The sequence below is a fragment of the Cotesia glomerata genome, linkage group LG9 (assembly GCF_020080835.1).
Source record: "Cotesia glomerata isolate CgM1 linkage group LG9, MPM_Cglom_v2.3, whole genome shotgun sequence".
Taxonomy (NCBI): domain Eukaryota; kingdom Metazoa; phylum Arthropoda; class Insecta; order Hymenoptera; family Braconidae; genus Cotesia; species Cotesia glomerata.
The window spans coordinates 19,662,036-19,784,452 of NC_058166.1; the positions used below are offsets into that span (position 1 = coordinate 19,662,036).

The 122,417-nt window shown below is 30.6% G+C and overlaps 14 protein-coding genes and 2 long non-coding RNA genes across 36 annotated transcripts in view; 7 read left to right on the plus strand and 9 right to left on the minus strand.

Annotated features, from left to right (window-relative positions):
- The window catches only part of LOC123272289 (adenylate cyclase type 9), an 8,096-nt gene extending 6,401 nt beyond the window's left edge, over positions 1–1,695 (minus strand). The window contains exons 1-2 of one of the 3 annotated variants that reach the window (XM_044738990.1): positions 1,486–1,695; positions 647–913 (exon numbers count right to left, since the gene is read on the minus strand). In XM_044738990.1, coding sequence (XP_044594925.1) covers positions 647–912 — 266 coding nt within the window. In that variant the 5' untranslated portion in view covers position 913; positions 1,486–1,695. Of the gene's footprint in view, positions 1–646; positions 1,435–1,485 lie in introns of those variants that run through there. The other 2 variants (XM_044738987.1, XM_044738989.1) reach the window with 2 other exon arrangements.
- Positions 1,696–6,698: 5,003 nt separating this feature from the next.
- Positions 6,699–19,782, minus strand: LOC123272290 (G1/S-specific cyclin-D2). The gene is made up of 5 exons (XM_044738991.1): positions 19,287–19,782; positions 17,044–17,259; positions 9,704–9,869; positions 8,758–8,903; positions 6,699–7,857 (listed from the first exon to the last, which is right to left on the minus strand). The coding sequence occupies exons 1-5, from the start codon at positions 19,485–19,487 to the stop codon at positions 7,648–7,650; spliced, it is 939 nt and encodes a 312-aa protein (XP_044594926.1). The 5' UTR covers positions 19,488–19,782; the 3' UTR covers positions 6,699–7,647.
- Positions 19,783–21,774: 1,992 nt separating this feature from the next.
- On the minus strand, positions 21,775–31,719 carry LOC123271589. 5 transcript variants are annotated; one of them, XR_006510917.1, is made up of 11 exons: positions 31,597–31,719; positions 31,041–31,421; positions 30,522–30,894; positions 29,353–29,902; positions 25,038–25,104; positions 24,277–24,945; positions 24,004–24,209; positions 23,369–23,425; positions 22,416–22,777; positions 22,065–22,355; positions 21,775–21,967 (listed from the first exon to the last, which is right to left on the minus strand). It is a non-coding gene; the product is annotated as an uncharacterized LOC123271589 (long non-coding RNA). The 5 variants fall into 5 exon arrangements; XR_006510916.1 differs by having other exon boundaries at positions 29,353–29,428; positions 29,496–29,902; positions 31,041–31,719; XR_006510919.1 differs by having other exon boundaries at positions 29,770–29,902; positions 31,041–31,719.
- Positions 31,720–32,918: 1,199 nt separating this feature from the next.
- LOC123271379 (POU domain, class 4, transcription factor 2-like) lies at positions 32,919–52,718 on the minus strand. Of its 6 annotated transcripts, XR_006510852.1 has the most exons (7): positions 47,404–47,561; positions 45,287–47,294; positions 45,156–45,197; positions 44,777–44,910; positions 44,582–44,706; positions 39,606–39,899; positions 39,423–39,518 (listed from the first exon to the last, which is right to left on the minus strand). XR_006510852.1 is itself a non-coding variant. In XM_044737684.1 (2 exons), exons 1-2 carry the CDS (start codon positions 52,539–52,541, stop codon positions 44,867–44,869), a joined length of 261 nt encoding a protein of 86 aa, XP_044593619.1. In that variant the 5' UTR covers positions 52,542–52,712; the 3' UTR covers positions 44,713–44,866. The 6 variants fall into 6 exon arrangements, 1 of the variants encoding a protein (XP_044593619.1); XR_006510849.1 differs by lacking the exons at positions 45,156–45,197; positions 45,287–47,294; positions 47,404–47,561 and adding exons at positions 32,919–36,800; positions 52,325–52,718 and having other exon boundaries at positions 39,220–39,518; XR_006510850.1 differs by having other exon boundaries at positions 45,287–47,556.
- On the plus strand, positions 33,909–49,540 carry LOC123271380. The gene is made up of 4 exons (XR_006510854.1): positions 33,909–33,986; positions 39,176–39,500; positions 40,598–40,688; positions 48,840–49,540. It is a non-coding gene; the product is annotated as an uncharacterized LOC123271380 (long non-coding RNA).
- Positions 52,719–53,372: 654 nt separating the features above from the next.
- Positions 53,373–55,910, plus strand: LOC123271378 (splicing factor YJU2). Of its 2 annotated transcripts, none has more exons than XM_044737683.1 (3): positions 53,373–53,521; positions 54,336–55,031; positions 55,687–55,910. In XM_044737683.1, exons 1-3 carry the CDS (start codon positions 53,498–53,500, stop codon positions 55,873–55,875), a joined length of 909 nt encoding a protein of 302 aa, XP_044593618.1. In that variant the 5' UTR covers positions 53,373–53,497; the 3' UTR covers positions 55,876–55,910. The 2 variants fall into 2 exon arrangements, with proteins under 2 accessions (XP_044593618.1, XP_044593617.1); XM_044737682.1 differs by having other exon boundaries at positions 55,684–55,909.
- On the minus strand, positions 55,888–59,899 carry LOC123271376 (uncharacterized protein PFB0145c-like). Of its 2 annotated transcripts, XM_044737681.1 has the most exons (8): positions 59,714–59,898; positions 59,500–59,624; positions 59,208–59,423; positions 58,089–58,924; positions 57,716–58,018; positions 56,856–57,156; positions 56,588–56,796; positions 55,888–56,057 (listed from the first exon to the last, which is right to left on the minus strand). In XM_044737681.1, the coding sequence occupies exons 1-8, from the start codon at positions 59,742–59,744 to the stop codon at positions 56,012–56,014; spliced, it is 2,067 nt and encodes a 688-aa protein (XP_044593616.1). In that variant the 5' UTR covers positions 59,745–59,898; the 3' UTR covers positions 55,888–56,011. The 2 variants fall into 2 exon arrangements, with proteins under 2 accessions (XP_044593616.1, XP_044593615.1); XM_044737680.1 differs by lacking the exon at positions 55,888–56,057 and having other exon boundaries at positions 56,124–56,796; positions 59,714–59,899.
- Positions 59,900–60,245: 346 nt separating this feature from the next.
- On the plus strand, positions 60,246–71,119 carry LOC123272010 (spondin-1-like). Of its 4 annotated transcripts, none has more exons than XM_044738603.1 (18): positions 60,246–60,374; positions 61,902–62,091; positions 64,494–64,758; positions 64,852–65,038; positions 65,112–65,276; positions 65,881–66,004; positions 66,077–66,207; positions 66,289–66,631; positions 66,792–66,960; positions 67,048–67,378; positions 67,421–67,564; positions 67,838–68,036; positions 68,701–68,871; positions 68,946–69,074; positions 69,148–69,314; positions 69,380–69,461; positions 70,447–70,530; positions 70,593–71,119. In XM_044738603.1, the coding sequence occupies exons 2-18, from the start codon at positions 61,902–61,904 to the stop codon at positions 70,766–70,768; spliced, it is 3,057 nt and encodes a 1,018-aa protein (XP_044594538.1). In that variant the 5' UTR covers positions 60,246–60,374; the 3' UTR covers positions 70,769–71,119. The 4 variants fall into 4 exon arrangements, with proteins under 4 accessions (XP_044594538.1, XP_044594540.1, XP_044594539.1 ...); XM_044738605.1 differs by having other exon boundaries at positions 66,289–66,481; XM_044738604.1 differs by lacking the exon at positions 68,946–69,074.
- Positions 71,120–71,514: 395 nt separating this feature from the next.
- Positions 71,515–72,697, minus strand: LOC123272029. Its single transcript, XM_044738634.1, has 2 exons — positions 72,047–72,697; positions 71,515–71,760 (listed from the first exon to the last, which is right to left on the minus strand). The coding sequence occupies exons 1-2, from the start codon at positions 72,638–72,640 to the stop codon at positions 71,590–71,592; spliced, it is 765 nt and encodes a 254-aa protein (XP_044594569.1). The 5' UTR covers positions 72,641–72,697; the 3' UTR covers positions 71,515–71,589.
- Positions 72,698–72,776: 79 nt separating this feature from the next.
- Positions 72,777–74,332, plus strand: LOC123272031. The gene is made up of 3 exons (XM_044738636.1): positions 72,777–73,043; positions 73,106–73,220; positions 73,922–74,332. Exons 1-3 carry the CDS (start codon positions 73,031–73,033, stop codon positions 74,259–74,261), a joined length of 468 nt encoding a protein of 155 aa, XP_044594571.1. The 5' UTR covers positions 72,777–73,030; the 3' UTR covers positions 74,262–74,332.
- Positions 74,333–74,441: 109 nt separating this feature from the next.
- On the minus strand, positions 74,442–85,452 carry LOC123272023. 2 transcript variants are annotated; one of them, XM_044738626.1, is made up of 5 exons: positions 85,378–85,452; positions 83,898–84,135; positions 76,760–76,894; positions 76,258–76,673; positions 74,442–74,981 (listed from the first exon to the last, which is right to left on the minus strand). In XM_044738626.1, the coding sequence occupies exons 2-5, from the start codon at positions 83,968–83,970 to the stop codon at positions 74,496–74,498; spliced, it is 1,110 nt and encodes a 369-aa protein (XP_044594561.1). In that variant the 5' UTR covers positions 83,971–84,135; positions 85,378–85,452; the 3' UTR covers positions 74,442–74,495. The 2 variants fall into 2 exon arrangements, with proteins under 2 accessions (XP_044594561.1, XP_044594560.1); XM_044738625.1 differs by lacking the exons at positions 83,898–84,135; positions 85,378–85,452 and adding an exon at positions 77,708–78,191 and having other exon boundaries at positions 74,444–74,981.
- On the minus strand, positions 78,476–80,211 carry LOC123272032 (E3 ubiquitin-protein ligase Os04g0590900-like). 2 transcript variants are annotated; one of them, XM_044738638.1, is made up of 4 exons: positions 79,827–80,211; positions 79,566–79,766; positions 79,316–79,475; positions 78,476–78,879 (listed from the first exon to the last, which is right to left on the minus strand). In XM_044738638.1, the coding sequence occupies exons 2-4, from the start codon at positions 79,739–79,741 to the stop codon at positions 78,826–78,828; spliced, it is 390 nt and encodes a 129-aa protein (XP_044594573.1). In that variant the 5' UTR covers positions 79,742–79,766; positions 79,827–80,211; the 3' UTR covers positions 78,476–78,825. The 2 variants fall into 2 exon arrangements, with proteins under 2 accessions (XP_044594573.1, XP_044594572.1); XM_044738637.1 differs by having other exon boundaries at positions 78,478–78,879; positions 79,566–80,209.
- Positions 85,453–85,710: 258 nt separating the features above from the next.
- Positions 85,711–92,755, plus strand: LOC123272021 (octopamine receptor beta-3R-like). 2 transcript variants are annotated; one of them, XM_044738621.1, is made up of 5 exons: positions 85,711–85,872; positions 87,322–88,696; positions 89,528–89,831; positions 90,919–91,030; positions 91,714–92,755. In XM_044738621.1, the coding sequence occupies exons 2-5, from the start codon at positions 87,890–87,892 to the stop codon at positions 91,922–91,924; spliced, it is 1,434 nt and encodes a 477-aa protein (XP_044594556.1). In that variant the 5' UTR covers positions 85,711–85,872; positions 87,322–87,889; the 3' UTR covers positions 91,925–92,755. The 2 variants fall into 2 exon arrangements, with proteins under 2 accessions (XP_044594556.1, XP_044594557.1); XM_044738622.1 differs by having other exon boundaries at positions 87,414–88,696.
- Positions 92,756–95,569: 2,814 nt separating this feature from the next.
- LOC123272024 (torso-like protein) lies at positions 95,570–102,164 on the plus strand. The gene is made up of 3 exons (XM_044738627.1): positions 95,570–95,985; positions 99,552–100,343; positions 101,609–102,164. Exons 2-3 carry the CDS (start codon positions 99,654–99,656, stop codon positions 102,002–102,004), a joined length of 1,086 nt encoding a protein of 361 aa, XP_044594562.1. The 5' UTR covers positions 95,570–95,985; positions 99,552–99,653; the 3' UTR covers positions 102,005–102,164.
- A 276-nt stretch (positions 102,165–102,440) lies between these two features.
- Positions 102,441–105,292, minus strand: LOC123272022 (tetratricopeptide repeat protein 5-like). 2 transcript variants are annotated; one of them, XM_044738623.1, is made up of 9 exons: positions 105,271–105,292; positions 105,042–105,185; positions 104,595–104,945; positions 104,296–104,538; positions 104,154–104,207; positions 103,910–104,095; positions 102,958–103,130; positions 102,730–102,874; positions 102,445–102,673 (listed from the first exon to the last, which is right to left on the minus strand). In XM_044738623.1, exons 2-9 carry the CDS (start codon positions 105,123–105,125, stop codon positions 102,554–102,556), a joined length of 1,356 nt encoding a protein of 451 aa, XP_044594558.1. In that variant the 5' UTR covers positions 105,126–105,185; positions 105,271–105,292; the 3' UTR covers positions 102,445–102,553. The 2 variants fall into 2 exon arrangements, with proteins under 2 accessions (XP_044594559.1, XP_044594558.1); XM_044738624.1 differs by lacking the exon at positions 105,271–105,292 and having other exon boundaries at positions 102,441–102,673; positions 105,005–105,137.
- Positions 105,293–105,688: 396 nt separating this feature from the next.
- Positions 105,689–120,596, plus strand: LOC123272033 (ubiquitin-like protein 3). The gene is made up of 4 exons (XM_044738639.1): positions 105,689–106,942; positions 116,869–116,977; positions 117,673–117,837; positions 119,252–120,596. The coding sequence occupies exons 1-4, from the start codon at positions 106,913–106,915 to the stop codon at positions 119,314–119,316; spliced, it is 369 nt and encodes a 122-aa protein (XP_044594574.1). The 5' UTR covers positions 105,689–106,912; the 3' UTR covers positions 119,317–120,596.
- The last annotated feature ends 1,821 nt before the right edge of the window (positions 120,597–122,417 follow it).

Consider the following 122,417-nt stretch of genomic DNA (forward strand, 5'->3'; position numbering starts at 1 on the left):
TTATTAATTTAATTAAGACTAAAATGATATTTTTAAAAAATTGCACGTGTAATTTTTCAAACTTTCTGTAGGTGAAATTTTTTCTTTTAAATAATTTTTCAATGAAATAAATTATAAAAATTTTTGAGATGGCTAATTTAATTTTCATGAATTTTGCAACGTTTCGCTGATTTATTTCAGCTTCACAAGGCAAACTAAATATCAAAAAATTAATTTTTAGTTAATACAAATATTTGGCATATAAAACAAAATAAATGAAAATAACTATATTAGTTACTCTTATTGTTAGCATCCTCGTCTAGATTTTACCAAGTCAATAGATGCAATAGAGCAAAACAACACATTCATAATCTCAAATATTTTTTTTATTGTCCAAATTCCCAAGATTAAAATGATACTAAAGTTAGCCGACGTTTTTAATTTTTTAATAATTAAATTAGAAAAAAAAATATTTTTTAAAAATTACACTGCCAGTTTTTAAAGTTTTTTACAAATGAAATTTTTTTGTAATAATTTTTTCAATAAAAAAAAATTATAAAAATTTTTAGATGTCGGCTGACTTAATTTTCATAAGATTAAGTTATTTAAATATTTTAAACATGAACGAGAACTTGAATATTAATTTAAATGAATGTTAAGTAAATACCTGAAGCGCAAACGAAGCTGAGGAAAAGCACTTCTCCTGTACTGATCTTCAAGAATTTCAGAATCAAACTTTGGATTCCACCAGGATTGTCTAGCTGCTCTTTCGAAAGGTATAGGAAGACCTATTCCACAGCATCCAGTACCTTGTCTGCTATGAGCTAAATAATTCTGTATATACGGAGCCAGTGATATTTGGATCTCATCTTTGTCATCTTCTCGACCGGGTGTAAAACTAACCGAGGAACTTCTTTTTCTGTCTGTCATCATTCTATTTGTTTGTTTTTAAAATATTTTTTTTTATTTCAAACGTATAAATAAAATAAATAAAATAAATAAAACACAGTTATTCGAAGTAAGAGCCTTGACATATTAATTCGAGGTTATAGTGAAATTATTAGCAGACATCGATAGTTTTATTATAAAACAAATTCATTATTATCCAGTATTCACCTGATTTTCACCACTTGTTACTTATATTTAGACTTTATCCATGTTCACTGAGGAATTATTTTTTTATTTTTTTATTTTTTTATTTTTAGGAAAGGATATAATACTGAAACCTTTGCTTTGACTGATCAGGTGAACTCAATTTCTGGGCCAAGTACTTATCAAGTATTTTATTTATGTACTTATATATTTATATTTATAAAGTTTATTAAAGGTGATCTTAATTCTTAATTGACAATGACAACCATCTTGAGTGATCTCGGAGATAAAACAGTCTAAGGATTAATAAAATAATCTATGTCCGAAATGTTTTTGTTTAAATAATAATAATAGTACTTTATAACTAATAATAACAATAATATGTCAATAATGACATTAAAAAGTACTACTTACTGGCGTATATAGTCACCTCGGCAAGTAAATTGTCGCTCTATTCCGCGAGTTAACCTAAAAGTTATCTACCCCCACTTATTTAAACTACAATTCTTTCTCCGGGGAGACTTTGTATACTTTGTACGCAGATCAAATATCAAACCCGTGACGCCCGTGACAGAATCGCAAATCAAATGATCAACATCTCGCTGATAATCCTTTGCATACATTCTTATTTACTTTTATTATATTTGTCTTGCAATTAGTCCTTACTAATTAAAAATTAAAAACAAAACTCTTATTTTTTTTTATTTTAACTCAAAGTAACAGAGTTATTTATTTGAATCAGCTGATTGTCACTTTTAGAAATAAATAGATTTAATTTAGATTAAAAAATATTTACATAAATTTTTTTTTACTAATTAGACATTTTTTCCGACATATTCCGTGATAATTTTCTGAGATTTTTAATTTAAAAAAAAAATTTAATTATTTTTAAAATTTCTTTATTATAATGCTAATAAAAAAATAAAATAAATAATTATTAATTTTTTACATCTTAAATTATTTTGCAATAATAAAATTATAATTTTACTAATTAAAATTTAAAAATATTAAAATATTGTGTTTATAGCCAACACTAGTAGCGCCACGGTGTCACAACAAATTTCCCGCGTTGCTTATAGTTGGTATTTCTTCCATGAAAATTTAATTAGCCGACATCTTAAAATTTTTTTAATTTGTTTTATTGAAAAATTATTTTTAAAAAAATTAAAAGAAAAAATTTCACATAGAGAAAGTTTGAAAAATTACACGTGCAATTTTTTAAAAATATTGTTTTAATCTTAATTTAATTAATAAAAAAAAATCAAAATTTGTTGCAAGTCGGCTAACTTTAATATCATATTCCTTCCTCCATATTATCACGCGTGCTTAAAGGTAAAAGGACTTATAATAATTTATGCGCCCTTTTACCTTTGCAAAGGTAAAAGAGCGCATATTTTTTTTTTTTTATTGCCAATCGAGTAGTAGACACATTCTACGCTTAAAATTGAAAAAAAAAATTACAAAGGTAAAAGAGCGTATGTCTTTTTACACGCTTTATATTAGCTTCACTTGTATGTCAGTTTGTTTGTCAGTTTGTCAGTATGTCAGTATGTAACTCTCCGTGGGTAATCTGCGCGCCTGCGGCCTTCCTTGGTTCTGGTAGCCGTTTCTCAGGCTCGCTCTCCGAAATCGAACTCTGATTCCCCGTATTTATAATATTTATAAATAATTATTTTTTTTATTAGCTTCACTTGTATGTCAGTATGTCAGTATGTCAGTATGTAACTCTCCGTGGGTAATTTGCGCGCCTGAATATTTTTGATAATCAACAAATAATAGTTTAAAAAAACTAAAAAATCACGCTTTTATAAATAAACCAAACTAAAAAGTAAAAATAAATAATAGTTTAAAAACTAAAAACACGCTTTCTATAGAAAACCAAACTAAAAAATAGAAAATAAATTTAAATTAAGAATAGTGTTAAAAATTTCAATAAATATGAATTAATAATAGTGTAAATAAAAAAAATGTATTTTATTTTGAAAAAAGCGTGGGGTGCTTTTTAAGATATTATCAAAATGATAATCACTCTACTCATATCTGTCAATAAAATATTTATAACTATTGACACCATGCACCTCACGCTTTTTTTAAAATAAAATACATTTTTTTTATTTATACTATTATTAATTTATATTTATTGAAATTTTTAACACTATTCTTAATTTAAATTTATTTTCTATTTTTTAGTTTGGTTTTCTATAAAAAGCGTGTTTTTAGTTTTTTTAAACTATTATTTATTAGTTATACGCCCTTTGACTTTTAAGAATTCGAAATTTTGGTGATCTAAAGGTGAAAGGGCGTATAACGTTTTTTTTGGCCAGTTTACAAAAGAACACACTCGTAGTTTAAAAACTCAACTATACAATTTTTTTAAGTTAAAAAAGAAAATATATCCAAAAAACGCCATTCGGCCAAACCCGAAATGGAAGATAGATTTTACTGAATGATATTCTTGATTAATAATAACGTACATAAGTCGGTTGTACTACACATTGCCTGAAAATAGTTCAATTGCAATCTTAACTTTGAAAAAATAACTAAAAATGGTCAAAATGTCAATGTTATATACGTCAAATTAAAGGTAATTCTACGAGCTTTCACATGAATTTTTCAAAAATTACCTATCTCTTTTCAATCAAAGGTTATACGACAATAAAGTCACCGTAAATGTGATTTTCACTATTTTGAAAATTTTAAATGGTCGCCATTTCTAAATTAATTGACGGATTTTGCTCATCTTCAAACTCATTTAAGGTTATTATCCAAAGAATATGTGTACTAAGTTTCATCTAAATCCGTTGAGAATTGTAGACGCTATCGTGCCGACAAGCCGCGTTATATTACCCACACATGTATATATATATATATATATAAATTTTTGAACCAATGCTAATTTTGAGTCTCACTCGAGTAAATAAGAGATTAAATGACAAAATTCCGTGTGAATTCCGACACAAGGGCTAATGCAATAAATGGATTTCTACGAAATCTACCTAAAACAATTAATGACGCGTCATTATTTTCTCGTTTTTTATTTATTTTAAGAAATAGTTATTATAAAATTTGGATTCTGGATTGTTGATCATGATGAAACAGCTGTTCTATAAACAGCATCAGTAGTTATATTCAGTAGGGCGATTAAAGCGGGAAATTTCAAAATATTTTTTTTTTTTTAATACTTAGTTTTTACGTAATTTGTTATTGATTGATTAAATTATTTTTTATTTGTTTATATCAAACTTTGTATATGAGGCTGTCATTTGAGTATAACTTGTCTTGTGAAACTATTATATAACATTTGGTATAAAAAATACAATTTTTTTTTATGCGCCCTTTTACCTTTAAGCAGTACTTTTCTTAAAGGTGAAAGGGCGTATGTCTTGAGATACGCCCTTTCAGCTTTAGGATACCAACTTTTTTTTTTTTTTCACAAATTTTTACGTTTCAGACAATTTCAAACCGAATGGCAAAAAAAAATTTTTTTATACGCCCTTTCAGCACAAATCCCTATTAACCCTTAGCTATAAGTCCTTTTACCTTTAAGTTAAGCACGAGATCATTATTTTAAGGCGGTCAGTCTTCGCAAAACATAACTTGTCATCAACACTAATACGTATGCATTTTTGATATATTTTTCATACATACATATTTAGAATATATATAAATATATAAAATATATGAAAAATTGATGTGGGTACTCAAATGAAAGGTCTCGATAAGTCTAATATCGGGATGAGCTTATATCTTTAAAAATGTCAATATTTCACAAGATAAAAAGGTCATTTATTAATTATATAAAAAGGCACAAATTCAAGTCAAGACCTTTGTAATGTCACTAAATTGCACTTAAAAAAAAACTGATTTTCTCTTAATAATATAGATTATTTTAAATTTTAATCTTTAATTTTGTTATTTCAACAGAGACTCGCAGAAGCTGTACCAACTACCTCGCAAATACCACAGAGCTTCAAGGATCTTGTGCAGAAAAGATGCGCCAAACGAGACATCGTCTTTATGCCTTTGCCGAATCGGTTTCAGGAGGCCAAGCAAGTGTATAAAGTTATAAATCTTCAGAAGACGTCTAATTGGGTACCAACTTCGCTCAACGCCTTGTTAGACATGGCCAAGCTGTAAATACTTGTAAATAATGGACGAATTTAAAAATAAGGATTTATTTATAAATAAAACAAGTAAAGGAAGGCTGATTAATATTAATAAAATGTAAAGTTAGAGATAAAATAATAAAAAGAAATATTTTTGTAAAATACGAATACTTTATTTTTCGACTATGCATTTCGCAATTATGATATGTACAACGAACATGTAAGATTAACATATTAAAAATTTAGATTATTATTAAATAAAAAAAAAAGAAAAAAAATGTAATGAGTGATTCCAGACTTGATATAATGATGAGAGTTGGTTTTGATGAGGAATCATGTGAAGATTTTAATGAGCTTGAGGTATATCAATGGTTCTATTGCAAACTAGTTAAATGGACGTGTCACAGTAATCCTGAATATTTAATTACACCTATTACAGCTAATTAATTATATAAATCAGTGAGAGCGATAAAAAAATAAAAAAAAAAAAAAAACAAAATTGCTTATTTAAATTTTAAAAAATGATATTCGTAAGGTAATAATCCAATTTGTGGATTTAATATAAGTCTTAATTGGAATTGTTGAGTACTAAATTCAAATGTTTGCTTTTTTTCATTACTATTTTTCACTTTCAAGGCACTAGATCATTATATCGAATTAATCGTACCTGATTAAATTCACAAGAATTTCTAAATACCTTGTTCACAGGTACACGGAATATTTTTTTTAACGTAATCTGCATACGTTATTACAATATAACAATAATAATAATTAATAATAATAATATGGGTAATATTATATTATAATAATAATAATAACTAAAATAAAAAATTTAATTTTTTTCTCGATATAATTTTTTTCTTTTTTTTTAATTATCAAACATTACGATTCCGTGCAGTTTACTTTTTTTTATTATTTTCTTCATCAATCATTATCATTATTAACAACTTATATCTAATATAACATAACTATAACTATATGGTACACTTTGTATAACTATTTGTTCCAAAAACAAAATATTTATATTATTCACATTATAAATTGTACTACAATTTGGTTATAAAAAGTATAAACTACATTTTTATTAATTGACTGCTCAATAATTAAACGAAGAATGAAAAAAAAAAAAAAAAAAAACAATCCTGCTGAATTTTTTTTTTAGTAAATTTAAAAAAAAAATCTTCAATTGCACGGAAAGAACAAGATTACACTGAATATCATCCCAGATTATACTGAGTATAATCCAGATATCACGCAATATAATCTGGATTACAATGAATATAATCCAGATATCACTCAGTATAATCTCGATTTTTGTAACTGCTATCTGAAATTTTTTTTTCACCACAGATATCACTGAGTATAACCTGGGATGATATCCAGTGTCATCTTGCTCTTTCCGTGTGTGTTATAACATTTCAGAGGATTAAAACTTAAGTACCAACTAATTCTCATGGATATTTATAATAATATCTACTTGAATTAATAACTTTCAAACTCAGATCTTGCCAGAATATTTTGTGAAGACACTTACTGCCTCTAGTAAATACTTTTTTTTTTTTAATCATGACAATTTAAGAGGCAGTTTTTCTGGTTAAACATTTTTTTTTTTTTTTTTTTTTTTTTTTAACAGTAAAACATACGAAATTCTTATTAATTAGAACAAGCTTTATATACTATAAATATTTACAACTCAACATTTTTTTTTTTCCTTTCAAACTTTTCATTCCAATTTAATTAAATATATATTTATATATTATATAATAATAATAATAATAATAAACATTGAAAATAAATTGCGCAAAAAAAAAAACAATTTATAACCGCTTAGTTTTATTTTTAATTCTTGCTTTTTATTTTAAAAACACTCATTCCGAACTTACACACATTTAATCACGATCCGAAAAAAAAAAACGTCACATCTAAATAAACATAATCAGCGATACGTTTATATCTAATAATAAAAAAAAAATAATAATAGGTCCGTTAAATTAGTTTCTATGTACAGAATCCTCGATGACTCGATATGACTATTGTTTATAATAAAAATAATAATAATGTAATGAATAATAATATAAATTATAGTATTTTTTTGTATTTTACATCCTTAGACGTCTTTTTTATTTTTTTTATAATTTTTAATTTTTTGCTAACTGTATATATTTAATGATAATGATAATGTATCGTACTACCATGTATCGCCTTGCAATTAATTAAGTGTACTTAAATAATAATGCGTAAAGCGTATTGCATTGCCTTCCCCCAATACGTCCTTGCTGTCCTTGTGTGCTGTCTGTACTTGTCTGTGCTTGTCAGACGGACAGATAAATAGAAGACATAAAGTTTAACACGAGCGTTGTCTTGACGACGCACTTAAAATGTCAGCAGCTCGATGATTTAAAATAAAGACGGCGTTCAGCCCTCTGCTCATTTATAACACAACAAACTCATTTTATTAAACGAGCCAGGATCAGAAGTGAACATCCCTAACGTCGGTAGGTGTTCCCGCCTTCTCATGCTCCATTATCTTGTCCTGGCTCGTGTTTTGATCCCCCAACGGTCTTAAAGGGGTGTTCATCCCGGTGGTTTGATTTTGAGATTGATATTGGTCACTCGTTCCGGTCATTCGCGCCTGTGACACCATATCCTCTACTTGTTCCAAGCATCCTCGCAAGTAATCCTGAAATAAAATAAATATTTTAATTAATTTCTTCAATATTATTGGAATTTTACAAAATAATAATCTATATAAATAAAAAATGACCTTGTATCTCATAAGCTATTGACATTTTTAAAGATATAAGCTCATCCCGATGTTATACTCATCAAGACCTTTCATTTGAGTACCCACATCAATTTTTCATATATTTCATATATATATTTATATATATATATATATATGAAAAATATATCAAAAATTTATGTGGGTAGTCAAATGAAAGCTCTCGATGAGTGTAACATCGTGATGAGCTTATATTTTTAAAAATATCATAAGTTGACAAAATACAATATAATTTCTTAATTATTGACATTTTTAGAGATATAAGCTCATCCCGATGTTACACTCATCGAGACCTTTCATTCAAGTGCCCACATCAATTTTTCATATATTTATATATATTATATATATGAATATATGAAAAATATATAAAAATGAATGTGGGTACTCAAATGAAAGTTCTTGATGAGTGTAACATCAGGATGAGCTTATATCTTTAAAAACGTCAATATTAAAAATATTACAGTGCAATTTAACAAAAGTAATTATTTAATAAAGCAAAATTTTAATTTTTTTTAGTTGACAAGTTACATAGTGACTGCAAGGTTGCTAGTAATTATAATAAAAATATTGCGCGAAAACATATGCCCGGCACCTGCTCTTTATATCATACGACAATTTTTTATTTTTTAAACTCCGGATACAATTTACATACGTATTATAATAATAATAATAATAATTATTATTATTATTATTATTATTATTATTATCATTATATTATTTCTAACATGTGGTGCTGTATTGATGATTTTGAATAAATAATTAAAAGAATTAAAAATATAAAATAAAAATTGAACAAACCTGTTCAATGGCTGTGATACGGGTGAGTTCATCGAGAAGTCCAGCAAGTCCGTAACCACTTTTTCCAGTCCAATCGAGACCGTGTAGTGCCGCTGCTATGCTGGCAGCTGCAATCATACTCGGCGTGTACATTGAAAATTTGTACTCTGCAACAGAATAAATAGACTGATTATTAGCAACGTCTGCTGGAAACTATTTCTACATTACTAAAATACTAAACTACTAAATACACAAAAATTTAGTTGTGTAATCAGTTACTGAACCAACTGAGCGGTAGATTTAAAGAGCTGGCTTTTAAAAATAATAACAATGATGGTTGTATCAAATAAGTGTTAATTTCGTAATGAAATCAAGCTATCAGAGATAAACGAGGAATGCGATAAGCGTGAAAAATAAAAAAAAAAAACTCGCAGCTGGATTTTCTTCAACCGGTTAAACATCATCTTGTTAGTTTAAATCGTAATTTTATTTTGCTGGAGGTTGATACTAAAATCTACCAGACAGTCTGGATTATTTGTGAGGAGTCTGGCCTTGGTCTCGCCGATAGACCGTTTAAAATTGCAATTATCTACTTACACTAGTCTACATAATGTACTAAAGTTTATTTAAACTTGTAAATGTGTGAGGAAAAAAAACAAGAAAAATATATTTTATAATTTAGCGGACATAAAACAGGAAAGAATGATACGGGTTATTTGTATTTTTTGTGTCTGCTACTGGTACCGCAGAACGACCCAGACTAAGACTCAGGGTGGTTTTGCAAAAAGTTAACTATCATTATATTACACTGCGGTTATTCTGCTCAGTAGTTTAAGAGGATATTATTATTCACACGTGGGTCAGCATTAATATACTTTTTTAAGGGTAACCATCAACCATCAACCATCTTCAACAATTTAAACTTTGTATTCAATGCATATGTATGTATATAAATTCATTTTCTCACCTCTTGCGCTCAGCGCAATGAAAGTCTGTGCATGTCTTTTTATCATCAAAAAGTCCCATGCTCGTGAATCCACCGGCAAGCGGCTGAGGATGTGCAGGAGAAAGTCCCCGGGCGTAACTGCTGACAATTCCCACTTTAACTTTGAAACCACCAGCTGCTCCCACCTCTGAAAGCAACAAAAAAAAAAGGATTTCACTATAATTGTTGTAAAAATAATTTAAGTTTATTGAGTATTTTTAAAGATATAAGCTCACCCCTATGTTACACTTATCGAGACCTTTCATTTGAGTACCCACATCAATTTTTCATATATTTTTCATATATACATATTTATAATATATATAAATATATATATATATATATATATATATTTATATCATAAGTTGACAAAATACAATATAATTTCTTAATTATTGACATTTTTAAAGATATAAGCTCACCCCTATGTTACACTTATCGAGACCTTTCATTTGAGTACCCACATCAATTTTTCATATATTTTTCATATATACATATTTATAATATATATAAATATATACAAATATATGAAAAATTGATGTGGATACTCAAATGAAAGGTCTCGATGAATGTAATGTCGGGATGAGGTTATATCTTTAAAAATATCAATAGTTGACAAGATACAAGGTCATTTCTTAATTATTTTTGTTAAATTGCATTGTATTTCCTTAAATATTGACGTTTTTAAAAATATAAGCTCATCTCGACATTACACTCATCGAGACCTTTCATTTAAGTACCCACATAAATTTTTCATATATTTATATATATTATAAATATGAATATATGAAAAATATATCAAAAATACATGTGGGTACTCAAATGAAAGGTCTCTATGAATGTAACATCATGATGAGCTTATACTTTTAAAAATATCACAAGTTGACAAAATACAATATAATTTCCTAAGTTTATTGAGTAAAAAATATGATTATTAAGACCGCAATAGCGCCCTTGAGCTAGATCGTCGACTTTTGAGTATAAAGAAGAATTAAATTGGCGTTAGATCAAGGAGCGTACTCATCGTACCGTGGCTTTACTTCTCGAGGAGTCAAAAGGAAGCAATACAAGTGTATTAATGTTCAAGTACAAGTATAAGTTGGGGGAAGAAATAAAAAATAAGAAATAACCGCTTAAGCACTACACCGTTGTGTCGAGCGTGACGATCCCGTATCCTCGAGCTTTCTCTCTCTATATCTTTGTCTGTATTCCTCGTGATGGCTTTGTTTCATTCACCTCGACACGAACACACGCTAAATTATAAATAAAAAATTACAAAGAACCAGCAACTTTCTCGGTGTAGTACGCTACGTAGTAATACTACTATACTATACTGTACTACCGAGATCCTGCTATTCCGATAAATAAATTATGGTTAAAACAATGAAACAATTGTCACGCATGTAATACTATTACTGTACTCACTACTAAGGGGCTTTTTTTTATTTATTTTAATTGGACGATTAACTTTCTGATAACTATTTGTTATTTAATTCCTATATACTTGCGGTATTGTATCCGATAGTAGTACGCTATCGTACTAGCTAAGGGAGAGATAAAGCAAATATTACCGAGTCAGGTAGACTATATAATTGTAATTGTAATTGTAATTGTAATTGTAATTGTAATAGTGTGCCAGGTAAAAGGGCACGCGTGGTAAAACGCAAGTAGATCGGTTCGCACGGATATTTTCAAAACTTTTATTTAACAATTAAAATCAATGAATTTTTTTTTATTTCATTGTTAATTACAGTTTATTGATAAATTAATGGCTATTAATGAAAAGTTTTATTATACTTTGATAAGAGATTAAAAATAATTTAACAAGTGACGTTAAAACCAATCGTTATAAAACTTTTAAAAGAATTCCAAATGACTTGTCCGTATTTTTAGTCTATCAATTCATTATAAGAGGATTTATTTATTGGGTTATTATGTAACTTATTAATTTTTAGGCTGAGATTCGGGAGATCAGCGAATATAAGCAGACACGTGGGCGACAAAATGTATTTGTTTTTTTATTTTTTTTAGGTATTATAATAAACTCGAGCTGTGAATCACCGGGTAGGTGATCTATTTTTAGAATACTAATTTAATAATTATAAATAAATGAAAATAAAATATTAATAAGATAAAAAGCTTGCTAATATAAATCTTAACGGAATCTTTTTAGATCTGGGTACATATTCTTAGAAAGACAATCCGAGATGCTTATATACCTGGCCGACGAGTTCCCAGAATAAGGAGGCACGTATTATCTGGGTTCAACCAGCAATCGATAGGGTATTTGGATCCTGGGATACATATACCGTCCCGAAATAAGATAAAGAGCATTGTAAGTATTGGAATAAATAAAAAACAAGGGTTTAAATAAATAAAAAAAAGGATTCGACGGCAAACTCGAAAGGTGTTTACAATTTTGCCGAAAATAAAGTACAAACCCGAACGATTACATTCGCATTTTACATTCTATATCTTTTAGCTTTTTCTTTTAAAAAATTCCAAAGCTTATACGCGTTTATAATCTGCTCGAATAAATCTTTATTTTTTATTTCTTCCTGGCTTGAATATTCAGATGGGTTTCCCGGCCAAAAAACACTCTCAGTGTCCTTTCTTCCTGGAAGTACCTTTTAACATCTGCTCTTATTGCCAGCATCTTTTTTTATAATTTATATACTTTGTCCCAAAGAAAAACTATTTTTTTCTTCCAATTAATATCAAGTTACGACATTATTAAATCTATTAAAGATCTCGCTATATTTGATCAGCAGTCGTTGATTAAATATTAATCGGTAGAGCCAAGATGCCTAGATTAGAAAGTTTTATATACATATAAATTCTCACATTTTTTAACTTATTTTAAATAATTGTTTTCATGAAAAAAAAATACCATATGATGATAATAATAATAATAATAATAATTTTTTTTTTTTAGACGGTGTGAAAAAATTTATTGTAAATTTTTCTAAATTATATTTTTATAATTTTATAATATTTGAAAATATTGTGATATGATACTAATAACAGAAAGAATTTTAAGTCGTATAAATGCTGAGATTATTATACATAAATTTAACAGTTGATGTTTATAATTGAGGTAATTTTTTATCAGTGTATTTAGATTACTGTAATTTGATTTGTTAGTTAAATTATTACTAATTTGTTATTATTTGTATATAATGAAAATGTAATTATGATTATTGTCTGTTGTAGTACCTGAGGAAGCTACGAAAGTGGCGAAACGTTGTATGAAAATTAAATAAACATCAAATATTAGATATCAACGTTCTAATAAGCAAATTAGTTAAAAATTTATTATTACTTTAAAAAAGCATTTAATATCATTATTATCTAATAGAGATATAATATTTAAGTTTGAATCATTCAAATAATTTATAATTGGATTATTGCTAATCAAAAAGTTAAAAAATCACCCTCTAAAAAATAAGGAGTTAGACAAATTGCTAATTAGACCGTCGATATCCTGAAAATAAGAACCGATTTAATATATTATAAACTATGGATAAGAACGCTAATAACTTTAATAATAATAACAAGATTGCCATTAGTTTTAGGACGCGTTATTTGAATCGTATAAGGCCAAACGTTTCTCTTTAAACGTCACATCCGCAAAGCTAATGTTAGAAAACTCACATTGAATTTGTCGTTGGTGTGTAAGTGCGTATAAAACCAAATGGTGTGTAAGTGCGTATAAAACCAAATATCACACATATGTATTTTAAAGTTAAGCTGAGGCCTCGTGGCCGGTCAATAACTCCCACCAGTGGGCCATAGTCACGGCCACTTTGAGGATGCCATCATGACTAAGCTATGTATTTCTAATAGCATTTAGAATATGCTGAGAATATATTCTTCTTCCCCTCATGTGTAATATAGCACACATGTACGTCGTAGATCGTATATAGTCTTCACTGGGAAGATAATCAAGCTAATTGATTGATGAATATCATTATTAATTTTGTTTATCTTCAAAGTCCCGAGTTATTGAAGAATTCGATGATTCTCAGCGTTGTTTCACAACAAATATTTTGCGAAATATTACAGTTGGTATATTTATCTACTATCTTCTTCTTCTTCTTTATCTTCTTCATCATATTCTTTTGATTCCTGTTCCTGTTATTTTTTTCTAATAGTTTAAATTGTATGAGAAAGCCCCGCGGGGATTTGTTAACTGCGAAATTCCATCCGGTTTTACGATCCCGGTATAGTACGCTTGTGTCTAAATCTCTGACACAATGAAGACCCTGAGAAAACGACTAAGAGGATTGATGACGAGTAGTTTCATCGGCAAGCGGTCTTTAAACATTTATATTTATGTTGTTATCCGCGTGTGTGACCGTCTTTTTAAAAACTCTTGAATAATAATCAAAAGCATTATCTCACTCCGGCCTTAAAATAACACTATAGAAAGTTTTATTAAAATATCTCATGCGAAAAATTTGTTTTTTCGCTCTTCCGCTGGTTTTTAGCCTTAAAAAGTCGACAGTTCCGGCCAACATGTGTTCTTAGTTACAACTTACGAGCATAGTAATCGAACCACAAGGTGAATGCACCTGTTGCACATATAAATACGTCGACAGGTGGTCTTTACTTTGTCTTTACTCCTTTTATCAGTATCTCAATGTCTCAGATCCGGAAAATCCAGCCAAAAAACAACAGTAATTATTCGTAGTAAAAAATTTAAGACACTGTCGTTTAAAAATTAACAACAGGTCAACCATGTGGCCTGAAATTCACCACTGCGCTGCTATTTACTTTCATAAAGGGGAAATTCTGATAGTAGTGACTGGGGTGAGCTAAAAGCAGGTGCAAAAAACATTTGTTTATTATAAATTACACTCTGTAGCGAAATGTCTGCGTCACGTGCTCTCTAATTGCGTGGGCAGGTGCTCTTGATAATTTCCATCACCTTTAGGTTCAATTTTTATTTTATTTTTCAATTTAAATTCCTTCAGAAGTTTCTACACTGATAGAAAATTTATGACTCAAGAGATATTTTCTTGATCTAAGAATTTATTTTGAAAGACAAATGATTATTTTGCTTCAAGAATTTCTTGTCTTGGTTTAGATTTTCTTGGCTTAAGAAATGTATGTCTCCGTTGGATAAGGCTTGTATCTTTGCTCAAAACTATATTATCTTCAATCGATACATTCAAGTTTTTCAACCAAAATAACATTATCGTTTAAAAAATTTAAAATTTTTGGTTTAAATAATAATTTCTTTTTTTAAGATGTTATTGATGTAAATGAAAAAATTTTTTTATAGATTTTAGACTCAAAAAAAAAAGCTATTCTTAACACAAGTCGGTAATATCTTGGATCATGTTATCGCCTATCTTGAACCAAGAGAATAATCTTGAATCAAGAATTTATTTCTTGAATTAAGACAGCTAGAAATTTTGAAACAAAAATCAACTTTTAAAGAAAAGATATTTCTTGAACCAAGATTGTTTTTCTATCAGTGTACCAAAATTATCAATCCAAAAAATCAATATTACGCTCAATTATCTCCAATCAGATTATCGATCCTTTGGATCATAGAAGATAATTCTCCCAGGATTGTTGATAATAAATAAATAGTACAAAGAAATTTGAATCGGTGAAGCAGCTGCCAAAATAATGCGGGCACGCTTCGACTTGTCACAGAATATGAGAACGAAATCATTGACATTCATCTGTTCCTCTTCTCCTTCTTCTTCTTTTTCTTCTTCTTCGTCTTCTATAATATAATAAGTCGTAGTATTATACACATAAAGTTTAAGAGTAAGTCCCAATGAGAAGGGGTACATATGCATTTGATGCATCCATCTGAGTAGCAGCAGGAGCAGCTGCTAGCTGAGCACGGGCCCGGTGTACTCTTCTGAAGACACCACCTGGCTCTCACCTGCTCTTCTGTTTCTTTTGTAGCTCCTGCAGGGAGCAGTAGTTTCAGTAGAGACCCACCCGGCCGGAATTTCATCAGTTTTGTTGTTATTATAATATTCCTTTTTATTACACTGCCTATATGGTAAAATTTCATCAATTGTAAAGCTATTTCTTCTTTAATATTAAACGCATTTAATTATCAGCTCCATTAAAATTTAACAATTATTGATTTTATCGACAGTATTTAATGGATTTTTCAATCAACTAACGAGTAAAGCTCGAGGATCTCTTCGTAGTTGATACCACTGTTATCTATTGAGGCTCGGGCTATCAACTGTTTACCCAACTTCCAGTTAGTACTTAAAAGTTCTTAGAAATAATAATTGCTTCAATTCACTTGGTCTTACATAACAATAATTGTATTTTATTTTTTGACAAAAAAAAAAATAATTTCAAGTTGTCAATAAAATTTAGAGTTGATAAAGATTTTTAAATGAATAGAACTCGAGTTCACACGCACTAAAACGATAGACGAGGTCACACAAGGGGCGGCTAACAGCTCGATTCCGATTACAAAACAATAAATCTAGTGATTAAACTACGCAGCTATTACTGATTTTATTTATTATTACTCTATTGATTATTTTTAAAAAATATTTTTATCGCATGATAATAAACTTTCTTCAAAGATCTTAATCAATGGAACAAAGAATTTTTTTTTTTTTAATTAAATACTAGAGTTAGATATTTGTCAAGAAATATATTATCAATTGATAGAACGTTTTATCAATAAAAAATCTGTCAGGTCAAGTTCAGAATAAACTATTGGAGCTGAATGCTTAAAATAAAAGGGAAGTTTTAGTTAGATGTTTTTTTAAAAAAAAAAAAAATAAATGTATTAACATAATTCAAAATAGCGATGGAATTTCTCCCATGAAAGTTTAATGGTATAAATATGCGGAGCCAGCAATTGAAATATATGTTGTCGGTAAGAAAGATAATCACTGAAAGCTGGTTAAAGACACATGTAAGAAAGTAAGTGAGTAAGTAAGTATGTATGTATATGTAATCTGTGTCAGGGAGTTAACTGGTGGGATGTGAGTCCGTCTTATAAACTCTTTTACTACTAGATAGTATCATCATACACGTGTAAATTGAGTTTCCTCTCTCTTTAACCTTGGTAATATTACAAAACTAGCGGTACCCAAACGAATATTATTCAGCACGTTCTCCATAACGTATTAATGTGTATGTATATATTGTATATTGTTGTATCCTAAATAATAAAAGTCACGTTGATTCTGGGAACGTAGTACTATACTACAAAAACAATTGCGAAATATAAAACGTACAAAGTGTAATATAAATTCACAACTCATGCTTGAATGAATTCGTATAATCGGTTTTGATTTTTTGCTGTACAGCTTTTAACATACCCAGAGGTCATCGAGTGTGATTGAGTTGTCGGTGTAATAAACAAGAAGCTCAGCAGTCAGTGGCCTAGTCTCTCGAAGTTTTGAAGCCAATAAAAGACACGCCGTTCCAAGCAATTGCAATTGGGTTTTTCTTATTGGACAGATGGACAAAAATCTGTCGAGATAATTCATCGACAGTGGAAATACTTCTTCTTGGCACTTTCTTTCCTCACAAACCTGCAACACAATTATTTTATTTTTAAATACATACATAAATGTATAAAGGAAGTTAAAGAAACTATAAATCTTTAGTTGGGTTAACCAACTTTGATAAATTTACGAGTAAAATAGAAATATTCATATATACTCGTATATAATTAAACAAAGATCCCTTATTAACTTCACACATTGTGAACACCATTGAATTATATTAACGATTCATATTCTTCTTATAAATTAAACTACTTAACCGGTGATGGAATGTAACAACGAATGATGTATGTTATCTTTATCACTAAATCTCGAGTCTCGGTGGCGCTATTGATTCAAATGATATTGATTTTGTCCGTAAGATAAATAAAATTAACCATTTTTATACTGATGATAATTGGATTTTTATAAAATTTCGAAATAGAGCTTTGATACCGTAAATGCTAGCACAATTAAAAGGGTGAAATCCTCGAGGATGTATAAATTAATACAAGGGTGGGTAATGACCGTGACCAGTCAGCTCGCGCCCTTTCTTGCATTATTATCCATCAGTAATTACAAGACAAAAATACCTCGGCAATTAGCTCGAGCACCGGGATAGGGAGAACTATTTTTAGTTTCGATTTATATCGCCTTTATTTCTTTCTTCTTCTTCTTCTTCTTCTGAAGAAATAATTATCAAAGTTTTACTTTTTAATTTACAGATAATATTTTAATATTTATTGTAAGAATAAAGCTTACTACGTAAAGAATTGGTGGCAATAAACCTGTTGATGATTACGTTTTCTCACTCTTTCTTTCGCAATCACTAGGTGTAACTTTAAACTCTCATCTTTTACTACATTATATATAACAGACATTCAAGGTCATTTTTACAATCGCTCCTAACCGAAAAGAGTCATACAATTACGACACATTACTATTTAAGCTTACTCATATACATATATACATCTAGATAAAATAATTTGTCGATTAAAGAACCAAGCCAGGGCCAAAAACAAGTTGTTCTATTCCAAAGACGGCGACTTTCACAAAAGACCAGTACCGACTATTATTTATCATTTTTTTTTACTTCTCCTCTTCTTCTTCTTCTTCTTCTTCTTCTTCTTCTTCTTTTTTGTATAGTACGCAAGTTAAATACTCGTTTGGCAAGTTAATTCACAATTTCATTTTTCATTCAATTGTACCTTTTATGTCGTCCCGTCTTCCTTTTACTAAAAATCAATTAATCAAATGGCAAATAAAAATAAAATTTAACCGGTCAAATTTTCCAAGACACCATTAAAAATTTTTAAATTTCTTCGCTGATCATTCTATCCGTTCGTTGTCCGGAAACGACAACTCATTACCATACCCAGTATACAGCCAGCAGACGAAAAGGAAGTCTGCTGTAGTTGATTGTAATATTAGAACTAGAAATAGTATTATTTATTTAATGACCAATCCTTTTAAATAAATAAATTGACTTGGGAAGAAAAAAAAAATGACAACCCATGCCTCAGTGGTACTCTTTACTTTTTTTTTTGTTCAGTCGCCTGAGAATGGAATTTTAACTTTCGTAGCTTAGTTTTGATACCTGGCTTGGAATGTTTAAAGGCCAAAAAATAAGATCCGCCCAAGGTCAGTTAAAACTTTAGACTCTTTTTGTACCGACTGAAAAATCTTTGATCTTGAATAAATAAATGAATATCTATTAAATTAATTTTATTTAAAATAATAATCAAAGTCTAAAATTTAGTAGATATTTAATAGTTTTTAGAATTTTTTTTAACAAATAAATTATGCTAAAAAAAAATTTTTAAAATATTGACATGTAGAAATTTAAAAAAATTAAAAATGCAATTTTTTAAAAATAATTTTTTGGACTGCTCTAGTGACTGCTAATTTTAATGAAAAGAAATAAAATGGCGATATTTTACGCACGTGGTTAAATTAAGTTAACTAACCTGAGAAAAAATAAATAAAAAACAATTAAACAATAACAATAATTAGATAGAGTACATGATTTTATTTGTAGTTAATCGACACGTGTACCGGAAATGAAAGAGACTCACCTCCAACATCCACTCGGCGACAATCTTGCGCATGAGCGGCGTGATATCTTTCTGTACGCATTCAAAGTAAGAGCTGCTTGGTGCGTAACGTTCTTCAGTTTTCAACAAATTCTGCAGAACTCTATCATCTCCAAGTAAAGCTGGATCCGGATAAGCATGACATTCTGTTTCTTCAGTTGTCTCGCAGCACAGCAGATCCATTTTAATATCCAAATCAGCAATCTCTATAATTACCAACCGGCTTTTTTATTTACTGGTATTTAAACTGATATTCCTTTCCTGGTATAATTATTATTATCAATATTAAATGTATGCTAGTCCAAATTCACTGGTATTATGTAGATTATTATATTCGGTGTCGTTGTAGTAAAAGTCGAGCAAGTCGTCAGTTTAATTCTTGGAATAAAATTACACTCACTGGTGCTGTTTCTACACAACTTTACTTGAAAGACTTTTATGTATCAGTTGTTATGATTATTATTATTATTATTATTATTATTATTATTATACATGTGAATGTATATTAGATCAACTTGTTATATTTTAACAACACTATTACCGTATTATACTGTATATGTATTTATTACATATAATGTGAGAGTTTTGTTGATGATGAAACTTTTTCAGCTCAGCTACTCGAGATTACTACAATCTTACGAGTACACATGCACACACAACACACACTTTTTATTCACAAACTAAATATTATTAATTTATATTTTTGACAATTTACACCTGCACCTCCAGACTTTTTTTTAATCAATCATTAATTATTATTATTATCATATGAACATAATAAAGCTATAATATTTATTATTAATAATTAATAATGAGTTTCACGTGCACATTTATTTATATTTATACTTATTTTTGGACTTTAGTGTCTCATTAATTTAAATAATAATGAAAATTAAAAAAAATAAAAAAATCACTAGACGGAATAATAAATAAGCGTAATAAAAATCCTTTGGGAGGTAATTGGTGATAGTCTTTTACTTATTGTTGGTGTAAAATTGTTTGTTGGTTATTGTTAGATAAATAATTAACAACAGAGAGTGTTTGTGTGAGAGAACTCGCGACAGAAGCTCCGGTTGGCTCTGTAGTTATATTAGCAACGATCAGACCCTGGCGGCTTACCAGGTCAGAATGCCGTAAGTCGGTGCGTTTCTGATCATTCTCTGCTCTGCTGTCTACGTCCAGACGATTGCTAGCTCACATTCATTTGGGAATCTCCCCACCACTTCGGCGCCAGCCAGCCCAGTGCCACGTGATGTGTTTAATACCGACCAGCCGGCTTCATCCCTCCTTTACTTCCAGACCTTTACTTTGAGTTTGCACCGTTCTACACCAGAGACGAGCATCTGACAGAGACCAACAAGGATTATTTCACCAATCTGACAAGGATGTTATATTTTAAGGGGACACCCACTACCACTACACTTCTATTACCACACATGTTATACTCTAAATAGGTATTTTGCAGTTTAACATATTTTTTTTATGAAAATTAAGTTAGCCGACATTTAAAAATTTTTACAATTTTTTTTTATTTAAAAAATTTTCATTTGTAAAAAAAACTCGAAAAACTAAAAGTGCAATTTTTAAAAAATATTTTTTAGTTCTAATTTAAGAATTAAAAAATTAAAAACGTCGACTAACTTATGAAAATTAAATTAGCCGACATCTCAAAAATTTTTATAATTTGTTTCATTGAAAAATTATTTTTAAAAAAATTAAAAGAAAAAATTTCACATACAGAAAGTTTGAAAAATTACACGTGCAATTTTTTAAAAATATTATTTTAGTCTTAATTTAATTAATAAAAAAAAATCAAAAATTGTTTATTGTCGGCTAACTTTCGTGTTATTTTTTTTTTTAATATTTTTCAATTCTTACTTTTTTGAGGTTAGATTTATTTTTGATTTTTACGCATTGTCATTCTGAAATTAGTAGATGTCATTTATACAGCAGATGAGAATTTTAAAATAAATGCAGTCGTAAATAAAAGTAATAATAATAATAAGCTGCTTTTAAAGTTTTAAGTTTTAATCTTCTACTACCTGAAAAAAAAAAAAAAAACCCAAAATGTAAAATGTCATTCTTTTACTGAAAGAACTAGACTTTAAATTATCTTATGAATTTTAGAGTTTAAATTTATCAACGACTCATTGTAAAATTATTTGTTAATTATATATGAATAAATTTTGAAAATTAAATTAGCCGAGACTCAAAAAATTTTTGATTTTTTTTTTTTTTAATTAAAAATTAGAACTAAAAAAAATATTTTTAAAAAATTCCACGGATAATTTTTAAAATTTTCTACATGTGAAAATTTTTGTTTTAATTTTTTATAAATTATTTTTCAATAAAATAAATTATCAAAATTTTCAAATGTCGGCTAATTTAATTTTCATAATAAATTTAGGTAATTTTCGATTGTATGTTATATTTAAAAAATAAATTTTCCAAATAATAATATATTTTGAGAGTTTTGCTGAGAATAGATCGGCACTTTGACGGCTTTTCCAAGGAATCACTTGAACTGCCTGGGCAGTATCCTGTAGACCTTTTTCAAAGCCCTGGAAAATTCCGTTGGGTTTCTCTTTAACATCACCACAAAGACTGGGGTCTTATTCAGTGTTTTCTTCCTTCAAACACAATACTTTCCTTTATTTTCTTTTCTACAAAAATAAAAGTCTAGAGTACAGAATGGACGAAGCTACCTGAGGATAATAATGAGAATAGAAAGAATAAGCACACATATTTAAACTATTATACCCTCATTTATACAATAGTATCATGGTCTATCAGCCCTTTTGCTATCTAGGAAGATTTATGGTATCAGATAGTGGGGAAAAATGGTCTATGCGTGGCAAAAACTCACGCGTCGTTTGCGTTTTATGATTTTACTACTATACGTAGGACAAGTTTCTCTGGACTACATTTATGATAGTACACGCAATTCCTTTATATTTGCGTTGGTTAGACCCTTCGCCGGATGTAAGGGCAGCCCAAGTTATTATGCTCCTTGAACGTCGCGTGCGATCCGTGTCCCGATTTCGGATATATCTTTAACATCATATTATATTATTGTATTTTTACAAAAAGAAAAAAGTATAACACACTTACAGTTATTATCAGGTCTAGCGATCTATAAAAATACACATATGTGTATATATTATCGACAGCTAAGCCGTGATGTCATTTGTAGATCGATGGGTCCAACTATTATCATTATCCACGTCAAAAATAACCAAGGTCAATAGATATTAAACCGAGGGTATTTAAATACCGAACAACTGGAGCAAATTTACGTTCTCGTATTTAATTCCACTAGACCGTGAATGTTCTGGATGGTGCTCACTACGTTGATACGCTCGGTAGATTTTCTCCGTTCAAGGAAGTCACTTTAGTTATGCTACTCGGATATGCTTACTTTTTTCTTTTTATAGATAGAGGTACTATATATACCTTGTACCTACCCTAGCTATCTTTAACTTAATAGAGACTCTAATTATTGTTTCAGTAGTACAACTGTTGTTAATTTTTTTTTTTTTTTTTTATTTATTTTCTAGCATACAAGTCTATAAAGATGCAAGAGCATCTGTACATAGAGCTAGATATTATATAAATCTTCCTATTTATACAAAATATTTAAGAATATACATAAAAAAAATACAAAATGCATAAATAGTTTGAGAAATGTTAATATTGCACAAATTTCTTGTATTATTACTATGACAGATTCTTAATCCAATCTTTTATCTTATAGTTTAGCGTTTTTTTACTATAATTTAATAACTTAAGATTATTAGGTAAAAGGTTAAAATATTTGATTGCAACATAGTAAGCGTTCTTTACACTGATCCTTTTATTAATTTTAGGAAGTGATGTCTACTTAAATCTAGTTCTAGTTTGTTTAGCATTGTATAGATCTTTACACTCTTGATAGTGCTTTTACAATAAAAGTTTTCTTAATATCAAGGGGTAGGTGTAAAACACCATGACCTTCAAAATATTTGAACGTATTTTCTAAAAAACATTTTTATTATCAAATCAAATATGTATCTAATCGCACATACCTATAGCATTCTGGTGTGTACAATTATTGCATTAGTATCTCGAGTAGCCTATTGGACCTGATAATAATTGTACGATAAATGAAAAAAAGCCAGGCACTTAAACTCAATGACGTCATTATCAGTTCGTAGCCTTTGACCTCCCACACTCGTTTCCGTTTAGTTTTTAAGAGTCCAGACGATGCAATTTAATAATATATTCCGCTTCTACTTCCACTTCCACGTTATAGTCACCATAATCGGGTTCACGACACCCGTGATGCAAAATTTACTATTTATTATTGCTTTATATTTATGATTATTTTTTTTTTTTCAAATATCAACGCCCCCATATTTAATTTTTTGGATTAAAATCCACCCAGACTACTCTATAAGTATTTTAGCATCAAATACTTTTTATTGGCAATAATGTATAATTATTAAATAAAAAAAGGTAATAATATTTGATTTTAAAATTAGCCACAGTTCAATAAAGCAAATAACTAAAAATTACAGATAATAAATGTGTGTTGAAAGTCCTAAATTGCAAAATATAAATTTGTTAAAATAATTTTCTTGTTAAAATTTAGGCCACAGCATATATAAGCTAAGTGAAAAGACTGTTAGCAATTTAATACATTGTTTATTTTATTATTTACCATTATTTTATATGTACTCGCAGTTGGTGCTCAAATTTTACCCAACAAAATTCTTCCATATAGTTTGTAATAATCGATCATTGCTGACCTGAATTGCTTTTAATATTTTTTTTTTTTTTTTTTCATGTTCCAGCACTTTCGCACCTTTGTACATAATTTGGATGATTATAAATGAAAGTAAAGTTTTTTTTCTAAAAATGTTAACTCTACAAATTAATAAAATGTAGTTATTATTTTATAGATTTTTAACAGCAAGAAGAATGAAATACAAACATATTTCCAGACGAGACGACCACCTGGGAGTTGGAGTACAATTACGGAGACATCAGGGCCTGTGTTATGTCAAGACTCGGCTACTCTGATATGCCATGCTCTTAAGAACATTATGGAAAAACTTTAAACGTATACAGATCAATAAAAACCAATAAAATTCCATCAGTTTTTTGGTAGTCGAGGGTATCTTCTTATTGTTATTATTTATATTGTTGGAGAGAATAGTTGTTAATAAACAGTTATTGTTATTGATTATTGACAACAGGTGTTGCTACAAGTGTTAATAAAATTGAATGTTGAGTTTAATGGAAGCCCGACGAATCAACAGAGGTCTGGTTGAGTTAAATTTTGAGATAACCAGGAGAAAGCTCACTACACTGTTTTCTGTACGTAAATTTTATGATAATAAAATTACATTGTTATTGTGATGCTAAATAGGGCTACCAAGGCGTCGATAATGGAGTAAGTCCAGTCCTGACTAAACAGTTGGAAATAATAAGTGGCAAGTTAAGTACTCGCTGTATAGTAATAAACTCCGTGGCAAAGATCCAGCAGTTGATGATCGGTTGCTTTTGGTCTGACCTTGGACTACCATATCCGCTGGCATTCCATCATACACCTCTGGATATGTTGCAATAATAACAAAATAGGCATTTAAATGTGTAGCAGCTAAAAAAGTTGGACAAAAAGTTACAGTCCAAGTTGAGCATATATGAAATGATTTTTAAAAAAACCAATGCAATTGTTTCACACGATTTTACCGAAATTTTTGATTAAACTCATGATGCCTTTGCCCTGATGATGGGAATCGTTGAGCGATTGGGACCCCTGGAACGCAGTAAAAGAAGCCACGCATCAGCAGACGATGAGGAGATGATGATGATGATGATGATGATGATGATGATGAAGAGAAAGAAGGATGAAGTTAAGATGAAGCTAGCACTTGGCTGTTGCTGGTGATGTGAAGTATATGAAAGGATGAAGGATGAGGAAGAGGACGGGTTGGAACCGTCCACCAGCAAAAACACTCGCGACTGCATGGGTTCTTTATTTCGTGCTGCTGGAGGGCAACTTAAGAGCAAGTCAAGAGTGAGCAAGTTGAGTAGAGGGCTAGCCTCTGTATTTGGTCATGAGAGTAAGACCGCGGGTCTTTAGGTCTCAAGGGTGGGAACGCCCCACACCACCAAACCCAACTATTCCGAGCTAAATTCCGAGCCACTTTTAGATAACACAACGTCATCCTGATCAGTCATTGTTTTATCAATAATTCAATAAATCTTTTAAGTATTATTGTTATTTTTTTCTTCAGCATTGAAGACGATTTCCTCTACTGTGCAGAAAAACCGCTACGCCGAGACAATCACCAGGATATGGCTTTTCCTTTGCGTTTTAAGATAATAAAAAGGCACCAGGAAGAAGGCTGTAAATAGCCGTAAAATTCTATTGACTGGGCTCTGCAAGACACTGCAGAAAGGTCGATACTTAAGCTCTTGAACATATTGAATTTTGGGCACTTGAATGATGTCAAATTTAACATGAGGTAGTAGTTGTAGTATAGCGCTAAAATTCAAATTATAAAAGGAAACCATTTAAGTAAACCGGATTGTGAAAAATTCTTCTTTTGATTTTCAAGGTTACCATTTTTACCATTTTTACTAAAATGTAATACAATATTTTTTCTTTAGTCATTGACTAGATTCTGAAGAAAAAAAAAAAACTTCAGTGACATATGCTATACCTGAGAAACCATAAAATGAAGTACACATTATGGGATATGTGTAGTGATTTAAAATAATTTAAAGAGTATATAAGAATGACGTTTGTGTTGGGTAAAAAGTTGTGTTTAACCCATGTACAAATTAATTTGCAGAACGATCAAGTTCTTAGTATTGAAGTAAGTGTTTGGGTATAATTGATTTTGTGAAATGTTTGATCAAAAGAAAGATAGTCGATGATATGCTGGTTCATCGATCGGTACAGCCGGATTTGGTGTCGTCAATAGTGGAATCTCGCTGTGAATTTAATACCAAATTCAATTCTCAATACCCACTTATACACAAACACTGATATACTGACCAGAGTCGTTCTTTTGTGGCTGGGTCCAGTACCTCCAAGTTCCCAGTGTTTGTCATTGCGGCCCTTTAAATGTTTTATCCGAGTTTAATCTTTTTTTTTTTTTTTTTTTTCGTTTTTTACCAGTCAAACTCGGAATTCAAGACATTCAATTTTTGGCATTCTCTTTGCCGGTATAAAATTGCGGAAGTGTTTTACTTCTCGCGCCTCATACCCAAACAAGTGTCAAAAATCAACTCTAACTAGTCGTCTGAAATAGCCAGCTTGTCTTTATATAAGCTTCACATGTTATCTCAGATGTGTGTATGTCTAAATGATGCTGTAAAGCAAATGAGTTTTTGGTCGAACTGCTTGGGATGCAGTCCACCATCGGAATCTCGTTTTCAGACAACTCAAACCAGCTAATATATATGTATAGACTGTTTCTCAGTACATCAGAAGTATGTACTAGTGTAGAGTGTAGCACGAGCTGCCCGTCTTTCACCGGATAATCTCAAAAGGGCTATTAGGTAGTTGTTGACGCTTTAATCGTCTGATTCTGACGGAGTAACCAAAGCCAATCGGTTATTTAAATTATTGACCAAGTATCATTACATGAACAATGATTTATTACATAACGATTACTTGGACCACACCCATTGATATTATATATATATACAGACGTCAGACATATGTATGAGCTATTTGTATAAGTAATAATAATAATACAACTATTATTATTATGATACTCTTTTCTCGAGAGTTATATCAGCACACAAAGATACTTTATCGCTTGATAACAGCTTCCGTTGGTTATACGATAGAGCAAAGTAACCAGAACTCGAGAGAATTTATTAAAAAGCAGTGTCCTTGTATTTATTAAGCCCGAGAATTCGGTCCACCCGAAATAATAATTGTTGTGAGAGATGTTTACGTATAAAAGGTCGCGGTGAGCTTTGCCAACAAGAATAAGAATAAAAATAAGTAAGCAAGTAGTAGCAGGGAGCCTTTGGAGCCTTTGGAGCCTTTGGAGCCTTTGGAGCCTTTGGATCGTTGGATCGTTGATCCTAGACAAGAGGAGAGCAACTTTAGGACGGTCGGCACTTCCAAGAATCCTTTCCTGAGAATAAGACCGGGCAAAGGCCATATAATACCAAAAGAGCAACTAACCAACCAAGCAGAGCCTCTTGTTTTAGTTGGACTGCCGTTACCGCCATCGCCATCGCCAACAACCTCCATTCTCTCGTCTGTCTTTCTTATTGTTTATTTGCCCGTAGCCCTCGGTTATTGCTCGAGCCTCCTTTCGTATTTCTTATTCTTTTTCACTTCTTCATCTTCTCGATCCGAGTTTTTTTATTCGTCTTCTCATTCCTGGCCTTTTTCAGGTTTGCTGATCCTGATCATCCTGATGCTATGCGAGGCTACCTAACCCAAAGATACTAAATGAGGAGCAGAGGGCTTTCTCTTTAAAAACTACCAACAACAGAAGTAACATCTCATCCGCTTTAGCGCCACGTGATGTCAGAGTCTAGCTGACAATTTAAAGTCCAAACTTCCGGCTGAGACTCACACACCGCCGGGGCTTTTAATTTTTTAGACACTCTTAGTGTGTACATTTAAACCAATACTCTCTTCTAACAAAACGGCTGGGGTTTTATTGCGTTTTCACATCCAGACACCACCATATGCTTGGTAATTATAAATTTTAGAAGACAAAGCGTGACAAAATTTAGGCGCAATAGCTTATAAATTATCCGATTCTCGGAATGATGACACTCTGTTCAAGGTTTTTCTGTATACTGTTACGGTAAATTACTCCAACTGTGATTGTATTGTTTTATATCAAGGTGTAAGATTAAACTATTTGCTGTACTGGTTTCGGCTTACATCTTGTGCCAAGCTAAACCCAATATGCCACATATATACTTATAATATAAAACGAGTCCTAAGCTATATTACAAGTACTGTGCGCTCCGAAAACATGAGGCTCATTCATTCTTGGAATAAACCATTCATACTTACACACACACATTCATAAATACATCTACAAATATTGTTGTTATTAATTTTAATTCAATATATATATTATTATAATTGCAACAAAAGTTTTATTTATGGGAAGTGGTTCTGCATACTATCCCGGAAACAATTTTATTGCGGCTTACCAGATAAATAATAATGATAATAAACAGCAATAGTTGTAAATTATTTAAAGATATATTTAAATTTAAAATGTATGCATGTAAGTAGGAGATTGTAAAAAAAAATAGTCGGCTCCGACTGATGATAAAATAATATCTGAATAAATTTTTAATTACCAAGTTAAATGTTAAGGTGTTGATAGTGTAATTTATGTGGGATTTTTAATTTAGTCTGCGTTTAAGGATATCAATAAAATAAAATAAAAATAATTAAACTTATTTGTAAATATAAAGAGTAGCTGGTGGTGTGTACCTGATGGATTTAAATGTGGTAAAGAAAAATAATAATAAAGAAGACCGATAGGATGAGTAGAGTAGGTACATTGGCACATAGCATTCCCACACCCACGAGCTGTTTCAAGTCCCTAGCGGGTCCACACTCGATAGTTTTTTTATCTTATTTTTTTTTCATCCTCTTATTCTTATTCTTGGTCTTATTTTTCTTCTTGGTATTTTAGTCTTGGTCTTATTTTTTAGCGTTTTTCGTTTGGTAGACTCTTTTTTTTTCTTTATTTGTACAGTAGGTACATAAGCCGTGTATGCACAGTCACATACCAAAAACCACCTCAGACTGAGGATTATGATACTGATGATGATGATGATGATGATGAAGGGGATATATGCTACAAATATTGTCTACAAGACCAATCAGAGAAAGAAAGACATAATGCTGACTCGCACGCATACCTTCTGGATAATTTTAACTGTCAGATCATCAAGGAAGAAACCCTTTAAACTGAATTTAAATTATTTATTAATATAAATAAATAGCAAAAATTTGTTTATCAGTGAGTAAAAATACACATGAGTGGTCATAACATACGTACAGATGATGTCACACATCCGGCGTCTCGTTTTTCGCATACCAGACCCTCCTGCTTTTCTTTTATCGTCACGAGCTGGAGCAAATAATTTAAATAAACATTTCATAGCCTGCGCGTATAATAACAACATAAATGTACTTACTACTTTATAGTTTAAACTTTTAAAAATATAAATTGATAAGGGATTTTATTTTGAAGAATTTGGTCGAGCAGTTTGGTTTGGTTCTTCGGAGATGAGAAAGGGAAGAAGAAGAAGAAGAAGAAGAAGAAGAAGAAGAAGAAGATGATGAAAGAGTCGGCTGTTTAAATTGGAGGGAGAAAAAGATAAAAAAGCTCGGGAAATAAGTCCTGGAATGAGAGCAAGAGAGAAGAAATTCTGTCGAGGTTGGTTACAGGCGCATCCATTGACGCCTCACCAAGCATTTATGAATGAAGCCCCTTCCAGAGCGATGTCTCCCATCCCTTCCGTCCTCCCCCTCTACGAGCAGTAGAGTTTCTTTCTCTACTATCTTACTCTGCAGCATATCTGGTGATACTAATTTGGTAAAACTGTAAGAATTAATTTTTAATATAATAAATAATAATTATGACTGTTAACATCCAACATAAACATATAAGATGTAAAGATTTTAGAGGGATATGGATCAATGAATTAGTTTCGCTGTATTTTCTCAGCTTCTTTAGGCTCTGTACAGTACAAGACATAAATATACATAATTATACAATAGTCGAAAATTACACATAGTAACTATACAATATAAAAGCTATAAAATTCAACCACAATAATATTTAATATTACCTCTAAATTCGCTTAGCATTAATGTCAGACCAACTAATGCCTCGCAAATCGACATATCGACGGTCTAATTAGCAATTTGTCTAACTCCTTATTTTTTAGAGGGTGATTTTTTAATATTTTGATGTAGCAATAGTCCAATTATAAATTATTTGAATGATTCAAACCAAAATATTATACCTTTATTAGATATTAATGATATTAAATGGTTTTTTAAAGTGATATTAAATTTTGAACTAATTGTTTTTTTTCGTACAAATGGAAGACGCTCTAAAATGGAGTTAGACAATTTGTTAATTAGAACGTCGATACGTATATCAAAAACTTGAAATAAAAATACTTACACCAAATTAACAATAAATATAATAATACACCAAGTCAATAATTTTCTGACAAATAAATAATTAAACAATAAATGGTTGCAGTGTGTAAAGTGGTTGCGGAACATATTGTCAGCAAGGATGACAAAAATGGAGCATATCCGGTGAAGTGGTTTTGCAGAATAAGTCTGAGATGTTCTTCCTCTGAAGCTGAAGATAAACACGTGCTCTGGTCGTGGTAAAATTATAAATTAGAATTCATATATAGGTCTGTATCCCAGGCTGGATTTTATTTGGTAGTCTGGACACGTGTTGTGCAAAAGAGAGTCATCTCAGCGTTGGTCCCCCACTTTATAAGCAGTATATTTATTAATTTAATTTTATTATGACCTTAACACATTAACTGCCAGCCATACACGTTGTCGCTAATTAAAATAAAACATATTGAATTATTGATATGAGATTTGTGGGAATTTAAAAAGTCTCTCTCACGGTCACAAGACTATCTGGAGGCGCTGAGAAGTTAACTTTTACGTATAAGGATATGTAATATGTATACATTCATACATACCTGCTGATCAAAGTTGAATTTTAACATACAGGCGTGTATCATGCCAGCCAAAAGAGATTTCGAAGCTCTTGGTCCAACCTGGTGTGTATATGGACACAGGATCACATAAACTTTAAGGGTACTCTGGGCCTGGTTATCGACACACCTCCTCCGCAAACCCTTCGGGGCTTACATCAGGTACCATGCTAATTTTTCGATCTGCTCTTTTGTACAAACTATCGCCAAATATTATTTACATTTTTTCAAAGGCTTTATTCATCATTTTTAATAATTTTGTTTGGAATTTTCCTACGCTTGTATTAAAAACAATTTATTTGTTTTGTTTTCTTCAAAAAATTCAGTGACGGCAGCCTTCAAAAGGCTTAAACGTTATTGCGTTTCCTCCAAAATAACCAGAGTTGAGTTGAAAGTCTAGAGTACAATTTGGTAATACCTTGTGCGTGCTGAGATAAAAGTGAAAATAAAAAGCTGCTGATCAGTAATGCCGATCTGCTAAAATTTGTTTAGTTTGTCTTATTTCAATACATACATCTTTTGAATATAATTAAATACGTACCAGCAAGTGGATTGTTAATATTTGGTCTGGCAAGTACAAACAGAACGGTCAAATTCTTTTTTTTTTTTTTCAATATTTTCAAGAAAATTATTATTTTTACTACCTAAAATTTACCAAAGAAGAATAAAAAAAAACTTAAAAAAATACCTTTTGTGGTAAAATTAAAATTGAAGAAATTTTTTCAAAGATAATTAACTTTTGGATTCTCTCATATACATATATTAAAATTAAAATACTGGAGTAATTTTAATTGACGCATTTATAAAGTCTAAAGTGAGTCACAAGATAATGAAGGGTTTGCTTAAAATAGTAAGCGTTTAAGAAAAATAACTTGGTAATTGAGCTTGGTCATGAGAAAAGGCCAGCAGATTGATTTACTGGTTGATATAGAGCAGTCTGGTCTGTTTAAACTCCACATCCATGTCATCTTGGTCACAACTCATACCCATTGTCTCATTAAGACATGACTAAAGCGTCACTTTTGTTTTATTAATCTTAAACAAATCGTTTCCCTTGCTGTTAGTTTCGGGCCTTTACTTTTTATTATTCCTTTTGATATCATGTTAGCCCAGCACCCATCATAACAATATAATGACGCTCTCTGTTGCATGTCTCTTCGCCAAACGTACTCCAGTCGGATTAAGTAATTATACCAACTTATTTCAGTCGCGAGGGTCATTTTGAGCACTTATAAATTACTGGTTCCTTCATCTTGTCAAATTCTTCATCCCTGATAATTTTCATTCCGGATCTTGTAAGCTGTAATTCTAAATTAAAACACTGATAAATTTTTTAATTATTTATTATAAAATTTTATAAGTACATACTGCTAGCTGGAGATGATTTTTAGATGGGTTTGATGGTTTGTTTCCCGCCAAACCGCAGACGATTGTCGAGAATGGAATGTTCAGACAAAGAACATCTAGTGTAACCAAGAATTACCAACAACTTTACAATCACGACTATTGTTCTGATGGAAAAAATTAATTAAAACAATAAAAAATATTATTTATTAAATTTTTATAGCAATGTGTGCGTATACAGAGACATTATAATGAATAGGAAAAAGTTAAATAAAAAAATCAGGCTCGTAAAATGATGGCTTAAGGCCCAAAACATGAAGATCGTGTGAAAATCCACCGCGTATGAAAGAGAAAGGATGATGATATTCGTATAAGTGCCGGTGGTCCAGACATGCTTGGTGGTTCGAGCTCCAAATACCCATCAGCTTATATGCACGCGATTCTATATGTTGTCTTTAAAAAATATATATTGTCAAAATTGTTATTGCCTTTGCTTTTATTTTTCGAGGTTTTAAATCGTTTTTTTTTTTCGAGCCATTTATTGTATCCGAAAAAAAAAAATTGAAATTCTTATTTGGCGCCAGAATTTCTGTTCCTCTTTCTGCTTATTGATTAAAATTATTGTATAAAAATTAAATTTAAAAATAATTGTGTGTTGCAGATAATAAGAAGCGATGAAATACATTTACTGCAACGTTTATTTTTATGGAGGTACCATCAGTTGTTGAATTTAGACACGCTGTTATATAGCAGCGGGAGCAGAGGTGACCCTTGACCCTTGACTCCCACGGGCGAAAAAGAATCTGCCAAAGCGAACAAGAACAACAAGAGCGGGCTGATGGATCGATAAAATTTTTTGATTGTGCCGGTAGATCGAAGGGTGAGAAGCGGGCGCGGCCCTACACCCAATCTCTGGTCCAGAAATAACAAGGACTAAAGCCACAAAGGCTAAAGAATTTGATTTGGAATAAAAAATAACAACAATAGCTGAAAAAAAGCTTTGTTTTTGATCTGCTGAGCAGAGGATGCTGATTTTGGGCCTGTCTGTGGGGATAAAGCTCGTTTGGCGGGCGAGGACCTCCCTGGGCAACTGTTGGAGGTCTGTACCCCTCCTCCGGGGCCCAAAGCTCTGGCATACTGGGACTAGGAGTGCCAAAACCGTAGAGGGAAGGAGAAACATACTGCTAGGAGAAATCGGGTCTACCTTCTATAGGTTGTATAGGTATACCTTGCTCTCTAACTTGATCATCAGGATCCATGTTCGATGTTAGGTGAGTGTGTGTAGGACCCGTGGTGATCCTCCTGGTCGTAGTCCGCTCGTGGTGCTCGTGGTATTACGTTCAACAAAATGAGATAGAGGAGAGAGCCGCGGTGGCGGCACCACGACCACAGGTCCACAGGACCACGCAATGATCCCCTTCTCGGCCCTACCAGGACCACATTCCACGTCGGCTACGCCAATACACAATCGCCCAGAACCAGACGTACCTTATTCCAAAAGTACGACAGAGAAAAAAGGAGTATTTGGCAGTAGTAGACCCGTCCAACGTCCAACAGATTTAAGTGACCTTCAAAAGGGCTTTCCAGGTATTTTAACCCTGATTATTATTATTATCAATATTATTATTATTATTATTATTATTATTATTATTATTATTATTATAATTAAGATCTTATTAACTAATTTTCGAGAGTCATAATCCAACAATACACACATACCATTTAATGACTCGATGCGTAAATCAAATCTTGATGTATGTATGCCGCTGATGATGATGCGCTCATCATTTTTCAGCTTAACACCTTTTCAAACTCACACACATGCTATTAGTCATCTGAGGTAATTGTAATTATTGTTGTTGTTATTATTAATTTCATTTATTCGCTCAGAGTATTTGTCCGGGGAAATAAAAAATAAAAATACTTGAATAAATTTAACCACGGGTTTCTCACGGAGATTATAATTATCACCGGTATGTGTACAGGAAATGTTGGCGCGAAAGTTTGCACCTCATCAGACAACAGAAACAATCAGGTATTGTCAGAGAGCAGAGCCTAAAAGAGTATCTCTGAGTCTGATACTTAACACAATATACGTATCAGAGATTGTTTATTTTCTCGGATCGTTAATGAAACTACTATCCGGTAATTAACAAGTATTATAAAATTAAAGGTATTTTCTAAATAATTTTTGTTAATTTAAAAATGATATTCCGGATTATGTAAGCAGGCTCGAATTTAATTGCCATGTTGGGAATTAAAAACCAGGGTCATTTCTCATCGAAAAAAGATTCAGCGGTGCTTTAAAGGCTCTTTGTGTTAGTGTGTGTAGGTATGTGTGTCTAGGGATCGCGGGAAGGAGAGAAGTTTGGGTCACGAAATCAGTTCGCGGTGTGTTCGCAGGCACCTTCGAATAAATTAAATCTCTAATACCAAGAACCCACTAACGACCGAGTGAGTATCGTTTTTCAGGCTGTACATTCCACCGGGGGTCCTTGCGCTGTCCTTGCCTTTTATTTAACTCTTCACCAAATAATTATTTTACTGTCAGTCTTTAGTCAATAGCAGGTACGACTGATAGCGCTCTGTTTCTCACCTCGTACAGCTCGTACATAAAAATTATTTTTAAATCCTTAAAACAGGTATGTTAAACTAGTTACATTATTATTATTATTCTGTTTAAAATTTTTCCTCCATTATTATGGCTTATATTAATTATTTCAGGTTATTTTCTGAATTCTCCATATTTATAAAGATCTAGTTGGATTATTATCAATTAAAAAAGGCGAGCTGCACGACTGGTTGCCGACTGGACAGTGAATCACCTTGCGAAGGTGGCCCGACAGGTCCCATGTTCTCCCATGCTTTCTCAGGGTTACTTTCGGCTGTAGCTAAACCAATCTGAGGAGGAGTACTTGTACCCACACTAATGCAATACCACCAAACACACTCGTACTCCACTCATCTTTACCTCATACAAATACAAAACTAAAGTTGCGTAGCACATATACACACCAGCCCAAAAATCATACATACATACGTACATACATGATACGTACAAGTCGCATACCTTTGCCAGCAATCTACTCCCAGTCGTTTCTTGTCTTACCCAAAACCGTTCGCCCCGCCCTGCTGCTGATGCCAAAATCCCAGACAACTGAACCTGGTGAGCACCAGCTCACTACACACACCAACAATCCATTCCAAATTATATTCAATAGAAAGACTTTCTCGGGGAATTTTATCTTCAATAACATTCAATCCTTCCACCCTCTGCTCCAACAAATGCTCATTTTTCTAGTTCTATTATTGTCCTGGAAACTCTTTAAATTAATAAAAATAAAATCAAGGGCAATGTAATTAATTATTAGTTGTCGGGATGAAAGAAAATAATGTGTTTAAATTGCAAGGATGTGGATCATCTGCAGGGTTCTTACTCGTTGGTGGTGGTGATGCTAAGCCCCGTTTGGGAGATTCAGCTCTCATGGTCCTGGTACCCACCACACCACAGGATTCTTCTCCCAGCCCCACACCGTCGCGGCACAACATCCTTTAATATCTCTCGCCGTCCGACTTTGGCCTCCCCAGCACCCCTTGCCCTTCCCCTTTGCCTGCTCGATACCATCTTGATGGAATGCCTGTAGGATAGGTACCTGCTGCAGCGTTATTGTCGGCGAGAAACCAGCAGACTCTCTGATATCCTCAAGCTTTTTCCTCTGCCAATTCTTTTATTTTTTTAACCTCTCGCTCCCTCTTTCTATTTTGTCAATTCTATTCAACTTTAAATCCCGTGTAACTTTATACGAATTATTTATTTTGTCAATTATTTTTAATTCCAAAATACCGTTTTGTCATTTTCAAGCTCTTCTTTCTTTTAAAATAAATATTAAATCAGGACGCTGATTAGACCATTGTTTCTTCTTTAGATTTTTTGTTATATATTGTAATTATTATTTTAAGCTATGACTCACGGCAGGGAAAAATTTTTGAAAAGTCTTCCGAGAAAAATAGGTATACCTGTTGTGTTGTAAATACCTTAACGGAGTATAACAGAACTCTGGTTAGTGTAACAATAAAAGGAGAAACCTCTGGATTTTCATAACAGAGATCCTTTTAAAGTTTTCTTCGTACCGATGAAAAAATAGGGTTGCTTTTTTTATTTAAACCTACGAAAAATTTTATAAATAAAAACTTTACAAGCAATTTTTAGTGTAAAAGTTATTTCTTGGCTGGAAATTGCGACAAGATGGCGTTTAGCTTGAAATGGCGGGCACGTGATGGCGCAGTGTGAAAAAAGGCGCCAGTTTAAACAGCAAAGTTTGTTTCCTTTGGCTCAGGGCTACGGTCAGACAAGATCTTGGGCTTTTATTAAGCAGATGAGTAAGACAAAGAATAAGAAGCCTCGAAATGAATAACAGAAGGAATAATAATAAGAATAAAAATAAGATAGTGGCGGATTCATTGTTGGTTTGGTCAGTGGATGAGGCAGTAAATTCTCTGGGATGATTAGAGGTCGGCTTACTGCAGTCATCTCCGCGCTAGCTTGTTACGTCGATATTCTATTGTGAAGGAAAATAAAAATACTCAAGGATTGAGACGCCTGATTGTGCTTTTTTTTTTCCTCACAAAGCTAAAATATTTATTTAATCATCAGTAATTTACGATATATTTTTTTTTAAATATTGTCTGTGTACCTACGTTGTTATTTATACTTTTAAATAATAATGTAATAAATCTTGGTAATTAAATAACGATAAAATTGTTGTATATATGTTTTGAAAGCTCAACATTATTGTTATACATTCTCAGCAAACTGACTCGTAAAAGTGAATTAAAAAAAAAAAATTATTAACGTCAGTCGCATTCTCCGACTACAGTTTGCATGTAAGTCGTAAAAGTCGACATCACATTTCAATCATTTTAGTTATTTACTATTTTTAATTTCGCTGAGTGCTACGTTTGCTCCTTTTTAATTCAAATATATAATATAAATATTCACATGGATAAATTCAAATTGTTTAATTAACATAATAAATTAATTTTTAAACTTTGAAATATAATATTCGGTGTTATGTAAGCCGTGGAATTTTTAATGCCTAAATATATATATATATATACATGTATATATTGCAGAATATTTAAAGGTCTGAGTTTTAAAATATGGGATTAAAATGCTCGTAACGTCTATGGAAATAGCTTGTTGAAATGCTAACTACCTTACAGACTCGAATTCTATTGGAATAAAATTATTTCTTAAGAGGGAGAAAGTAAAAGTAACAAACTAAAATTTATATTTTTCATTTTTTTTTTATGCTGTTAATTATTTAGAAATTTGCAAATATTTTAAATCAAAAAAACTTCAAAATTTAATATTTAAATTTTCTTGTTTTATTTTTTAATATGACATTAAAATTAGCAGTCACTTGACTATTTCTTAAATTTTTTTAACAAATAAATTTAATCCAAAAAATTATTTTAAAAAAATTGGATTTTCAATTTTTTAAAATTTCTACATGTAAATTTTTTTTTCTAATTTTTTTTTTGCCATAATTTATTTGTAAAAAAAAATTTTTAAATTATCAAATATCTTGACTATTTTTTAAGTTTTTTTAATAAATAAATTTGATCTTTGGGAAGTACGGGTTAGCGACGAGTTAGCGAATAGAAATATTTAAGTTTAATAAATTTTATTTAAATAAATCGAACTATTAATACACGCGTGTAACTTAAAAGTGAAGTGAAGCTAATGGGTTTCCAGGACTAACTAACTTTCTTAAAGTGTCCATCCCAGCCTCTGACCTCTCAGGAGGTGGGGGTACTCGAGGGAAGTATTGAAAAAATATATAGGATAGGAGTACTTAGTTGTACGTAAGTATGGAACTAGGTACAAGTAGGTCTAGGTATAGGATAGATTCTGAAAGTATGTAAAAATTACAGAAGTAGAAGTATAGTTAAAAGAGGAAGAGAGAGATATAGGTACAGAGGTACAGGTATAGAGCAATTACTGAGCTCATGGGTCCGGTCGCTGACCAGGCGACAAGAGTTTTTAATCCCTTAATTGCTTTTTAGAAAAAGGTAGGTTATTGGGATATTTTTATGAAAAATATTTGGAAAAACCCTTAAGCTTCTTACAAACAAACTTATACATATTTTTAATCTTACTACAATACATTTTATTAGGGTCTCGCCAGCTGCAAATGTGAATTTTATTATATTGCACCAAAATTACAATAAACTAAAATTTCCCAAAATATTCTTGCAGAGACGAGACTTTATCAATCGCTTGGCATCACCAAGTAAATTATAATCCGGTATAATTTATGGTGGTGAGACACAACTGAAACTTTTCTAAGAAAATCTTAATAACGTTGTAGAAAATCTACAACTTAAATAATAACTACATCAATTAACCATTACTAATAAACAATAATAATTATTAACTAAATAATTATATATGATAATAATAATAATAATAATAGTGAAATAATGATAATAATTAAGCATTACTAATTATAAATAATAATAATTAAATTATATTACACAGGAGTTGGTGAAAGATATGACCCCCACAGATCCAAAAAATTGATTTTTAAAAAATTAGATTTTCAATTTTTTTTTATTTTTTTTTTCTAATTTTTTTTGCCATAATTTATTTGTAAAAAAAAATTTTTAAATTATCAAATATCTGCTAAATTAATTTTAATTTTTTAATAGATAAATTTTACGGGCGATTATACGCCTACGATTATCTGATACGTTTGTAATATTTGTTCTAGGGTAAAAAGGTTTACAAGTAAAACAGGCTCAAACAAGTACTAACGTTGAACCGGTGCGTAACGTCAGCAGTCAGCAGTCAGCAGTTATATAACTATAGAGCGTCTTATTTGCTACCCTTAAAAGTAGCTCGTGCCAGAGCCAGCAGATGCTAAGGGATCAAACGTCGTTGTGCCCCGACATAACGTCTTTTGCCCCGCTATCACCATCACCAAGCAGTAAGCACTCCGTCTGCTACATCGGGTACCTAACTACTGCCCACGTCTAGCCGTTTCATTGTGAGCCCAAGGGGACGATCCGTTACTGCATGCATACATCCAGATCCAGGTGTCGTACTTACAATATCTAAATTATTTTATTCAATTGTCGGCTCGCTCTCTTTCTTACAAGCGTATATTATATTTTATTTTTATATATATCATACATACGTACCTTTCCGAGTGATTGCAAAAAATATTATCCTAGGACAAACGTATTTATATAATTTATAAAATTATATAGATCTACTGTGGCGCAGTCGATGTGTAACTACGCAGGACATCTTGAGTGTGGATTAAAAAAATTCGCAGCTGTCGTTTTCCTTTTCTTATTCCCCTTGGAAGTAGCTGGATCCATTATTCTTTGAGCACGGGCGAGACTTTTGTTGCTCGACGAGATCTTTTGTAAAAAGTTATGCACGGGTGATGTAACTCGAAATATGTCCAAGTTAATTTCAGCCAGCTTAGTCTAAAATTTTAAACTTTCAGTTAGTTATAAGTTATCTATATTATTGGGGGAATAAAGAAATTATCTTGTATCTCGTGAACTATTGATATTATTAAAGACATAAGCTCATCTCGATGTTTACACTCATCAAGACCTTTCATTTGAGTACCCACATCAATTTTTCATATATTTATATATATTATATATATGTATATATGAAAAATATATGAAAATGCATGTGGGTACTCAAATGAAAGCTCTTGATGAGTGTAACATCAGGATGAGCTTATATTTTTAATAAAAATATCATAAGTTGACAAAATACAATATAATTTCTTAATTATTGACATTTTTAAAAATATAAGCTCATCCCGATGTTACACTCATCGAGACCTTTCATTTGAATACCCACATCAATTTTTCATATATTTTACATATTTATATATATATATATATAAATATATGAAAAATATATCAAAAATGCATGTGGGTACTCAAATGAAAGCTCTTGATGAGTGTAACATCATAATTAGCTTATTTCTTTAAGAAATTACAGTGCAATTTAACAAAATTCATTATTATTATTTTTATTATTTAACAAAATTCATTTGTTATTAAAATAACAATAAATAAAAAAAAAAAAAAAAATTCATTATTTAATGAAAATTCTATTCATTCTAACAAATAATTTTACATATATATATTTTTTTATTTTACAGAAAACAAGTTGAACTTGACGATTTAAAGATCAACTCTTGCTTCCATCGCCACCAGCTGTGAATATACGATTTCAGATAAAAAAAAAAAAAGGTAAAAAAAAATAATAATTTCACTTTGCAACAGCTGCGAATCAAAAAAAATAGTTATATACACTTTACCAGCAGCTGTTAAGATAATCTTCGATAAAGTTCTCACGAAAAAACAAACTCTGGATTAATAAGATTACCCCGCATGATCTGTGTTTAACATTTCGCTCGACAATTAATCGCAAACCAGATGAAATTAATATTGTGTCCAGTAGCAATTGCCAGCTGGAGTTTTAACTGGAAGAATCCGTTGGCTCGTGCCAGGTGGTTGCGTTACATCGTCTTTTAGATCGCGGGTGTCTATGCGCTTAATGACCGTCTCCATTCTATATTACTCCCCTCGCACTTAAAATAAACTTTTTCACTCTCAATAGCTGGAGCTTTGTAAAACTCTGGGCTTGACATTATTATATTATTATTCGGTAACCCGCAGCCAGGTGTTTTTCCCGTCGTAAGAGTACTTGAGCGGTTGAGAGTGTGCATTATCCTCAAGACCCAAGACATTATCCAGTTCTTAAAGACGGTTCTTGCCGAGACAGGTGGCTTGGCACGCGACGCTAAATAATTGCAATTATTTTAATAAAATATCTCGACACTTTTTCTTTTTATTTCAAGATTTTACACAAAAAAAAATTCGGTTGATATTTTTTTAATTTCGCCAGAAAGGATCTACTGGCCGTTGGAATACTCGCCCCAATACAACCCTAAAGTTCAACTCTTGTTAAATAATAACAGTCGGAGAACAAGACCCAGGGGTCTTTAGGTCCTTAGTAACTATTTTATATAAGTTTTCTAATAACTGTCGGTGTTAAACCGTCTTACTCGAAGGACTACAGAGTGCAGACGGCAGTACGTTGCCATTGGGGTGCATAAGTATTATTATCAAGTCAACGGCATACAGCATAAGGCACGTGCTGATCGCGTGGCTGGTTTTTCACCTCCAGATGACTCCAATCAGCCAGCGTCTTACTCTTTTCTATTTAATAAATTTTATTTATTAATTTACACAAGCTTTAGTTATCTGTCGTATATTATCTATTTAATTCATTATTATTAAATACTGTATTTTATTCCGTAGATACTCGGCTAGAAATTTAAAATTTAAAATGCTAAAAAAATTCTTTTCTCACACACTGAATAGTTTTTTTATATTCAAACGACTTTACCCGCCGACAAAGTTATGCTAAGTTTTAAAATTATGCCCGTAGACCCAACACCGGCTTTTTTAAATAAAATACTCTCAGATCGAATTAACCACTACCAAAAATAACAACAATAACTATGTAACAACCTTTTTAAGAGTTTATTCTTTCGATTCTCGGTATTTAAATATTGTTGTGGTAAAACAACGTGTCACACGGCTCAGTCACTCTCAAAATAACCCAGGTCAGGTTATTATCATATATAATATCGTGTTATATGTCCCGATTATTGTAAAGGAAAATTCAAGGCTCTTGCTTCCAAGATAAATCTTTTACTTTTATCTTGTCTTGTAAATTTATACCTAAAACTATTAATTTTTAATTTGTTAAAGAGTCAAGACACGTGTGCAATCGATTAGAGTACGTGAACTCAATTTTGACCGTGAATAAAGTATGAGGGTGCCCTGATATCAGCCCACATAGTTTCTCTGACTTTACTTTGTTATAATTTATATTTCATTATATTTTCGGGTAAATTATTGCTCGCTTAGATATTATCCAGTCTCATAAAACAAAATTGGTCTCTTCTATCTCGATTCTTATGAAATTTTGGCTACCAGTGGATTAAATTATGCATAAACGACAGAGAAACTCGGTGATTAATTATCGAGTACAGTTAGAGGTTGCGATATTTCACAATAATTATTTTTTTTACATTATTTAAACGAAAATATAAATAATTAATAGAAATTTCGGCGAAGCGCAATAAAACCACCGATCTGATGAGTAATTTATTTGATGGAATATAAAAAAATACTAATAATAAAAATATACTTTAGTGAGGCGGATTATGGGCAAAGCGTTAAAATAATCGTTGCATACCTTTAAAAATTATTAGCCCCTTTACACGGGCTATTCATTGAACGTTTAAACCTCTACGTAAAGCTGTCTCATCAAAATACCTCGAGCGAGCTATCCAGTGCAGAGAATAAATTTAACCGAAAAATAATTTTCTGGAATTTTTATGTGTTGCAGGAGAAAAAAAAAATTAATTATTTTTTTATAAAAAAAAAAAAAAAAAAAAAAAAAAAGCAATTAACACATACGAAAAGTATGTACCACTAATTTGGTTACATTTTGTTAAATACCACACAGCAGGGAGTTTATTCTATATTGTATTATGTAACCGCTTAAAGATAACTTGTTTAAATAGATGACTAAAAATAAAATAAAATAATAAGTCAAGTGACCCATTGGTTTGATGATAACTCTCTGTGAATGAAAGAGAATCGAGGAGTACAAAGTCCATGACGATTGTCGTCGTTTTAGAGTCTCCTGCTTACTTGATCATCCAGCGACGATTATGATATATCTAGTAGGTTGAACTTGACCGCAACTGTTCTGCCTGTGAACGGAAGACGCTCGTGGCATGCCCAATAAATTCGTCTGCGACCGATGTAATGTTACTGCGTGCGGTCCTTAGATATAGTCATATATGTAGATGTATTTACCACCATCATCATCCTCGACCAACTTAGCTGACAACGGTTGCAATTTATCATCTGGATTAACAATTTGATATCCTCAAGAGCGAGTACGAGTGGTGGGCGCAACTTCCGACGGATATTCGGCGTCGAAAATTGCCAATTGTCTAAATGAGAATTGTCACATCTTGGCTCTTCTCCGATTATTGTCACCACAAAAGTATCCCAGTGTGTGTTTTTTTTTCGGTTGGATTTAAAATACAACTGACAAATGAGAATAATCTGTTGAATCAACAGTAGGCGTCGCTGTGAAAATAACTAATGACTAGAGTCAATCGTGATAATTCTATAACGCCCCAAATTCCCATACTAATCGAGCTGCACCGGTTTGTTGTCATTGTAAATCGTTACCTCGTACTCGGTATTAAAATGTGCCCACAGTTATGCATCGGTTGTCATTTTAGGGGAGCGAGTGCATGTCAGGCATCTGGCTTTGTTTGATGATCATTCGTTGCACGCATTCTATTCTCAACCCTGTGCACTCTCTTGGGAATTATTATCGTGATGCCAAACGCGTTTTTAGGTACATCGTTTTGTCTGTACCTGCCTCCCATAGTGTAGTATTGAGTTACTATCTGATTCGGGGATTTGCGACTGGAATAATATGGTGGGAACTTTCAACATCTCTTGTCTTGATAATAAAACAATTCCAAATGAATTAACACTAAGGTATATTTATTTTTTATAATTCTTACCTTTTTTCTTGAATAACTAATCTATATTATTAAAAAAATAAGCAAAATTTTAAGAAAATTAAGAAATGACCTTGTATCTTGTGTCACTATTGACATTTTTAAAAATATAAGCTCATCCCGAAGTTACACTCATCAAGACCTTTCATTTGAGTACCCACATCATTTTTTCATATATTTTTAATATATTTATATATATGAATATATGAAAAATATATGAAAATGCATGTGGGTACTCAAATGAAAGCTCTTGATGAGTATAACATCGGGATGAGCTTATATCTTTAAAAACGTCAATAATTAAAAAAGTACAGTGCAATTTAACAAAAGTAATTATTTGATAAAGCAAAATTTTATTAATTTTTAAAATTAGAAGAAGAAATAATAAAATTTTTTATTTAGTGTAAATTTAGTGTAAATATTATTTAACTTATTCACAAGTGTTTAAGTAATCTGTTAATATATATATATATATAAAGAAAAGCAAAGATTTTTTACCCACGAAACTTGAGGACTCACCCGTCAGATTGTACATCGTATAGAGTTCCCATGAGATTCCATCGGCATTGAGTTAGCTCGGTCTTTAATGGTACTGGTACTGGTACTGCTAGTGAAATGTGGTTGTTGTAGTTTTGGGACCACCCCTGTGAATTTAACTTCAGTTATAGAAAACATATTTCTAGTCTCTGTTTATATGTGTAATATATGATATACATATGTGTTATTATTTTTAAATTTTTTAAACCCGGTTTAGTACGCTGGAATACTTTTTAGTAGAGTACACTGTGTATGTATATAGACTGCTCAAGTGGGTTCTTTAATTTTGCTTAGTCCGTTCACGGTGGATCCTAGAAAAAAAAAATAAAATAAAAAATTTGGTATGTGTATTCTTAAAGAGCAATTGATGGTAGCTTATAAAATCATGCATGGATATTTTGTATGGATAGGAGTGTCAACATCCGCCGAAATGCCGTCATTATATGTAAATTATTGTCGTACATAAAAATTTATGTTAACTTGAATAAGAAGAAAAGAATTAAATGTACAACACATTTGTTTTACCAAAATTATTATCATTATTGTTACTACATACCGCTTTTTATGTGCAATTCTATAAATACTTGTTTCAAAATGCCTGCAAGGGAAGAAAAAACATTTTTTTTTTGTATTTTTTGAAGATAATTTTTGAAGATATAAAATAAGAGGAAATAGGAATTTAGTTACCTTGAGACCCGCTAAATTTCTCAGGCCCAATTTCTTCTATGGTGAGTCTGTGTGAAGATATTTTATACACCATAAGAAAGTATAAGAGATTTTTATGATATATATTCCCACGTACTTCTAAGACTTGGCATTCGATGCTTCATGAGAGACTTCAATGAAGCATTTAAATTTAACGAAAGGTATAGTAAGGAAACTGCTGTACGGATTCATCCTGTACTACTACTATATACTATATACTATATACTAGAGGGCTATTGGCGAGTTGTTTGTGATTTTATTCACCCTGGCCAGCTCCCATCGCCTGAATGTAATACCATTACATAGAAAAATCAGGCCCAGTTGTGAGAAAGTAAAGACATAAATGGATAAAAGCATCTTTTGCGTGGGAGAGTCCTTGAAGACGACCCCAAATAATCCATTCAAATTCGCCTCAATACAAAATAATTAACCTGTTAATTGATTAACTATCAATTGTCCTTTTTAAGGACACCCAGACCGTACAGAATGACAAAGGCGGTTATTAGTCTAGCCTGGGTTGTAAAGTCGAGTTTTTATTTTTACGCCTGTCAAGATATCTACCGACAGGTGTTTGGTTAGTCCAAGATCCAGGAAAAGAATAATAGTAAACATAAAACACAACTGAAGATAAATTTTTAGAGTGATTCAGAGTTTCTCCTGGAAGTTAATTGTTTGTTGAAGTAAAAATAATATATTCTTTAGAACAAAAACAAAGTTACTTTGTCTTAGAGTCATAATCGCCTCCTTTGACCCGTTGACGAATATTTATGCCCCCCCCCCCTTTTTGATAATATCATCGCTTTCATTCCTCTGGTACCCGGTAATAATTGAACACCGGTAAAAAATACCATATGGTATCCTTTTGTTCATTGCGGATATGACAAAGGGACTAAAAACAGTTTCATTACTAAATTACATCCTTAAAAAATCAAATTCTCTTGAGAGTATCCTGACGCAAGTGTCACTGCGTGTAACGATTTTACTGAGAAATTCAGTTTTAAAATTCAGATAATCAATTTACATTAGTTATTTTAAGTTTAACAAGGATGAGAATAAAGCTCTGAAAATCCTTGCTCTTCCGGCGTTTTAGTGTAATTCAGGAGTCACACTAGACTGGCCATGTCTTTTCATCTTCAATCCTAATGTGTAAGACGTAGTAGTTGCGGTCACCGTGTGTTGTTCGTGTCTCAAGACACCGCTAATTTCATGTCAACCCCTCTGGCCCTGCTAGCTCTGAGGAAATGGGGTGAAGACTTTCTGAAGGAATTGTGGTTAATTACATTCATATAGACGAATAATAATAATAATAAATGTATAATCTCCACCTGTTGGATTGAAGCATGTAAATAACGACACACGCACTGCTAAAAGTATTATAGCGCCTTTTATTTTTTTACCTTTTAGTCTTGGTCTTGTTCAATCAATCTCAAAAAATTTTAAAAACTTCCTTTGCATAGTAAAATAATAACAACAACAGAAATAATAATAATAATAATAATAATAATAATACAGTGAGACTGGTTCTCTGGACGGACTGGCGATACCGTAGCCTTGAATATCACCATAACAAGAGAATAACCATAGTCGGCATTATTATTTTCGCCAAAGAATATTATTTATAATAACTCTCAGCAGAGGACATATGCCACTGAAACATGACATTAAATCCTTATGGTTCAAAAAGTTTAATTAAACAGCAATTAATCGATATAAGATGTTGTCCAAGATAATAAATCATACCGTGCTTATGTCACTGGGAATATTTCATTTCTTCTTGTTGAATACCTTACACCCTATAAAGCATAACCCAACAACTTCCATCGTCCATCTTGCTTCGACCATCCAGACGCATTATTAAAGAATCTTCATCAGCGCCATTCCAGATTGTTCTTGCAAAACTTCACTTCTTGCTTCAATTACAGCTACATCAAAGCTTATGTTTTCTTTACTTGTATACTATGTACTCTTTACTCCTCTCAATAATTAAAACCTATCGATCATTTAATTATTTGTCATTAAATAAAATAATATTCTTCTCACGCGCATTATCGGAAAAACTGTCGTTTCATCAGCAGCAGATGATAAAAATAGACACTCACCTCGGAATTATGTGGGTATTGTCAATAATTACCAGGGTAGGAACCCTTTTATCAATAATTCCATCGCTAGATCTCGGAAGATAAACCAGCTTGTTAAGTATACTATTTATTTATCGTTAAAATAAAACAATTAAACTGATATAGACAATAAAAATGGTGGTATGGGGTTTTTTTTTTTATTATTTTAGGAAATCACAATAAATAAGTTAAAAAATAAATGGGTATGAGTAACAAAGATCGTCATCACTTAATCCGAGAGAAATTTTGAGGATCGAGCGAGTAGAGGAAAGACGTGCGGAAAGATGGAGAACAAGTGTCAGAGAGAGATGAGACGAGTTCATTAATACTCTGTTGGTTTGTTGGTTCTCTTTCCTCCATACTGGGGTTTTACAGCTCTCACAGTTCATTGAGTACGTCTGGTATGCGAGGTCCATCTACAAAACAGCACTTGCTGGTGTTATTTAAATAACAGGCAGGTCCTTTTTTAAATTTTTTAATCTTTTTACCGTGCCGTTGAAGACTCCCTACTCGCCGATACCAGTAGAACGTAAATCTACTGTCGGGCTTGAGGATGGCCTTCAACTGCAGCCGTTTAAAACCGTCTCCAACTCTCGAATCTCAGTTTCATTCATTAGCTATTCACATACATTGGTATTTAGATAATAAATAAATGAATCAATTGAAGCGTTTAAATTTTCGAGATTACATAAACACTTGGAATGATACAATAGCAGTTGACACCAAGGCGGGAGTATCAACACATCGAGTAAGTAGCACTCGACTCGGTCACTCTCGATTTCAAATCACGAGGTAGACAGAGAGTAAAGCACATGACTACCCGTTGTCGTCATTCTCTTGTCTTGGTGTTCAGTAAGTACACAGTGGAGATATATATCTCATTCTTAAGATTTTTTGTTATTTATTTAACCGGCGTATCGTATCGTCTGGTCTCGTCTGATGGTGTTGTCTTCGTTCTCCGTAAAGTTAACTCCCTCTTTATCGCAAACAACACCTTATCCTTGGGTAATTTCTCGGCAATTCCATCACGAGCCTGCCGCGAGCCGAAACATCCTGTGTGTCAATCGTTTCCACGTAAAGGCAAACAACTCCATCAGCAACTCCAGCATAATATTGATACTTTTCGCGTGTGCCTTACCAGTCCAAGTCTCCAACAATCCGTCCGTCTGTCTGTCTGTCTGTCTGTCTGCAGATAATCTTACCACCGCGATTAACGTGCTCATGATCGTCCAGTAGTTATTCGAATTAGACGACCAGAATACCAATAACACTCCTTCTCTATAATCCTGCTGTACGAGGATTTTATTTTTAATATAATTTGCATTGCCAAATAATGAATTAACATATTATCTGTACTTGGAATTAAATAGTACAATAATTATTAATCTTGGGATTATTTTTTTTTCCATTCTTTTTAGTTACCATACCAGAGAAGACTAGACCTGATTATTCTGAGGCACGCAGAGGATGAGTAGACCTTGGCGGGATTTGCCGAGGATCGAGAATTGAGAATGGAGAGGATGAGTCTGCCCCTTTAACCACCTAAATTTCCGCGAGAGAAAGAGGAACCGGCTGAGACTTTGCCCGCCACTGTTACTGATGGGCATATGTTGCTGGCTATTCGCCGGTTTATCTGGAATCTAACGACGCGGGAGGTAACAGGTCCTCTTTCTGCTCAATCTTACACACAACCACCAACCACCAACAGCCAACAGCCAACATTTAACACACATGTAGTAACATCCTATCCAATACAGATATATATCCTTGACCTTGGAATAATAATCTTGCACTCGGAACTTTAATTTCTGTGGATTCTCTTCCGCGACTACTTCACCGGCTGGGTGATACTTCCTTGCCTCTTCGCACCAACTCATTATCTACTTGTCCGCTGTCTTCTCTTCTTTTGAACAAAAATTTAAGAGTTCTTTTCCGATTTATTTAAGTTAAAACTTTAGTCAAGAATTTAATATTATCTTACGAAGGCTCTCCCTTACTGGTTAATCTAGTTCGCAGTTATTCTTATTAGGTGGCTACCTGAACAACCGGCTTTAGGTATTTTTTATTTAAACTAAAACTCCTTCGTGTCCTTTTAAATATTTTTAAATACCATCACGGTCATCACCAGTTTACAAAATTAAATAATTATATTTTTAAAGTCATCCTTTTTTTTTTTTTTTTTATTTTTTATTTTTCTTTTGTAATAAAATATATGCGGTAAAAAAAATACACACACAAACATAGATCGTCGGACATAATGGCGCCGATCTTTAAATAAAAAAGTAAAACTATTTATTTTTCACCAGCTGTCATCTTCACGTCATTTTTCTTATCCGTATCTCGTATTTTTTATTTAAGTTTTTATTTATTTCTTAAACTCGGGCTCAGACTCTGATGAGAACATTGATTCAGTTTTTTTTTTAACGTTAACCAAACCATACTTTATTCACTGAACGGCACTATCGCTCTTGGTTCTTATCAATTTACGGAAATACATACTCTCGTATCTGAAAAAACTCAAGCTCTTGTCTTGCTCAATAAATATATTTAATGCAATATTATTTAACGATAAATTCTTACAAAATTAATTGAAAAAAATTCTATGTAATAAAAGTAATAATTAAAAAATAAATTTTATATATTGGTAGCAAAGCAAAGCGGCTCGTGTTTCGGTTTTCGGATTTCCAAGAACTGTTTGTTGAGTTTGGCGCTCTGAACAGTGATTCGGTTATTTACCACCAGGATAGCATGACTGGTTGTCAACAGTAAGGTAGTTAAAAGTTCTGCAGAGGATTAACAAAACCGAAGCCGAGAGCTGAGAGCCAACATAACAGCTATTCCCGCTGACCAACATTGTCTAAGTCTGAACAATAAACTTTAACGTCTTTCACTATCCAGCAGCAGCACATAAAACTCGGCTGCTGGCTGAAAAAAAAAAAAAAAAAAAAAAAATGAAATGTAAAGTAGAGCTGTTTCTTCACTGTTCTCTGCCTAATGGGTATCCAATCTCGCCACTTCAGGGAGGCATCCTGCCTCAAATGAAGCAAGGACCCATGAATACCTATTTTTATTTTTTATTTCATTTTTTAATACTGGTTATTCCTATAGAAATTGAAGTGGTTGTCGCTAACCGATGTCTGCTTCAAAAATAAAAAACAATTTTAAAATATGTGGGAAAAAAGCTTGAATTTCACCGTTTAGTAAATTTCTCTCAAAGATTCTAAAACGTAAAAAGATTAAATTCAAAATCAATTAATTCCAGACAAATGAGTGATTCGTATCACGTTGTAATGTCTCGCTACCTTAAACTTAAATCTTTTACGAGTTAAGTACACTTGCTCGACAATTACGAGACAACTGGACCGGTGATGTTGAAACAAACTCCCTGATGCCGATGACCAAGTTATTTGCGACAAGCAAAACCCTCGTCGGTGGTAGTGGGATAAAATACCACCAACTGATGATCGATATAGCCCATCAGTTTCTTTGATCTTCTTTTTTATTTTCATTTTCTTTACTTCATCTCTTTCATCTTCAAATCCAGGCGACGATATATATTTATTCTATCCATCGAGTTATTTAAACCGCATTCCGGGTCTTCATAAAAGCTTTCAAAAACGTGGGATCGATCTACCGCCAATACTTGATAATCTCTTCCGCCATTTTTCATCAGATCCATCGATCAATAACTAACTACTAACTATTCTATTCTACCATTTAATATTATCTAAAAAATTGCATTAATTATTGTATTAAAAGGACATTCACATTACACTTTACAAAATGGATCTTTTTATTGATAAATTATCTAATATTACAGTTGACGATAATTAATGTACGTCATGACTCAGTTACTCCTCGAAGTTTTTTTACAATTAAAATTTACGTGGAGTTTTAACTGACGAATGCACATATGCCGTATCAGTAACAGAATTGTCAAGTTTATCAACCGATGCGTGCGTACCCGAGTTTTAAAATGTAGGTATGTGATACCGTAGTTATAGTATATTGTGGTGTAGGATTACTCTGGTGAAATATATATGATAAGAAAACTCCGCTGTCGTAAGTTGTGACTCGATAATGGCTAACGATGATTGTTATTCGAAAAATAACATACATACTAAAATAAATTACACATAGGGTTATGAGTTACGAGTTATTACAACCAGGTCACACATCGTTGATGCACTAAAGATTTTTTATATTCTTCGGTAACGCATCAGGAAACATTAAATATAATAATATAATGTAATATTTGTCCAGTCGACAATACGGAAACACTTCATCAAGCTTTATTGTGTCTGCATTTAAATTAGTTGTAATCTCAGTAGCTCTGTATATTAATACCGTCTTTATAAATCCAATATATCCTACTTTTTTATTAATTTTCCACTTGGTGATCTTGTACCAGCAATTATTATTTTTATATTAGCATATACGCATCATTTCAATATTAATATTAAATAATAATAGTAATTTTCTTCTTGATTTAAGATAAAAACTACTAAAATAATTACAATTGCTTTTTAATCATCGTTTGAAAATAAATTAAATGGGAACGTGTGAAAAGTAAAATAAAATAGATAAGAAATGGTCTGAAGAATGTCTTCTAGGAAGTAGAAAATAATCTGGTAACAAAATAAAAAGTAGACAAGAAGGTAATCTTAATTTTTTATAGTAGACGCTGCTGATATTTGAGCAAGCTTGTCTTCTAAGAAGTAAAGAGAATGGTACACATTTTTTCTTATCATACAAACAAGAAAATATGGCTCGGCTTTCCTATAATCTGGCAAATTTGACATATTCATTTTATAATTAGCAATAAATTTAATTAGAAGTGATAAAGAAGATGATAATTATCTAAAAGGTTTGAAAAATTCCATCACGAAAGTTAGGAGCATACCTTTGATCGATATCTTGGGCAACGCCTCCCAAAGAAGATGATGATGATGATGATGATGATGATGATGGAGAAGCGTAGTCGTCATATATCGATCGATTGTTAAACGATCATCAGCGGCGGTGTCGGGTGTACTCTTGTCTGAGTTGTGTGTAAGATCGAATTGGTCGAATTGGTGATGATCTGACGTGTGTAAGTAGAGAGGAGCGAATCCTTTCATCGTGTCGGCCGGCCGGTTGCCCAAGAGCCTGCAATTTTCAGTCTCCAAACTGGTTCCTAGGAGTTTGCTGGTTCTTCTTGTTGGATAAATGCCGACGGCGCTAATAATAATGACCAAACCTCTAAACTCCCTTATTCGTAATCCCAAGTCGGCTCCTCAGACTCTTCTTTACTCTTATAATAATAATAATAATAATAATAAGAATAATTATAATTTTTTTACACTCAAAATTATTCACAGATCCTTAAATTACGATTATTTCTCGGCTATTAAATACTCATATCATTTTCACGCAATTACTTGACGGTTTTCATTTTAAAAAATTGTTTCTTATTTCAAAACTATTTTTTCTTCATCTCGGGTGTGGTCAAATATTATTTTTAATATTATTTAATACTATCCAAAATACTTCTTCCTGGGTATTTAAATAAATATAAATAAAATATTTTGTCTGTTTATGCCCGAGTAGTCTTACAATAAATTCAATTACCCAGGTATTCAGTGGATCCTTTAAGACGGTCCTATTAGACGCCGAATTCAATGGAATTCTACGAATTACACAAATGCTTATTTTTATGTACTCTTCTTTCATCTATTCAACTATTTTTCCATTCATTCTTCAAGCATTTGCATCCCAATAAATTTATAATAAAAATAAATACACTCTACATTCTTTCTTCTTAATATTTTTTTATATTTACAAAACTCTGAATAACTTATTTATAATTGTTAAGAATTAGATCTGCCACGTGCTGCCATCTACCAACTTTATCTGTAAAGTTTTGTTATCCACAGAGGATAATAAATTTTCTCCAATCACAAACAAACATAACCTGTCAGTTTTTAGTTGTTGAAACGTTTCAGTTGTATCTTGTTGTTTATTAAATTTTTTATTTATTTTTCTAATAGAATAATAATTTATTTTTAATAAAAAAAGTGATAAATAATTTTTAAAAATGTCGGAACGTAAAGTTTTAAATGTAAGTATTAAAATATATTTTTTATTAATTTATTTTATGAAATTAAAAATAACTTTACAGTTAGCAGTCAATTAATAATTTTTTAATTTTATTTATCAAAAAAATTTATTTAAAAAAAATTGCATTTTTTATTTTTTTAAATTTCTACATGTCAATTTTTTTTTACCATAATTTATTTGCTAAAAAATTTTTGAAAATTACTAAACATATGCTATATTAATGATACAAACATTAGCCGACGTTTTTAATTTTCTGATTTTTTTTTAAATTATTCAATTAGTACTACAAAATATTTCTTAAAAATTGCACGTGTAGTTTTTCAAACTTTTTATGACATTAAAGTTAGCAGTCACTTGATAATTTTTTAATTTTATTCAACAAAAAAATTTTTTCCAAAAAATTATTTTTAAAAAATTGTATTTTATGTTTTTTAAAATTTCTACTTGTCAATTTTTTTTGCTATAATTTATCTGTTAAAAAAATTCTAAAAATTATTAAATATCTGCTAAATTGATACTTATAATTTTTTAGAGATGAAATTTTTTTCTCATTTTTTTTTTAATAATTTTTTTAATAAAAAAATTTATAAAAATTTTTAGATTTAGGTTAAATTAATTTTCATGCTAAATAAATTTTCATAAATTAAAATCAGCTGATCATTGATAATTTTTAAATTCTATTTAATAAATAAATTAATTTGTAAAAAATTATTTAAAAAAAATACAGTATTTGTATTTTTTTTTATTTATTAAATTTATTAGTTCAATATTTTATAATTTATTCATACTTAATAATATTTTTTTATTTATTTTAGAAATACTATCCCCCGGATTTTGATCCATCAAAAATTCCTCGCATGAAATTGGCAAAAAACCGTCAATACACTGTACGACTGATGGCCCCGTTCAACATGAGATGCAAAACTTGCGGAGAGTACATTTACAAAGGTAAAAAATTCAACGCGCGCAAAGAAGACGTCGAGGGAAGTGATTATTTAGGAATAAGGATCTACCGATTTTACATAAAGTGCACGCGGTGCCTTCAGGAGATATCTTTCAAAACAGACCCTCAGAACACAGACTACGAGATCGAGGCTGGAGCTACGAGGAATTTCATGGCTCTGAAACTTGCTGAGGAGCAGGCTAAGCGCGAGGAGGATGAAAAAAACGAGGAAGAGGCTTCTAATCCGATGAAGCTCCTCGAGAAGAGGACTCAGCAGTCGAAACAGGAGCTGGAGGTTCTCGAATCTCTAGAAGACCTGAAGGATCTGAAGAGCAGGCAGCAGACTATTGACTACGATCAGATGCTTCAGCAGTATGACACACAGGCTGACCGTGAGAGGACTTTGAAGGAGCAAGAGGAGCTTGATGAACAGGAGGTTCAATCAATTTTTGGTAAAAAGAACAATATTATCAATGGGAAAGTCATTGAGGAAAAAATTGTTGTACTTCCTGACGAGCCGCCTCTGAAGAAATCAAAAACTACTGAGTTTTCGGATAAACCCATAGATGTAAGTATTTTAATTAATAACTAGCAACCTTGCAGTCACTATTAAATAATAAATTTTTTAAATTGCATTATATTTTTTTTACTATTGACGTTTTTCAAGATATAAGCTCATTCCGATGTTACACTCATCAAGACCTTTCATTTGAGTACTCACATGCATTTTTGATATATTTTTCATATATATATGTAAATATATGAAAAATTGATGTGGGTACTCAAATGAAAGGTCTCGATTAGAGAAACATCAGGATGAGCTTATATCTTTAAAAATGTCAATAATTAAGAAATTATATTGTATTTTGTCAACTTGTGATATTTTTAAAGATATAAGCTCATCATGATGTTACATTCATCAAGAGCTTTCATTTGAGTACCCACATGCATTTTTGATATATTTTTCATATATACATATACATAATATATATATATAAATATACAAAATATATGAAAAATTGATATGGGTACTCAAATGAAAGGTCTCGATGAGTGTAACATCGGGATGAGCTTATATAAATCCTTAAAAATGTCAGTAGTTCATGAGATACAAGGTCATTTCTTAATTTTGTATCAAGAGATAGAGCATTTTTGAATGCAGCCTAAATACTTATTATCATAATTTTTTACTTTTTATTAACATAATTTATTTATTTCAGAAGGAAAAAAAATCAGGATTTTCATGGTCGACTCCAGGAACGAGTCAATTAAGTTTACCTAAAAAAAAATTTTTAATTGGTGTAATTACCAAGTCTACCAAAAAAGAAGAAGAAGAAGAAAAGAAACAAACTCCTACCAGTAGCGGTCTGTCGTTACTGGGAGAGTATACGGACAGCGAAAGTGACGGCTAAGTTAATAAAATTAATGAATACTAAGTTAATAAATATTGTAAAATAAAGGTTTAATAATAAGTAAATAAATAAATTTATAAAATATTTAGTATCAAAGAGTTTTGACAACTTTATAAATTTATTGAGATTATTTTGGTTAGCGTTCGAAAAATTCCTTACAGGAGGCCGCGCTGAAGCCTTTCCTAAAACAAAAAAACAAGATAATAAACATGTAAGTAGTTATAAATTATTTTTAATACTGTAATTTTAATTAAAAATCATTTAATAAATTTAAAAAGAGTAATCTCTTGATTTAGGCTTGTGAGATCTTGAAGAATGGGCTCTGGAAGATTTATGTCGGTAATGCATGTTGAGTGTTTTAAATTCTCTGGCACAATTATCAACGACCTGATACGCATAGCTGCCGACGTCGATGTGGGGGACAGTCGAATTGGGACATTGATTACGCGAGTGATAGTCTTCGCTAGTATTTAAATCACCCAAATTAGGAGACCTCTCTAGCATCCAGTTGTAGAAGCATTCAATATGTTGGGACTTTTGCTTGTACTTCTGATACTTTCTCTCCAACTCTAAAGTTCGCGCGACTTCTTCTTGGACCAACCGAGTGTTGTAAACATACTCTGGAGTGCGCGGCTTCGTCTGAGGGTCCAGGAACCGGGGAGAGGAAGGAACCGCCTGAAATACTTGCTCATAAATACTATAGTCAGCGTACCGAGGGTCCTTGTTGTTTTTGGTCTGCAAAGCCAGCTCCAGCTGGGCTATTCTTCTCTCTAAACGCGTTCGCTGCTCCTGAGCCCGTTCTTCCTGGTCCTCCATCTGCTTGACTAGCTTCTCAAGGCGCGTCAGCTGGAGCTCTTTGGTCTCCACCAACTCGTACAGCTTCTGTATCGCTTCCGTGTTTGTAGAAATTTCCTTAGTGACCTAGATAATAAAATAAAAAATTTATAATTGTAAATTTATTGATTTAAAAAATAAACTACCTCTTGATCGGTACTAATGCCGTGATTTTTATTTTTAAGATAAGCTATCATCTGATCTAAGACTCGAATTTGCTCAGCCTGCTCGTGGACCTGCTGGTCTCGCTGGTGAAACTTATTAACAGCCTCTGCTAAGCTGCTATCCAGCTCGATATTATTCCGCCTGAGATCGGCTATCTCTTGACCGAGTTCCTCATTAATTTTTAGCACCTCGAGAGCTTCAAAGCCATCCTTGGGCACGTCTTTTAGATCGCTGCCGTACATCGAGGCTACTTGCTGCTCCAGATCATTTACTCTCGCCTGGCTGTAATAATTGTCTCAATTAAACGCTTAGCGATAGACTAAATCAATACACTGATATAGAAGGATTTATTTGTGTTAAAAAATATTTGTTAATAGTTAACACAGTAACTAACATTTAAAAATTTTTTTAAATTTTTCTTATTATTTCTTATTAAAAAAAATTTTACCTGCTAAATTGATGAAAAATTTGATTTATGAATAGAAAATACTTGAATATAAATATTTTTAAGAAAAAATACTTGAAATTAAGGTCTAAAAGTTATAAAAAATGCAGGAATATTAAAAAAAAAAATTAAGTATGAAAATTTTACAGTTAATGTGTTTTAAAATTGGGCAGCCGATTTATTGGAGACCACTTTTTAGTATTAAATAACTTATTATTTAAAATAATTTATTTGTATTTAATAAATCTGATATTTATTTATTAAATATTAATAAATCTTTTTAAATACTAAAAAATATTTGTTAAGGACTAAAAAGTCGTCTCTAATAAATGATTTGTTAAATATTAACTATAAATAAATCCTATCAGTGTTGACTAAATAAACTAAAATATTAACGTAGTCTCAAAGGTTCTCTGAAGCGATTGATAATCCTGAGTCAAGTCTCTGATCCGAGCGCGCTCCTCCTCGAGTTGACACTCTAAATCTCGATCACTTGATAATTTCCGGTCATTAATACCAGAAATAAAATCTTTGCAAGTTATCAATTCTTTATTCAAAGAAACGATTTCGCAGTTAAGCTTTTCCACTTGGGAACTTTTATGAACCTCCTCGTCTTCTTCTATCCGCTTTCTCGCCTCCTGAATAGCTCTGTCCCGCTTCAGCTGAGCTTCCTCGAGTTTATCCTGCAGCTCAATTAAACTAAAAAGTAAAACTCAACTTTATCTCTGAATAAATTTATAAATAATATAATATTATTTTTAAAACCTACCTGGCCTCCAATTCGCTTTGCTGATTCTCTAAATTCTCAATTGTTTCCTCGGCGTTTTTCAAACTATTACTCAAATCTCGAGTTCTGTTGTCAAAAATTTTATCATTCTGATGCAGCTGACTCTTTAAACTCTTAACATACTCCTGGGATTTGATTATTTTTATTTCGTCACTCTGTATACGAGCCTCAAGCTCTTGAACAACGGCCTTTGTCCTGCGCAAGTCATTATCTGTGACATCCTTTGTCTCTTTAAGCTGATTAAATTTTTCAGCTTCCGCCTCGATTTTTTTTCTTAATTTATCAACAACCTCATTGCTCATTGTCTCAAGTTCGCGTATTTTGAACCTCGAGCCATCTATTTCTTCCCACATAGCCTTAACTTTATTAGTCATTTCGCTCTTGGATTCTTCGATTGATTTTTTCGTCATCTCAAATCTCACTTTGAAACTCTCAGTTTCAGTCTTCCAGTCATCGAGTTGTTTTAATAAAAAAAATTCCCTAAGCTTTTTATCTTCATTATCATTCAATTTTAAATTATCAATCGATTTAATCAACTCGGAATGCTTATTGATAACATCCTCGCAGAGAATCAAGCACCCTTTCGGATAATCTTCCAATTCATTTTGTAAAGTAGACGCAAATTCTTTATTAATTGATGAATTTATCGTAGCGCTTCCCCGATTATTATCATTATTGTTGTAATTCTCATTAAATTTTATTGAAAAATCACCGGATATAGATTTTATAGACTCTATTTTACCTGGATCTTTACCACCAACAGCCATTATTTTTTCTCTCAACTGAGAGACTTCTTCGTACATATTTAATGCACTCAACTGTAATTATTTTAAAATTCATTAAAGTTACAGTATTTAATAACTAAAATTTAATCACTAATAATTTATTCGCTCTAATGCAGCAATAAAATATTTTTTTCTTCTTTTATATTATACTTATCCTTCCATAAAAATAATGATGTAGAAATTATTATCAGTTTATTAAAGACTTTAAAGAATCTCGGTAACAATTTACAAATTTAAGGTTTAAATTTCTGAACTTTTAATAATGAAATTAATTAAGAAGAAAAAAATGTTATTTTAATTAAAAAATAATAAATACTTGTTTTTCTTGAATTTCATTTCGGATTGACATGTAACGATTTTGTTTATTTTTATACTGTCTCTCCAGAATCCTCTGATTTGCGGAGCTGAAACTTGAAGCCCGAGTTTTTGACGAAGATGAGTTGAAACTACGTGAAGTCATACGACTGCGATTTCCCCAGACCGAAGGCGGGGATGTCATCTCTTTTGCTGGTGACATTTGAGATGTGTCGGCCTTGGAAAAGCAAATTACATTTATAAATTGTATCTCCAAACTACCCTACAATTTTGTAATATTTAATTAAATTTACCGCGGTATTTTGGGTGACTATCATAGGAATTTTGCTTCTCGCTCGCGTCCCAGAGGTATTTCTTCCGTGATTACTTACCGATCTGGAAGCTTTCGGTAGGTATAATATTTTATCATCAGCTTTGTCTGAAATAAAATAAATAAAAATACATACAAATAATTCTGCAGCAATATTAATTAAAAAAAAAAAATAATTTATAGTTTTAATTACTGACCTATCGGTTCGCTTAAATTGAGCCTCGACATTATTGCGCTTAATACATTTGTATAATTTAGAGGTCAGATAAATGTTTAATTTTTTAATTTCAGTGAAAGATAATTAACGTGAAATGACAAACATATAATATGGCTGAATATTTTTTATCGGATAAAACAGTTGAAATCCTGACAACGATATTATTATTATTATTATTATTATTATTATATTTAATATTTTCTAAATCAATATTATTATTATTACAAGTATTATGTTTAATATTTAATGTACTTTTATAAATTAAATATTCCGTACGATGTTTGACGTACTAGAAGCATTAAAAATAAAACAGCTATTAAATAATAAACTTTTTTAAATTCTAGTTAACATGATACAAGTTCATGTGTAAATAGCTTAATTGTTGGTCTACGCAATTACATTAATATAATAATTATGTATGATGATACATTTGGAGAAATGCGCAACCCAAGTGACGCAAGTAGTGACGGCCGCCTCGTGTCAGACAATCGCTCGCGGAAAGCTGCCCAAAGCTCGGTGCTTTCAGTTTAACTAAAACTCCCGGCTGCACTAGACGTACTCCTTTACTTTAACTGTGAAATTTACATGTGCTTGTGATAAATATTTATTACTCTCGTTTATTTGCGCTAAAATACAACAATGTAAGTAAATTAATAAAATAAAATAAAATAAAATAAATTTTTTTTATACTTGAAATTTAACAAAAAAATAAATAAATAAATAAATAAATTCATGTACAAGTTCACGGTCGCTTCTTAATTAGATTCAAAGGTTCCTAATAGGATTCCAAGTCTCTCCATTGTTGACTTTAATTTCATTGTGAATAAAACTCACTACTATAATTGCGTTCATTTTATTAGCAAAACAAACTAACAAATTTAATTAAAACTTTATTAACAATTCCCGTAAAAGTTTATGCCCTCATTAATCTGTGATCTTGACTGATTTATCTTTTAACTTTTAATTATCCTACTCGTCTAAAACTTTCAATTTCTCAAAAAATTCTTTACTTAACATTCCTAAAAAAAAAAAGAAGAAATAAATTTAACAAAATATATCTCAGCTCGGCTTACCTCTCGGATTTAAAATCCACAGAATCTGGTAGCAATCACCCGAGAGGATGATCGTCCACGTGCGAATCTTGCCCAATGATTTATTTCCAAATGTATATAGTTATAGATCCTCGAAAGTAATACTAGCTCTTACCTCGGATTTCAAAGCTTACTGGTGAATAGGATGCAAGCTATCACGTCAATGACACTATACATCAGCTCTTTATCTTGGCATAATCTCCCGCTATTGCATTTTCATCCGTATAAGCCCCCGAAAATGCAGAATTTAATTAAAAAAAAAACTGAGATACTGGCTTATAGATAGATCTATAGATCGACAAGTATAAACACGCTATAAAGTTACTTTGTAGATAAGTAATAAATCCCAAAGCTCGGTACATGCATATATATAAATCTAAAGTTTTAGTGAAAACACACATTGTTTTATACTCGGAGAACGTCAAGAAGTTGATGGTGGATCTAGTGGCAGCTTGCCAAAGACCAAAGAGCTGGTGTAAAGTCAAATGTCACGTCTTATGTACTAACATTCTCACTCAATATATATTTAGGTTCACTTATTCAAACACAACACAGGATATTGGCCTTTACTCTCTGTTCCAAGCTCCGAGCACCATCCTACCACAATATCCACTTTCATTCCAATACATATTAGATATTAGACACCAGATAGGTTCAGCCGTCCATCAATTACGGGCTTGCTCATTAAATACCTTTTAACCCGCTGATCATAATCACTGTAATAGCAAACACCACAGATAATTGGCTGCTACTTCCTGAACCTTAAACGTGAATATTAAATTGAAATTTAATATGACATTAAAGTTAGCAGTCACTCGAGAATTTTTTAACAAACAAATTTGTTGAGAAAAATTACTTTTAAAAAATTGCATTTTTTATTTTTCAAAATAACAAATAAAAAAGAAGAAATAATAATTTTTTTTTTTTTATTTATAATTAATAAAATAAAAATAAAGGACACTAGAATGATATAAGACAATAAAATTAAATTGAAATTTAATATAAAAGAAGAAATAATAAATTGTTTTTTTTTTTTTTTAATTTATAATTAATGAAATAAAAATAAAATTGTTTCAGATGATCTACGTGGCATGTTTTGTATTTTTTATTTTAACTGGAGTGAAAGAGTCACTGGCGGGGAAGTGCGACAGAAAAATAGACAGCGGAACAGCCCCCAGTGTCCATGACGGAAAATTCTTCATCACTCTCTGGACTTTTAATAAAACAGATACTGTCGATCAGTATATGCCCAACACACGATACATTGGTATGTTTTTAATGTCTTTTAAATGCAAATTTTTTTTAAAAATATATATGTGAAATAAATGAGAACCAGATTCCCCGGAATGTCAAGTAAAGTAGAATATAGATAATCTATAAGCAATTTAAATGAAGGCAAACTCGGCAGCTATTCAAATTGAAGTTTACTCGATAAGAAATTACCATGCGTGTATCCTCAGGACTTGATGAGAAAGCTTTCATTGTTGGTTGATGCAAATTAAGGGTAAACATCCTCGAGGCTGTAGTTTGTGATAGACATGAATAGTCCAATAAAACTTTTTTTCAGTCAAAAAAAATTTTTAGGAATTTAATTAACTTACTGGATTCCTAAAGTTGATTAATCAGTGCATCAATCTGTGTTTATTGCTTACTCAAAAGTTTTTTCTCAGCATCTGTTGAAAAAAACAGTTGTTTTTACTCGACTCGGTTGGGATGAGGGAGTACAAACCCGGATATTGCGACACTCTAGGTGGTCTTTTCTTCGGAAGAAAAATAAGAATAACAAACCTGGATGTTGAAGAATAATAAAAAAAAAAAGGCAATTAAACAAGCTGGAGTGTTTTTTCTTTTAAATGTTTTCATTTATTTTGTCGACGGTATGGATGGAATTTAATACGTATTACGAAGGCTATTTGTTTAAATGTAATCTATTTTCATGACTAATCCATTTAATTCAGGGTTATGAGAACTGACGCGCAGCTTCTCGCGGGGTTTCGCTTATAAGTACCAAATGTGTCTGTTACATACCGTTCATTTAGTACATATTTGCGGTATTTATCGATTAAACTTAAGCTCAACTAATTAAACATGATTGACATTTTGCTAATTTTATTCTGAAAGGAATTAAACGGGTTAGATTAAATTAATGCTGTAATTTCTCTACATAAAAATTATTCAATATTGAATTTGTAAATAAATTATTTATTTTAAATTTATATTTTACATGCTTGACAAAATATAAGCTTTATAAAACTGATTATATTAAATTTATTCACAAAATCGAATTCAATTGACTGAATGTAAGGACTTTAATTTTTAATACATTAATTATATTTTTTTATGAAGCTTAATGTTCCACCCGCATGTCAATTAATTATTCAATGAATATTATTCAACCCAGTTGTTATCCAAAAAGTATTATAATAATTAATTTTTATGATTAAAAGTTAACATTTCCATTATTTTATCACCTTTTTGCGTCTGGAAAACTAAAAAGGGCTCTTATTTTTAGTAATTTTATAATTAATAGCCGATGGTGGTAAGAAGATATGTAACTGAGCCTAAAAATAGTGTATAAACATAACAGCCTCTCTTACTCCTTCATCACATTAACAGGCTTGATTGCCTGGGAACGTCGGCGTCCACGCAAAAAAAAAAAAAAAAAAAAAAAAAACGTCATCACTGTCAAGGGGGAAGCTAAGCAAGAATATTTTAAAAATAATAAAAGAAATATCATGAGTAGTAAAACTCGACATTGAAGACCTCCAACACACACCGGAAGCCATAGAGACGAATACACACACTCACACACTCTTTCTTTCTCTTTACGTCGAGTTTTGAAGCTGTGTTGATGCTGCTGGTTCGTATGCGGGAGAATATCGCTTATCACGAAAAAGGTAAACATTAGTTGGTAGTTGTACTCCATCCAAGTAAAATAAAACTGCTAACGGGTGGTACTTGTGTACCTTTAATAGCCAAAAGCGTATCAGGAAAACACACAACAGCTTCATCAGGGATTGATTTGCCGGATGTGTATCTGATAAAGTGAATTCTAAAGTAAAATAATAAAAGAAAAGGGCTTTCAAATTATCAAAGTTGTCTGAGCTTGTTAGTCGGCTTTTTTTTTTTTTTTTTGAGAAGAAAACTCCACGGCATAAAATACTTCAAGTTAAAAAAAAATTTAAAGAGTAAACGAACTTTTTACTTAATATAAGTAATTGAACTATTTTTTATATTTTCGCAGACATCAAGGACCATTAAGACTTAAATTTTAAATATTTAAATATCTAAAAAGAGATTTAAATCTAAAAAATACTTGCCGTAAAATCGATCGGCAGGTAGTTTGTAGATTAAATTAAATTATCTGACAATCTCGGTCTATGGAGAAAGACCGAAAGAGGAAAAGAAGATAAAATTAGGATGGAAAAGCAGCCAATTTATCTGGGACTTCTCTTCAACTAATTTAATTTCTCTGGTTTAATTTTTTTAAATGACAACCATAACAATTTCAACCCCTCCCCAATTACTATTGCAATAAATTAAAAGTAAAATTGAATATTGTCAGGATTTATTTCCATTAAAAGCTATTGTACAATGACCTACTTTATTAATCTTCATAACTTTTTATTAATTTTTGAAGGTCGAAAAAAAATTTATCAAATGTTTCAGTGACCCTTGAGGGAACCAAATTGCAGCATACCGTCTCACAAGATTCCGCAGGTTACAGAGAAAAGTTCACAAGATTTATATTGACAGCCGATAACAAAAATGACTCCTCGACAGTCGAGGGAACCTTTGATCTCATCGATGAGATGTTGACCCAGTTTTCCGACAAGTGTCCCAACAGCGTTTCCGAGACCAGCAATATCCCGAAGGAGGAGATCGCAGTGGCTTGGACGAGCCCTCCTGAGGGAAGCGGCTGTATACTCATTAGGTTACTCTTTTTTTCTATATAATTGTAATTGTAATTGTAATTACAATCAGTCACGGGTCAATCAATTTCAGTAATAAAATGTTTCTAAAACAGAGCAACGGTGATGGAAACTCCCGACACTTGGTACATGGACGATGGAGGAGTCGCAAGAACAGTTTGTCCAGATCCAAAAGCTATTGAAGATGATCCTGGGCCTGTCTTGCCGACGTGTTGTGCTTGCGACGAGGCCAAATACGAGGTCACCTTTGAGGGTCTTTGGTCAAGAAATACTCATCCAAAAGTTTGTTATTATTTTTAACTTACAATAAAGATAAGGATTGCTTTTATTTATCTAAAACAAATTTATATTACAGGACTTTCCGAGCAAGGGCTGGATGATAAGGTTCTCTGACGTGATCGGGGCTTCGCATACCGTCGACTACAGATTTTGGAGGTACGATGAAACCGCTAGCGAGGGTCTTCAGCAAGTTGCCGAGATAGGATCCACTAGAAAACTCGAGTCTGAGTTAAAAGAACAAGTAAGTTTAGAAAAAAAAAAATTAAATCACTTTTAATTATTTCAATAATAATTACTAGCAACCTTGCAGTCACTAAGTAACCTTGCAGTCACTATGTGACTTATGAACTATAAATAATCAAAAATTTTGCTTTAATATAAATAATGACTTTTGTTAAATTGCACTGTACTTTCTTAAATATTGACGTTTTTAAAAATATAAGCTCATCCCGATGTTACACTCATAAAGAGCTTTCATTTAAGTACCCACATGACAATTTTCATATGTTTTATATATATGGTATTTCTGATATATATATATAAATATATAAAATATATGAAAAATTGATGTGGGTACTCAAATGAAAGGTCTTGATGAGTTTAATGTCGGAGTGAGCTTATATCTTTAAAAATGTCAATGGTTCACAAGATACAAGGTGATTTCTTAATTATGTATCTAGAGATAGAGAATTGTCGAATGCAGCCTAAATACTTATCATCATAAATCGACTATCGGTGAGAATGATATGAAACCTTGAAAAGGCACAAATTTCAGTCAAGACCTTTACAATGACATTAAATTTTTTTTATTCTCTTAATAATATAGATTATTCTTTTAAATCCAGAGCGATCATATAAGGACAATAATAAAAGCCCGAGGTATAACCCATCCAAATGTCACCGGGAAAACGTTCGCAGTGTTCAGAGTAGACCGGAAGCATCATCTTATGTCGCTGGTTTCTATGATTGGTAATAAAATAAAAAAATCTATTTTTTTTCTTCAGTTAGTAAGAGAGTTTTTAAATTGAATGGATTTTCTAGTCCCGTCACCTGATTGGATTGTCGGTGTTTCTGGGCTAGAGCTCTGCTTGTCAAATTGCTCGTGGATTGAACACAAGGAGCTCAATTTGTACCCAATCGATGCCGGTACTGATGACGGTATCACTTACATGGTAAATTTTATTTTTAGTTTCATTATTTTTTACGACACAATGCCGATATTATTATAGAGACATTTTATTATAATGATTTAGTCACCGGATTCCTCGCTGGAAAACCCGGAGCCAATAAAGCGGATAACAACTAGCTGGCCGAATGACACAAGATCTCCGTTTTATGATCCCCTAGGGCTGGACATGAAACCCATGGCGAAATTACATCTCAGCAGACAGAGACTCTATGAGAAATCTTGCAACGCATCTTCGGGCGATTCTGCCGTCGATTCAGGTGGTGATAACAATGATATTAATAATAATAATGAAGGTAGTGAGAATTCCACAGGTGAAGAGGGTGAAGGGGGTGGCGAGGGTGGTGGTGGTGGTGGTGGTGGTGGTAAACGCCATAAAGGAAAAAATCGTAAACACAAACATAAAAATAGCAAGTATTGTTGGATTTTTATTTTTATTTAAACTAATTTTTATTTATTTCAACAACTTCCGCGGTACTAATCCATGTAATTATTAATATTAGTTCTTAAAATCTTTCTTTTTGTCTTTTTTTTTTTCTACTAACCATTTTTTTGTTGCTTTATATTTAGAACCGTGCAGAACAACGCAGTGGAGCGCGTGGGGAAAATGTTCGGAGCCTTGTGGCGAGGGGAAAAGATTGAGGCAAAGAAAATACGAAGATCCGGTAGCTGCTGCTGCTCATAATTGCAATAAATCGTTAAGTAGTCGAGGAACTTGCTTCGGAAACAGTCCTGAATGGTAATTCTTTTTTTTTACTTTAACAATAAGGGTAATAATGGATAGTAGATTGTAATTTATAATAAAAAATAATAATAATAATTTTAGCGACGGACAGGAGAGAGAAAAAACAATTTTAGACACACCGGATTGTAAATTAAGCGAATGGGGAGAGTGGAGCTCTTGTACAACGAGCTGTGGAGAGGGCGAGACCACGCGGTCGCGTATTTTTGTCCACAAAAAACACCGCAAGCGATGCAAGCTCGTGTCAAATGGTCCAGAGCTCCAACAAACAGTTCCTTGTGAAAATGACCCCTGCGAAAACACGAAAACTGAAGAGGTAAGCAAAAAAGAGGATCTAGATGATGACGTTGTTGTTGATGAGGTCGAGGAGCCCAACGAGGCTGAGGAGGGAGAGAGTCACCAAGATGAGGAGAATGAGGAGAATGAGGAGAATGAGGAAAATGAGGAGGAGGAGGAGGAGGAGGAGGAAAATGATGCTGAGGGTGAGGAGGGAGCCGAGGGGGATGAGTCTGAGGAATTAAATTCTGAGAAAGAGGAGGAAATGAATTATCAAGAAGATGATGAAAATAATCCGGTGGAGGTAACCGAGGAATGGTTGCAGGTGAGAGTAAACGATATTTAAAGCAACAATCATGATCATTCATGGTATCATGACTAATAATTGATACATTTACATAATCGATATTAATTACCTGTACCATAAGAGTCTTTCCTGCACACCATTTCTCGTTGCTGGCAATTTTACTGCTTACCATCATGGGGCTGCAAGACATAGGTCATAGTGTCGGCTAATATAAATTATTAATTACTTTTTTATAATTAACTCTGAATAAAGTGTTGATGGTAATTCCTAATAAGGCTTTTCAATCTGTAGAAATGTCCTGATGATGTGTACGGACCGTGGGGCGCTTGGTCTCCCTGCACTTCCTCATGTGGATCCGGAACTAAGACAAGAAATCGTATACCCATTGATAAATCTGCTGAGGGCGGTACTAACTGGAACTGTCGAATACAGTATGTAAATTGTACGTCCAAAATTAAAAGCTGTGAAATAACTCCCGAAGATGCTCAAGGTAAATTTAAATAATTTATTTAATATCTAAGAAAATTATTACTGTTTAGTCAAGAGCAACTATTAACTTTATAAATATTTTTATACGACTTTTGAGGAATTGTTTTAAAATATTTATGGTGCTTTTCATAATTTATACTTAAGTAAGTTAGATCTATTAAATACTAAGCTTATGTTGTTAAATAGGCATATATGATGGTATTTCATATAAATCATGTATCGACGGTCTAATTAGCAATTTGTCTAATCCTTATTTTTTAGAGAGTGATTTTTTAATATTTTGATGTAGCAATAGTCCAATTATAAATTATTTGAATGATTCAAACCAAAATATTATACCTTTATTAGATATTAATGATATTAAATGGTTTTTTAAAATGATAATAAATTTTCAACGAATTGTTTTTTTTTTTTTTTTTTTTTTTTTTTTTCGTACAAATGGAAGACTCTCTAAAATGGAGTTAGACAATTTGCTAATTAAAACATCGATATGCCTATTCACTCCTCCCAAACCTATGAACAGGAAACATTATGTTCTCCTCTATAGGATTTAAATGTACTATATTTATGTATGTATATATATTTATCTATATTTTGGGAATAAATAAATAAATAAATAAAATATGAATTATAAAAATTAATTATTATTATTGGTGGATTTTTAGAAATTTGTAACGAGCCATTAATTACTGGGTCGTGCCAGGCTTCATTTACAAGAGTTTACTACAACTCAGCAGCCAAAAAATGTGAGATTTTTACTTACAAAGGATGCGACGCGAACAGGAATAATTTTCATACTATTGAAGAGTGCTTGAAAGTTTGCAATGAAATTCAGAGTAAGTTTTTTTGCTCTTTTTAGATTTATTTTATTGATACTAACATGTAATTTTATTTCACGCTGACTAACAAGGGATGGGGTGGGATAAATCTAAGATTGAAGATGCTTCTAAATACAAAGTATCGATTAGTAGCGTACTTAGTTATCACGTTCCGGTTAATCAAGAGAAACACCGTAGAAAATCTAAGCGCGAGCGGATCGGTGATCTTTTTTACTAGTTTACTCATTTTTATATTTTTTATTGAATAATTTTAATGAGGAGTTAAATAATTAGGTCCAGAGTCTGAGAATTTTAATGGGATCCCAAGCGGGAGTCAAGTTTCGTCAATTACTCCGAGGTACGATGAAGATGGAAAGGTGGATTGTCAAATAACTCCCTGGAGCGATTGGACTGTTTGTCAGAGTTGCCATGGATACACTAACAGCAGTCGATCTATCTTGGTAATAATTTAGTGATAGATAATTTTTTTTTGGTTTGTAATTATTTATTTGGCGATTAAAATTAGGTCCAAGCACAAAACGGTGGAAAAAGGTGTCCCAAGAAATTGATGAGAAAAATAAAATGTCATAAAATACTACCCGGATGCTGTGAGTATTTCATTAATTTATGTGTATGAAAATTTTATTAAATAATGATTTTTGTTAAATTGCACTGCACTTTCTTAAATATTGACGGTTTTAAAGATATAAGCTCATCCCGATGTTACACTCATCAAAAGCTTTCATTTGAGTACCCACATCAATTTTTCATATATTTTTCATATATACATAAATATATATTAGGGTGTGCCAAAATGTAACTTCCGTGGAGAACCTTTTAAAATTGGTATTTTGAGTTCCGCTTTTAACAGGGGCTGCGTTTGGGCATTTCCTGAGATATTTTGGGGTGAGACGAAGTATTTTATTTTCATAGAATTTTTTAACAGAAGCTTAGTTTAGGCATTTTCGGTGAAAATTCAAAATTTGGCTGGAAGTGCCCAATTAAATCTCCTGTTAAAAATCCTATAAATAATCAAATGAATCCTCTCACTCCGAAATATCTCAGGAAATGCCCAAACACAGCTGCTGTTAAAAGTGGAACTTAAAATTCCAATTTTAAAAGGTTCTCCACGGAAGTTACATTTTGGCACACCCTAATATATATATATGTATATATGAAAAATATATGAAAAATTGATGTGGGTACTCAAATGAAAGGTCTCGATGAGTATAACATCGGGATGAGCTTATATCTTTAAAAATGTCAATAGTTCACGAGATACAAGGTCATTTCTTAATTATTGAAATTTTTAAAGATATAACCTCATCCTGATGTTACACTCATCGAGACCTTTCATTTAAGTACCCACATGACAATTTATATATATATATATATATTTCATATAAATGGTATTTCTGATATATATATATTAATATATAAAATATATGAAAAATTGATGTGGGTACTCAAATGAAAGGTCTTGATGAATGTAACATAAAAATGACCTTATATTTTTAAAAATGTCAATAGTTCACGAGATACAAGGTGATTTTCCTTATTTTCTTAATAATACAGATTAATTGAATTTAATAGCAAAAACTCGCGGTGATCGGCGTAAACGGTACCATGATCGAAGATCTGTATTGACAGATCAAAATAACAGAAATACCAGCAGAGGTAATTTAATTTTATAAAGTAATAAATATAATTCGGGGAGAAAATAATAATATTAATTTCAGTTGACTGCAAATTGACCCACTGGTCACCTTGGTCTCCATGCCACGCGACTTGCGGCAACGCTGTTCAGCACCGAACCCGAAGAATCAAGATCCACCCGCACGGGCTCTACAGCAAGCAATGCACCAAACTTGTTGAGTTTCGCAAGTGCTCAATGTTTCCTTGTATAGCCGAATAACCCTTGTTTACTTTTTTATACGTTAAAAAACCCCGGAGAAGAATAATTGTCGAGTAATAAATTAGCAGCTAGCAATTATCAAACATATCAAGTGATTGCTAATTGCTGATAATAATAAGTTATAGTTAAAAAAATAAGTATTTATAGTTGACGTTATAGTCAGTAATTGTAATTATATTTATAATTAATTATCAACAATCATTGCTAAGTCATAAAAAACAAAATCACAACGCACATATCCCAACAAAATTGATTATCAACTGCGAGGGTGTCATTGAAATGTGTAATCAAAATATTTCATTGGAATTTCGGATCCAGTATTATCTAAAAATACATTTATAGTAATTGTAATCAAATAGTCTGTTTTTACAATACAATAAAATTAAATATAATGTTACATGTTATATATACATATATTTTGTAGATTGCGTTTAATCCGTGTGATCAGTAATTAATATATTAAATAATAAATAAATAAAAAGCACATTATATAAAAAATGTGATTAAATTATATGTGCATTTAGGTTTGTTTTTTACAAAAAAAACTACTAAAAAAAATGAGCTTTATTCTAACCATTAAATAATTATCAGTTAAAATATAATATATTTATTGTAATAATAATAAAAAAAAAATATTATTATTAAATCTTAATTATTTTTATTACAATAAACGTATAAGCGTACAACAAAAATAACTGTCTAGTTAAATATTTATATGTGTAATGTATATGCATCAAGTGCTTATATAATTGTCAAATTTGTTTTTTATTTCAAATATATTGTTTAAAAAAAATTCATCACTATTAATTTACAACTAATTATCAACCCATCTTATTGTCAGCCAATTTATTGCTATATTCTTCCTCAGACTGTTGGTTTAATTTATTTAAAATCGGTCGGAGTATTACCTTGAGGTTCGAAGCAGTTTCTGATTTCGAGGATACTTTCGCAGTGTCTTTACAGTGTTCAATAATCGTATCTCTTACAGCACTCTAAAACATTTTAAATAATAAAAATTAATCAGTATTAATTACATAATAATAAAGTTAGCCGACATTTTTGATTTTTTTATTTTGCTTAATTTATTAATTTATAACTAAAAAATATTTTTAAAAAAATTGCACTTATAGTTTTTAGCAAATAAAAAAAAATTTTTTAAATTTTTTTGTAATAATTCTTTAATAAAAAAAAAAAATCATAAAAATTTGTAGATGTCGGCTAACTTTATTTTCATATTAATTACAATATTTATGTGATAAAAAATAAAAAAATACTTACAGCCTTTTCCTTGTTACCGTCAACAGCAATCAACACCTGAACACCGTGTCTCTTTCCAAGCATTTTATTCATACTTTTAATTTTAGTGAACAAATCGTGCTCCGAAATTTTGCTGGACATGGCAATTGTTTTGTCTTCCTTGATAGTCCTTTCTTTGGCTTCCTTGGCTTGAGCTTTTGATGTCGCCTCTGACTGGAGGTACTCCTGAATTGTCATGAGCTTGTAAACAGGTCTTTCGGTCTTGGTGTCAAAGTCAATTATTTTTACAAGTTTCATGTTATGCCTGTTGGCGAGTTTTTGAGCAGCCTCCAGGGTGACAATAGAAATCTCATCTTTATTCGACAGCAAAGTTATCCTGGGTACAAATACTTTTTTTTTTTTGGGGTTCACCGGATCTTCCAGTCCTATTATATTACAGTAGCACTTATTATAATTAATATTAACACTATCATTGTCAGTTAGAAGCATCACTCGCGGAAGAATACATGCCGGTTGTGAAATTTTGTTGTTATACCCGATTGGATTTAAATTGTTTGAAATAATTCGAGTAAAATTATAATTTCTCAGACTTTTACACAACGTGTTTATCGCCATGGTTAGTTCATACTCAAAGAACAAGACCTCTAGTCACGTGACAGCTGCTTACTAGTGATCACGTGACTGTTACAAGATGGCTGCTCCAATAATAACAATAGTAGCCATAACCACATCTATAGTGATGATAGTTGTGTGAAAATAATAACGTATTTAAATAAAATGTACATAGTGTTGTGTTCCAAAGGCTAAATAAAATTTATATAAAAATCATTTATCTTTTAATTTTTAGTATTTATCTAATGTTCTTGCGCTAATTTTATTAAATTTACTATAGATTATAAATAATTTACTGGAGAAATGTGTCAAGTGCCTTAATACTGTAGCCTGTTTAAATAAACCTAGACCTTTGTGATAAATTATTTGTTGTGATAAAACTGCCATTTAATTATGGGAGAAAAAGGTAATTTATTTTTTATTTTTGTTTATAAAATGATGAATTAATGTTTTGTTTTATTTTTATAGAACATCATGTTCATTTTAGTGGAGGTAGTGGTCTTGGTTTTAATAATATTATGATACAACCCCAACGTCATGGGCATTTAGATGCACATTTAGGATTCTTACAACGTCACCATAGGTTTGTTTTTATAATTTTTTAATTTTGCTAAAACAGCTGATTTCTGAGAAATTTTTTTTTTTTTAATTTAATTAAAAAAATCATCAACTTATAATAGTAAAGTTAGCAGACATTTTTAAATTTTTGAGACTTTTTTCAATTATTAAATTAGAACTAAATAATATTTTTCAAAAATTTTACTTATAGTTTTTAAAATTTTTTAAAAATGAATTTTTTTAATTTTTAAATTTCGGCTAACTTAATTTTCATTATTATTTTATAATAATAAATTATGACATTAAATTTAGCTGTCATCACAATTTTTAAAATTTTCTTTAATAAATAAATTATGGCAGAAAAAAAAATATTTAAAAAATGGGCTTGTAGAAATTTTAATAAATTAATAGTACAATTTTTAAAAAATCATTTTTTAGAACAAATTTTTTTGTTAAAGAAAATTAAAAAATTGTCAAGTGACAGCTAAATTAAAAGTCATTAATAAATTTAGCAGATATTTAATAATTTTTAGAATTTTTTTATCAAATAAATTATGGCAAAAAAAAAATTGACGTGGAAATTTTAAAAAATTAAAAATGCAATTTTTTAAAAATAATTTTTTTGGTAAAAAAAATTAAAAAATTCTTTAGTGACTGCTAACTTTCATGGCATCATTAATTTATGATAGTGTGACTAATATAATAGTAAAAAATTAATTTATCTAGGTATCACATAGAATTTTCAGTACCGTGGAACAAATGTATACACGTAGACGGTAAATCTAAAGTACCAGCAGTGATAGTAGACAATAGCAATTCAAATTGTATAGTTAACGAAGTATCCCAGGAAAAGGACGACCTAAGGATAAAGCTTGAATTATTAGCCTATCACGAATTTCTAAAAGAAGTTATTCAATTAAAGTGCTGTGAGTCTGGCACGCCGCTCAACATCACACTGAAAGCCAGAGTCCTCAGCAGGGATAAAGGGACTCCGATGTTACGAAATGGAATCCACAGTATCGGAATCGAGGCCAGCGAGGACGATGAAGACGACGTGTCTGAGTAGTTTTTAATATAATTATTAATTGATATTAAAATGGTCTCCTCAACTACAAAAACAACAATTAATTTAGATCTTAAAAACAAGGGGCTACTAGACGTAATTATTTATTTCAATTGTAAGGTTCGGCTTTAAAAAAATACTTTTTAATAAAAAACCCATTTAAATATTAACATTTAATAATTAATTATTAATAATTTAATTAATAAAAATTATAAATAAGTAATCTAGGAATAGAATTTAATCACAAGAATTAAGACATTGAAAGCGTCCTTTCTTTGTAGGTATACCGGTAGGTCCGTCGACAAACTCACAGATATTGAACCCCAGGTTCACCAGAGGATGACAATTGCTTCTAGAATTCCCCCATTTTCCGGTGAAGGACATCCAGGAGGGCGCTGTCGAGGGATTCTCCGTGGGGATCAGCTCGAGGTTCTTCCAAGTCGGCCAGGGAGTTCCGAACCCGCTTTCGTCGTAGAGTTTGGGAATTCTCACGAACTTGTGCTTACCCGGGGCCGTCCATAGCCCATGAGAGCCTTTCGCGCTGAAGAGGATCGGATGCGAGCCACTGGAGGTGAAAACGCGCTCGGGAAATATCGGCTTCTGGAAAATACCCTTCCGGGTTTCTTGGCTCTCGTAAATGAAAGTTCCGCTTCTGACGTCGTATCTGTAGTAGGCTCCGGCGTCGTGAGCAGATACGTACATCGCTACGGGATGGTCCTCTCCCTGCAATCATAATCATCATTATCTCAATCCATCATCAACACATAATAACTTTATTTATGAGTTCATGAGCTAGCAATTTAGCTTCAAGCTCTCTCATAAAATTATACCAGTAATTGTCTTGAAAGTTAACAATTTTTTTTTTTTAGTTAAATTATATTAATGTTTATCTATATTATTAAGAGAATAAGAAAAATTTTGTATTCAAGATAGTCATATGATAAAATCGGTTTTTTTTTTTAATGAAATTTAGTCATTGCAAAGGTCTTGACTTGAATTTGCGTCTTTTCAAGGTTTCATTTCATTCTAATGGATATTCAATTTATTATGATAAGTATTTAGGCTCCATTCGAAAATTCTCTATCTCTAGATACATAATTAAGAAATGACCTTGTATCTTGAGAACTATTGACATTTTTTAAGATATAAGCTCATCCCGATGTTATACTCATCGAGACCTTTCATTTGAGTACCCATATCAATTTTTCATATATATATATATATATATATATATATATATATATCAGAAATACTATATATATAAAATATATAAAAATTGGCTTGTGGGTACTTAAATGAAAGGTCTCGATGAGTGTAACATCAGAATGAGCTTATATCTTTAAAAATGTCAATAATTAAGAAATAACCTTTTATCTCGTGAACTATTGATATTTTTAAAGATATAAGCTCATCCTGATGTTACATTCATCAAGACCTTTCATTTGAATACCCACATCAATTTTTCATATATTTATATATATGTATATATAAAAAATATATCAAAAATGCATGTAAGTACTCTAATGAAAGCTCTTGATGAGTGTAACATCGGGATGAGCTTATATCTTTAAAAATATCATAAGTTGACAAAATACAATACAATTTCTTAATTATTGACATTTTTAAAGATATAAGCTCATCTCGATGTTACACTCATCGAAACTTTTCATTTGAGTACCCACATCAATTTTTCATATATTTATAAATATTATATATTTATATATGTATATATGAAAAATGCATGTGGGTACTCAAATGAAAGCTCTTGATGAGTGTAACATAGGGATGAGCTTATATCTTTAAAAACGTAAATATTTAATAAAGGTACAGTCCAATTTACATAGTGACTGAAAGGTTGCTAGTATAAAATTATAGAAATATGTCATAAACTCGCAAGAATTTTTTTTATAGGATTGCAAATTAAATTAAATTTTTTAGACTTAAAAAATTAGAATCCAAGCTAATCTGATAATTAAAAAAAAAGTTGAGTAAAGCTGACCGTAAAGTAAAGACTCATGTGTTCCCAATCGCCCACGTGATTTCCATACTCTTTAAGTTGACCGAGACAGAGTCCCCCCACACTGGGTATCGGCCATGTGCCAAAAAAACCAAGATCCAGAACACATACAGCCTTTCCCTCGCTGAACGGATAGAACATCCAATAGGTCACGTGAAAGTGCAGTTTCCGTAACCTCTTTCCCTTGGAGATCAATTGGGTCGGTTCTCCGGGATTGTTTCCTTCAGGTATCTCGTTGCTTATCACCCGGCTTCCCCGTGAGTACAAAGCACGCTTCCGCTTTATCACCAGACTCTTGGAGCTCGGCGCGCTGACGCAGTTCTGGACCAGGGCGTAAATCGGGACTGTGCCAGGCTCTCTTCCGTAGAGAAAAGACGTCTCGTTAGCCAGGAGCGTTTCTGAAAATCATCCCATTAGAAAGCTTATTATTATTTTATAATTATTAACTGTAATTTAAATCGTGACTAATAAAAAAGCAACTTACTAATGTCGACACGTGTGCGCAAGTAATTGTCGCCGGCTTGCACGTGCTCCAAGAACTCTGGTACGCTAAGCGGCATAAATCTTTCTCCAGGTGCCAGCCACACGAGTGGAGCCCATCCACTTATCAGTCCTCTTACTGTTGGGAAAAAATAAAAAAAAAAATAATATCTGTTATTTTAAAAAAAAACTTTCTTCAATTGTCAAAAAATACATAAGAGATAAATACAGAAAACACGCGATTCCGTACACTTTCTAGCTCTCTTCAATTACTCAGCTATTACGTAAATATAAGTAACTACCGCACTGCTTAATAAAGATTTTATTTAAGTCATAAACTTCCGGTTTGTACTTGCGATTAATCTGTTATTTCTTCTTTTAAATTATAACTGTAAATAAAAAATTCTTACTTGCAATTTTTTTTAATTTATACTTGTGGAATTTTTTTGTTTTTTTTATATTAATTTATTATAAAAAAATTCTGCTAATTTTTGTATCATGTAAGTAATAAATTAAAATTTACATTAATGGCAAAAGAGAATTTTAGTTAGTGGGTGTGATAAATAATGTCACGTTATTTAAATATTATTTTTATAATATAATACCGTTACACTGATTACACACACACACACACACACACACACACACACGTGTAAATATATAGATGTAAGAAATCAGTAAATGATGAGGAGTTTTTCCGGTTAGGAAACGAGTTCACCAATAAATACTCGATTATACAAGTATCAACAAGCCTGGTTATTGCAGTAGCAAGTGGCACGACTAGTTGACGGCACGAGACACACTCCTATTAGACCGATACTGTCAATTTACTATTATATGTAATGCTTACTCTGGTCAGTTGGCTGCTCTGGTAAATAGTTACTTTAACGAGGACACTTACTGGTATAAATATAAAAAATTATTCAATAAATTATTAATTATAATTACTTACTGCGTTTGTCTTGATTAATCCTCGAAGAACATTGGCTTGAGTTGATAATAATAATCATCAGTAAAAGCCGTATCATATTTTCTTTGGCGCATTTTGTCAAAAATCAGAACTGTCTCATTTTTATTTTAAAACTTATTGTTAATTTAATTATCAATGACAACTGATAAGGATAATATATTGTTGATGATGATAAACCAGTGATCGAAGCACTTCTCCAGGTGAAACGTCCGCAAGTGACTGACTGGATATTTTAAAGATTTCCTCGCGCCATTCACCGGCTCGCGCATTAGGGTCGTCGGCGGGTATCACTCCAGCTTACATATGTTGGGAATTTGAACGGTCATGTAGACACATTCTTACCTTTTTAACTGGCTTGTTTGGGAGCTAAATACGCCGGAATGCAACCAACTTCTCATTAATTTTATGCACAATTACAATTATAAATTATTAATTATAATTGCTTAAATAATAGATATAACTGTGATTAATTATTTTACTCAAGATTGTGTTATTTATTTTTTAAACATATACTTATATAACAGCTTAAATATTAATTTTTGCTTAATTACATAATTTACAGATTAATAAATTAAATTATTAAATTCATCTATCGACTTTAGGCAATCCATATTATTATTATTATTATTATTATTATTATTATTATTATTATGCTTTATCACTTGATATTTTGATTCATTCACTTTAAAACTGCTTGTCAAAATTTAAAATAAATTTATTGATAATTATCAGCATTCATTTCAATTTAATTCGTTTAAATTTAAATCATCAGTCTCTTAATTTGTTAAAATTAAATTAATTTCCAATTAATATGTCAAATATTAACTGCACTGAATAAATATTATTATATTTTTTCCGTTTTAAATGTTTATGACCTGGATATAAATATTTAGTAAAAACACAGCACTGATAAACAAAAGTCTGAATTTTTAAAAGTCACAAGGAAGAGCTATTTTTCCTTTTTTGTAACAAACTTAACACTAAATAAAATAATCAGAAAAAAACTTAAAATATTTTGGATAAGCCATTGTGTGTTTATCAATTACTTACAAAAGTTTAATTAAACTTACACTACCTTTGTGTGATTGTAATTGTCCGAATTAACAGACTTCTTCTATTCTCCTTCGACAGTTTGGACAAGACTTGTGACTTTCCTGTCAAAAATACAACATACATTATTATTATTATTATTATTATTGATAATAATTAAATTAAAATCAACAGACAGCAGAAAGTTTTTTTTATTTTATTCCAAAGAATACATTATGAAATTTAATTTAGCATAAATTTAATAATTTTTAAAATTCTATAACAAATAAATTATAAAAAAAAATTGACATTTTTTAAAAATGATTTTTTGGGACAAATTTTTTTGTTAAATAAAATTAAAAAATTGTTAAGTGACTGCTAACTTTAATGTCATAAATAAATTTCACGTTTAAAAAAAATGAAAAACTACAAGTGCAATTTAAAAAAAAAAATTTTTTAGTTCTAATTTCATAAATGAAAAATAATAAAAAAAATTAAAAACGTCGGCTAACTTTAGTATTATTCTCCTGTTAATTAATTATAAATTGTATCAATAATTACCGTCTGTCCTTGTTTCTGCCAATCTTGAATGCACTTCAAGTGAAAAGCATGCCCGCATGGCTGGACATTAAAAATCTGTTGGATAGAAATTTCAGCCAAGCAAATAGTGCAATTGGCTTTGTCAGTACTGGCGCTAGATCCTTTTCGCCGGTTCTTTGGTCTATAAAAAGAAATAATAAATTAAAAATAGCTTAATGTAATAATAACAAAGATGATTTTTGGAAGATAAACAAAAAATATTTGGCAATACCTGGCAGTGGGAACACTCCAAGAGTTGGGAGGTATGTCAGGAGGTGGACCGCTTCCATTGCTGCTGGAGTAACCATGTTGATTCTGATTGTGTGAATTATCAGCGAACATGTAGTACAAAATAGTAGCCAGGCCAACACCGACCACGAAAACAAACGCCATCCCCGGGTATGTCATCTTGCCGAGCACTTTTATCAATCTCCTGACGACAGAGATGATGACGATCAAAAATATTACAACTGGGGTGAATAAAAATACTGACTTGTTGACTAAAAAATGACTTTTTGAGGCTCAGACAGACGGATGGCATCCATTCAACGGAATAATGTCACGGTGATAGAATTTATTAAAAAAACATGTAGATGGGGGAATCACAGAGCACTATTAATACTTGTTGTTGTTGTTATTTACTTTTTTTATTCTTAAACTCGGTGCTACTGACTGAACTGATAGTCCCATTGGCTATTGACATTGACTGTTATTGTTCGGTGCACATACACAACACTGGCACACAGCACATCATAATAATGCTAATAATAATAATAAAGTAAATAATAATAGGAGAAAGGGGAGTAAGGAGCACTATAGATTACACCAATAAACATTTGTGTTGTAACTGACCACGAAACTTGTTAAATTGTTCTCCGGGGTTCGCAACTGATGATAAAAAATTTCCCACCGCGTTTTTCTGTTTAGCCGCCAGATGGCGGTAGTACTTGAAAACAATAAATTTTATCTTTGTTGTTTGTCATCTTCGTTACGCGAGAAAATTTTTTATTATGTATATGTTGTATAGCCCCAAATTGGCTATAGTAAATTTTTATTCATTGAGTTCTTTTAATTCGCCCGTTGGAACGCGGTAGGGCGTTCAACTCGCAGTAAATAGATTAAGGCGGGAGAATAGATTTAAATTTGAATAATTTAAAATAAATTATATTTAAAAATATTTAATGAATTTAAAACGCTCGGATTATTTTAGTTTAATTTAGATTTGCCTTGCGCGCAAATCTATTATTTATTATTCGATAGGTTACAAAATAAAAAGTACCGACAATAATTTCGAAAAAGGAAAATTTGCGTAGTGTACTACAGTCTTGCTTTTTGATAAGTGTCTTCTTGTTCTTTGGTTTTCGACTCCTCTGGTTGAGATGTTCGTACCTTTGGAGTGGGAGAGTCCCAGAGGGTAGTGAGGGTAGTTGCGTGCGCCTCTGCGACTCCTGTCTTCGGCAAGCATCCCTTCTCGAGTTGACAAAAATGGGACTATGCTGCGATGACGTCACGGCAACTCGACATTCTCAGACTATATGCAACCCGCATGGATGCTTGGTTTTTATGACCTAGTCTTGAGTACTCGAGCAATCCCTTTTTTAAGCGAACGTTTTGGAAAATAAATTACTTAGGGGATTATGATAATAAAAAGAGTAATAAATAAACATCTCCGTGTTTTCCCAGCATTGTAAAGAGTATTTCCAAAACGTTCGGCATCTTATCCTAAGTGACCATTACAATTAACGTAGGTTTATTTTAACAAAGAAATTTTTTCTTATCATGTCTAAACTAACTGGACAGTACTAAAAGTTTTTATAAGTTTTTCCTTGAGAATTTCCGGTAATTATAAATTCGTCTATATCCTAAAATTTATGATAGAAAATTTCCCATACTTAACAATAAAATTTAAAATAGAAAGGTTTATAATTTTTTAAAGATTCTTATTTTTCTTACCGATACTATTACAAATAAAATACATATATTTTAAATCCTCCTGGGTTTTTCCCGCTATCATTTATTGCAGCCATCTTTTTTATATGTAATTCTATATTAATATATAGAGAGCGTTGTGATCAATCCTTTCGGATTCACAACAGTTAATTTGTAATTTTTTAATTTATAGAAAATTAAAAAATTTTTCGAGTTTACTCCTTAAGAAGGGTTTACATTTTTTCTCTCTCTCGCCCTCTATTGGACAAACGAAAGTATCTCTGTCATACTTGTACAACAAATGGAATCTTAAAACGCATTTTATGCATAAATAAATGAAAATTTTCCAAAAAAGCGCTTCGCTCTTCGATAGATAATTTAATTAGTTTAATTAATAGTTAATAATTTAATTTAATAGCGTTTTTTTTCTAAATTTTATCACATATATGAGAAAAACACGTTAGAAAATCAACTATCAACCACTCTTAAGAATCGATTTTCATATAAGGCGCCCGGTATGAGAAAAATATGGAGAGTAAAACCTACTTATTAATAAATGGGATAGTAACGTTTTTGGTGCGCATCATTTCTCGCGCACCTTTCACTTTTCAGTTGTATGTGTGTGTGTATACTTTTATGTAGCCAGCATACACAGTATACTACGTGATAGCTTATAGTCTGGTCAACAAGTACCTTTTTGGTCAACTTTTTTCAGCAGTCTCCGAAAATAATGATTGAGTTGTCATTCGATTCAGAATGGCATCTGAATGATTTTCGAAAAAAATTAAGTTCCGCTTGCAAAAATTGATGAAAATAAATTTAGCAGATATTTAATAATTTTTTTTTCTAAATAAATTATGGCAAAAAAATTGGAAAAAAAAAATATTGACATTTAGAAATTTTAAAGAATAAAAAATACAATTATCTAAAAGTAATTTTTTTGAACAAATTTATTTGTTCAAAAAAATTAAAAAATTCTCTAGTGACTGCTAACTTTAATGTCATAAAAATTGCAGAAGTTATTAACAATTAACTAAAAAAATAAGGGGTTTAGTTTTTTGTAAATATCTCAAAAACTAATAAAGATTTTTCAAATTTAAAAAAAGATTCGAAAAGAAGAGGAAATTTCCTAGAAAAAAGTCTGGACTCCCGAAAATGTAGGACTAATATTTATAATTTTCCCAGAGGGTTGAAAATACGCCCGAAAACGGATACTCCGGTTTGCGCAAGCCACGCCACTTTCGGACCTTTAATAAATAAATATTTTTTAAACTTATTAAATATTAAAATTAAAAATTGAAAAAATTCAGGCGCCTACAGGACAGATCAATGAATAATAATCCGTGGTCAAAAAATTTTTATCGCGATTTTTCAATAAGTTCTTCATTAATTAATTAGGAATTTTTTGTAACACGAACATTAATTTTGCAAGTGCGATAATTGTTAAACTATTAATATGAGAATTTCTTTCCATTCGTGGAGCTATTTTTCAAAGGTCTTAGAATAGATTCCCGTTGGAAAAATTAAAACATTGTTAATTTTCGTTTTTTTATTAACAATTTACTAAGGTGAAAAATCATAAAGCTTTATTAAACATTGAAAAAAATTTTTTTTTATATAATATTATTATTGATCCATTTTCTTATGATCAGAAGCTATTTAAAATGATTTTTAATAATTTTTACCTCTTATTGTTTAAAAAAATTTTATAAACAAATGCGTTATTTATGAGATTATTCAAAATTTTTTTTTTCATCATATAATCTTTGTTGATAATTATGATTTAAAAAAAAAAAAAAGCAGTTTCTTAAAAAAATTTTTTTATTGCTTAAAAACGCATTTGTTAATTAACAAATAACTTCAAAGATTATTAAGAATTAACTGAAAAAGGGGATTTAGTTTTTTACAAATATCTTAAAAACTAATAAAGATTTAAAAAATTTTTTTTTAAATTCAAAAAAAGGAGGAAATTTCCTAGAAAAAATTCTGGACTCCCGGAACTGTAGGACCAATATTAATAATTTTCACGTTCGAAAAATTAAAAAATTTTTATTTTTCAATTTTTTATTAATAATTTTCGTTATTGCAAAATTAAAAACTTAAATTAATCATCAAAAAAATTTATTTTTCCAAAATATTATTAATGATCCGTTTTTATGTTGTCAGAAGCTGCACGGAAATAATTTAAAAAAATTTTTATATTTTATTGTTTAAAAAATTGTTATAAACAAATGCGCTGTTCATAAGATGATTGAAAATTTTTTTATGAAACTTCAATCTTTGATACAAATAATGATTTTTAAAAGAAAAATTGTTCTTTAAACAAATTTTTGGAGTTTATTGGAGTTTACATATAATTTTGTTATTTATATCTATCGATATTAATGAAAATAATTGTATCATGTATGCTTCGAGTAATATAATAGTTAATTCCATTTACCATCATTTACTAATCTATATATTCGATATAATCGTTCGTAAGGAGCAAACTCCAGTCGTGCGTCGGAGCTGACACACACGATTTTTTTTTTAATAATGTGTTATTATATATTTAAAATTTTTTTTTTTTAATTCCTACAACTAGTTTAACATTTATAATCCAATGACTAGAAGATACATAAATTTTTAAACTTACATATATAAGGTAAAATATCCTGTAACCACACCAGATTTTTGAACAATAGATCATACAGATCATGAATCGGCATTATTACCCCAGAAAAATCTTGAGTAAATTAAAGAAATTCAATATCTGATAATACTCGGTCTGATTCTTGATTATTGGAGTCTCATTGAGTTTTCATTCGAGATTTTATCAGAGTGCTCCTTTCAAGAGCAAGTACAAATGTTCCCGATTGTTATATCGGGTGAATCTGAAACGTGAATATGTACACAGAGTCTGATTAAAAGTTATCACGTGAGAGGTGCACACAAGGCCGAAGAACACCGAGAACCTCCAGCCAGAAATATAAGACAAAGAGAAAGAGTAAAGAGTAAAGAGAAAAGACTCGGTGAATTTCACCCAAGTATTCAAGTATTAGGTTTATCGATCTCCGCGCGCTCTTGGCTCTTAGCTCTTACCTATATACACCAACATTATCACCGCGAATATAACTCCTCGCATACTATAAGTAACCAACAACTGAGGCCTGTCAAGTTCATGACATAAACTCTCTCAAAAACAATTACATCCTTCAAATAAAACTACCCCAGCATTTTTTATTTATAAGAATATTTAAGTTATCTCTTCCGGGAATCTTTACTATAAATGTAACCATTCATTAGTCCTCATAAATACCTATACATCGATTTAATTTTTTTTTTTTTTTTTTTAGTCTTAAATTAGCTTTATTAACTTTTGATAAATTATTTTTTTAATTAATAAATACTTGTTTTTTATAATTTTATCTAAAACAATAAATTAATAGTGAAAAAATATTTAACAAAAATTAATAATTAATATATAAACTCTTTAATCAGTGTCTTAACACAGCTAAAAAAAAACATCTATTAATGTTGGTACTTATATACATCTTCCATACAGCAGTAATCAATTGAACATAACTATCTTTCATAGTCTTTTATCCTCGGGGATTTTGTAAAAGCGCATGACCGTGGGAATTACAGCGGATACATCCCTTTGTCGATTATTCTAGTCTATCCAAAAGATTTAAATACAATTGTTCTTTCTTCTTGATATTCTCGTTCCGATATATTTATAAACCGAACTGTTTTAATATTTCAACATTCGCTCTATTAATATCTCTACACATTTAAACGCCAGCTCCAAAAAGTTCCTTTACAACCTCAATTTAAAAGGGAAAAAACTTTTTAAACATCAAAAAAACCGTCTGGAGAAGTTACCAGATAATTTTTCAATCAAAATTTGCTGTTGGTTTTATTTTCGAGATAATAACTTTAGCATCGGCTCTAAAAACATGACCTTGTATTGACCGTGGTGGTCGGTCACAAGGGAACCGGGCCACTCGTGCGGTATCGATTGACACCGCGCGAACTTGACACGTGAAAGAGCAAGTGTTGTAAAGTTACAATCAAAGTTTCCTAATTTTCTTCGATAATTATTAATAAAATAAACAAAAGTTTGCTGTTCTCACCATCAAAATTTTCTTCTTTGGAAGAATAATAATTATTTTGCTATTTCTTCCCTGAATATTACCAATAAATTGAAAGACTCCAGAGCAAATTGTTGGTACTTCCATTGAGAGAACATGGACGGGAATAATTAATTAATTTTATGATAAGAGGCGCAATAATGGCCATGGTTGATGCTGATGGTAAAGTAATGATGATGAATTTGATAGTTTAAGGCGTACTTGAGGATAAAATAGCGTAATAGTAACTAAAGTGGTGACGACAAACATTGGCCGCCACCTTCTATCGCAGAGCAGTTATACCTCGCCGCCGATATTCATCACCAGAACAACAACGGCGCCGTGAAATGTCGCGACGTTCAGTCTGCCGGCGTCATTCGTCGATGTTTCTACTCGTTTTCCACCGTGACTACTTACTTGGACTGTAACTGTGTGTGTGTTCAATAATTCACTCTTATTTTTTCACTGTGAACTTGACTTCTAATGCATAATATTACAGTATAACAGTTATATCATATTATTAAATAATAAATTATCACTTTGACATTTTATTTTTTGTATTATTTTTACGCATAATCTTGTATTGATACTCAGAATCGTTCTAATTATTTTAATTGTTATCAATAAGTTTATCTCTCTCTTGAAAATATATCATACGTTTCATTGATGTATATTAATTACTGTGGTTTCATTTTCTATATAATAATATATACAAGTGTATTGTTATTCAATTTTGATATTACCTCTCGATGACATAAGTATGAAACCTTATATTTATATTTCCTAATTATTTTGTATTGATCAAAGAAATTTTTTTATGTTACGTAATTTTTTTATTTTTTTTTTTTTTTTTTTTAACACAAAAATTTTTAAATTAAATATTTGATTTTTTAATTTATATAATTAAAGATTAAAATAAATTTCTACCTCAATAAATATTTTATTTATTACTAATTTATTTTTTAAATAAAACTAAAAATTCATCAAATATTTGCTGATTTAAATATCATAAAAATTGTTCTATAAAAAATAGTAATGAGTACTTGGCTTTTTAAAAGCATCCTTTTTATTTTTCACCATCGAGCTGCATTCACACCATCCGATTGATTTTCAACAAAGATGAATATAAGAATCGCTCAATTAATTTATTTTAACGAGAAATGTAGTTCCGTTCTGATTGATAGCATTTTTCCGATAATATACTATAATTCAGTCGAGTCCTCCTTCAGGAACAGGATCGTTTTACAAATGTATGCGTGATCAATAAATCGTTAAAATCTTTCATTTACTCGAACGTACTTGAATCATAAGCCCAGAGTAAAGTATGTACTATAAAAAAAAAAAAAAAAAAAAAAAAAAAAAAAGTTATGTAAATACATTAAGAGTTGACGGCCATTGTGATATTATAATCGAAGCTAGTTTTTTCATCAATTACTTTGTCAATTACCATTAAACTAGTCTAAAGTGCTGGGTAAACCAATACATTAAGTATTCATTATCTAAATAGGGCTTAAATAGTTCAGAAATCTAATTAATTCGACTACGCGTACATTTAAATACCCGATTTGTAATTATAGAATGCCAATTAGTTGAATGGAAAAAAAGAAAATAAAAAAAAAAGATTTATTTACATAACAACTCTCTTTGTACTAATTGGACAATATGAATGATATATTTTCAATGATAGGAATAATAAAAATGATAAAAATAAATAGTGGATTTTTATAAAATTCCAAAAATAAATTATAATTGTACAGGTACCAGCATCACGAAACTTGATTATATTTTATCAAGGGCAATTTCTTAGGATCAATATTATCAAGAAAACGATTTTAATATTTAACACATATTATTTTTGATAGTAATCACGTTTGTAAATATTATAATTCAGGACTATTAAATCAGCATAACTTTCGTTTATTTTAAATAATTTTATTTTTTTTTAAGCTTCAAGGAACATTTTTAAATGTTTACCCTACTGTTTACGGATCAAAGATAACACTAAAAAATTACCGAAATACCTTTGACGAATTTTCTAGGTCAAGATACCTGAATAAATAATAAAAATTTCTGTCGAATCTAAACAATAATAATCTAACAAAAAAAAAAAAAAAAAAAAAAAAAAGACAATGTATAATTTATAATAAAGTTTATTAATAATGACAAGATACAATCTGAAAAATGGGTGGTTTAATCGCAATAAAACATAATAACAAGAAGAATAAAGAACTTTTTATGAGGACTAGTATTTGGAAAAGGCGAAACATAATGATGATTATCACAAATTAGTAAGCGAATGACCGTTTGGATGGTGATATTTGGCTAATGGCCGTGCCTCTGACATCGGTAGTGAGTTTAGACAGCGAATAAACTCACAAAGCGATGTCTGAACAAGTCGCCGTGGATTCCCACCGGACAGAGAGACCACTTCCGGGGAATGGGTTATCACCGCGAAAGAAGAAATCAATAACGACAATTGAAAAAATAAAAACCTTTGAAAATTTATTTGGAGACGATGAAAGACAGCAATCAGCGTCAAGCTCTACGTATGGAGCTAGAAAGTGAAAGATCCTCGTCAAATGAAGAGGTACACCTTAGAAATGATTACAGGAGTACTTTTTCCGTTGATACTGACGATATAATAAGCTATCTCGAGACAACATTCATAAACCAAGTGGTGATCGAATATGACAATAATTACAATATTAACATAAAAGAAGACGCCGAGGACAATGACAACTTGACCGCTCGGGACTTTATAGGTCCAAATATAATAATAAACAACAACAACAATAACATTAACAGTAACGGCAACAATAATGACAACAACAGCAACTTTTTTTCATCCCTCGTTGTAGTTAAAGGTATATTAATGGTTATTATTATAGTTACGGCACTCTTTGGTAATGCACTAGTTATCGCAAGCGTTAGAAGACACCGCAAGCTCCGTGTACCGACAAATCGGTACGTGGTGAGTCTAGCAGCCGCTGATTTACTGGTCGCTATTTGTGCAATGACATTTAATGCCTCGGTTGAGCTATCGGGAGGAAGATGGCTTTTCGGGAGATTTATGTGCAACGTGTGGAACTCTTTTGATGTATACTTCTCAACTGCCTCTATTCTTCACCTTTGCTGCATCAGCGTTGATAGGTACTACGCGATTGTTCGCCCCCTTGAGTATCCAGCCATTATGAAGAATATTGTCGTGACGGCGATGCTAACTAGTGCTTGGTTACTTCCTGCGTTCATCAGCTTCATTCCTATTTTTTTTGGATGGTACACCACTCCAGAGCACCTTGAGTATCTCAAGGAGCATCCTGAGGTGAATTTTATAAATTATTTAGACATTAATAAAAAAAATTGGGAGAATTTATCTCTTTAATCAAGCTCATTTTTTTTTTTTTTTGTTCAATATTTATTATCGTACTAGAGAAGAATATGACTTATTGTTCACGTAATTTTATTTAGAGACAATATAAAAAAAAAAAGGTTTTTTTTTTTTTCATCTATTTTTCCCGTATCTCCGGTCCTTTAGATAAAATCCTTGATCCATAAAATAAAAAAATAATTTTCAAGAATTTAGAGTTAAATTATGGATGAAATATTGGACGTAGAAAAAAAGTAGTAAAAAGATGTAGGGAATTTAATTTTATATAAAAATAACCCTTGTCACTTTTATCGTACCTCTGATCCCTTGAGCGGAATGTAAATTCAGACTTGAGCAAAAAATTTGTTAAACATTCAGTTTAATGAAACAATAATTTGTAAAAGTTTGAAACCTAAATTCCGGGGAAAATATTGAAAGGGAAAAAAAAATATATATATATAATACATAAGAAAGTAAATCTTTTATGTGGAAAATGAAATTTTTTATCGAAAAGTTTGTTGTCAGTCCTCGTGCCTCATCCTTTAATCCCGATCCATTTTCACACCTTAAGTGTACATTTATCATAAAAAAAAAAAAAAAATACTGTACAATAGCGTCAGACACCCATCAATTATTCAATTTGAAATAAACGAATATTTTATTATGTAAATACAAACAAAACGTGATACTGAAAATTTATGTTTGTATTTTCATAAGCAAATTGAATATATATTTTCCATACACATTAATATTAATATTAATATTTTAAAATGTTATTATTACTAGATATGTGTTTTTGTGGTGAACCGCCCATTTGCACTAATAAGTTCCTCGGTGTCATTTTGGCTTCCCGGATTGGTGATGATAATAATGTACTGTAAAATATACAAAGAAGCAGTGAGACAAAGAGAAGCCCTTAGCCGAGCTTCCAGCAACACCGTGCTCAATAGTGTTCATTTACACCGTGTGTCAACCTCCCGACACCGATCGAGAACTTCTCACCAGCTTCTCCTCCAGCCTACCGAGGAGTTTCGGGTGAACGGCGGGACCTGGTGCAACACAGCAGCTATCGAGCTAAATTCCGACAATGGTAATTTAAAATAAATATTTAAATTAATTATTACTATTAGGTTTGATGGATTTGATAGGACAGGGATAAAATATATGAGAGGGAATAAAATAAAATAAAATAAAAGTGGGTGTTATGTTTTATGGTCCAGGTCGTGTAGGGACACCAATATCAGACAGTAACATATAGCCGAAGCTGAATAGAATAGAATAGGATAAAAAGGGGTTGTATAGGGTATACGGGGCTCGGTTAGTGTAGGTCAGTGAACGCGCTTGATCCAGGCTCCAACACCGGTAATACACCTATCTACTACCCGGGATTTACTCATCCTCTTCAGCTACTGGTCCTCCGCCGCTCGATATTGGAATACGGTACACGTAGTAACCGAGGAACGTCAACGAGACTGCGTGTTAAATTCAATATTTTTTTCCTTTTAAACTTTTTTTCTATTGATATATATATATATATACGCCGAGAACCCGACAGCTCTTTTATTTTACTCCGTAATTAGTTTATCAAAACACGGCTGCGTCTCGCGCGAACTCCAATAAGGAAACCTGGAGACAACTTGATTTAAATTTTTAATTAATTTCGTAAAATCCAATCATCCCAATTACCAAAGCAATATATGTTTACCATATTTCCCTTTATATCATCAATATTGTAATATTGCTAATTAGCAATAAATAAAACCGTACATGTGACTTTGAATTTTGAAATTACGATAATAATAGAGAGCTTATTAATTATTGATGGTGAAATTGACAATTATACTTGAAACGTAATCACTTGACCTGTAAATTAACTGAAGAGTATATTTAAAAAAGGTCAAGGACTTTAGGTCGAAAGGAGATTGTCAATAACCATTTGTATTATAATTATAATTTAATTCAAATAGTAAATCAATATCTAGTATGATTTTCTACGGTATATTTATTTTTATTATCATTATCAGTTGGCCCGACAGATATTGTTCTACGTATATAAAAGTACTGACAGATGAATTCATGTTCCATATTTTTTTTTTCAAGATTATTGATTTTTTTTTTTTTTTTTTTAATAAAAGCTAATGTTTCAAAGAATTATTAAATAAATTTTTAATTTTCAGGTACGACAATACGCCAGCAAACAAAAAGTTGGCGAGCTGAACACAAAGCCGCAAGGACTTTGGGAATTATTATGGGGGCATTTCTTCTTTGCTGGCTTCCCTTTTTTATCTGGCAAGTACAATCACAAAAAAAATTTTTTTTTTTATTTTTTCGATTAGCTTATTGTTGTTTTGAGGGTACACAAAAGAAAAGATAAACAGGTTGACGTGATATCTTGAGTTCAATCCATCTGATTGCTTTAAAATTCGGTATCAGCTTTCAATCAATGTTCCGGTGACCCTATTACTTAATAAAATTCAAAAGTATTTTAAAAAAATAAAAATTGAATTTTAAAAATATTTTTTTTAAACAATAATTATAATAATAATAAATTTTTATATCAGAAATGTGGACAAGATAGGATCATAATAACCGTGTTTACTTTATTTTTGGATTATTAATATTAATAATTAATAAATTTACCAATTTTGTTAATTTTGTGAGGATTTATATGACTAAGGCAACTATGCAATGTAAGATAGTGATTGTTAGAATTTGTATTATGGTAAATATTGTAATTGTAGCAATTGTTATGTTATTTTTATTGTTTATTAACATGTAAAATTTTCAGATGTCTGATGAAGAAGGTCGAATAAATGACCGAAACGTCGCAGAAATGATAATAATAATGTAATTTGTTATTATATGATCCTATCTTCCCCACATTCCTGATATAAAAATTTATTATTGATAATTATGGACGATAATATTAACTAGAATAATTATAATATTTGGCGTGTTTTGTTATTTTTCAGGTACTTGACAACAGCACTGTGCGGTGAAGCATGCGACTGTCCTGACGCAGTGGTTTCAGTTCTTTTTTGGATCGGGTACTTCAACAGTGCATTAAATCCTCTAATATATGCATACTTTAACCGTGACTTTCGGGATGCGTACAAGGATACTCTGAAAAGTGCATTGCCATGTTGTGCTAGCTGTTGGAAAACGCCCTCAGACTTTCTATAGCCCGAACAGCACTCGCGCTCGCGCGGAATGACTTTGTATTCGGTGCAATTGCAAACATACAATAACAATAACGACAACAATTAATTGCGCTGATAATATTGTTATATACATATAAAATGTCACAAACGCAAGGCTGCTTTATTAAATAAAAAATAAAAATCTAAGATATAAAAGGATAAGTAACTAACTCCATTATAAATAATAATAATACGATTGAGAGAACAACCATCGTCAATAGTTTAATGTTTTAAGCTTTTATAATTGTGTTAATGATGATGATACTAGTTGAGTAATTAGTTTTTAATTATTTATTAACCAAAGCGGTATCGAATTAGCCAAAAGTTTACGCTTTTATATACAGCACGTATGAAATATACACTATTTAATTAAAAAAGGATGGTTTAATTTAATTCGGGTTGTCCCGAAACAAGGGAAGAAAGGATAGATTAGAGAAAATATGTGATGATGATGATAATTAATAATTATGTTGGCGGTGACTAAATACTTCATATCAAGACGTTAGATAAATTTATTGAAGAAATTATATATGATATATGATATTATTGAGCTAGAAAATAATCGCTAATAATAATGTAAGAATGTAAGAATATATATTACTGAATAATGAAAATGTAAAAAGTAACATAAAAGCAATAATGTTAAATGTATATAAAATTATTACCGATGAAGATAATGATCGTACTGGCCTACAATGATATTGTTATTTTCTTTATTTCTTATTTATATTAATTGTTCTTCAGCTCTGCAAACTTGGCAAGTAATGTAAATAAAATACTATGTAAATGTTTTAAATAAATGTCATAAAAAGTATCCTGATATTTCAATAGATTATCAAATTGTATTAAATATAAATGTTATGTTGAATTAAACTTTTGATTTATGGGATTTACTTTTTCACTTTATTATAAAATATATTACTTAATTTAAAGATATTAAGTTAGGACTCTCTTATCGGCAACTTTGAAAGCAGCTTTGCCGGGGCGGATTTCGCTTCAGCGACCGCCGACAATGCCGTACTTTCTTCTGTACAGCGCAATTTTACCACCGGAGACGGCAATAACTTCCGAACTGGGAATTCAAAACTTTCTGAAAGTTTTTAAACTTTTTTTTTGTAATTTATAGATATTTTCCAACAATTTAAAGCTTTTGGCAATCGAAAACAAGTTAAGAAATGCCAGTTGATACTAAAAACTCAATTTTTCTTTTAACTTTTCAAATTTATTAACTGTTTAAAACTTTTTTAGCTATTGGTGGTTAAAGAAGAAATAGAAAATGTTATTTAATAATGTTTAATAACTCAAAGGCGCTTTGAATTACTGCCGCTGTTATTAACTGCCCTTTTTTATTCATCCAGACTTTTATTCAATACATTCGTTATTTTTTCTATTTTTTTTAGAACAATTGCAATCAACCAATTGTAAAAAAAAATTTTCAATAGAGCTTAATATAGTTTGTCTTTATCATAAATCCCTATAAAAAAAAAAAAAAAATCAAATTTATTCTAATTTTCAATTTTAAAAAATTCATAAGCCATTTCTTTTATTTAATTAATCCAAAATTAATTAAAATAAAAATTAATGTCAGTAAAGCTTCTAAAAACAGCGAAAAAAATTTTTTTACTTCAATACTTAATTTCTAAAAATTAACTCTTTGGTAGCGAGAAAATTTAGCGGCTATGCGCCACCTGTTTGATTTTTTTGGAATTATTTTATTAATGTAATAAACTCGGTAAAAATAAGTTTTAACATCTTTTTTTATCGTTTTATTGGTTCTGTATCACTTTTTTCCCTTCTAAGGCCTTTTTTCAAGACCTCTATGTCAAAAATCCTAAATTTTTAACCGTTTTTAATTCAATAAATAAATAAATTTTTTTTTCTTCCTTGACTATCGTAATTAAACCCTTAGTTTTAGTTTCTCAGCAAGAAACATGAAAAAACATTCGGCTCATCTTGTAGTCTAGGTATGTTTCCGATATAGATGTGTGTTGCGTGGCACATAACAGCATAACTCCTACCTTACACAAGTTGCCCGCGCTCAAGGTCGCTTCATATGATACACTATACAATACTCACAATATAAATGTACAATTTGAAACCGGTTGTTTTCATCATTACCCAATTATTTAATATTGTTCGAAACATGTATCACTTCTAAAAGCCAAATCCATCATATTTTAAAAACTAGCCGCTCTCATTATATAGGTATTAGGAAAATCAAATTTCATTTAACTGGCTCCCTTAAGAAAGCAGCCGTCAAGCGCAATTATAGATAGATATAAATAATTATTCTCAATTCTCAATAAGATATACAATATTTTTTCTATTTCATCAGACACATCATGATAATCCGCAGCCTTGACCTGTTGGAAAAAAATTCAACCACAATTCTCAATCTTAAATCCTCTGTAAAACTGTACGGTAGCCTTGAATTTAAAATAATTACTGTATAATGGCTATAAATTATATGCTAAAATATACATGTCTATAAATACGTAAGGTATAATTTATGGTTTATTGTTTTATAGACGGAAAATAATACTGATACCGCAAATATTTATGGAAAAATCATCCAAGGGGCACGATATACATTTATATACACTTTTTGTCGTTTCTTATCTCAACCGCAACAAATTTACTGGTTTTGTAATTTAAAAAACTCACTGATATTATTATTATTATTATTAATATTATTATTATTATATCATGGATTTTTCAGCGAACCACTCAAGGCGTCAGATAAAATTCTTAAACCCTGAACCTTCCTTAATCTTTTTATGTCTTTTCTTGTTTTCCTAGTAAGGTATTAAAATAATCATAAAAATGCGTTTAAAATATATGCGGTGTAAAAATAACCAAGGGACCCATGGAAAGATTATTTTTTTGATAATACCAATAATTCTTCACTGTTAAGAAGAAAGCTTTTATACACTTTATACACTTTATACACTTGGGGTTTTTAATAAATTATCAAGAGAAAGAAACATTTATTCGCAAATTTTTTTCTTTTTAAATTATTTCTATAAATTAACAACAACAATAATAATAATAATAATAATAATAATAATAATAATAATGAAAATTAAGTTAGCCGACATTTGAAAATTTTGATAATTTATTTTATTAAAAAATAATTTTTAAATAAAACAAAAATTTTCACATGTAGAAAATTTTAAAAATTATCCGTGGAATTTTTTAAAAATAGTTTTTTAGTTGTAATTTTTAATTTAAAAAAAAAAAAAAAATCAAAAATTTTTGAGTGTCGACTAATTTAATTTTCATATAATAATAATAATAATAATAAATTTTTATGAAATGTTAAGTCATTAAAAATTAAATCATTTCTTCTTTAAATGATGAAGTATGTCAATTAAATCATTAATGGATCACTTTAATTTGATGAAATCAAAAGAAGAACGTAAAAGTAATAGTAACCTTTAACAAATACAGGTAAAAATTTAATTGCTGGATAAATATATGCAGCTAAAGACATAAAATAAGAATGAGAAGTTAAAAAGTGTTGGAGCAATTTAATATTAATATAAATATACAGTACATTAGAGTAACCCCGTCCCCTACCGGGAGTAAACTACTACATCACTACAACTCGTGCCGCCAACCGATTTCGATTTGCCGTTGCAGTCATTGTCGGTCCTCTTGGTGAGCCGCAATCGCACCGAGACACTCTACTGGTCGAGCAAGGCTGTGCGTAAATAAAAACACTCTATATTATATATAATATATATATATATATGTTGTTCAACAATCGGCATTTATCGATAATAAATAAATTGTTGACAATATTAAATAAATTTTATTATACAATGTTAATCAGTGAGTAATTGATCTGTTCGATTAAAGTTTCATGTGACTAAACAATATCAATCGTTAGATTTTACTCGTTTTAAAATGTTCGGATGTCTAACGGTGGATAAAATAATTTATAATTGTTGTTATTATTTCAGTAAATTTATTAAAAATTTATTGTCTGCATAAAAATAATAAATTTGAATGTTAAAAATGGAGATAAGGTCATTTTGAAAAGTAAGTTGACATTTTTCTTCGCTATTATTTTTAGAAATCGATCGATTATTCTTTTTTAAAAGTAGATTAGTGTAACAATTGATCCATCCAGTGATTTTGCGATCTATTATTACTATTGAAATTTTTTACATTTCTTCGGAATAAAGCTTTTGAATGTAGACTTGTAAGTATTTATTGGAAAGGAAATTTTGTGTCTTATTAGATATGCATGATAAAACATTGGAGAAAAATTGAGTCTAATATTATTATTGTTATTATTTTCATTTATTGCCGTTGTTAGTTTCTTGTTGATACTGATAGAGAGAGTTGAGTTTAAAACAGAGATCAATATTATGCAAGAAAGTTACTCTCTGGTAGTACTTTGTTTAAATATCATAATAATATTATCGGTTAATTATGTAAAACTTTTTATTACATCTTACCAACTCACTTCAATTAAGTAATAATTTATATATTCATTTATTATTAACTCAGACTAACATTTATATTAATTTATAAATAAACATTGGCTCATCTTCGTCAATATTGTCGTTATTTATTGTTTTTTCACAAAATAATAACAAAACTATTTTGTAAGTATTGTTTTAGTAAATACAGTTAGTCAACACTGATGAATCAGAAGATAAAAATGTGCTTTATATAAAAAAAATAGTGTAAACAAATAGTTTAAACAAATGAGTTTAAATATCATGAATGACGTTTTATTCTTTTCTTCCAAACAATTTATAATTTTCGAAAACAATTTTTTATTTTAATAATTATTAATTGTTAATATTAAATTTTTGACGTATTATTTGAAAATTCAAATGTGTAGACAGATAATATCTGACGAAAAATTTTCCAGACCAGACAGTTTAGCGTCATCAGCTCTTTTAGTAGAACAAACGTCAGCAATTTAGAATTTTTTTTTTTTACATAAATTATAGGTCAAAAAAAATGATCCTAAAAGTCATCTGACAATTTTTATTTTTTTATTTGAATGCAGAAATTAAAAAAAATTCATTATAAATAATAATAATTATTATTTTTATTTGGAAGATAAAATAAACTTGATTGAATAAGTGAAAACTAAGAGAAAAAATACATTAACAATATTGAATCATCTTATAAAAGATTATTGTGTATATTATTATAAATTTGCTAGTTAAAGTCAGTCAATGACCCATCGCAAAACAACTTTTATTTGATTGGAATATGAGGAGAGAGATAAAACCAATATACAGATGTAATCTCTGTATAGTAGTGTCTATGGTTATATTAGTCGCGATGGCGTATAATAAAAGAACAGAGATTAACGGAAATGAAATAAACTAATATGATCCGGAGGGGCTCGATATTTCAGTCATCATTATCAATTTTCTTCATGCTCCATGTCTCGTCACGCGATATTTACTCCAGTACTAATACACTAATACACACTGACATCATTTTATCCTTCCCTTTTAGTATTTTTTTATCCGACAGCCCTTCTATTAAATAAACAATTACATATATTTAATCAGACTCGGATTAATTTATTCAGCTTCATTGCTTTCATTCGATAAGGAAATTTAAACAAGTATGCGACATTCTAGAGCGTTGTTGGTGTTACTTAATAGAAATCGCGATAAATATGCATAGGAATATATTTATCAATATATTATTAAATTTTTGATTGCAAAAAATGTGTCAAATTTAATGAGCACTTGGAAATATTTTTTCTTTGGTGATAAATAAATTTATCTATTAAAAATTACTTAACTTTTTTTTTATATCATTTCTTCTTTTGTAAGAAAATTTAAAATTTAATTTTTGGATAATAAAAATAAAGTTTAAATAAAGAAATGTTGATCAATACCGAAGCAATAAAAATTTATTATTGACATTAAAATATAATAGTGAAAAAAAAGAAATTTCAACCTTTATTCAGATAATACAAATTAATAACGGAGCATTGTACACTAAAAGTATTGGTAATCGTAATTGGTAATTGAACATACAAAAAACGTATGTCCTCAGTGTTTACAAATTCATGTCAAGGTCCCACTACTAGTAGAATCATGTTAATCGAATAACTTGCATCATTTACAGATACTTATACTCAAATAACAAGTTTTACGCGTTGTAAATATAAATTCACCGAGAGGCCGAGAGCGAGTTTGTCAGTTTTGACAAAAACTATCGATAGAAAATTTTAAATAAATCCGGATAAGACTTTTATTTGATAAAACAACTCTCTCAATACTATTAAAGGACAGCTGAAGAAAGTTCTTCCGATCTGTGCAATTATCTTCTAATCCAAACTCGTCTGAATAATTTTAAACTTCGGAAAAATAATTAAAAATAAGAGAAATACTGTAACTGGATACTGTAATAGGCAATCTCCAGTTGCGATATAAAATAAATAATTAAATGAAAATGAATTTTAATTTATAAAGAATAGAGATATGATGACTGCATGAGAAAAAATATAACGAGTAGATGCTTTCGCTTGTGTTGCTAAATGTTACTGGGGCAACACTAAAAGACGGATAGTGTTGTATTTAGAAAGGTTCACTTAGCGTCATTACTAATTTTAAATATAAATATATAAATTAAATTTAACATTTATTCAATTATTCTGATTAAAAAAAAGCTCTTATTACTTTTTATTATATTGATTGTAATTAATAATTGCATTAAATTATTTTAAAAAGGAATGTACACCTTGCTATTATTTTATAATACACCTGGAACAATGATACATAGCTTCCAACAAAGATAGATCTTTATCTTTATCTTGTTGTATAAACAATAAACTTACAAAACAACAACTCGTGACACAAATAAGTTTTTTCTTTTTTTTTTTTTTTTATAATTCGATACAGTATGGTACAACTTAAATTGCATATCCGGTAGATGTAAGATACTTACACCAATCTTAACACATTTTAGAGCTGATAGTGATACATCAGCATTAGCAGGATCGTTTTTTTGTGGCGACATCGGCGTATACCCTATCTAATGGTTGCTAGTTATAGTTCTAACATTATTTTTTTTTTTTTTTTTTTTTTTGTCTAAGCGATAATCTAACCACTGTATAATAATATATTAATGCGTCACTATGATTATACAACTCATGACACATTTGTGTTATAATTATATCTAAATATGACATTGTGACCTTCCTTTCCGGATTTCGGTTTGTATAAGCGGAAAAAACTATATCAGAAAATATTTATTATCTCAGCTTGAGAATTATTTTTAATAAAATTTACTTTCCTTTTAATAAAGATTTTTTTTTTTAATTCTAAAGAAATAAAATAAAAGACCCAGTTATTAACACTGAATTAGTTATTGACCCTTGCAATTTTATTTTAATTAAATAAAACAAATCGACTCTAATAAATTAATAAATATAATTAATTAATATAATTTTTGAATTTAAAATTTAAAAATAATTGGTTTTTTGAGAAGAATTTATTTTTTTAATTAGAATAAAATTGCAACTGTCAATAAATTAGGCCAGTGTTAATAACTGGGTCTTTTACTTTATATCAATAATTATAATATTAAATAATAATAGTCTTTTGTTATTATTGTTATAGGTAGATGAAAATCATTAATTAATGACAACCAATAAAAAGTAAATGAAATAAAAAATAAAAAATAAAATAACAGGAATGTCGTTGTCATAAATAAGATTTTAAATGGTGCAAAAAGGTGAAATGTATAAAGGTACTAATATAAAGGTGGTTGTTTGTCTGTTGACATTCCTGCTAATAATCACAACAAAGATTAAAATAACAGAGCAAGCTGAAAAAGAGAGAGATTATTCAGCGATTCCAAAAATAGGCGGCGCAGTTAATATATTCAGTCGTTATGGTTATTTGAGCATAAGTATGCGAGTGGTGCCAAGGAATGACTCCGACACATGGATATTCCGGGAACCAACGGTGGACGTCTTCAACAAGGTGATAACAGCCCCACCAAAGGTTAAGAGTAAGACAACCGTGTTTGACGGTGATTTCCACATGGAGTTTTGCGACAATGTCAGACAATTGCTCCAAGCTTACTTCAGAGATTTCACGTTCGAGCGGATGGACAGACCTTGGAGGGCATTTACCGGAAGTTGGTCGGTCGCGACTATCGCAAGACACCTCGGTATAAATGCCTCTTTCATAACTCAAGATCACTGCTACGTTCTTGTGAGAGTCGCCAGGTACCGGGAGAACAAAAAACTCGCCGGGGCTCCAGATAGTAGTTTAGTTCTTGATCAAAGCGTTACCAGAGAGGCGGATAATATAACAGTCGGCGACACTGCTGGTACTATTAAATTCATCAGGAACTTTGGCTCACACTATATCGCTTCTTTCGTCACTGGCAACTCGCTTTACCAGGTATGAAGCTCATATCGACATTCTAATTAGCAAATTGTCTAACTATATTTTAGACAATTTGCTTCTTCCATGAAAGATTTGTACGAAAAAACAATTAGTTAAAAATTTATTATCACTTCAAAAAACCATTTAATATCTAATAGATGTATAATATTTTATACATCATTGAAATGTTAAAAAATCACTCTCTACAAAATAAGGAGTTAGACCAATTGCTAATTAAACCGTCAATATTTATAAAATTTAAATAAAAATAAAAAAAAAGACACACCCAAAATGGAAGGTAGATTTCATAGAATGAATCATCATCTTGTCTCAATAACTTTCGCTTGATATGCAATGAAATTTATTTTAACATACATAAATAGGTTGTATTACAAATTGCCTGTAAATGGTTTAATTCAACTATTAACTTCCATAAAATAACTAATAATTGTCAAAAAGTTAACGTTATATACGTCAAATTAGAATAAGGAATTTTATAAGCTTTCACATGAATTAATCAAAAATAAGCTATCTTTTTGCTATTAAACGTTATACATAAATCAAGTCGTCAAAAATGTAATTTTTATTATTTTTATCATTTTCAAGAGCTACTATTTTTTAACTAATCGAAGTATTTCGCTGATTTTAGGGCTAATGCAAGCTAATTGTCTTAGGAATCTATATACTAAATTTCATAAGGATTTGTTGATAAATTCTCGACAAAATAACATTCATAAGTCGGTTATACTACACATTGCCTGAAAATGTTTCAATAGAACTCTTAACTTTGATAAAATAACTAAAAAAGGTTAAAATTTCAATGTTATATACGTCAAATTGAAGGTAATTTCATGAGCTTTCACATGAATTTATCAAAACTTAGCCATCTCTTTTCAATCAAAAGTTATACATCAATAAAGTCACCGAAAACGTGATTTTCACTATTTTGATCATTTTTAAGAGTTGCCATTTCTAAACTTATTGATGGATTTCGCTCATCTTCGAACTCATTCAAGGTTATTATCCAAAGAATATGTGTAATAAATTTCATCTATATCCGTCAAGAACTGTAGACACAATCGCGGAAATATTCCGCGTTATATTACATAAATAAATTTTTTTAACTAACGTTATTTTTGAGCTTTACTCGACTAGTTAAGAGATATTACAACAAAATTACGAGTAAATTTCGACATGAGGACCAACAATGCAAAAGATTTTTATGAAATCTACCTAATACTATTAATTATTGTGTAAAAACATTAATAAACTTGTTCCAGGTCTTTGTTTACACACCCCAAGTGTACCAGCGGATAAAAGAGCGTCTGAAAACACGTGGCGTAGCTCAGCTGTCGAGTGTCGAGCTCAGCAACTTTTTCTCCCCGTGGTATGCCGAGCATATGGGAACTATCCAGTCCGCAAGCGGCAATCACTCCGTCGAGGCTTGGGCTGTTGAGAATCTCCGGGTCCAGTACTACTTTTTCACCTACCCGACCCTTCTTAAGCTCCACGGTGATGCTGGATTGCTCTACCAGTTGGATGATCTGCTCGGGAATGAAGCGCTCTTGCAGTTACACCTGAAAACACTGTCGCCGCTTTTCAAAGACACGCAACAACGCGACTGGTTTTTAGAAGTTATCGACAATTACTTTAAGCTATGGGAAGTTAACATGTAGTATGTGATGTCTTCATCATTATTCTGTGATACTTTGGTCAATGATCAATCACTAGTATAGATATTGATTTTTTAAAAACTTCAACGTCATTTTTTAGTCATCTCTTTGTAATTAAGTGCTCATATATCGGACGTATTTTAGTAAATATTATTACAACGTATACTCTTATCCTTAAACAGTATATTAATCAATATTTATTGCGTTATTAAGTAAAAACTATTTTTTAAGATGAAACAATTAATTTCTTATCTTTTTATGAATTTATAAATATATAAGTATAAATTCTAAATTATAATAATTAAAAAACATTTTTAAGGCTGATAAGAATATTTTTATTCGAACTTTAAAAGCATAAATAGAAATTTTATAAAAATTTTATCGTTAAAATTATAAAACTAGTTTTTTTAATCTAAATTTTATTTTCCGTAGAAAAAATTATTATATAAGAATTTTATCAATATCACATACGAATTTTTAGGACAATGTTATATACATTAACAGTAATTATAATAATAATCATATTATTATTATTATTATTGTCTGTTTAATTCAATCAGATCTCTTGAAACTGGAAAGTTGTGCACTAGCTTGCTGATCACGACCCAATTTTCTTCCATTAACAACCAAAACGACTGGAGTTTCAACACGTATTGATTTAAAGTCAAACTCCTGAAAATTAAATCAATTAAAAATAATAATAATAATCTATTTATTTTTTTACTTACATTGCGAGAGTACGAGAATTTGTGATGCGTTAAAAAAGGCTCAGGAATTGCTATTGAATCACCGACAGTGACGCCGCGACCTTCGGCTAAATTATACACGGTTACTGCCAAGCAGCTGGTGTGTTCATCAACCATACAAAACGTGCTGTAATTCAATCAAATAGTTTAATTAATCTCCTAATAAAATAAGCATACTTTTTTTTTTTCGGATAAAGAATAAAAAATTACAATGGTACTGCGTCGGTATTTTGAATCCAGCAGACAACTTTACCGAAGACGACTTTCTCAATATTCAATCCTTCCTTCAAATTTTCTAAAGGCGTAAGTTCTAATTTTATTGTTTTCTCCCCGGATGTATAAGACCCATTTTTATAAGGACCCATGTGTTTCTTATCCAACGCCTGGCATCATAAAAAATTTTTAATGCAACAGAAAAAAAATAATTTACTAATACTAGCAACCATGCAGTCACTATGTGACTGCTGTGATTTATGAACTATAAATAAATAAAATCTTGCTTTATTAAATAATTACTTTTGTTAAATTGCACTGTACTTTTTTAACTATTGACATTTTTAGAGATATAAGCTCATCCCGATGTTACACTCATCAAGAGCTTTCATTTGAGTACCCACATGCATTTTCATATATTTTTCATATATACATATACATATAAAAATATATGAAAAATTGATGTGGGTACTCAAATGAAAGGTCTTGATGAGTGTAACATTGGGATGAGCTTATATCTTTAAAAATGTCAATAGTTTACAAGATACAAGGTCATTTCTTAATTATTGACATTTTTAAAGATATAAGCTCATCCCGATGTTACACTCATCGAGACCTTTCATTTGAGTACCCACATCAATTTTTTATATATTTTATATATTTATATTATATATATCAGAAATACCATATATATAAAATATATAAAAAATTTATGTGGGTACTTAAATGAAAGGTCTTGATGAGTGTAACATCGGGATGAGCTTATATCTTTAAAAATGTCAATGGTTCACTAGATACAAGGTCATTTCTTAATTATGTATCTAGAGATAGAGCATATTAAAATGCAGCCTAAATACTTATCATTATAAATTGACTATTGGTGCGAACTTGGCCACAAAATTTTGCTTATTCTCTTAATAATATAGATTTTAAAAGAAAATAAACTTACCATAATCATTTGGTGCAGTCTTTTAGTTTTTAACCTTCCTTTTGATGATATTAAATTTTGTACGTCTTTAAGGTACTTGAGTAAGTCTTCCCATTTAGTTCTTGGCACATCCCAAGTTGGATCTAGAGAAAAAGCTCGTTCAAATGCTTCCAACGCTAACTTATATTCTTCCTGATACTTTAACGCCTGGAATATATTTTAATTTACTTAAAAGTAATGAAAAAAAATTATTTAATATAATTACCGTTGCTTTGTTGAAAAATAAATAAGGTTTACTTTTTGCTACTACATCTTTTTCCTGAAAAAAAAAATTCTTCTAGTATTTATTTTTGTTTGTAATAATAATAAAAAAAAAAAAAAAAAAAAAAAAAAAAATAGATGCTTACAGCTTGGAGATACGCCGACATGCAGAGACGCAGAGTAGCTGGATTTTGTGCAATCGTAAAAAACGAGGCTAAGTACGCATTACCTAAAATAGTCCAAGACTGACCGTCCATAGTATCTAAAGCAACAGCTTCTTTAGCATACTCTACGCCTTGTCTAATGTTATCAACTTTCTGTCGGTGATTATCAACAGCTTCTTGCCTCAGTACCATTGATAAATTTCTTAGAGATGTTTTATTTCTTCCCTGAGTTTAAAAAAATATTAATAAATATTCAAAAAGTAATTGCAATAAATCCTTACATGAGGTAGAGCACCGACGAAGCAATTTTTGGCTTGCTTAATGTCATCTTTCTTCCAATAACATTCACCCAGTTCGTTCCAAGCATCTATGAGCTTTGGCTCCAACTTGACAGCTTTACTCAGCAGTTCCTCGGCTTGAGGAATAAAACGATCAACTACATTGAACGTTTTACCTTTTAAATAGTAATACTTTGCTCTGGAACCCTCGATTTCGTATCCGTTGTACTCGTCGAATTTAGCCAGCGTTTCTTTCATTTCTCTTTCTATGTCATTGTTTTTATTAATCGCTTCTTCGATGACATGATTTTCAAAATAATGGTCTCGGTAATGATACAGTGAATCTACTTTTTTCTGAAATAATAAATTTGACAATTTTTTAAATAGTAAAAATTTTTTATAAATAAAATCACCAGATGTCTTCCTTAATCAACAAATAAAATTACATACTGTCAAAGCAATAATAGGATCCTGTTTAATTTCACAAGGTCCTTTGGCACTCGCCACAACTTTGTCATCAATAATAGTAGACATTGCTCCCTTTGTACCCAGACTTAGTTCCAACAATAAATTTTATTTCCAGCATCCATAAACCTATCAAATTTGCAATTATAATGATTAATAAATTATTGAGTTGACACTTTCTAACTTTTAACATTTATTTATTTATTATACTGACACCGGGATTTACAACCAGCGATATTTTCCGCATTAAAACATTAAAACTATATCAACTGAGAAATTTTAAATCTCCAGTAGAGGTCTCTGGAGTTGAATAATATAAAAAGATTCTCAAAATAAATATATTTGTTTAGATAAAAAATACGGAGTGACTTTTTTATGAATTAAAAGTGTCAACTAAAATTTTTTTACTCAATTAATTAATTAAAAAAATCACAAACTTAAATTACAAATATTTTATAGTTTGCTTTTAAAAATTACAATTTAAAATTATCAAGCCGTGACATCTGACAGGACTTATAAAGCGCGGATATTTATTCCTACAATCGGTATTAAAAATCAATGGGAGTATTTTCATGAAATAAAACGAACCAGCGACAGTTTGTCCCCCCCCCCCCAACCTCCCTAATCTAGTAACCTTGGTTGAGGTTGGTGGAGTTGGTGGAGTTGGTGGAGTTGTCGGAGTTGTCTGAGCTGAGGAAAAGTTAGTAGTACCAGTACCAGGAGTGAGCAGCATCATCATCATCGTCAGTAGTATGTATGTCGAAGGCTCGGCGTAAGGCGTTGACCTTGTTGGTGGGTGATTCTCGCTCAGTGAGCTCGGTGTGCAAGGTGTTGTGTTGTGGTGAGGGAGCTCAAGCCGTCACCGAGCTCCTCGTCAGCTGGCTCCCCGTCTTTCTTCTAAACTAACAGTCGGTGATACTCGAGCAATGGGCAAGACACCTCGCTGACAATATTTTGTTTCCAGTCAGTGTCGCTATCCCGGATTTTATAACTACCGAGCCCAGAGCCAGCTTTGTCAAACACTCTGTCAAGGATAACAACAACAATAATAAAAACAACAACAACAAAAATAATAATAATAATAATAATAATAATAATAACAAGAGTAATCGTTAGTGAGTGTGTGAGCGTTTGTTTGAGGGCACTCTACTCGGGAAACGCCATTTTATGTGTTTGGCTCTGACACTGGAACAACGACCACCACCACCACCACCACGACAACGACAACCACGACCACGACCACGGTAGTGGTACACTTAGAAACAGCTAGACACTTTTATTCTGTGTTGTGCTTATCATTACTCCTAATTATTTTTTATTAGTGATACATATATTGATATATGTTTTATAAATTTTAGTTATACGTCTACATCTACATCTATATATATATTTATATACAAGTGTTTTGTTCTTTGTCTGCGCTAGTTAAAATGTTGCTCAAATATTCAACGCCCGACATGTATAAGTAACATTGTCGGGCCTGTCAGGGGCGGGCTTGCCGCGACAATTATTATTAATTAATTAATTAAATTAATAAATCATTCTGGAAGTTTATTAATTAGTGGTGGTATTTTGTGTAAATTAATAAAAGTTAGTGGTTAATTTTTTAACGGAAAAGTTGGAAAAGTGTTGTGCAAACGGAGTAACAGTGGAAAGTTGTGAATTTTTTTAAAATACATATATACAGATATATGGTAATTGAATAAAACAGTAGGAGCAATAACAGCAGCTGTAGTTGGTGGATAGCTGTCACTGACATCTGCTATTGTGTAATTTAAACAAAGGCTGTTGTCATTTGTTAATTGTCAATCATAACCTCTGGATTATTACACGCTTTTTTTTTTTAAGGATTTACCATGAATTCCAGAAATATTCCGTCTGATAAGGTACGTACTGTTGTTTTATATTTTTATTATATTTCCTGTTATTGTTTTTTAGGGATAGTGGGGGCTTCGATCAGTGATCGTGCAGGTTTGTGTCTAATCGTGCAGGTCTTAACGTGTCCGAACCCGCCCCAGCGCGTTGCGATGTTCAATGAGTTGAGGATTGAGAAACACAGGACCACTGAATACTATTAATATTATATTTTAGTAGATGACTTGATCAAAAACACCCTTTTTATTACTCCACTCCAATTTGTTTTTCTTTTTTTTTGGTATTGACTTTTTAATTCTATACTGTTATCATTGTTTGATTTTTTTTCAGGCGTTGCGATTACTCTTTTAGATCGATAGTACCAAAAGACTTTGTCTGGGTAAAATAATTCAAAGTAATTTGTATATTTCACTGGTTTACGAATTTACTGACCTAGTTTCTTATAGTTGGGCTTCCCTCGGAAATTCCACGTACTTGGCCAAGTATCACATTCAATTATAGTAATTTCTTAGTTAAAACCAATCTTTTACATCTTTAATTCACCCAAATGAAAAAGTTATTATAGAATAATTACTTTATTCAAATTTTATTTTTATTTCATCATTATTATTAATATTATAATTGTAATTAAAAAATCAATGCTTTTAAAATTTTATCATAATTTATGTTGGATTGAAATATTTAAAAAGTACAGAAATTTTTATACTGCTATTATTATAGTTGGACTATAAATAGTATCAAAGCTAAGTGGTGACATCCATAGCCTATATATGTGTATTTATGGAATATAAATAAGAAAGTAAAATGACTGGGCCACGTATTTATCTGCAATTTCACATTATCGATCTTCATGACTTACCGAGCGCCACGCTTAAAATATGACCCGGTGATAAAAAAAAAAAAAAAAAAAAAATAAGATGAAAAAATGCAAAACGATGAAAAGATGAATGAAAACTATAAAAATAAAACCACCACAAAATATATTTACGATTTAACGGTGCGTTAAGACGGAAATAACATTATCAAAAGTGACAATCTTTAATAATAAATCTCTGAAATTTATTGCTCAGAATTTTTTTATTAAAATCTCATTATTATCAGTCAAGTATATTATAAATTTATAGAAAAATCGTTTATTCAACTTTATATCTTAAATTATCTGACTGATTTAACTTATCAATAAAAAATATATATCATCGGTGGATTAAAGAAATTTAATTTATCTAATTAAAAAAAATGATCTAATCATGTCATAAATTTAATTTAAAAGTTTTTCTAAAAATTTGAGAAATAAATTAGTTAAATTTTTGCTAAAAAATTGAATTAATCTTTTGCAATTACTGGCTACTCGTAATTAAATTTAGCCGTTAATCAAAACATAATTTTAAAGCTATAGACCGGTAGAGGTTGAAAATAAAGCTCGGGATTCAAAGAAAGGCGTCATGTCACGCGTTATATATAAATTATAATAACTGTATTATATTATTAAATTTATAATATATATACAGGTATACATAATTACTGTAAATTTATTTACGTATAGTACAGAAGGTAGGAAACATCTATATGTATAGAGTTTGGTTCTGGTGCTGGTGCAACCGTTGACGTCGACCTCTGGCCTCGACATTCTATTTTAGAGCGTCAAACCGTTATATTAACGTTACCATCACAGATTTCTTGCTAATTTTTATCTTATTTTCATTTCAGAGCATAAATGCACTTGAAAAATTAACTATGCAATTCAATTATAATTAATAACTTAATCTTGGAAAATTTAAATTATTTTCAACCTCCTTTTTTTTTATAATAGAATATCATTCTTTTTTTCTAGAGTATATATCCGTATTGAAAAAACTCGTGAGACCTGATATTGACTCACGCATGACACGCGAAATAGAGTATGCACTTAATGTTTTTTTTATTTACTCCTTCCATTAACTTTTTACGGGCGGAATTTTTTTAGTCTGAAAGCTTTTTATTATAAGCAAAATATTCTCAATAAACTGAACAACATTAATCTAAAACTTTTTCCCAAGGTAAACTTAGATTGAATACTTAGAGAACAAAAATTATAATGATACCCGAAAGAAAAATAGTTTACTGCTTTTTATAATTTTATATTAGACAATATTTATAATATTGTATTAGACAATGTAGAATTCATTAGAAAGTAGTTTCAAAATTCGACCCCGAACAACGTGCATCACATATAAAATATTCAAATTTTTTATACTCTGTTTGCGAACAACATTCTACGTCATAAATTTTTTTTTATTTATATTAACTTGCATATTGATGTATACAGAACTACTCAATTCTCTTTGAAATAAGTATCAAGCAATATTTGCTTTTATATTTGAGTATTATATTCTGCATATTGTATGGGAATAAATGAAAAATGTTTTTTTATATGTTTACTCATTCGATACGGTATTAAATTTTTTATCAAAAAAAAAAAAAAAAAAAATACAGCAGTGGTTTTATAATAAAAACAAAAAGTATTTTTATTAAATTTTTTACATAGAATTAATATCTATCACAATTTTTATAATTCTGAATTTTATTTGTATTTGAACAGCATAATAATAAATTGTAATAATAACAATGAAGCATTATAAAAGCTAATTAAATTATATTAACGAAAAGCTATCGAAATTAATTAAGTTGATTTAATATCAATGACAAAATTAGTACCATTAGTACATAGTAGTTATACAACAATGAGGGAATGGCAAATATTCGCGTAACGGAGTACACCACCACCAGAACCGATGATGATGATGATGATAATAATGCTAATGGGTTAATGAAAAAGTCAAATTAATGAGGACAGGCCGGTCAGTTTGTAAATCAATCGTATGGTAATTAGAAACAGATTTCAATGTTCATATGCTAAGTAGTGTACCATGGTAACTTGATTAATTCAAAGTCAATGTTTTGATATTGTTATATTATTCTCGGCAACCAAGTTCATTATGCTGCATCAGTATTAATTATTACGGTACAGATATGTTGAGCCAACTATGTATTATAAATTTTTCCGGTTTCTTCAATGATACACATATGCATAATGTTTAAAGTTCAAAGTTACTGCACGTAAAATATAAATAAATATCCAGAGCTTAATATTTTTGGAGCTATTGCGTCGAAATGATCAATTTTTAATTTCTGTAGTTGAATGAATAAAATTTATCTTCTAGATTTGATTGTTCTATTAATCGGATAAAGAAAAAGTATAAATTCGTAGTGAGATATCCAGTCATTTAAGTTTTTACGCAATAACTGACGTTTAAAAATAAAAGGCTTCGGCCAATTGTTAGATAGGAGTTTTGTCCGAGCTCTCCACTCAAATAAATACCATTTTTATCAGTTGAGCGTTGTAGATGACGGCTAGCTTGAAGGAAAAAAGTACAATTGACGCCAAATTCCGGAAACTTCAATTTCGGTACCATAATAAACCATGTGTCCCGTCATATCGCCGTCACACGCCTGACATACAGCTGTCACAAAATTTCGGCCAGTCTGTCGGCTTTTTTTATTTTTTCTCGAGCTCCAACCGTTAAATAAACTCAATTCTCATCAATTTTATTACTATATTGACTAGTATAATTTTTTAAAAGCTTAATCTGTTGAAAGTTGGTCAGCATGTATGAATTTTTTCTACTACAACCGGTTGTGGAGTTAATATTTGTCAGAAGGATCGTTCTCTACAAAATACTAATCTTATTAGTCATATTGAAATATAGTTAATTTTACTCATAGAAAGAAAAGTTAGGATTAGTTTACAAATTTTTATGAACTAACCATTTAAATTTATTTATTTCTTTAGAAAAGAATTTCAATATATTTCTTTATTCCAATAGAAAAACATAAAAAGCTTTATTTGAATTATTCTTCAAACAAAAGAAATATATTATCAAAAAATTTTATGAACAAGTTTTTTAATGGTTGCTGTTATTAGGCTCTTCTCAAAAGAAGCATTAATTTTTCTCAGGGTAACATAAATATTATCGAATCTCCAAAATGTATTCATGTTGCAAGTTATTACCCAATTTTTCTATCATGATTAAGCAATTATATGCAGAGTTTCATCATTAAAACACTGTGAAACCTGAGCTTGAGTATCTTCCCATCCTTATACTTTGAAGAAACTTTAATTGCGTCACTTTTTCGAAACTTTAAACAAATGAATGTAAAATTTCGAAAGAATTTGAAGAAGATAGCAACATTTGAGAGGATTTTTTGAAAGTTGATAACTCTATCGTCCAGATAGAAGGAAAATCCTCTAGAATCCTGTAGGAGCTGTAGGAGCTGTAGGATCGGGGGTAGCAGGGGTCGTGTCAGACGGGTTGCGGCAAGTACGCTCTACTCTGGCCGGGTGGGCCAACCAAGCACCAGCACCAGCACCTTTATATATCCACGTATATATAAACGGAGTCTTCGGATGAACGTTGCAATCGATCGGTCCCCACTACAGCTAACCAATCTTTACTATTATATGTACACCCAGACACTATGCCCAGGTGTAGAGCAGTCAGTCAGTTGATTCTATATCTTCCTCGAATCTACAGCATGTTCACCATCGCAATTCAAACTCGCTCTTTACTTGGATATAGTATTATATACATAGATAATATATATACGCCAGTAATTCTCTTTGTTCTTATTCTTCTATATTATATACACTCTTATTTTACTTAGCTTTACTGTATTCTGTATTACATTTCTTCATCATCATCATCATCATCCTCCTCGTCATCATCATAATCATAATCAGCAGTAGTATGGTAGCAAAGTATAGTCGGGTCGGGTCTCCTTTTATTTTCTTCAGCCTCTGCATCACCACACCCACATTTGTTACTTGTTCCCACAAGTTTTAGTTTGTTGGAGCTCTCAAAATAGAATATATTGATAAAAAAAAATTATAATGGTTCGAGAGATAAAATTTTGAGCTGAGATTACTTTTAAGAGCTTGATCTAGAAGATCTAGAAGAAATATTTTTGAAGCAAGTTAAATTTACTGTTTTTAATTTCAAAACAGTGAAATTCATAAAATAATTTCTCATGAATCAATTTTTCTTGAGCATACACATGTATTCTCCCTTGTCCATTTAATTTTAATTCCCATCCCAACTTGAATAGTCAATCTAAGAGAGCAACCATGTCAATGACCGACAAACGAATGATGACTAGGGATTTTGAATAGCCCCTATTCCTAATTCCCATCTAGTGTTCCTCCCTTGTAGGGCATTGAATTTTCCTCTATTATTTATCTCCCAATATTTATCACTGTATGGCGTGTAGACATGAATAGGAGAAGCAAGAAGGAATATAAGAAGATATTGTAGTAACAGCAATCAAGACAGTATGTAACAGCATGAGAAAAGCGAAGCAGCTGTTGCCTGGAATAAAGGGCCCTTGGGGTAAAACTTAAATGTCCCGAGGGTGCGTCGGCGGCATACCAGCAATAACCAGAGAACCAGAGAACTAGAGAACAACTTAACAGAAGACAGGCTTCTAAATAAACTACTGAATCTCACAATGTAGCTGTATATGTAGTCGGTCTATCGCGTTAAGCCGTCATCAACAGCTTAATTGTTGCCGTAACTACTTATTGGGTCTTTACTGGGTCTCTACCCACGCATGAGTCACTCTTGATTCTTGATCGACGCCCATACCTACTAAATTTTGTTTGCCTGGAATTCATATCGCTTTTTTCACAATAGATCCCATCCGGGCGGGTGACTTTTATCCGAGCCGTTCAAATCGGCTGAGGTTTTTTTCGGAATAGCCCAAAACAACAATCTTACAGAGCATTAAATCGTTCTTTTTTATTAATAAAAATTCGTCATAAGAAACCACAAAAATTTTTTTTTGAGAAAGTTTTATGATACAATGACAGAAAGATTTGTTAATATTTAATAAAATAAATATTTCTTCGATCAGTATAAATCGAAAGTGTATTTATTTCGATTTGTCGTTGATTGTGCATACAGAATGTAAATGATAAATATGTGAGGATGTATGTACAATATATATATATACTATCATCGATATTAGATATGAGTAATGCAAGAAGTATAAGGAGGAAAACAAAGCAGCAAGTCAGGTAACCAGGTAGCGGGTGGGTCTCACATCGATAGGTCACGAGTAGTATTAAGGCCGTTCAATGATATGCCTGTGTAGTGTGACGCACGACTTTACACTCAACAATACACATCAAAGGCAAGACTATACCCGAGTTATTCTATATCCAAACCCTTTTTCTATTATTTAATTAAATCTTTTCATGATTCCATGATAGATGATAAAGAAAAAGAAGAAGAAGAAGAAGCAACACCAACGAAATTCAACACGACAATTACCCATAGAGCAAAATGAAATTAACAGATATGTCGGTCAATCCAATAAAATTATTAAATACAAGGTGTACCTTGTTAACGGTCACCGGGTAGCTCGATACTAATACAGCCAGTGTATGGCTTCGTTGTTTCTAGCTTCTTTGGGATTTTATCAACGATGAGTAAAGTCCAGCTACAACAAAACAATACCATATCGGATTTCTCGTACCTGTATATGTGTAGATATAGATGTAGATGTAGTTGTAGCCATAGAGTTTGCTAATTATGTTTACTCGTCGTAATCGCTGGCTCGTTCTATCTTCTTTGTTATATGTATTATGCACGTGTATTCGCTTTGTACACCAGTGTAAGGTTTTATCGAATACACGTGGATTTAATTTATTGCACATCCCACGTACAGTGTATATTTACACGGTTATGTTTTCCGGGATTATGCCACTGAGGCAAACCGCTTTTTTAATTTTATTACTTTATGACAATTATATTCTTGTATAAAAATCCTTTAAATTTACTTATTTAGCCTCTAGTGATCATTTTTTCCTTATAAAAAAAAAGATTATAAAATTAATCTATTTATATGGATCATACTTTAGAACTCTGCGTAAAAAAATAGCTTACATAATAGGTTTTTAGTACTTACTTATGTGTTTGTTAAAGTCTATTCATGAATAAACCCAATTAATGTAACTATTTTTATGATAAAATAATAAAAATGGGTGGCAACAGCAAATTATCATATTTAGATAACTGTTTATAAAGTCAGGAGCGCTACACGAGTCATATCAGAAGTAACAACGATTGTACAAGCCCCATAAATCGTCCATCTGTCAGAAAAAAGATAATAAATAAATGAATCAGACATTACAGCAGAATAGAGAGTGTTAATCTGGGTCTCGTAGGAGTCGGAACCTTGCCAAAAAGCTTACCGATTTTTTCCCTCGAGTTGAGCTTCCTGGACAAGATGCTAGGTGCATAAACAAACCATTAGATGCCCTTGGTGATGGAGAGAATTATCCAGCGTACTATACTGCTGGGTCTCGTTTTCGAGCAAGTTCAGCGTTGGCTTTGGCTTCTCAAAGTCATTGAGGAATAAGTAAGGGAACATCTACCATATAGATAAATCCTGTCTCTAGGGGAGTGTCTGAAAAGTATATAATATAACTGATGGTGGCAGTGGTGGCCAAGGTGGTGGTGGTGGTGGTGGTGGTGGTACTGCTGCTGCTGCTGTTGCAGGGATGTGCCCGTAAGTATTAGTCCGCGTGCGCATATGCACATTGCAAATGTCCCAATGACCTGGATTTGGTCGATCCTACAGTACCACCGACTCTGACTCCGCTATCCTCTTATATCTCTTGTATTATGTGTCCCTAATGTCGAGTCAAGGTGAGCACACGCTTGCAATTTTTTTTTTTTTTATCTATATTCTCAAATGTACTTTGTCTAAGTGCTCTTCCCTTTTCCTTTTCTTTATTTTATTTATTTATTATAAATATTTTTAATTTTTGACTTTTCTCCTTGACCCAAGGCATGCCGTGACGCATTTAACATTGAACGCATAACAACACCAATTAACGGCTATTACTCGGTCAATCTGAATTAACGATAAGTCTATTGGTATAATTATTGATATCTTCTAATGTACTTCACTGTTATCAGATTCTAATAATAAAAATACGAAGAAATTTAATTTATAAATTTTATAAAATTCTATGAACTAGTTAAAATATCTAAGTCAATGTTTTTTTTTTTTTTTTTTTATCTTTCACTTGAATTTTTATTGATTGATTGTAGTTTAATAATTGAAAGCTCTAATTACTTGGACATGCATTAAAATTAATTAATGAGTAACTTGTTATTTATTTTTGGAATTTCATGTCAAGAGCAGCAAAATTACAGGAATCAAAAACCAATAATTTGAAAGTTTAAGAGATTAAATAATAGTTATTTCGTAATTAAAAATGAATATATATATATTTTAGCTCTCTCTATGCGTGCATAAAATATAAAGTTGTTATATAAAAAATGGGACACAACGTTAACTGACATTCCTTCATTCAGACGGTTCTAATTACAAAATTAAAACCTTTTTAATTTTAACCGCAATGAAGTCATTAATTAAAAACTAAAAAAACATTCTGGTAAAATTTTCTTACTACAAACAAAGCTTTATATTAAAATTATGGAATATTATTTGAAAGATAAATACAACAGAAAGTTATACAACCAACAATAACATTTTTTAATATATTTTTCCTGAAAGCTCACACTTCCTGTAAACCATTTTTAACTAAAACTTTTGTTTCGCACTTGAACTTTCTGCTCTGACCCTTCAGTTACAGTTGCTAGAGACTGTTTTAGTAAACTTTGATGAATAGTTGCTGAAAATAATGCTAATATTATAGATTTTTATCAACTTTCAACTTTATAAATATCCATTTTCTGATGCTGTTGCTATAATAATTATTCGATTACAAAAGAGCTGGTTATAAATAACCAAGCAACTATTTATAATGACAATGGAAAAAATTCAATGATAAGGCTAGCGTACACATGAATTACATTCAAAGATTGATGACATAACATCAATGCAAATTATTGCTATAGCAGTAAACTGATATGTCTATTTATTGTATGTTATGTCTTTCCCAAGTTCATCATCATATCCATTTTGATGATAAAATCCATGAATATGGCCATCATTGCTATTGAATATCGATTAATTAGATCAAAACTTGTAACTAGTATCCAAGTGATCTAAATAAAAGTAGAAATAACAAGTCCTACCAACAATTTAATATAAATCGAGCTGAATAATGTTGAGAGTCATCAGTTGTGGACTAACTGGTGAGAACCCTGACACAAAATCACTTGTACTGCTTGCTCGCTTCATGTGATATGACCTAGAATTATTAAATATGCTAGAACGTCGTCCACATAACTTACTTTTTATAGCTTCATGACTTTTCGTTATCATCATCATTGCATTAAATCATCCGTCAACAATTAACTCCTAATAGTTGTTGCGTTGATCAGCAAAAAATACAAGAACAAACGACGATGATAGTGTTACTATACAAGGTAAAATCTGACAAATGATAAATTATTTATAAATAAACAAAAGATAGAGGACTAATCGGATCGGTTGAGGAAGTTTGATGATAAAATGTTGTTGTTGTTGTTATTATTATTATCGATAGCCGTACGGTGACCTACATTATTTATATTTTTTCATCGCTCTCACGTTGTTGACGATTAAAGATGATCCTTTGGCTCACTCGACAAGTGATTGATTACACTGTGTGTTCATCTGGGTGATAATGTGCCAGGGTTGTCATGTAAATTATTATGGAACGTGCAGGATCACACTCTGGATTAATTTCCACGTTATCTTTCATTTATAAATTTTCTACAGCTCTCCCCTGCTGGATCAAACAAAAATTAATTAATTCAACAGTTTTAGGAATTTATTTTACAAAAAAGAATTTTATTATAACGAATAAAAATATTTACCTTTCATTTTATTGTAAGATAAAAAATAACAAGTAATTAAATATTTAATATTTTTATGATTACAGATAAACTTACGTCTAATTCTTGTCAGTGGTAAGACAAAAGAATTTCTATTTAGTCCAAACGATTCTGCAGGAGACATAGCTCATCATGTATTTGAAAATTGGCCGGAAGGTTTGTTCTTATTACTTATCACCTTTATTTATCTCTCCACTGACCCACATTCTCCTAGAATCTAATTTAATTATATAAAATAATGTCCTGTAATTTTAAATATATTTAATTATATTATTATTGTCTTCCGGAGGCGAAATTTTAGAAAAAAAATGACTTACTTTTTAATTTTTAAAAACTAAATTTGGTAAAAAAAATAATTTATGAGTAAATTTAATTTATTACTTCGCAGTAAGGAAGTATATTTTTAGCTGTCGCATTTTGTCTGCAGTTGTATTGATAAAAGTATTGCTTATGACGTGAGAAAGTGCTTCCAAGAGGATGAAAGGATATATATATATATATGTATATATATAACTGGAAATATTAAAAAATCTGTTGAGCTTGTACTGAAGTAATAAAATAATTTTCCGCTGCATAAAATAATATATGATAAGTCAGTTGTCTAGTTCATGCATTAATTAAACATTTAATCTCTTCGCATTGCATTTTCCATTTTAAATTCTACATTTTACATTTATATATTTAAATTTATATTTATATACATATTGCGACGGAACTTTAATATTTGACTAGCTTTTCAACTTGTATTAGTTTTTTTTTACCACAAAAACAAAACAGCAGATGTTAGAAAAAAAACATAAAATCACAGATGAAATACATACATAAGTATTAATACTTACGATTGGTTACAGATTGGGCGGAAGAGGCCGTGGCAAAGGCGGAAATCTTACGACTAATTTACCAGGGTCGTTTTTTACACAGCAATGTTACGCTCGGTGCGCTTGGGCTTCCTTTTGGAAAAACAACAGTTATGCATCTGGTTCCTCGAGAAAATCTTCCTGAACCTAATTCCCAAGGTGAGTAGAAAATAACGCTGATTAATCATAGAACGTCATTGTTTTTAATCCAAACAATATCCTTCTATTATACTCTCAACTCTTTTACCACCAAAACCAACCAGGTCTCCTTCCTAACGGTGATTACATGTTCGTTCCTCGTGACAATGATGACGATGATTATTACTAATTGTCGACAAAAGTCTCCAGCTCCCCTTCTTCCTTCTTTTCTTCCTCATTTGTCCGTGAGTTTTTTGTTTCATTAATCTAAAGATAATTATTTTATTTATCACACAAAAGTTATTCATTTAAAACTAAAAGATAAACTTTTTCTCCTAAAAAGAGACTAAAAAATAATTCTGATAAAAATGAATTACCTTTTCTGGGTTGTTTGGACTGGGAACAATCAGATAGGAGCTGCCAGGATTCATGGTGGATCGGTGCTAAAAATTTCACTAAAAATAAAGAAATAATGAATAATGACAATGACTAATGCAGGACGTTTTCCATTTTTAATTTTCCAACCCTGCCAACAAGTTATTTCTCGCTTCCTTTTTACAAATAAAATGTATATATCGATGCCCTAATTCTAAAATGTCATAACCCACAAAAACAATTTTAACAAGAGACAGTTTAACTTATTGATATAATAATAATAATAATATTATTATTTAAACAGCGGATGCGATATTCATAAACTTGTTACTTCAAATATATAAAATTAAAATTGATTCAATGTTTGGGATTTTGTGGATACCAACAAGATAAAATTTAAGTATCGATTAAATTAATAATTTTATAAAAATTACCATCACAATTTATGAATAGAAGATGGAAAAAATAAATCTTTAATTAATTATTAAAAAGTCGGATGACTATCATCTATTTAACTCTTACTCTATTTCTTTTTTTTTTTTTTAATAAAAAAATTATAAATATAACTTCTGCAATTTTATTGTATCGCATGTATTAATTTTTCTAATGTCAATGGTAATGGAATTTACAAAAAATTAATTTTTTGATTATTTTGAAAATATAGTAAAAAATGTTCACTTTAATTTTTTATAAGAATTTTCAGTATTTTCCATTACCACAATTCTAAAATAAAAATAATGATTAATTATTATTTAATTAATTAATAGACACATTTATTCACATAGACAGTTAAATGAATACATAAATATATATATTTATCAGTTTGAAATAACTAAATTAATACGCAATGCTTTTTTATAATAAAACCAAAACTTATTCTAAAAATTGTTATTTCAAATATATAAAATTAAAATTGATTTAATGTTTGGGATTTTGTGGGTACCAACAAGATAAAATTAGAGTATCGATTAAATTTATATTTTTTAAATTGAATGTAAATTTATTTTAAGCAATATTATTTTTAATTTACTGTATACTAATATTGAATGAATTGTTTCAGATCAGAGACAAAAGAGCAAAGGCGGTGGAAGCAGTTGCTGCTCAGCATCCTGTTGTATACTCTAAATGTTGGCTGCCTTGGATACTACTCGTGGTCATATTACATGAGCCGATGGACATTTCCAAGTTGAGCCATTGTTTATAAGATTTAATGATAAATGATATGATTATGTATGTATAATCGTTAGTGACTGAACTTGCGAGCGATGTAGCTAAAATTATTAATTATTTAACGCTATTATTTAATTCACCGTCGGTCAAGGCGCCACCAATCGACGCAACAAATTCACACTCTGTATACCTTTTGTTTATCGATTCTGTCATACCATCACAATACAATACAATAAAACACTATTGTAATAGAATTATTATATATAAAAGAAGATAATATTATTATTAAAAAATAATAAAATGGATTTAGTATCGAGAAACGCCATTACATCAACGTTTAATATCGTTCGAACGATTTAATATTATTATATATAAAATAAAACCAATAATTATAGCGTCAGAGCCAAACTGTATAATAAATTAAAAATTATAATGATAATAATAATACTATTAATAATAATAATAAGTATTGATAAGGATAGTAATAGTAATAATAATAATTTTTATTATGACAAGCCTTTGAATTGACGTAATTGCTCATCAGCTGTTGGAAGTTTATGAGAACCGGAGCGTTGACAAAAAAATATTAATCCGTTTTGTTAAAAAAGAAATAAAGAAATAATAATAATAACAACTTTAGCACTGATGCTTGTAAAATAAATAAAAGAGCGATAAATACAAAGCATGCTCATCATTTAATGAATAATGAATAATAGATAAATAAATAAATAAATGAACAAAGGATGAGTACTCGAAAATAACAAAGACGCCTGACAAATTATAAAATATGTGTACTCTCTATTATTAAATGCCTTGCCGTATAGTAATAACGCTAAGTTCACTGACCTCTCTTCTTCGTATGAATCATTGTCGCACGCGATTATAATGCGATACTGTCGTTCAGACAACAATCCAGAGATGAGTGAGAATACGTTATTTTTAAAGTAACATCAATTATTAACTTTTGTCAAGTTATTGTTTGTTATCTACTACTACTACTACCCGCTAAGCCTATCAATACTTATTGTTAGTAATCGACTAGCTGCTCTCTGGATTATCATTAATTATTATTATTATTATTATTAAAATTATTATTGTGGTTGTAATTATTAGTATTATTATTATTACATTGTTATGCTACAGTGCTTAAAGTTTCAATCACTATCTAATTACTACCGCAGTGTTATTATAATTACGTAGGCCGAATACACGAATGAGTCGAATTGCAATGAAAAGAAAAAAAAAAAATAGTGTGAATGTGCGTTTAAATAAATATTGATGTAATAAATAAATATATATATAAATATAAATTTATGTTGTGATATGCAGGTAGTAAATATTTGAATACAATATATATACGTATAAATAAATGCTAGAAAGATTAGAAATTTAATGTTCTTTTAAATGATTACTCACTTAAAAAAAAGCCGTTCTATTTAAAATAGTATCCGCTACACAGAAAAAGCAAGATGACACTGGATATAATCCCAGATTATATTGAGTATAATCCAGATTATAATGAGTATAATCCAGATTACAATGAGTATAATCCAGATATCACGCAGTATAATCTAGATTTTTTTTAGCTATCTAAAATTATTTTTCACCACAAATATCACTGAGTATAATCTGGGATTATATCTAGTGTCATCTTGTTCTTTCTCTGTAGCTTTACTTATTTTTCAAATTTGATGAATTATAAATTTTTTTTTAAATAATTCACAGTGATTTTTGGATTTTTGAGTGTAATTTTATAGAAAATAAGTAGAGCTAGTGTGCTCATTTTAAAAGGCATTAAATTTCCCGTCTTGATAAATATATATATATTGATATAAGTTGTATGAGACATGTGTTAAAAAATCAGTTAAACTCTCATACTTAATTATTATAATTATTATTATTATTATCAAGTATTTGAAAGAAAAACTATTATATTATGATTATACCACTTGAGAGTTTAGTATCGAAAACGTTGCAAAAAATTCCTTTATCGTAGTTACATATTCATTTTAATTATATGTGTATGTATATAATATATACATATACTCCTTGTTAGATTTTAATCTGCCCTCCGCCGCGAATTGTCCCACACTTAATCCCCGTCCAAATTCATCGATTTGGCCTGGAAATTAAATTTTAAACCGTTAACAGTACTACGATTGTAAAATAAAATATAAACCAACACATTCGTTAAGTAATAGATAGACTATTATTATTATTTTTATGTTCAATCATTAATAATATGGTTAGCTTATTCTGCACATATTCTACTAATGTAACTCATGTAATCTGTACTATATCTTTTACCAGTGAATAACGTGTGTATATATACTGTCCTCGTATGTAGTAGTCAATTTTATTGGAAACTACTCAAAAATTAAATCATCCAAGTTATTTATTTCTTTAATTTTTTTTTAGTTAAATTTATGTTTATAAATATATTTAACTGTTATTTTTAATTTTTACTATCACTGCTCAGCACAGAATATTATCTTATTAATTAATGGTACTACAATTAGCAGACATCTGACATTTTTTTTTTTAATGAATTAAAAAATATTTAAAATTTTCAGGTGTCTACTTTTTTTAATAAAAATATTTTTTTGTATTCCTATAAATTTAATTTTATTATTATTAGTTTTATGAAATTGAATCTCTTTGTGGTACTTTAAAACATATCATACATAATAAATATATTTGTTAATCATCATGCTACGATAATTATACTATTGAAGGCCAAACATTTATTTGATGTAATCATTTCATTATTTATTTAAGTGATGGTGATTATGATAATAATAATAATAGTAATAATAATCCAATTGCAATTTTAAATTGTATTAAAAATTAAAGTTTTAAACTTTAAAAAAAATTTGTAATTATAAGTTTATAATTTTTAGATCTTGTAATAAATTATTACTAATGGAAAATTTAACTCACATCACTATTGGTTAATTAATTAATTCAATCTATTATTTTAGATTAAAATAAAAATGACATTAGAATTGAAAAAAATAAATTAATAAAAATTACCATCACAATTTATGAATAGAAGG

Bases quoted from the DNA above. Each gene is read 5' to 3' on its own strand.
- LOC123271379 (XM_044737684.1), bottom strand. From the start codon at position 52,541: ATGAAAGGATTCGCTCCTCTCTACTTACACACGTCAGATCATCACCAA. The intron at 44,911-52,324 runs GTATGCTCCTAA...TTTTTTTTCTAG, and splicing joins GCCCAAGATATCGATCAAAG to GATCCACCGTGAACGGACTA.
- LOC123272031 (XM_044738636.1), top strand. The intron at 73,221-73,921 runs GTTTGTTTTTAT...TAATTTATCTAG, and splicing joins TTCTTACAACGTCACCATAG to GTATCACATAGAATTTTCAG.
- LOC123272010 (XM_044738603.1), top strand. From the start codon at position 61,902: ATGATCTACGTGGCATGTTTTGTATTTTTTATTTTAACTGGAGTGAAA. The intron at 65,277-65,880 runs GTAAGTTTAGAA...TTTTAAATCCAG, and splicing joins AGTCTGAGTTAAAAGAACAA to AGCGATCATATAAGGACAAT. The intron at 70,531-70,592 runs GTAATTTAATTT...TATTAATTTCAG, and splicing joins TAACAGAAATACCAGCAGAG to TTGACTGCAAATTGACCCAC.
- LOC123272029 (XM_044738634.1), bottom strand. From the start codon at position 72,640: ATGGCGATAAACACGTTGTGTAAAAGTCTGAGAAATTATAATTTTACT. The intron at 71,761-72,046 runs GTAAGTATTTTT...AAAATGTTTTAG, and splicing joins ACGGTAACAAGGAAAAGGCT to AGTGCTGTAAGAGATACGAT.
- LOC123272290 (XM_044738991.1), bottom strand. From the start codon at position 19,487: ATGGATCTGCTGTGCTGCGAGACAACTGAAGAAACAGAATGTCATGCT. The intron at 17,260-19,286 runs GTGAGTCTCTTT...ATTGTGTTGCAG, and splicing joins TCGCCGAGTGGATGTTGGAG to GTTTGTGAGGAAAGAAAGTG. The intron at 8,904-9,703 runs GTGAGAAAATGA...ATTCTGTTGCAG, and splicing joins CATTGCGCTGAGCGCAAGAG to AGTACAAATTTTCAATGTAC.
- LOC123272023 (XM_044738625.1), bottom strand. From the start codon at position 77,783: ATGATACGGCTTTTACTGATGATTATTATTATCAACTCAAGCCAATGT. The intron at 76,895-77,707 runs GTAAGTAATTAT...TTTTCCCAACAG, and splicing joins GATTAATCAAGACAAACGCA to TAAGAGGACTGATAAGTGGA. The intron at 74,982-76,257 runs GTCAGCTTTACT...TTATGATTGCAG, and splicing joins ACATGAGTCTTTACTTTACG to GGAGAGGACCATCCCGTAGC.
- LOC123272022 (XM_044738623.1), bottom strand. From the start codon at position 105,125: ATGTCTACTATTATTGATGACAAAGTTGTGGCGAGTGCCAAAGGACCT. The intron at 104,208-104,295 runs GTAAGCATCTAT...TTTTTTTTTCAG, and splicing joins TGTCGGCGTATCTCCAAGCT to GAAAAAGATGTAGTAGCAAA. The intron at 102,674-102,729 runs GTAAGTAAAAAA...TTTAATTTTCAG, and splicing joins AATTCTCGTACTCTCGCAAT to GAGTTTGACTTTAAATCAAT.
- LOC123271378 (XM_044737682.1), top strand. From the start codon at position 53,498: ATGTCGGAACGTAAAGTTTTAAAT. The intron at 53,522-54,335 runs GTAAGTATTAAA...TATTTATTTTAG, and splicing joins CGGAACGTAAAGTTTTAAAT to AAATACTATCCCCCGGATTT. The intron at 55,032-55,683 runs GTAAGTATTTTA...TATTTATTTCAG, and splicing joins TTTCGGATAAACCCATAGAT to AAGGAAAAAAAATCAGGATT.
- LOC123272024 (XM_044738627.1), top strand. From the start codon at position 99,654: ATGGTGCAAAAAGGTGAAATGTATAAAGGTACTAATATAAAGGTGGTT. The intron at 100,344-101,608 runs GTATGAAGCTCA...AACTTGTTCCAG, and splicing joins CTGGCAACTCGCTTTACCAG to GTCTTTGTTTACACACCCCA.
- LOC123272032 (XM_044738638.1), bottom strand. From the start codon at position 79,741: ATGACATACCCGGGGATGGCGTTTGTTTTCGTGGTCGGTGTTGGCCTG. The intron at 79,476-79,565 runs GTATTGCCAAAT...TTCTTTTTATAG, and splicing joins TGGAGTGTTCCCACTGCCAG to ACCAAAGAACCGGCGAAAAG. The intron at 78,880-79,315 runs GTAATTATTGAT...TATTTTTGACAG, and splicing joins GGCAGAAACAAGGACAGACG to GAAAGTCACAAGTCTTGTCC.
- LOC123271376 (XM_044737680.1), bottom strand. From the start codon at position 59,744: ATGTCGAGGCTCAATTTAAGCGAACCGATAG. The intron at 59,625-59,713 runs GTCAGTAATTAA...ATTTTATTTCAG, and splicing joins CAATTTAAGCGAACCGATAG to ACAAAGCTGATGATAAAATA. The intron at 57,157-57,715 runs GTTAATATTTTA...CAATTATTACAG, and splicing joins CAGAGAACCTTTGAGACTAC to CCAGGCGAGAGTAAATGATC.
- LOC123272033 (XM_044738639.1), top strand. From the start codon at position 106,913: ATGAATTCCAGAAATATTCCGTCTGATAAG. The intron at 116,978-117,672 runs GTTTGTTCTTAT...GATTGGTTACAG, and splicing joins ATTTGAAAATTGGCCGGAAG to ATTGGGCGGAAGAGGCCGTG. The intron at 117,838-119,251 runs GTGAGTAGAAAA...GAATTGTTTCAG, and splicing joins TCCTGAACCTAATTCCCAAG to ATCAGAGACAAAAGAGCAAA.
- LOC123272021 (XM_044738621.1), top strand. From the start codon at position 87,890: ATGAAAGACAGCAATCAGCGTCAAGCTCTACGTATGGAGCTAGAAAGT. The intron at 89,832-90,918 runs GTAATTTAAAAT...TTTAATTTTCAG, and splicing joins CGAGCTAAATTCCGACAATG to GTACGACAATACGCCAGCAA. The intron at 91,031-91,713 runs GCAAGTACAATC...GTTATTTTTCAG, and splicing joins TGGCTTCCCTTTTTTATCTG to GTACTTGACAACAGCACTGT.